Here is a 120,885-nt window from a genome sequence, read left to right on the forward strand (position 1 = left end):
TGCCTGGGAGGCAGAGTCTAAGGGGGTAGGAACTTGTCTGTAAAGTGACCGTTTCGTTTTTAGGGGGGGTGTCGTATGGGATTGATGGTTTCAAAAAGGTCTGTCTGGTTCTAGGGGGCATGTCAGTCCATGGAAGTGTCTTGTGTTTAAGGGGCAGGTTTCCATTTAGGTAAGACTTAAACCATCTCTGATTTTAAGGATCATGCAAGGGATGAAGGCTCTATCTCTATTTAGGAGGCCTTCCTAAGTCAGGGAGGGTGAAACCCCCACCCTCTATACCGGGCTCAGAAAATGAGACGGCAGTGACTGACAGGACAAGGTTTATTGGGGTCCTGGAGACATTGGGGAGTGGGACAAGGGGGTGAGGTGGAGGTTCACAGGGGTACCCCCTAGCCAAACCCCCTCCCCCTTGGGTTTGGAAGGGACAGAGACAAACCGACAGAGATGGAAAGACGACAGGTGCTACAGCAGAGCAGGAGGGCTACCCAGTGTCCACCACCTCCCACTCAGGTGAGTTCACAGGACGGGGAATGACAGTGGAAGAGGAAGGGGAGTGTCTGCCCTATTCACTCTAAGGAGGGTGGGGTGCAGGCTTCGACTTGGGCCAGCCCATTCCAGTGGACAGGGGTGTACGTATCGGATCAGTCCATTCTACTGGGCAGAGGGATTCCAAACCAGCCTATTCTAGCGTTTGGGGGTGGAGGAGATCATTAGGGTTAGTCCATTCTGCAGCAGGGGAGGGAAACCTAATTGGGGAGTGGGTGGAGGGCAGGGGGCATCTACCCTGGTCCTCTTTCGGCATAGGGAATGAAGTGGCAGGAAAGGCAGACTCCGGTATATCCATTATCTGAGGGCACCAGTGACTGTGGTGGGTAGCACTTGGAGGGGCCAGGGAAATTTGAGGACATGGTCCCCCCACATTCTCCACATCCAGATTGTTTGGAATGATGGCTCTCAGGGAGAAGGCAGACTTCCCGTGGGGGAGGTGTGCCCATCGCTTATTAGGGCCCTCAAGATGAGTACTTTTGAAGACCCATTTCTCATTCCTAGGTCCCCCAACTTAGAGGCCATTGATTTGGAGGTGCCTAGCACAGATTCCAGGGGGTCCTCAAGCTCAGGAGTCTCTCCATAGACCCCAGACCCCCGAGCTGAGGAGTTTTCCCTTTATTTGCTGTCCATCAGCTCAGGGGTCTGTGTGGGTTTCTAGTGGCCCATCTCTCCAACCAGGGTCCCCTCATCTCAGGGCGTGTCTGGATTTGGACCGTCTCCTGGGCCGGGCCCTGAGTCCAGCCCCAGGCGGTGGTGGCAGGAAGGGGCGCAGGTCAGTCCATGCCCCGGTGCAGCTTCAGGTGCCTGGAGAGGTTGCTGAGCGTGATGAAGCCCTTGCCACAGATGTGGCAGGGGAAGGGCCGCTCGGTGCCGTGCAGCAGCCGGTGGCGCTTGAGGTAGCACTCGTGGCGGAAGAACTTGCCGCACTCGAGGCACGGGAACGGCTTCTCACCCGTGTGCACCAGCACGTGCCGCTCCAGGTCGCGCGGCGAGCGGAACAGCTTTTCGCACTCGGAGCAGCCGAAGATCTTCTTGCCGCGGCCGGAGCCGGACGAGGGCTCCCCAGACGCGGGCTCCCCCTCGGGGACTGCTGTAGCCGCCTCTGCCCCGCCGCCCTCGCCATGGCTAGCACGCCGGTGCTCCTCCAGGGCCCCCAGAGCTGCGTACAGCGCCCCGCAGTGGCCGCAGCCATAGGTGGCCGGCCCCGAGTGCGCCTCCAGGTGGCTGGCCAGGGCCGCAGCCGATGCGAAGAAGGTCCCACAGTCGCACTGGTATAGGGTGTCTTCCGATGGCTCCGCCGCAGTCGCTGGAGCAGGGGCCTCCCCGCCGCCCTCAGGAAGCAGCCGCCCCAACTCGGGCACGCCGCCCCCCGCGCGGCCCAGGAGTAGCCCGCCGTCCCAGGCCGCTCCAGCGTCACCCGCCTCCACAGCACCACCCTCGCCAGGGGTCTCGGGCCCAGCGCCAGACCCCGCGGCCCAGGCCTGCGCTGGGGGTGCGCCAGGGCCCTGCAGGTCGTGCGTCAGCTTGTGCCGCTCCAGCAGTGCGGGAGCATTGAAGTCGCGCTCGCAGCGTGGGCACTTGAAGGGCTTCACGTCTGTGTGTGCGGCCCAATGGGCAGCCAGCTCACGGCCATGGTCGAAGCGCCGTGCACAGGCACCGCACGCGAATGGGGGCAGCGAGGCCGCTGCTGCAGCTGCCGCCTCCGCCAGCCCCCAGCTGCCCGGGCCCGCGCCGGCCCCCTCCGGGCCCTCTCCGCCGCCGCTGGCCCCAGCACCCCCGCACACTGAGCAGGGCCCCACGTTGCAGCAGACGGAGCAGGGTGCACTCAGGGCAGGCAGGCCCGGGCTGGGCTGCAGGGGGGACGGGAGCACACCGCGGTGCTGGCGCTTGAGGTGGCGACCCAGGCTGGAGCGTGAGGAGAAGCGGAGCTCGCAGACCAGGCAGCAGTAGGGCTTCTCACCAGTGTGGACAACCTGGAGGGTGGGAGGAAGCACAACATCAGGGCTGAGGGACTGGCCTGCAGGGCAGGTTTCTGGACTCCCAGAGGGAGGCAGCCCAAGCTCCGCAGGAAGCCTACAAGGCCATGATCTAGCTTCAGTCCTCTTACTCTCCATCTCTGCTTTGGGCCATGCTGGCTTGCTTTTAGTCCCTTTAGCCACAGGACCTTTGCACGTGCTATTCCCACAGGTTGGGCAACTCTTGCTCCCACTCCTCCTGACTAACTTTTATTTCCAACAAGCCTACCTAGGAAACTGGCACTCCCTGGGAGTGTGGCTAAACAGGCTTTGAGCACTGATGGACTTGGGTTCAAATCCCAGCTCTGCCTTCCATTCTCTCTGAAAGGGCAGCTTTTCTGCTCTGCTAAATGGACACAATAAGATGTACATCTCACAGCATTGTTGTGAGGATGGGGTAAAACCATCACAAAACTACTCAATTCCTGGAAACTAGAATATTCGACAAACTTTCCCATGTCCAGCTGATGTCCTCTAAACCAGTGAATATTGGGAGAGTGGGAAAGGAGCTTTTATAATCACCTGGGGTGGGAAGTGGCTCTTCCAGGTAAATACTTTAGAACTTTCTAGAGCAGAACTGTCCAATAGAACTTTCTGCAGTGATGGAAATGTTCTGTATCTGTACTGTCCAAAATATCACCACTAGCCACATGTGGCTGTTGAGCACTTGAAATGTGGCTAGCAAAACCATGCCTCACAGAGGTCTCTACTGATATTGGCCTTTGTGGTTTATTTGAGTCCTAGACTAGTAGACAGGTTTTGACTGTAGTCCTATTGACTGGTAGTGTCTGTCTAGAGAGCTTTGGTGAGAACTGTGAGGCTGGATGAGAAAGAGCACAGTGCTAGATTAGTCATGTCTGCCAGGTACAGGATCTGAAGTAGGAATGTTATCTCAGGAAAACCATCCATGACCCCATCCCCGACCTGGATCACTCCAGATCTTTCTTGTATTAGCCTCAGAATACAGTTACCCTCTGTCCTCACGTATCAATTGCAGTTTGACATTCATTAATCTCATTGTTCAATTAATGTCTCCCCCACTAGACTCTTGGCTCTGAGAGGCCATGAAAGGGGATGACTGTGTCCCTTTCCCCCAAAGAGCCTAGCACTGTGCCTGCATATTATAGGTACTCATTAAATGCTCAGTTGAATTATAATTTACTAGTGGGCAGGGTTGAGACCTCAGAGGGCTATGAATGTCACATCAAGTTAAGGAGCTCCCCTGTCACCCCAAGGATCAGGGGTTTCAAGGAAGGTGGTGCCTGGTCACTCTGTGATGGATGCAGAGGCTGGACGTGAGAGGGAGAAACAGGAGGTAGGAAGACCACTTAGAAAGTTGGGGCCAACATCCAGGATCTGAGGTCCTGAACCAAGGCAGATGCCATGGGGACAGAGAGGAGGGGACAAGTGTGAAGGACCAGTTATATGTCTGGTTTTACTTATCCTTGTAGCATGAGTGTCTGGCCTATAGAATAAAATCCCACTCCTCACAATGGCCAAGAATGTGCACATGACTCAGCCCCTGCCTGCCTTCCACCTCATCTCCTTTTGCTCTGTTCAGGCTCACTCCACCCCAACCACATGGTCTCCTATCCCTTCCTTGTAAACACCAAGCTCCTTTCCACATCAGGGCCTTTGCACTTGCTGTTCCCTCTGCCTGAAATGCTTTTCCCATGGCAGATGTTTTTTCATACTTTCATACTTCGGATCTCAGCTCAAGTATCACCGTGCCATTTGCCACCTGTCTGGTAGCCCACAGCTCTCCCCTCTTTACTCCTGAACACAGACTTGTTATTGTTTTATAATTTCCTTCCCAATACTTCTCCCTTTCCAGAACATTCTTGACTGTGTATTTGCTTTCTTGTTGATAGTCTACCTGGCTCTTGACCACCTCCAATGGAATGGAAGTTTTCAGAGCTAGGACTTTATTGATTTCACTTTGGTGACCAGTTTTGGGAACAGGGAAAGCACTCAATAGATAATCACTTAATAAAGGAATTAAGTACATACGTGGTAAATCTGTTTTTTAAAATGGTAAAAGAAATTGCAGATGCTGGCGTGGTGTGTGAGCAGGGCGATGGGAGAAGGGAAGAACCTATAGGTGAGGCAATGTACTATGAATGTTTTCCTTGTGGGTTGGGTGGTGACTGAAAGAGAAACTCTTCGTGTTTTGATTGGTCAGGGTGCTTTGGTGGGGAAGGAGAGAGGCAACATGTCCTAAGGGGAGGAGGTGGGTGAGTGGGCCTTGGGCCCTCTGCCTGTTGCCCAGAGTTGGGCGGAGGCTCCAAGGGTGTGTCCAGCCCCGGGAGGCAGCCGGGCCTGCCTGCGGGACTCACCTGGTGGTGCAGCAGGCCGGTAGAGTCTCGGAACCCCTTGGGGCAGGCAGAACAGCGGTAGGGCCGCTCGCCTGTGTGCGAGCGCAGGTGGTTGGCCAGGTTGAAGCTGTGCTTGAAGCCCTTGCCGCAGCGCGGACACGCGTGGGGCTTGAGCGCAGTGTGCCGGGCGAAGTGGCGCCGCAGGTCCGAGCGATAGCGGAAGCTCTTGCCACACTCACTGCAGTGAAACGGGACCCGAGGGGCGGTGGCGGCGGGTGGTGCTGGGGCTGGGGCAGGGACCCGGGGCTCTGGCAGCGGGGCATCATCCATTGTGGCGTGGCACGAGGGCAGTGGCGGGTGGGGGCTCTCTGGAGCGGGGGGGGGGGGGGGAAACATAGGGGCAGGTGAGGGGGTCATTTCCCCATCAGCCCTCCCCCATCGGGCTCCCCCATCCTGTCCCCTAGGAGCCCAAACACAGCCCTGTAAGCCACCAAGACCACATCCACTATCTTTAAGCTCCTCCCACCCTCCTACAAACCCTTCTCCGAGTCATCTGCCAATCTTCCTAATCGTTTCTACCTCACTGATTTTACGCCTGAACTCTCCTGCTCCTCTCCAAGCCCCGCACACTGTGGTTAAACCCCGCCCAACCCTTCACACTGTTCCCAGGACCTCCAGTGTTCCTTGACAAGCTTCTTCCCACTTCCCTCTACGCTCCTGCCACTCTTCTTTAAAGATGAAAGCCCTGGAACCTTGGATAAAAACAACTGAAACTTTTTTTACCTGCAAAATACGGGGAATAGGAGGACCTACCTCATGGAGTGGCGATGAGGACTAAGCAAAATTGTGGTCATGCGGACTGCCTGCTTACTTAGGCCTGCGCACAGCAAAGACTCAACAGGTAAGCTGTTTTGATTACAACTGTCCTCTAAGTACCTACCTCTGAGTGTCCTCTTTAAATCCCACCGTATCTTCTTCACTAAGACCTGCCTCCAAAACCCCACTCAATTTTTCCTTAAACTCATCCTTGAAGTAAGCCCCGTCCTTTCCAAGACACTCTCCACGACCCTTTCTCACTTTCTCAGTCGTTCCAGGCCCTCATTTCACTTGCATTATAAAGGCTTGATATTTCCACTAATACTCCCCAAATTACATGCATAAACCCCACCCCCTCACTGTACCCATCACTTTCTCTAAGCCACGCCCCTGAAGAAACTCCACCTCTAAGCTTCTCCCATCTTCACACTGAGCCCCCGTTTCCCCACTCAGCCTCAATTAGGACCCTTCAACCTAGGGCCCCGCCACCATTCTCACTGAGCCACGCCCCTTTACCAAACCCCACCCTTTGTCTAAGCTCCTCCCACTCCCAACAACCGCTCTGCCCCGCCCATTTCCCCCCTAAGCCACACCCACTAAGGCTCCTCCCTGTCATTGCTCCTCCCCAGCTGCTACTAAGTTCCGCCTCCTCCCCATCCAGTCGCCCTCGGGGCCGCCCCCCCCCCCGTAGTCTGCTAGAGGACCCAGGCCCCGAGAGCCAGCCTTTTGTGCCCCTCCCCCCGTCCCTAAAAGGTGCGGCCCCGGGCGCCCCAGGCAGGGGCAGGTCAGGCGGGACCCGCGGACGGAAGAGTCCACCTAGCTAGAACGGCGCGGGGGTTCTGGAGCCCTGGGGCGGCCCCGGGAGGCCGGGAAAGTCAGTCGGCTTTCCTCTTTAATTACTTACACCTCCCTCTGGGCGCCGACATTTTGGGCAGCGGGGGCAGCGTCACTTCCACCCGGGGGGCCCCTCGACTTCCGCCTCGGCTCCCTTCTTTCCCGCACGCCCCCCCTTCTCCCGCCTTCTTGGCCTCCTCCCTCCCAGCCGTCTGCCCTTCTCCCTCTTTCTCGTCCCTTTCCTAGCACTGGCAGTTAAAGAAGTCAGGTTGGCGCCATTTTGGGTGAGGGCAGGAAGAGGGGCGGGGCTTGGGATGGTGATTCGGCGCCATGCAGACTAAGGGCAACAAGCTCAGTGCGAGGCTCTTCCCCGTCGAAGCTAGCAGGTGATAGCGCAGATGAGGGCCGACTTGAGTTCCTTTCGCAGCTTCTCCTGGGTAGAATGTAGAGTTGCATCAGGAGAAAAGAGAAATTGAAAGTCCGGCTGCGATAGATAGGAAAGAGCAGGCTCCATCTTGTCCTCAGCCCTCCAGGGGTCTTTGAAGCTTATCAGGCGCCATGTTAATTACGGGAAGAGGCAGCCATTTTCCCGCTCCTCATCCTTTCGGTACCTGTCATTGATTGGGTCACCGGCTGGATACTGTGTGGGAGGAAAGACATTTCTACGTTGTAGGGGATGTGTTGGGTTATTTACCGCTCGGAGCCGGCGAGAGCGCCGGGTGTGCAGGCACGGATATGACCGGCCCTTAGGACCCAGCGCATCCCTTTGTTCCCCTCGGGCGCGGGCCCGACGGGGAGGGGGCGGGGGCGGGGCTGCCGGCGTCCGCTCCGAGGGGCGGGGCCGTCCCGCGCGCGCGCGCGCCGCCGAGGGGTAGGGCCCCCTCGCCCCCGCCCCTTCCCACGCACCGACCCCGTCGCCCCCCGCGCGCGCACACTCGCGAGCCCCGGCGACATGCAAATGAGGTACCCGAGAGGCGGGGGGCCTGGGCGGGGGGAGGGGAGCGGAGGGAGGGGCGGCCCGGGGCCGCGCGCCCCCGGAGCGCACCCCCCACACCTGCTCCTGCTCCCGCGCTCGCTGCGGCGCGCGCGCCGACCTAGCGCCTAGCGGAGTCGGCCTGAGCGCGCGCGCCCGCGCGCGCGCAGACCCCCTTCCTGGCGGCCTTCGCCGTCCGCGGCCCGGCGCCGCTCATTGGCCGTTGCCCCCGCAGGGCCCGCCCCGCGCGCTCGGGGACCGGCGGGCGCGCGCCTGCCCGGGGGCGAGCAGAGGGCGAGGGTCGGGGGCACCACTCGGGAGACCCCGGTTCTAGTCCAGGCCCCCCCACCCTAGCGAAGCGTACGATCCTGTAAAAGCGGTTACCCTCCTCTGGACCTCAGTCTGTGTGCATGTTCCAAGAGAGCACAGTGGCACCTACAGCCCCCCTCGTAATTGCACCTGTGCTTTTCTTCCCTGGTACCAGCTCTGATAATGATGGTGGTGGTGGTAGTTTATTGAGTGCTTACTATGTGCCACTGGCAACCCTGGTATATCCATTTCACAGAGCTGGATTCAAACCGAGTACCAAGGGACCCCATGATGTCCCCTTGTCCTTTTGAGTCCCTTTCTTCTCAGTCCCTGGGCCAGTGGGTCAACATGAGATTTGGTTCGAATCTTGGCCCTGCCACCTTCTGGCAGAGGGAGTTTGGGTAACTGACTTGGCTTTCCTGTGCCTCGGTTTCCCCATTTGCAAAATGAGGGTGATGGTGCCCTTATTCAGAGGGCTAGTATTGTCCTAAGTTCTGTGTGCTGAGCATCTCATGGCATGTCCCTGCAACTAGGTGGAACTGTTTTGCAGAAGGCTTAACTGAGGCTCAGAGAAGTGAACACTTTGCCCAAGACCACACAGAGTAAGTGACAGACTCCGGAATCGAACTCAGAATGTTTGACTCTGGAGCCCAGACATAACAGCTCCAATGTATTTCCTCATCCACCACTCAGGGCCAAACATCACCTGGGACCAGTCCCTTTCTTCCTCCTGTCCTGAACTCCCTTTCCCTCCTACTGTACCATTCAGGAGGGAGAGACAAAAACATTTCTGAATCTTCTGTGTCTCTGGGGTTTGATGGGCTCTGTGTCTTGAGGATCACACTAGTGGCCTGTACCCTCAGTTGGACTCTGTCCTCCCTCAAAGATTTTTATTTTGGCTCAAATTGACCTTTGAGGTCCAGGGCAAGGGTTAGGGAAGCCTGAGGAACTCCTGTGGGCTCAGGGCAGTGCCTGTTTACCAACTGGCACACAATTATCCTGCTCTTTTACCCACCAGCGTAACTGTGCATCCAGGTGAATGTCAGCCATGCCCAGGTTGCGAGACTCAAGACAGAGGGATGGGTGAGGTGTTGGGGGACAAGGGGTGCTCCAAACCCTCCCTGCTCTGACAGTTGCCCCCTCTCTCCTCTTAGCCCGGCTCCAGTGCCCAGACCCAAGCCCCCCACTGCTCAATGGACACCCCCAGCCCAGACCCGTTGCCTTCGCCTTTGCCTGGGGAGGAAGAGAAACCTCTGGCCTTACCTCCTTCTGTTCCCCGGGGCCGCCGAGGTCGACGTCCCGGGGGGGCCACCTCCTCCAATCGGACGCGCAAGGCCTGCCTCCCTCGCAAGCGGGGCCGACCCCCCAAGTCAGGGCAGGAGACCTCGCTGGCTCAGGGGTTGACAGTCCCCGTGGGCAGCAGTGGTGGCAGCGATCTCCTGTTGATTGATGATCAGGGTGTGCCCTATACAGTCTCTGAAGGGTCAGTGGCAGGAGGTCCTGAGGGCTCGGGCCCTAGGAAGGCTCCGCACTTCTGCCCGGTGTGCCTGCGGGCCTTCCCCTACCTCTCGGACCTGGAGCGCCATAGCATATCGCACTCTGAGCTGAAGCCGCATGAGTGCAAGGACTGTGGCAAGACCTTCAAGCGGTCCAGCCACCTGCGGCGGCACTGCAACATCCATGCCGGCTTGCGGCCCTTCCGCTGCCCACTCTGCCCCCGCCGCTTCCGCGAAGCGGGCGAGCTGGCCCACCACCACCGAGTCCACTCCGGGGAACGCCCCTACCAGTGCCCCGTCTGCCGGCTTCGCTTCACGGATGCCAACACGCTCCGGCGCCATGCGAAACGCAAGCACCCCGAGGCCATGGGGGTACCCATGTGTCCCCCGGACCCAGGACCTGAGCCACCGTGGGACGACGAGGGCATCCCAGCCACAGCAGGGGCTGAGGAGGAGGAGGAGCGGGAGGGGAAAGAGCTGGCTTGACCCACAGACCGGATCACCCCTCCCTGGGCCAGGTTTACAGCTGGTGGTTCAGTTGCTGCTCCACCTGGGCAGGGAGGCCGAGACACCCTCATGTCTGGTGGTCTTACCATTGTGGGAGGGGGTTGTGGGTGAGCACCTAAACTTCCGGACCCTGCTGCCTTCTGCCACCCTCCCCTGGACTAACAGGCCCTTCGAGGCAAAGGCTGTGGAAATAAATCTCTGCCTCTGGCTTCTGGTGTGTATTCAGTGATGGTACCAGGGCTGCCCCCCTCTTCTTTCTGTCGCTACACCACCTGATGGGAGTGCATGGAATTGGGGAGGACCCCATGTCATGTATCTTACTAGTTTGGTGCTAAAGAGTTGCTTAGGGGCCTTTGTCCCCTCTCCTTCCTCCAGCAGACCCCAAAGCACTCCCCTAAATATCGGCTCTAAGTAAAACACTGAACCATCTGTGCAAATGTTACTGACTCTAGGCCCCTTTGCCCCATTCCAGCCAGATTCTTGGAAATTCTGTAGCCACCACTTTGCCCATCTCTTTGTCCTGACCCTGTTTTGAAGGAAAAATTGAGCCGTGGGTTGTGGGCAGAACTGACAACTTTAGTAAAGAGTAGATAGACAAGGGGTGTGGCCTGGAGGGCGGGGTTAAGGAATCAGGAGGCGGGACTGAGCGGCAAGGCTTATTGGTCAAGTAGGTGAGAACTATAGGCAGGGCTTGGGGGAAGGGGCTATCAGAACGGCCCTAACGTTTAAATTGGTTTAGTGAAGATGGCAGAAAGTGAGAGTAATTGAGAGGGAATGGATAGAGTTTATGTGAGGGGAGGGGCTTTAGAGGAAACTATGGGAGAACTAGGTGTCAGGAGAGGTGGGACTTAACTGTTAAGAGAAGATGCCAAGGAGGAAAAAAGTGTACTTAAGAGAGCAGTGACTAAAGGAAGTCCCTGAGAGGGATGGGCTGAATAGAGCTGGGCTTAGCTGCTTGGAGTGTGGCTGAATTACTGTGTTTTCCCGAAAATAAGACCTAATGGGAAAATAAGCCCTAGCATGATTTTTCAGAATGATATCCCCTGAACCTAATGTGTCTTTTGGAGCAAAAATTAATATAAGACTCATCTTATTTTCGGGGAAACATGGTAGGAGCAAGGTTTACAGAGATTTATGAGGGGCCATACAAAGTGTAGTAAAGCTGTGGGTTCTAACTTCAGCCTGCATAGAATCACTCGAAGGGTATTTTATTTTTAATATACTTGATATGCATATTATAGTAGCATCAGGTGTACAACATTGGGATTTGATATTTCTATACATTATAAAATGGTCATAGTAAGTCTAGTCACCATTTGTCACCAAAGTTATCACGATATTATTGACTATATTACCTTATGCTGCACATTATATCCCTGTGACTTGCTTTATAACTGGAAGTTTGAACCTCACCTGAAGGGCATTTTAAAACTCAGATTCCTAGGCCCTACCTAGGAATTTGATTCAGAAATTCTGGGCTGGGGGGCCTGAGAATTTCCATTTCTAACAATTTCCGAAGTGATGCTGCTGCTGCTGGTGTCTAGACCATAGTTTGAGAACCACTGATTTAAGAAAATGCCTTGGAGGTGAGAGGCACAAACTTCGCGTTGAAGTTATGAGAGAGTTGGAGCTTAAATGCTTTGGAGCATAAGTGGCGGGGCCGAAGCCAGGGGGCGTGGCTCAGCCTGTGAAGCTTGGAGGGGGAGGGTCTACAAGAAAAAGGCGTGGCTAAGGGCGGTGCTTAGGCGGGAGAGGTGGGATTTAGAAAGTAGTGAAGCCATGGAGGTAGGGAAGAACGGGAGAAAATTCGGGGCCCTCGGGCAAGGAGGACGGATTTTGAGTTGATGGGCGTGGCTTATAATTAAGCCCCCCCGGATGGGCGTGGTTCAGACTAGGGGTGGGGCTTAAGTGTGAGGTTTGCGCGAGGGGCAGGGTTTAACCCTACGACCCAAGCGTGTGGACGGTACCTCAAGAAGAAGCGGACTCTGAGGGCGCAGGCGCACTTTGCTCAGCTCGCCCACCGGAAGTGGTTCAAGGTTTTACCCGCCTACATCCCTGAACTAGCGCGCAGGCGCAATTCCCTCTCCGGGTCGCCGCTGCCGCCGCCTCCTCTTTCCGCTCCTCCACGCCGGCGCCTCGGAGACGGGCGCGACTTCCGCTTCCGGGCGGGCGGGCAGGCGGCTAGGCAGGCGGCGCGGGGCTGCCGGGGAGGGGGAGGGGGCGGCACTTCCGGTCAGGCCCTCGGGTCTCCCCCGAGCGGCGGCGCCTCCTCCGCCTCCTCGGCCTCCTCCCGGCGGAGACCCCGGCGCCGGTGAGTGACGGGGTGCGTGGCCGGGGGTCCGGGGATAACGGGGCGGGGGGTCCCGCCCAGACCCGCTGTAGTCCTCAGAACGTCCCCACCAGTGCTCCCGCCCGGCCCTCGCCGGGGGACCCCCATCACTGCTCCCCCATAAGAGCACTCCAGCTATCTGCCCCATTAACGCCCCCATGTGGGACGGCTGCCAAAACGCCTTCATTAGTGGCGCTCCCCTAAACTGCTGCCAGGGCCCCCCACTAATGCTTTCTCGCAGGACCCCTTCTACATATCCTCCAGTGATTGTTTCCTCCAGGACAGCCCCCCAAATGCCACCAGCATTGCCCTCCCCCATGCAGGGCAGCTACCCGTGAACCCTCTTTTAGCCTCTGTAAGTTGCCCCCAAGGAGTGTTGCGTTAGTGCTTTACAGCAGAACTGCCCCCCTATTATGTCCACACAGCAGTCTCCCAAAGCTCCGAAACCCCCACTTTCATTGGTGTAAAAATATGTTCTATTCTGGTCAGCAGCCAAGAATGCCTTTTTTTTACTTCTGCACCCCTCCATCATAATTCCCCTTGAAAATACCCCTTTCAACACCCTCCTCCCCCCATAGACCAGCTCCCTCTAGAGGTATGTTCTCACACCCACATCCTTTCCTTCTTCAGGTAGAAACGGCTGCCAGTTTAGCCCCAGGCTCCCACTCCATCCTTCTCTCGGTCAGCTTCTATCTTTGGTCATTCCTCCCCCAGAGCAGCGCCCCTCAGTGAGGCCTTCCCTCAGAATGCGCTTGCCCCGCACTAGCAAGTTTGTCCGGACCTGCCCCTTCTCACCCTGCTCTCACTCCATCTTCCTGGACTCCCTGGAGAAGACCCCCAGCTTTACTGGAGCATGAGCTCTTTCTTCCCCAGACGTTCATTCTTGAACGGATGTGCAATAGGTCCAGCTCATGCAGCCATGAAGGAGAGATAAATGCACACAGTCTTTGTTTTTGTGGAGTTTTGCAGTCTAGTTAAGGAGACAGACCAAAAACAACCAAATAAACAAGATAAATGCTGTTTTCTGGGTTGTCTGAGAGTCTGGTGAGCTGCTTCAGAGGTGAAACCTGAATTAGCAGTTAGTCATGTGAAGGTCTTGGTGAACTGTTCCAGGCAGAGGGAAGAACAGTGCAAAGGCCCTGAGGTGGCCATGATGGTAGAGTGGCAGGGAAGGCCTGTGAGATTGATCCCAGGGCCTTGGAGGTGACGGCATTGCCATAATTATCTGGGCGTTGTCAGCTCTACCAAGCCTAGAATGTATTTCATTTGTTTATTCATTTGTTCAACAGCTGTTTAATGATCACCTACACACTGGGCATGAAGCAGAGAACAAAACAGACAAAATTCCATCTCCTTGTGAAGTGCATATGCTAGTTCATAGGGCAGACAATTAAAAAAACAAAATACATGTATGTGAAGAAAATCCAGCAGGGTAAGAATATAGATTTATAGGGGCTACGGTGTCAGAGAGGGTGGTAGGAAGACTTCTTTTTTTAATTTTTTTTTTAGATTTTATTGGGGAAGGGGAACAGGACTTTATTGGGGAACAGTGTGTACTTCCAGGACTTTTTTCCAAGTCACGTTGTTGTCCTTTCAGTCTTAGTTGTGGAGGGTGCCGTTCAGGTTCAGGTTGTTGTCCTTTCAGTCTTAGTTGTGGAGGGCGCAGCTCAGCTCCAGGTCCAGTTGCCGTTGCTAGTTCATATCTCTGAGCAAACCACTTTCTCTTTTCGTAACCTCATTCTCACTTATTCAACAAGTATTTTCAAAGACGGGCACTGTGCTAGGTCCTGGGGATGAAGCAGTGAACAAAACATAAAAATCTTTGTGTGCATGGAGTTTACCTTCTAGAGGGGGAGACCACCACCACCAAGACAGAATGCATGGTTAATTTAGTGATGCCAACTGGTAAACAGAGAAATGAAGCAGGCTGGGGAGGGCAGGAGTGTTGGTCTGAGCGACAGGTTGCAGTGGTCATGGAAAGCCTCACTGAGATGACATTTGAGCAAAGATGTGAAGGAGGGAAGGGGTAAGATGTGTATATGTGGAAGTCAGAGCATTTCAGGCAGAAGCAACAGCCAGTGCAAAGGCCCTGAGACAGGAATGGAGCTGGCCCATTGAAGGAGTAGCCAGGAGGCCATGGGGGCTGTGTAGGCCATCATAAGGACTTTGATTGAGATGAGGGTCACTGCAGGGTTTTGAGCAGAGGAGGGACATGGTTTGGCCTTAGTCCTTTTGTCTATAAATTATCTTATGAGTTTGTTTGATTGAAATAAGCCACATAAGGTACCTAATAATAGCATTCAGTAAGTGCTGGTGGCTAGTCCTGGGGTTGGGCGGCAGCGAAGTGGGTGAGACAAAAAATATTTGCAGTAAAAGGCAGGGTGGGGGCCTTCCTTTATTGAGACATATTGAAAGACAGCATGTTGTAGGGGGTAATAGCATCCACTGTGGAGATCTGCCGCCTCCCTTCAGCTCCTGGCCCTGCTGCTTGTTACTGGTGTGACTTCAGGGGATTGACTTACCTATCTGGCTCTCAGTCTCTTTCTCTGTACAACTGAGTTAATAACTGTAACCATTTTCTAGGGTTACTGGGAAGATGCATTGAGTCAACACATGTAAAGGATTTAGAGGTGTACTTGGTATGTGGAAATAACTCATTTAATGTCACACATTATTAAATATTACCTTTATCGTTATTAACAGACTAGATTGTCATCACAAGGCAGCTTGTTATAGGGGAATGGTCCCTAGGTCCTGGCATCAGAGAGACCCCTGTCCCCATTTCTTCAGTTTCCCCACTAATGAAATGGGACCAATAATGGCACGGGACTGTTGTGATGCATCAAGGAGTTCCTATCCAACTGGTCTAACGATAAACATGAGCTGTTAGGATTGTGACTATGGTTGCTGTGGGGCTCCTGTCCATTGGGACCATTCCCCCATCATGCGTCTGCAACCCTCCCGTGATATATCTCCCCTTAGAAAGGCACCAATCAATATAAGTCTTGGGTCCCCTAAAAGCAGAAATATCTCTTGTTTCCCAGTGGAAATAATCGTTGAGCCTGGTCAGTTCTGTCCTCCAAGAACACCCCTCCTTCTCTGTCAGCCCTTTGGGCCGTCATCATAACCTCACTGTCTCCCCTCCCCCCGATTCCTTATGGGAAATCCCCTAGATGTAAACTGCATCTCTGCTAAATGTCTCCCTCCCTTCCTTGTGGAGTTCTGGTCACCTTAGTTTCATCCTTTCACTTACTCAACAAATATTTATTAACATAGGCATTTATAGCCTTAAGTTTACCTCTGAGCACTGCTTTAGCTGCATCTCCCACGTGTGTGGCGTTTCCATTTCATTCATCTAATTTCCTTGGTGATACCTTTGTGGACCCATTGGTGATTTAGAAGGGTGCTGTTTCATTTCTAGATATCATCAGATATTTGTGGAACACCCATACTGTGCCAGGTGCTGTGCTAAGTGCTGGGATACAGCGACTAACACGGTGGGCCGAGTGCTTGCTGTTAGGTGAGGAGGACAGAAAGGAAACATAGCAAAGGAAATAGACACAGTAAGTCAGTGGTAATAAGCATGATGAAAAAATGCAGCAGGATGAGGTCCTAGCAAGTGATGGGGTGGGAGAGTGGGGTGTCACCTCTCTTGGAAGTGACGTGTGAGCAGAGACCAGAAGGAGGCACAGGAGAGAGCCTTGAGACCTGGACAAGAATGTTCCAGGCAGAGTGCAGCCTCATCACATCACTGTTGCTTCTGCTCAGGATGGTGACCATCTCTCTCTCCCACCCATCCCTTCGTAACACAGAGAGCACTCTCAAATAAGGGTCCTAGCCCTATAGTTCCACCCCTGCCTTTCTCCACCTCAGGGAACAACCCTGGGAGAAGAACCCTGTGCTGGGAGGGGTGGGTCAATCCACAGACTTGCTCTGTGACCTTGGGCAAATCACTTGACCTCTCTGTGTCTTGTGCTCTCATTTGCCAGGTGGGGATAACCACTGCTCCTGTGTCATGGTCTCGTGGAGTTGTGGTAGGGATTTAGTGAGTCAGTCTGTGTGATGTGTGTAGAATGGCGCTGGCCTGTAGGAAGTGCCCAGTCAAGGGTAGCTGTCAGTAATACGTGCTCTGATGGAGGTGAGTCCAGGCACTGGTTTCTTCCCCAAGACACCTTCCCTCCCTGCCCTTCCTCCCTGCATCCTTGTACCATGTATTTTCTCCATGCCCACCAGCCAGTCCAGCCCTGTCTCCCCACTGAGGTTCCACCTCAGGCTTCTACTCCCATGCCAGCCATGCCTTTGTTCCTTCCGGAGATGAGATGAACCAGAGAGTGTGAAGGACATGGGATGTTGGGTCTCCTCCAAGGACAACCAAGAGCTGAAGGCTAAAAATATCACCTCCAGGCAGGGCTGGAGGAGATACCTTTCACCTGTGGAGGGGAGAGAGCCAGCCTAACAGGTGGGAGCTGACAGGCCCTGGCCTCGGTGGGTCCTCCTGACCCCCTACCTCGGGCTGGGCACAGAGCTAGGCACCCAGGGGGCAGGGACTGGGACGGTGGCCAGGAAGCATGCCAGACTTTGGGGACCCTTCTCCCACTGGCTCGCCTCCAACTTTTGGGAGGCATTTGCCAAGGCCCCTGGATGGGTCCAGGGCTGGGGGAGGGGGCAGAACAGCTGGAATCTGGAATGAAAAGTCCTGTAAAGGAGGTACCCAGAGAATGACCACTATCTTGGAGGGGGTAGGAAAAGGCTCCCTGAGCTTCTGCCTTCAGGCTCTTCCCAGGCAAGTGATGTCACTGAAGGTACAAAGAGCTCCAGGAACTGAGTGAGCTGTGCCAACCACTACTGTGTTTCCTTGCATCCTATTTCAGCCCCCTTAAATCCCCCTGCAGTCTAGGGTTTACTGCCCCTTTAGAAATGGTGAACGTGTGGGAAGGAGATGGGACTTGGTCTGCCCAGACCACGCGTTTACTGCTGTGCTTGGCTGCTTTCCTTCTCTGCCAGCCCCCTGCTATATAAGCTGTTTGTCCCAGGCCTGCATATTGTCCTTCCCACCTGTAGTGAAAGAACATACCCCTCCCAATACTGTCTTCTTTCCAATTCTCTTGTTTTGTGCCGACTTTCTGTTCCTACCAATAGTGACAGCGATGACAACATAATAGCTTCTGCTTCCCAAGTGCTTGCGTACAGAGCACCAGGGACCAGCCATCTGAGGGGCTTTTTATATCAGCTGTTGGATCCTCACAGCAGCCCTGTGAGGTGGGGGTGTGCTTTGTCACCTCCATTTGTAGATGAGGAAATCCAGGTACAGAGAGGTTCAGGTACTTGCTGTGGTCACACAGCTAAGATTCACATCTAGCATTCTAGCTGCAGAGGCCATCCTCTTAACCACTATGATGGAAACTGTTATGATGATGACAGAGGCCAAACCTGAAGGGACTGGGAACAGAGGGCTGGTGTCTGTGTGTGTGTGTGTGTGGGGGGGGAGACGAGGGGGCGGGGACACAGCGGAGGCCTGAGGGTTTGCAGAGGGGACTGAGACCAGGTGCCAGGGGTGCTGGGAGAATTAGGGTCTGAGAAGGAGAGAAAGGCCTGCCAGCACTGCTGGGGGTAGAGGTCTGGGGGATGGATAGAGATTTGTAAGGATCCGGAAAAGATGTGAGACATGGACACGAGTCGCCAGCGCACAGCCCTGTTTGCGGTGGGGAGAACCCACGGCCAGTACTGCTTCCTCAGCCGCATCCTCTTCTCCGCAGGGTCTCGCACTCCACTCCCGGTGGAGATGGAGGCAAATGCGGCGGGCAGCGGCGGCGGGGGTGGCGGCATTGGGGGCGAGGACGGGGTGCACTTCCAGAGCTACCCCTTCGATTTCCTGGAGTTCCTCAACCACCAGCGCTTCGAGCCCATGGAGCTGTATGGGGAGCACGCCAAGGCGGTGGCGGCCCTGCCCTGCACCCCCGGCCCCCCACCGCAGCCCCCGCCGCAGCCCCCACCGCCTCAGTATGACTACCCACCGCAGTCTACCTTCAAGCCCAAAGCTGAGGCACCCTCGTCGTCGTCGTCCTCGTCATCCTCCTCGTCGTCGTCCTCCCAATCCAAGAAGCCTGACCCGCCCCTGCCTCCCGCCTTTGGGGCGCCCCCACCCCCCCTCTTTGACGCTGCCTTCCCTGCCCCGCAGTGGGGCATCGTTGACCTCTCGGGACACCAGCACCTGTTTGGGAACCTGAAACGTGGAGGGCCCGCATCTGGGCCGGGGGTGACGCCGGGGTTGGCCACTGCCGTGGGGACCTCAGCGCCGCTCCCCTCCCCTTCGCAGACCCCGCCGGGGCCCGCTGCAGGGGCAGCCTGCGACCCCACCAAGGACGACAAGGGCTACTTCCGCAGGCTGAAGTACCTGATGGAGCGGCGCTTCCCCTGCGGCGTTTGTCAGAAGTCCTTTAAGCAGTCGTCGCACCTGGTGCAGCACATGCTGGTGCACTCGGGGGAGAGGCCATACGAGTGCGGCGTCTGTGGCCGCACTTACAACCACGTGTCCAGTCTCATCCGCCACCGCCGCTGTCACAAGGATGTGCCACCCGCCGCCGGGGGCCCAGCGCAGCCAGGTGCGCCTCTTCCGCCGCTGGGCCTGCCCACGCCCGCTGCTGCCGGAGGGGGTGCCCCCACAGTGGTCCCCGCCGGCCCTCCTGCCACACCCGCAGCCCCCACTGCCTCAGCCGATGGGAATGCAGCCCCCGGAACACCGGCGGGTGTGGGTGTGCCTCCGCCCGCGGCGGGGGGCGGTGAGGGCCCCTTCGCCTGCCCTCTCTGCTGGAAGGTCTTCAAGAAGCCCAGCCACCTGCACCAGCATCAGATTATCCACACGGGCGAGAAGCCTTTCTCATGCTCCGTGTGCAGCAAGAGCTTCAACCGCAGGGAGAGCCTCAAGCGCCACGTGAAGACGCACTCGGCGGACCTGCTGCGCCTGCCTTGCGGGGTCTGCGGCAAGGCCTTCCGCGACGCCGCCTACCTGCTCAAGCACCAGGCGGCGCACGCGGGCGCGGCAGGGCCCCGGCCCGTGTACCCCTGCGATCTATGTGGCAAATCCTATTCCGCGCCGCAGAGCCTTCTCCGCCACAAGGCTGCGCATGCGCCACCCGCTGCCTCCGATGCTCCCAAGGATGCAGCGGCTACTATCCCTCAGCCCGCGGCTGCCTTCCCCCCAGGCCCTTACCTGCTGCCGCCCGACACCCCTGCAAGTGACAGTGAGAAGGCCGCGGCGGCTGCGGCGGCCGTGGTGTACGGTGCCGTGCCCGTGCCGCTCCTGGGAGCACACCCACTGCTGCTTGGTGGCGCAGGGACAAGCGGAGCGGGTGGTACTGGCACCAGCGGCCCCGGGAAGACGTTCTGCTGCGGTATTTGCGGGCGTGGCTTCGGTCGCCGCGAGACCCTGAAGCGCCACGAGCGCATCCACACGGGCGAGAAACCACACCAATGCCCGGTGTGTGGGAAGCGCTTCCGCGAGTCCTTCCACCTGAGCAAGCACCACGTGGTGCACACCCGTGAGCGCCCCTACAAGTGCGAACTCTGCGGCAAGGTCTTCGGTTATCCGCAGAGCCTGACGCGCCATCGTCAGGTGCACCGGCTGCAGCTGCCCTGTGCCCTGGCTGGGACTGCCGGCCTCCCCTCCACACAGGGCGCGCCGGGGGCCTGTGGCCCAGGTGCCTCGGCCACATCCTCAGGGGCCGCTGAGGGCCTGAGCTACGCGTGCTCGGACTGCGGCGAGCACTTCCCGGATCTCTTCCACGTCATGAGCCACAAGGAGGCGCACATGGCGGAGAAACCCTATGGCTGCGACGCCTGCGGTAAGACCTTCGGCTTCATTGAGAACCTCATGTGGCACAAGCTGGTCCACCAGGCCGCCCCCGAGCGCCTGCTCCCGGCCACGCCTGGCGGCCCGCAGCCTCCGGATGGCTCCGGCGGCTCCGAGGCGGCCAGCGTGCTGGACAACGGGCTGGCAGGGGAGGTCGGGGCGGCCGTGGCGGCACTGGCAGGGGTATCAGGGGCCGATGACGCTGGCGGGGCGACGGCGGGGGGCGGTGGGGGCACCAGCTCGGGCCCGGAGCGCTTCAGCTGCGCCACATGCGGCCAGAGCTTCAAGCACTTCCTGGGCCTAGTCACTCACAAGTATGTGCATCTGGTGCGGCGGACCCTGGGCTGCGGCCTCTGCGGCCAGAGCTTTGCGGGCGCCTATGACCTGCTCCTGCACCGGCGCAGCCACCGGCAGAAGCGGGGCTTCCGCTGCCCTGTGTGCGGCAAGCGCTTCTGGGAGGCTGCCCTACTGATGCGCCATCAACGCTGCCACACAGAGCAGCGGCCATACCGGTGTGGCGTGTGTGGCCGAGGCTTCCTGCGCTCCTGGTACCTGCGGCAGCACCGTGTGGTGCACACGGGCGAGCGGGCCTTCAAATGTGGCGTGTGCGCCAAGCGCTTCGCGCAGTCGTCCAGCCTGGCCGAGCACCGGCGGCTGCACGCTGTGGCCCGGCCCCAACGCTGCGGCGCCTGCGGGAAGACCTTCCGCTACCGCTCCAACCTGCTGGAGCATCAGCGGCTGCACCTCGGCGAGCGCGCCTACCGTTGCGAGCACTGTGGCAAGGGCTTCTTCTACCTGAGCTCTGTGCTGCGCCACCAGCGTGCCCATGAGCCGCCACGGCCCGAGCTCCGCTGCCCCGCCTGCCTCAAGGCCTTCAAGGATCCCGGCTACTTCCGCAAGCACCTAGCAGCCCACCAGGGCGGCCGGCCCTTCCGCTGCTCCTCCTGTGGCGAAGGCTTCGCCAACACCTACGGCCTCAAGAAACACCGCCTGGCTCACAAGGCCGAGGGCCTCGGGGGTCCTGGAGCAGGGGCCAGCACCTTGGCTGGGAAGGAGGCCTGACCAGAGGGCTTCCTGTCCGCCACTCCACTCAGATGTCCCCTTCCAGACTCACTCCTTACCGGCCGCAGGTCAGACTCTTCCCCCCTCCTTGCTGTTACCTCCTCTATCCTTCAGACAGACTAGCCCCCTCCAAGGCCGTGCTGTACAAACTCAAGGCTGAATCACTCCAACCTGGACCTCTGTGGCCCTCCTCTCATCCTGTCCCGCACTGAATTCGATCTGCCGTCTAACCCCGTTCTGTAATTCCCTCCGCCTCCCGCCCCAGCAGCATTTTCCCCCACAAGCTTCGGTGGAGATGGGCATGAACTGCTCATCCGCCTTCCTTGGGATCCGGCCGGACAGTGGTACACGAGCAGAGTTGGGAGGGCACATGGGGGCCTGGGTGCTCTTTTGGATTGTGGGGTGGGGGGCGGGGTGGCAGACGCGGCTTGTACAGAGCAGAGATAATAAACCTTATCACCAGGGCAAGAGAGTCCTTTCTTACATCTCGGAGAGGGGCTCAAGCCCTGGCGTTTCCCTGGGATTTCCATCCCCCTGTACCCTCCGTCTCATCCACTCTGGATTTCCTCACCCCCCATACTTCCTGAGGATTTAGCAGATCCAAGTGTCCATCTGTGAGTTGGGCAGACAGCATATCAACAAGACAGGTAAGTCTCTGCTCTCAGGAACTGACAATGTACCTGGACTCCTTCCCCTTCAAACTACCACCGGTGTGTGTTCACTCAGGCCACATTTCCCCAAGCCCGTCTGCAGGGTCCTTTGCTGGGTGCTGGGAAACGGGACAGCCTCCTTGGCCCCGAGTGATACGGAAGAGAAGTCCTGGTGAGGCCTTGTGTGGATTGGTGGTTATGGTACCGCTCGCTCGTAGCACCCATCCCTCCAGGGTAACTTGGGGATGCCCCAAAAGCCCTTTCACAGCCCTCATTTAGGATCTCCAAGCAGTGAGATACTGCCCTGCAGCATGCGTTTAGAAGAGGAGACTGAGGTCCTGGAGAAGAAAAGTTCTGAGGACACCTGGCAGATTCATAGGAGAGCTGGGACCACAGGCCCAGGTGCCTCAGTATGAACAATGTGAAAAGTGAAGACAAAGCCAGCTCGGGGCACTGCCTGGCGAGTCCAGTTTGACCCCCCCACACACACCAGGGTGGCCACCATGCTCTATTGCTGATCATCCAGTGTGAGACCTCGTGCCAGTGTCCCAGGGTTCAAAGTCACATGGACGTGGAGCACAACTTTAAAGGACATAGGCTCAGGGAGCACTGAAGAGTCTCCTTAATCAGACGGGGGGGTCAAACCAGCTTCCTGGAGGAGGTGATACCTGAGCAATGACAAAGCCACAGGTTTTGCCAGGTAAAGGGGAGCAGCAATGGATTCCAGGTGGAGGGTTTAATGTGTCTGGCTAATCTTAGCTATTCCAGAGAATTTCAAATAGATTAGTATGGTTGGAGGGCTTGGGGTGTGGGAGGCTGGATCCTGAAGGGCCGTGGGTTCTAAATGGTGGAGCTTGGACGGCCCCAGAGGCTGGAAGCTGCCAGGCTGCATCCAAGCCACTGATGCCTTTTGTTTAGCCCATGCATTAAAAAAAAAAAAAAAAAAAAAAAAAAAAGTCGGACTTAGTTGCCAACATTTGAAAATCAGATTATACATAATACAAACTAATGCAACTTCTAAAAGTTTCGGACAATCTAGCAACCTGGTTTGCATCCTCCTGAACTGAGTAGCCATTCACCCGGAGCACACACACAGTCGGCCACCAATTCCCACCACTCCCCAATCCCAACTCTGAGCCCAAGTGTCAGTCTCCATATTTCACCTCACTGTGGCTGCTGTATTTCCCCCCGTGAACTCGGCCACTTTCCTCATTTACACTGCCACCCAGCTCCTACAGGCATTCATGTTTGTGATTCCTCGAAACCACAGGGAGCTGTAGGTTGGTGAAAAAGTTGGGATCTGTGTTTTTGAAGGATCCACGTGTTTGCAGTTTGGAGAATGGAGGGCAGGGCCTGGAGGCTGAACTGCTGTATGGTCTCAATGTGAGGCCATTGTTGGCTTGTCTGCAATAGTGATGGTTAAAAGAAGCGTTCAGATTCCAGAGATACCTCACTGGCTCAATAGCGGGGAAACTGGTAAGGGATTAGGTAAGTGGATGAGGGATGAAGGCTTAAAGGGACCTGCCTGGGTGTCTAGTTCATGTGTCAGGAGATAGGAAACACGGGTGTTTCTTTGCAGGGAACAAAGAGTTCTGTTCATGTTATGATTAGTCTTCGTGTTATCTCATGGGGAATGTTTGGTGAACAAGAAAGTGTGCAAATCCGGGCTCTCCCTCCTTAATAAGCATACTGACCACATGAGTCCATTTTGCCAAAATTCTCTGGCCCCCACTCCCATAGCTGAATCACCATCTCTGAATAGCCAAACGCTGTCACACCCATTCTAAAGAAGTGTGGAGAGAGGTATGCTATAATTCACTGTTGGTGGCAAGACCACAATGTGGCCCCTCAACCCCCACCCCCCAAGCACAGTAACCCAAACACAAGACTGACATTGAAAAACCCTTCAGAAAGTCCTTTAATACGAATAGAACTGGAGGCTTCCACTTCTAGCTCCGGAGTCCTCCCCTCACCCCCACTCTCATTGCACAAGCACCGCACGCCAGCCAGCCACCATGCTGCCATCTGATGACCCTTCCTTGGGATAGCCTGGGATCAGGCAGTATGCTGTTTGCTTCTGACTGGGAGTGTAGGACTTTAGAGAAACCTGAGGCTATTGTAGATCTGGGGAGCTATGGACTCTGAGACTAAAGCTTTAGGAGGGGTGTCAGGCAGATGTTGGCTGTCTGGGTTCTCAGTTGCCTGGGAAAAGGAGTCTGGTGGATTAAGCGGCGACCACCATGGCAGCAGGGCTAGCAGTTCTTGGGAGTCCAAAAACTTATGGTTGGTCACAATTACATCCTTGAGACTCTAAGTGCTCTCAGCTATGACTTGGGGACCCTCTGGCTTCAAGGTAATGGGATCCCAGTCTCTTTATGGAGGACCTGGCTGGCGTCTTCTGCCTGAGGGTGGGTGGGTAGGCATCCCATGTTCAGTGCAACCCAGTGAGGTAGGCAAAAGATTCCATCCTGGTCCACCCTAGGCCCCAAGACAGTCCAGGGTTCTGCAGATGAAGGGCTGTCCCGGGAACACTATGGTAGACCCTGGATCTGCCTTTCCACTCAACCCTGGCTCCCCGTGTAGTGTGCAGGCTCTGCTGTGACACGCTGTGTCTTGCACAAGGACGACCCAAGGAGCAGGCAGATGGGGCAATGACGTCCATCCCATGATCTTTCCATTTAGCTGGACATCCACAGGGCTGTCTGTGCCTTTCTCTGAATTTCTCGGAGGTGCCCTTTGAGTTTGTGGGCACCCTGAATCTGGCTGTCCCTCTGCTCTCCCACACTCTTCATGGCCTTGTGTTATTTCTCCCCCAGTCTCCTGTCTCCTTGTCCCACCCAACCCTTCTGCAGTACACCTCCTACCTCCCATGTTGACACCCAGTGTCCCTTCTCTCCCAGCCTACTGATCGACCTCCACCTTCACCGTTGCTGTCTCCCCGTGCCGCTCTTCCAAAGTGTTTCCTGCCCCACACCCACTCCCTGGCCCTTCTGCCCCCGCCGCCAGCTGGCTTCCAGAGTCTGTGAGCCCCGGCCCCGGGCCATGGAAGTGGGTGCGCTGGTGCTTGCGGAAGTTGGAGGAGTTGTTGAAAGTGCGATCGCAGAGGGCGCAGCGGAAGGGGCGCTCGCCCGTGTGAATGCGGGCATGGCCACTCAGCACCGATGACTGCGTGAAACCCTTGCCACAGACGCCGCAGTGGTAGGGCCGCTCGCCGGTGTGCACACGCTCGTGGTCGCGCATGTCCGAGGAGCGGCGGAACGGCTTGGCGCAGAACCTGCAGGCAAAGGGCTTCCCCACGGCCGCGCCCGCCATTGCTGCTGCCATCACCACCTCCGACCGCTCTGGGGGCACCCCTGGCCTCTGTCCCCGAGTCGCAGTCGCCTCCGGGGACCTCTGAGAGGTCCCTGGCTCCACCCCATGCCGGTGCTGGTGCCGGAGCAGAGGCGCCAGGGCCTTGAAGGCCCGGGGGCAGAGGGCGCAGCGGTAGGGGCGCTCTCCCGTGTGCAGGCTGTAGTGGGCGCGGAGGCTGGCAGGGCCCGGGCAGCTGTGGCCACAGACATGACACCGACTTGGGTCCCCACCCTGACCGCCACCCTCAGCCCCGGCCAGGTGGCCATGTTCATGGAACAGCAGCTCGGAGACCAGCCGGAAGGCAGCTGGGCACAAGGCACAGTGAAGGGAACCTGGCTCCGGGGGTTCAGGTACTAATGTGGTGTCTGTCACCTTCACCACCTGGATCTCGATGAGGTCAGTTGGGGGTGTAGTGGGACGGCTGTCATCAGGTACCAGAACCTGGAGGGTGGGGGGAAAGAAACAAGGAGCCTGTGGACTCTGCCTCAAGGGATCCCTAGCACGCCCCCACTTATTTAAAATCTCTATCTCCTTTTTGTGGCACACTGGGCCCCCTCAATTTCTAGATCCTGCTCTCTGTCCTCCAGGATTCTGCTGTATCCCCATCAAGATTTCCCCTCCTGTTCAAAATATATTAGGATCCAGCCATGTCTCTCCTCCACCCACTTAAAAGCCAATCATTTCTTGTCTTGACAACTGAAAAGGCCTCCTGAACGGAACCTCTATACTTAGCCTGCTCCTTATAACCCACCTCCCCAAAGCAGCCTGAATGACCTTTGGAGAATGGAAATCAGATCAAGTCATTTTGCCACTCAAAATGCTCCCTTGGCTCCAACTGCCCTTAAAATCCAAAACTGTCCTAATATCCATCGAGACCTGGCTCCTGCTTATCTCTCTGACCATAGTGTAAACATAATCCGGCACACAGCTGACTGCTCTTGTCTAAATTTAGCTCCCCTACCCCCACTCTAGCAGCTCCGTCTTTATCTTCTTCCTAGGAACATACACAATAAATCTCCTTTATTGTCCATCTCCCCTACTAGACTGCAAACTCCAGGGTACAGTCCTTATCTATTGTGCACCTATCCATCTACTGAGCCCAAGTCGGAGCTCAGTAAATGTTTGTTGGATGAATCGCTGTCCTCAGTTACTCTCCAGTCCAAAGTCACCTGGAACAGTCATTTCTCCCTCTCCAAATCCTCCCTTGGGCATTCGAGATGCATTGCTCAGACCTTTGTAGAATCATCCCTCCCGACCCCAACGTTGGTGCCCCTCGTAACCCCCACCCTTGTCTTTCAGGGTCACCTTCCACCCGAATTCACTAGCCCCAGAATCTCGGAGGCCCCACCCCTCTAGAAGCTCCTCCCCTTAATTAGACAAATTCAATCCCTGGGACTCCTTTCCCAGCACCCAGAAGTTCCCACAACCCCTCCTCAGGCCCTGCCCCGCTAAGCCCCGCCCCTCCACCCCCATAGGCTCCCCTAAACCCTGCCCCTCGCCCACCCGAGAAGCCCCGCCCCCAGGGCCGGAGCTGAAATACCTCCCACTCCAAGCCTTCATAGGCTCCACCCTGGCCCCGCCCCCTGCCCTGCGACCTCTTTCCACCTTGACCTCCCGCCCCTCCCCGTCCAGGCCACTTCCTCGCCCGCACCAGGTCCGGCGGCTCCGGGGATCGCGGCTTGGGGGCCGCTGAGCTCGGACTCCGGGCCTCCGAACGCGCGGCGGCCATCTTGTGCCCAGGCCCCGCCCCCGAAGCCAGTGGTCGCTGTGGAAGGAGGCGGGACTCGGGCTAGCGTCAGAGCCACCGCGCAGGCGCACCAGCGGACGGGGCGGGGCTTCCAGGTAGCCTGAGTTCCCCGCCCCGGGGAGAAGAAGATACCTTTCCTTCCTAATTACCTATCACACCCCACACACAAGGAGACAGCCTGCGTGGGGCGCTACGGGGTTGCGAGCTAACTCTAATTTTTCTCTTTAACTACAATTGTTAGGTTCTGGCTGTCAATTGACCCTCACCAGAATATAATAACCTTTATTCTGTTGTCAGCGCCTCTGCATGGCTCGTGATATGATAACACAATGATGCAAAGTTTATGAATGTACGGATTTTTAACTCCGTTTACAGAAAGATATTCTGCAAAAAACGACACTGATATAGCCCAAATACACAGGTGTGGTATAGCATTTGGGGAAAGGGGCGTTTTCGGCAGCACCAAGGACAGGGTTGGGCTCTGAGCCATCCATTTATTCCTTCCATGGCCTGACTGTGTAATCTTGGAGAAGTCACTACACGTCTCAGGACCACGTATACATTTTCTCACGTGTAAAACTGTAGAGGTGTTGTGAAAACCCAGTGGGAAAAGAGATATGGAAAACCTCTGGAACACCCTTAAATGGTTTTTGTGGAAAGGCATTATAGGAGATGCCTACACATTATGATCATTCCTAAATTCCGTTTCTCATCCTTCTGGGAATGTGGTAAGATTGCACTTCCTTTTGCAGTTAGACATGGTCATGCGCTTTTCTTTAGCTAATGAAGTATCAGTGAAAGCGATGTGTGTCAACTTCAGCTCGCAGTGAGAGCCAGCGAGCTGGTCACTGTGTTCCATTCCTGCCTTTCGATGCTTGGGGATCTGCTGGTTGAAGTTAAGTTTCCAATCAGCCTGAGTTCCAGGGTACCTGAAGTGATACTCTTCCTTGGAGATGTAGCATCTAAAATACACATTTTTTGTGTGTCAAGCCACTGAGTTTTGGGGCTGTTTGTTACTGCATAACCTATTCTATCTTGACTGATACACATAAGGAGTCTTTTATTTATTTTATTATGAACTATTTCTGTATAGAAAAGTATTCAGAATAATATAACCAAGTCTCTGTACTCACTAATAAACTTAAAATATGCTACATATGTAATCTAAGCTCGCTATGTACCAACATCCATTCCCCTACTTTCCTCCCTCATTTGAGGTTATTAGAGTTTGCATTTTTCGGTTTCTCATTCCCATATATGTCTTATTTTGCTACATATATGAAATGATGTGACATTGTTCACTGTCTCCAGTGCTTTTATGGGCCCTGGCATTTCTCTTTGTTATCCCCTTATTCCAAAAAATATATTTAAATTATATTTTATGATTGTGTGGGTATAAAGATGAAGATAAGCTAGTCTGGATTAGATTTTTTTTTCCTTCGGATTTCAATATTAAATTTTTTTTCGTGGGCCCTTAAAAATGTATTGGGCCCTAGGCACTGTATGTCCCTGCTGCGTTGTATGTACCTGCTGTGAGCAATGCAAATTTTTTTCTTTTTCTTTTCTTTTCTTTTTTTTGTAGTCACAATCTTAAGTACTCTGAATTGTCCACACTCATCACCCAGGGAAGAGTTTGTACAAATAAGGAGTCTAGGAAGCTTAAGCTTCATTAGCTTCATGGGCCTCAGTTAAATTTGAGACACCAAAGGACTTTCTCCTTCAAAATCTAGTCTTGGCCTATATAAGATTCTTTAGTGATGCTGAACACATCCGTGCCCGTCTCTGAATTTCAATTTCTTGATGATCCTTGTCCCTTGCTGCTTCTCTAAGGTGCTGAGGTGGGTGAGACATTTCGATATTTTGGTCTTTGTCGCCCCCACGAGGCCTAGGAGAGTTCCTTGTTGCAGTATGTTCCAATAAAGACACGGTTTGTCGCCTCTAAGAGAAAGGCAGAGACTACTTCGTTCTTTTTCGCTCCCTGTTTTAGCCCCAGAAGCTGGCATATAGGAGACACTTCACAAATATTTGTCAAACAGAATGACTGAGATTCAGGTCAGCAGAACTAGAGGCTCTTGGAACCCTTCCTTTGGGGTTGTGTGTTTCCCACTGGAAGGCTTTCACATGAACACCCTCCCCCTTCTTTTGGGTTGGAGCCTGATATTCCTTTAAAGTTCCCAGGTCAGGTCCCACTGAAACCAGAGACCAAATGAGTCCTTCTCTCGTGCTGCTCAGCCAATAGATCAACACAGGAGTTGGGTCATAGAATAAGCCTTTATTATCAGAGCAACGGTAGTCTGAGGAGGCAGTGGGTTAACACCTCCAAAAACTGCCTTAACATTCTCAGACCGGCTTGGGGTATTTAAGGGAAAATCTGGACGTTCCTCCAGAGGCCATGTGATGGTCCCGAGGGTCTGCGTGGAGCCTTCCCTCAGGCGATGTGACTCTCCAATAGGGTCATCAACCCAGGAGCAGTGATGACAGTAACCTGGAAAGAATGCTAGGCCATAGAGATTGTGATCAGTAAGCAAGCATAAGTTTCAGGGTAATTATCTAAAGCAGGGAACTGGGACAGGGGATATTCCAAACTCAGGAACTAGGACCTGGGACATTCCAAGCTCAAACCGCAGGGAGGGAATTAATCAATTTTTAAGCTCTATGGCAGGGAGAAGCGAGGCCAGGAACATTGCAAGGCCTCTTTTGTGAGGGTCCTAACTGGGCCTGTTTCACCACCACCACCACCTGAGATCCCGGGAACAGACTTCCAGGCACCCACTCCTCATTCCGCAGGGACGGAAAGGGCTATGCCCAGAGTTGGGGTCTGGGAGCATGAGGGGAAGGGTCACCTGAGAGTTTGGGGCGATGCTTGAGTGGGCATCTTGAAGAACAGAAAAGCCCAGAGCCAACTGACCCATTGGGAGGGCCAAGGGGAGGGCCAAGGAAGTTCGTGAGAGAGGACCCCTCAGGAACACAGAAGGGGCAGAAAGCAGGGAGGCCTTGGAAAAATCTAATGGTGACCCTATATCTTCTTTTTCTGAAATTTAAACCTCTGATGTAATTCGATTTGACAGTGGTTTGGCTTGGGAGTTTTTGAAAGCTTTTTTTCTTTCCTTCTTTGCCTCTCTCTCCTTCCCCCAAAACTTGATGACTCTATTTACTGTGCATTTACTATGCACACCAGTTCCAATGGTTCGGTTTACTTCAACCACTGTGCACACCTGGTGTGGTAACTTGGGATTTTTTTTTCCCCCTGCCCATCTGTATGGGATTCACTTCTGACCCTGGGGCAGACCAGCCTCTGGGAAGTGCTTTTTCCTTAAGTTGCCTGGCCAAACTTCTCTTTTCTTTGTTCTGCCCCTCCTTACATGTCTATAAAACCTTTGGTGGTATTAAGAGCAGGAAGCCAGTCTTTGAGACTGGGAGTCCACTGTCTTCCCTTAAAGCTGGCATTTTGGAATAAAGCCTACCTTTCTTTCTACCAACCTCACTTCTCGAGTTTTGGAGTTTTGGATTTTTTTGCGGTGAGCAGCTGGATCTTTTGCACGGTAACAAAAGGACAGTGGGAAGGGACAGCATTGGAGAGGGATGGTGGGAGGGGATGGCCTAGGAAAAAGACTGTGGGAGGTGATGGCATTTGACCAGGATGGTGGGAGGTGATGGAGTGGATGGAATATAGGCTCTCAGAGGTGATCGGCTCTGGGGGGATGAAAAAAATTGGTGTCACAGTGAGACAGGATAGCTAGCACGTTGGATAAACAGGGAAGTCCCTGGTAAAATAAACAAAGGCAGCCATATCTGGGAACTCCAGGTTCTGAAATGACTCATTCGCTCCAGGGCAACAATGTAATTGCGCTCTGATAGACAGAAATGGGTTGTTTTGTAAATCCCTTCAGGCTGGACAAACAGAGCAAATCTGATAGATAGAATCCATTAGAAGGCACCAGCTCCCTTCCCCAAGCATACAAGAAAAAGTATAAAATAAGAGCCTTTTGTCTTAGCCAGTGGGCATCCCAATTTCGAGTACCCCCACTCGCAAGAGAGCTGTAATTTGCTTTAATAAAAATCTTTGTTCCTCTACCTCTCCTTCCAAGTCCGCGTTCTCATTCTTTGGGTACGTGAGACCAAGATCTCCAGGCACCAGACATCAGATCCTGTATCATTTGGGGGGCTTGTCCGGGATCAAAGGAGAGGTAAGCACACTGCTTCTGCTGCTGCTTGCCTGGCTTCAGGCTTCCATTTTAAGACTCAAAAAAATTGGGCCTCTGTCAGGCATTTAAAAGCGACTAGTGTGGCTGCCAACCTACAAGTCTCGGAGGACAGGCTTAATGGAAGGGATTGTTAAACTATATTTAGGCCAGGAGCAGAAACCTTATCTTAAAAGCCATCTTGTCTTGCTTTATCTCCTAGGGGCTGTCTGGCGGTGACCTGGGGCCAGGGTGTGGAGCTGGAGGGCTTGGTCATGCCCTGAAACGCTTTGTCAATGAAAACCCCCTGAAGTATTGAAGGGGGAACAGCCTCCTTTACCTCCTCCTATAAAACTCCATACCCCTCTTTGCTCGAGGAGGTTATGATCTTTTCCCTCTGCTCTAGCCTGACCTCCCGCAGCTCAAACACGCTGAATAAATTCTAGTAGACCAGTCTTGGTCTCCTGCAACTCATTCCTCTGGCTGTGCCTAACAATTTGGTGGCCCGTAAGGGAAGCCGCCTTCATCTACCCTTCGGCGGACAACTTAGGTAAGTCTTCCCTCATTTACCCTCTGACTCGGTCAGATTTGCCCTCCGCCGGACCTGAGGAAACCGACAGCGGGACGCCCTGCCATTTTCCCTTGTCCTCCGGGTGATTAAAAAGGTCTAGACTTTACCTTCTTTTGTCTCCCTATTCCCTTCATTACTATAGGCTCCAGCTCCTCCTCTTACACCAGGGACTCCCCTTTGGGGATCCTTTTGGACCACATTAGGAAAGGACTTTACCCATTTTAGAAGCTAAACACCTTATTTCCTTTTCAACTGTGGCCTGGGCACAATATAAGCTTGAAAATGGCGAATACTGACTGCCTACTGGAACTCTTGACCTTGGTATTCTCTGAGATTTAGACAACCGTCTCTGCTGGCAAGGTAAATAGAACAAGGTCCCCTACTTCCTGGCTTTCTTTGAGCTGCGATGGGACTTGTCCTATTTCCCACCTAAGGGTGAATCATGCCTCTTAGGTTTAGCTTCAGCCTCTTCTTCTCCCTCTGCTCCAGAGCCCTTACCCCCTAATCCTGATCCGGATCCTTTTGACCCTCCTGATTTTTCCTCTCCACCCTGACCTCCGCTGGTTCAAAGCTCCCCACCGTATCAGCCGCTGCCTCCACGTCACCACCCGATACTTCCTCCACCACTGCCCCACCTGCTCCCGACCTTTCTTCCCCTCCTCATACCTGATCCAGGCAGCCTTATGCACCCCCAGCCACCCAGATGCCTCTCAGGGAAGTGGCAGGTGCTGAAGGCCCTGTTAGGGTCCATGTCCCTTTCTTGATGACGGACCTGAGTCAGATTGAATCTAAGCTAGGCTCCTTTTCTTCTGGTCCCTCCCGATTTACTAAAGAGTTCAAATACCTCACCATTAGCTATGACCTTACTTGGCGGGAGATCTATATTATTCTCTCCACACGTACTAACTCTGATGAAAGGGATCGTATCATCCGAAAACCTAGGGAAATAGCAGACTCCATGCATCGCCAAAATAATAGCACCTATCCCCCTGGGGAGACAGCTGTTCCTACCCAGGATCCTAACTGGAATTACCAGACTCACCCCCAGCCCAATCCCAACCGCCTAAAGAGAGACCATATGGTTAATTGTCTCCTTCAGGGCATGAAGGCAGCCATTCAGAAAGCTGTAAATTATGAAAAAGTTAGGGAAAATCTACCAGGACCTCCATGAGAACCCAGCTGTTTTACTCTCCCGCCTTTCAGAGGCCCTACAAACCTACACTAGTATTAATCCTGACTCTCCAAATGGCAGAGTTGTCTTAGCCATGCATTTCATCTCCCAGTTGGCCCCTGATATTCGCAGGAAGTTTCAGAAACTAGAGAAGGTCCTCACACACCCCAAACAGATCTTTTATAACTGGCCTTTAAGGTCTTTAACAGTCAAGATGAGGAGAGTAGACAGGCCCATACCCAGGCCTTACAGATGGTTGCAGCACTTTCCCAGGCTGTTAGGCTGGGCGGGCCCCAAAGGAAAGAAACAGGACCCCAATCCTGCACAGCCGAATCCACCAGGTGCCTGTTTTAAATGTGACCTCCCGGGACACTGGAGCCACTCTTGCCCTAACCCAAGGCTTCTTCCTAAGCCTTGCCCCCTATGCAGCCATGGTGGCCACTGGAAGTTGGATTGCCCTTGAGCCCCTCAAGGTTCAGGAACATCCACTTCCTGGCCCCGGCCAAGCACCACGCCTGCCACGGCAGCAGCAGATGGAACTAATCTTTCTCTCCTGGGGACCCTCGGCACCGATGAAGAATAAAGGGGCCCAGTCTCATCAACATGCCTCCACCTCCACCATACACATGACAGAACTGCGGGTGACTCCTAGTTGCCGGTAAGGCCATTTCTTTCCTTCTAGACACAGGGGCCACGTACTAGATACTCCCAGAATTTTCGGGCAAGCTCTCTCCCTCTCTCATCTCAATTGTGGGGGTCGATGGGATACTTTCTCACCTCATGGCTACCCCACCCTTTTTATGTTCCCTAGAGGGACACCCTTTTAAGATTCTCTGCTCTGCTTCTTCCTCTTCTGTTATACACTGCAGGGGCCACTAAAGGGGCTCTGGCCTCGTTGCCATTGGTAACAACAAGGCTGATAGAGAGGCTCTCGGGGCTGCCCTCTTCAGCTCTCGAGAGCCTGTTACCAGTCAGGGAGCCATTTGCTAGGGCCCCTGGCTCACCTCCGTCGGAAAACTACCCCTACTATCCATGTCCCTCCTTCCTATTGCCCTTTCCCGCCTTCCAGCTGACCCCCGTGCTCCAACTTTATCCTTACTTAGGTAAGTCTTCCCTCTTTCACCCTCTGACTTGATCAGATCTGCCATCCGATACAAGACCTAGCGCTAGGCCTGACCGTGTCCCGGGGCCAGGCCCCTGGGTCAGCCATCGGCAGGGATGCCTGCCCCAGTCTGCACCCTTTCCCTCCGCGGGACCTGAGGAAACCGACAGCGGGACACCTGCCGTTTTCCCTTGTTCTCCGGGTGATTAAGAGGGTCTAGACTTTACTTCCTTTTGCCCCCTATCCTTTACCTCACCCTTCTCTGCTATCTCCCCTCCCCTGGACATGGGGACTGGGAAGACAATTTTTTTAATTAACTCCTGTAGTGCAGGGGATCCTGCCGACTTCGCCATGTGTCATGCAGGGCGGCCTGCGGGGTCTCTGGGGTCTCTGGTCCCGCTCCCCACATAAGAACACAGGACATGGTGAGGCCAAAAAGGAACACCCACGGAGCCATAGGTAGGGGAGTCATACCACTATACTCTCACTGGCGGCTGGGTTGGAGACACAGGAAGCAGGAGCCACACAATTCTCAACCCTCACTGCGCCGTTTCCAGACTCAGCCACCATCTTCTTGCTAGCTCCCCCTTTTTTCTGCTAGCCCAGCCACGGCAGTTATATTACTGGCCAATGGCTCACTGGTTACAGCTGATGGCCAACTAGCCACAGCTGCTGGCCATTTGATCACAGTTGATGGCCATTTACTACCTGAGCCAGCACCTTTCTATGTGAGGCCGAGAGCCTGGAAACTGCTTTTTGGGGCTCTGTCCCCACAACTCCTTTCACATTTTAGCTGACTAATTGCTCTCTAAACCAAGTTCTGAACTCCTCTCTCCAGGACGAGTCTCCCCCTTTTCCTTGAGGGTTCGTTTGGGAACGTAACCCACCCTTTTGCTTCCAACTAACTCCCTTACAACACAAGCTCCAAAACCTCTCTTCCAACCTGGTATCTCCCCTCCATCCTATATCCTCCTGACCTCCAAGCCTCTCTGGTTACTCCCACTCACACGTCCCTTGATCACCTTGTTGCTTCTCTTACTTGTTGGCCCCTTCTTGTTCCGTCGGCTTATTATTTTTCTCCCCTTCTTCTGCTTCCCCCCATTCCAGTTCAAGCCATTGTTTCTCAGTCTAGTTGTGTAGGACACAACTCCCTGGCCCATGCTGGTATTATGAGTCTTGCACTCCCCTGGTTGAGACAGTCGGTCACAGGTTGTTGGTCAGCAGCTCTTGCCGGCCACTCATGCTGGCTGCCGGCCACTTGCGCTGGCCACCGGCCACTCATGGCGGCACACAGCAGCTCGCAGCAGCCCACACCGACCTCCGGCTGCTCACGGCAGCCCAGCTCCAGGGAGAGCCATTGTACGCTATCTTAGCTGTAGAGGGTGCAGCTCACTGGCCCATGTAGACATCCTACCAGCGACCTCAGTGTTAGGAGCACTGCACTCCAACTGCCTGAGCCACTGGGCCAGCTCCATTTAAAATTTTTAATTCAAATTTTTTATTTGTTTACATTTAGGTATTTGTTTTTTGTATTATAAAGGAATTTTAGCATTTATTTATTTTATTTTTTGCATTTATTTTTTAACATATTATGGTACAGAAATTTTATGTAACAAAGAATTACAAAACACAAGAACAGATACAAGGTACAAGAAATTTTATGTACAGGTAACAAATTTACCATATTTACCCATCATAGAAGGCCAAGAACTCTTCATCATTGCAAGTTCGTCATAAGTTCAACAAAATCGATTATCGTATTCCAGGGTATTATTTTGCATACAGATATTATTATTGATTTCTTGAGTTACACTTTTAACTCATAAGCATAAATAAAGGAATTAAAAATCTATATAAAAATTTATATAGACACGGAATTAGTACTACCCATGTATAATGCATATCTTTTTCCCCTCACAAAATTGGGCAAAAAGTGGGCATTATACATGGCAAAATACGGTAACTGTCTGGCTTTGATTTTTTGCTACCTACGCGGAGAATGATACTTGACTCCATTTTCTTGCCTTGTAATGCATTACCTCTCAAGTCTGGGTTTCCTCAGCTGTCCATGGGGCTGCATCATTCTGGCCCTTTGTTTTTGCTGTGTAGCAAGAGACAAGTCACTAGCCTTTTCTAGTTTCGGTTCCTATTTGAAGATAGACTTTCTTATTTTAGAAAGTCTTTCTTTGTGCATAGTCTTATTGTCGAAAGTCTGGCTCCTTCTGGAGCCCAGAAGAATAAAGAGACTTTTTGGACAAAAGCCATCCTTTTGGTCTTTCCTCCCTCTGTGTCTATCACATCGCCAAAGTGACTTTACGTTGACTGGTTTTGTTTGTTTTTCCCGTCGCATACAGGTGAGGCGCGCAGACGCCCGGAACTATTGTTTGGAGTGTATGTTTCCCGCTGGGATGGAGGTCTGGGGGCAACATCTGGCCGCAATGGCGGCGGGAGCGGAAGTGGGAGCAGGGCCCTGGGCTCTGTGGGTCCATCTCCACCACGCCGCGGACCCGATAGGCCGCAAGTCGGCACCGGGAGGTCGGCGCTGAGCACCGGCACTGAGCGATGCCGGAGGGAAAGTGCGTGGACCATAGAAACGCGGGGCCAGAGGGACCGGCGCCGCGGAGACGTCTCGGGCTAGCGAGGCCCCAAGCGGTGCGGCCGCTTGGTTAGACGCTGGGGGGCGCGCGACTGTCGGGATGCGGGATAGAGTGGGTCTGACCTGGTGAGTTTTGAAGGAAGAACTTCAATTCCTCCCTTCTGTCTTCCCCACAGGCTCAGGGTCCCAGAGTTGACCTCGCCCTGATTCTCTGTGGAGGCCATGAGCTCCTGTCCTTCTGGGGGGGTCTCCTCCCCGGAGCCCTTGAACTGGCTCCTCTTCTGCCCTGGCCCACTTACGGGAATGGTGTTCCCTATCTATGCACTTGGAGGATGAGGCCCCCGCCTTTCCCCGCCGGATTCCCCCAGGGGCTTCACATGACCCCAGGGTCTCCAGGTTTTCAAGAGCTGCCCACCCCCCCCCCCCATCTCCCACTGAGAGCTCCGGCCCAGCGTCGGCTGCTGGGTCTTGGAGAGCCCCAGCCATGTCCAGGCACCGCTTGGTACTTCAGCCCACCCTGCCCTGGCACATGCAGGAGGCCCAGCAGCTTGCCCCTCATGTCTGGGACCACTAGGCTGGAAGGAATTTCCTGGACCGCAGAGACGCCACAGGGGCTCCATAGAATCTCGTTTGGGGCTTGCCCAGGGGCTCAGGTGGTTGGAGCCGCAGTGCTCCTAACGCTGAGGTCCTCAGTTCGAGTCCCAAGTGGGCTAGTGAGCTGCGCCCTCTACAGCTAAGATTGTGAACAACAGCTCTCCCTGGAGCTGGGCTGCTGTGTGCTGCCGGTGAGTGGCCCACAGCCATCCTGAGGGGCCAGCAGCCAGCGAGAGCTGTTGTGAGCAGCCAACCACTGCTCTCTGCCAGGGGGAGCGCAAGGCTCATAATACCAGCATGGGCCGGGGAGCTGTGTCCTACACAACTAGACTGACAAACAACGGGCTTGAAGGGAGGTGGGGGTGCTGAGGCCTCGCTGCTCGCTGTCTGTGTCATGTGAGGTGAGTGACTCTGGGCCGCAGGTTCCTCATTCCTGAAATAGGGACTGTTTTGTGGTCTGCAGCCACCCTGGCAAGGGTGAGAGGCAGGAGAGACCCCTTTGACTGCCACAGCCCCTCTTTATAGTCTGGGATCAGCCCCTGTCCCATTTTAGAAGTTAGTGTCCCATTCTGTAGAACTCCCATTCCACATGCTTAGAATGAATTGTCAGTATTATAGGTGGCTCGTATTGCTCCACTACTTCTTTATAGTGACTCATGGTGCCTGCTGAGATAGGCTCTAATAAATACTTGTTAGTTTTTATTTTTTAATTGCTGGGGTAGGGCTGGAACCCAAACAACGTTGAGAATCTGTTTTGCAGTTGTGAGTTACTGGCCAGAGTGCTTTCCTAGGGGCACCTCCCTCTGCTTGGAAGGTTGGAGCTATCCCAGAACTCATTTCTGGTCACTTCTGGACCCTAAAATTGTTTGCATCCATGTATGGAAGTGGGGCAGGGTGCGAGGGAGTGTGTAGGCACAGGACAGTTGGCATTTTTACAGTCCTGTCCAACCGAGCATTGAGGGCTCCTGGTGAGACATGAGGGATTGGGGTGTGGGACGTAGTAGTCCCAGGAGCAGTAGGCTTTGCAAGGGAGGTTTAGGGGGGACCAGAGAGGAGGGCGGAAGCCTGGTGAACCGATTAATTGGACCCAAGTTGACCACCAGGGAAAAGGCTTTTCTCCCCAAAATCCTTTACTCCCCAAAGAGGAGAGGGATTGTTGGATGGGAACGCAAGAGACAATGGGATGAACGGTGGATATTGAGAAGAGGGTAGACCAGGAAAGGGGGACCAGAAGGAAGCAGGGCCCAGACTGAGGTCAGGGAGGGATTGAGCAGTCAGAGGGAAGTGAGGATGCTGGAGTGGGAGGCACCAGGTTTGAATGCTGTCTCTGCCACTTGGGCTGCAGATCCAAGGCAAGCCTGTTGCCCTCAGTGAGGCTCAGTGGAGTGCCCACCACACTGGGTTGTTGAGAGGATGAAGTGGGGCCCTGGATGTGAACGTGCTGTCTGAACTGAAGTTTGGAGGACATGAGTAACCAATAAGTCACAGACGAAGCTAGAAAAAAACTGCTGAGGGCCAGTGTTTATTTGATAGAGGGGCAGGCTGGAATGGGAGTCCCAGATAGCATGAGCAGAGGCACAGTGTTCCAAAATGTGAGGCGTGAACTGAGAAGTCAGAATGGCTCACTGTAGCTGACTGGTCAGGCTGGGGGAGGAGAGGGGTAGGAAAGGTGGCTGGGGCAGATGGTGAGAGGCCTTGAATGCCAGGCTAAGGGGTTCTAACTGTAGGGAGAGCTGTGGGAGGGTCCTAAGCAGAGGTAGATCCTTCTGGAGCTGGTGGACTGGTGAGTGTGGCAAATAGGAGATGTCTAGCCAGCTTGGGAGTCAGGACACAGGCTTCCAGAAGGCTGAGGAGAAACCTGCTAGCAGAGGAAAACCTCTTGAGGTTGCAAGATACTGTGTGGTTAGAGCACGGGAGTGAGAGGTGAGGTGAAGAGGCTGGGCCGCCTCATCCCAGGCGGAGGAACTTGGGGACTTGGTCCTCAGGGTACCGGGGCGGTGACAAGGTTTTCAATGGTACACAAGTGTCATCCGACACAGCTAGAAGAAGAGTCTGTCGGTCAGTGTGGGAGGAGAACTGGAGGCCAGGAAACCAGGGAGAAGGCTGGTATAAGGGCCCAGGTGAGCTGAGGCTTGGGGAATGGAGGACAGCATACAGCTCTGAGAATATTTCAGGGTGAGAGAGTGGACAGAACCTGTTGCTTGTCTGGCTTTGGGAAGTGAGGAAGTGTGTGTGTGTGGGAGTGAGGACATTTGAGGTTCCAGACTCCTGTGGATCATGGGACTTCATCATGATCATGTCCTGGGGCACAAGCGGTTGTTTGGGGGTGAGGGAGGGTTCATGCTGCACTTTTGGACAGAGAGATTTAATTAATTAATTAATTCTGCAACCAGTAATTGAATTGAGCCCCTATCGTCTCCTGAGACCTTTGCTAGATCCTGAGAATAGAATGTTGACCAGGACAGCTGGGCCCTGCCTTCATGCAGAATGGGAAAGGCAGGCAGTAAAACAGTAAATTAGTAAATAAGCAAGACCATCAGGGACGGCAACATGGGATGCGAAGGAAATAGACTGACGTGACAGATCCGAGCATCACCTACTTGACCTCTAACACAATCCGTGAAGCTGCAATGATGTGTCATTTGAGCTGAGACCTGAATGGCTAGAGAGGATCTGGGGCTGGAAGGAACGTTCCAGAGAGGGGAACAGCAAACACGAAGGCCCTGGAAATGAGAGAGGTTGGTGGTGCAGTACAGTGGTGATGGGGGCCAGTCCATACAGGGCCTGAAGGGCTTCTGGGTTTTATTCTAAGTGCAGCAAGGAGGGTTTTAAGTCAGGGAATGACAATTTGGTGGGTTTGAAAAAATTGCTGCAATATTGCCATTGAGGACCAGAGGAGGCAGAGAGGTGGGTGGAGGCTGTCACTAGAAACGGGTTTGCAGGAGGTGGTGGGTTGAGCATAAGTGTGAGGGGTAGGTAGTAGTTACAAGCTCTGACTTGGGTCAGGCAGAGCAAGTCATGTCCTGGCTCCCTGTGGATATGTGATCGTGGACCAAACACATGATCTCTGTGTGCTTCGGTTTCCTCATCTATGAAATAGGTGGCCTAGTGGCCTTACCTCGTGGGCCTGCTCTGAGGATGTGGTGCATGTATTAGCTTGATGCAAAAGTAATTGCGGTTTAAAAGGTTAAAAACAATTGCGAAAACCGCAATTACTTTTGCACCAACCTAATAGTGGCTGGTACCATAGTGAGGGGTCAATAAGTGTTGGTCATTATCATTATTTCTGGGGATGGGCATATGGGTCTGAAACTCAAGAAAGGGATTTGGGTGGGAGACTCAGATTGGGTAGTTGTCTGTGTAGACCACCAGTGATGTTGCTCACTAGGGGACATTTGGCAATATTTTTTGTCACCACGGGAAGCAGGGACGGTATGGGGGAGGGTGCTACTCACATCTAGAGGTTAGAGAGCAGGGGTGCTGCTCAACATCTGACGATGCACAGGACCGCTGCCCACAGTAGGATGATCTGGCCCCAGAATGTCAGTGCCAAAGCTGATAAAGCCTGGTGTGGACAGAAGGGGTGGCTGCCCCTTTCAATCAGGCATGCCCTGTCAGTTCACCAGTGTCCACTCTCCCCATGAAATTACTACAGAGGAAGAACCTTTAGAAGTAGGCTGCCCAGTAGAAACAGAAGGTGAGTTACACTAAAACAAGTAAAAAGGAACAGGTGAAACTGATTTTAATAACATTCCTTACTTAACCCAACATGTTAAAAGTAGTATGGTTTCAAAATGTAATCAATCTAAAAGTCATTCTTGCGATCAGTTACACTCTTCCTAGGAAGTCTTGGGACTCTGTTGGGTGCCCTTTTTGGCCCTTGAAGGTGGATTACAGCAGTCCCATAAGGTGGGGCAGCCACGTGTGGCTATTTAGATTTAAGTTAATATTAAAATCTTGGTCCTCAGCGGACGCTAGCCACTATCAAGTGCATAATAGCGCCACGTAGCTAGTGACTGTCCCATTGGACAGCAAGCAAATCATAGAACATTTTCTGTCATCGCAGAAAGTTCTTTTTGACAGCTCTCCAGGACGCAGCTCAGGCCACCTACAGGGATCCCGGAACTGGGCAAGACAATAAGGCCCCTTCTCTCCCCTCTGCGCTCCCACCGCTCCCGACCCCCACGCTGTTGCGGTGACCCGCTCCGTTCCTGCCGGGAGGCGGTGGACCCCGCAGGCCACTTGTAGCGCGCTCCTCGCCCCGCCACTACCTGCTCATGGACACGCGCCACCTACCTGCTTCCAGTTCACCGCGCAGCAGGAGGACGAGATGGGGGTGCCTTGAGTGCGGCACCCGCGTGTACCCGAAGGGCCGCCGCGATCGCACTAGTCGCTCAAGCCTTTGTGCGCGCCGCCTGCGGCCGGGCTTTCCTAGCGCTCCAGCCACATGGCGCGTGCACAACCCCTGCACGCCTGCCCGCGCCTCTTCCCCGCCTCGGTTTCTCCATCTGCCCAGTGGGAAGTGCCCCACCTCCCCCATCGCTATCTGGCTGTATCTGGCTTTCTCTGGGCCTCAGTTTCCCAGTATGCTAGGCGGGAAAATCATGGCTGTGCTACATCAGAGCCAATGACTTGAGTCCCCCATTTGCCTCACCAACAGACACGTCCCTTCCCGTCTGGGCACTGTAGGGCAGGGGACGCAGGGGGGACCACCGAGTGGAAACAGTATGCTGAGCGCGCCATTCCTTGTGGGACTTCGGGCAGACTTGGCCGCACCTGGCTTCAGTTTATAAATCGGTCACTGTCACAGCGACCGAACTATTCCTGTCGGGGGTGGAAAGGGAGCGGGCTTCTTGGTTCGTGGGTCCTTGCCCTGCGCCCCTGGGCACAATAAAAGCGGGCAGTGGGAGCCGCCCGCTCTACGGAGGCGGAACCTTTGTGGCGGCAGGCGCGTTTCCGGCCGGTGCCCTTTCCCAGGGACGCCGCCGCCCCTCGCGCCCCCGCGCCCGCGCCCCTCGCGCCCGCGTCCCCGGCGCCGTGGGCCCCGAGCTCCCGGAAGTCTCGGCCCCGCCGCCGCCGGCACTCGCGAGGGTAAGCCCGGGCCACCCGGGACCTCGTCCCGCTCTTCCGGACCCGAGAGGCTGCCGCACCAGGTACGGGGGGACGGGACGGAGGGAGGAGCCTGGCTCCGGGACGGCGCGAAGCCGGGCAGGGCCGGGGAGGGGCTGTCGCTCCCGGGGTGGGGGTGGGGCAGGACGGGGAAGGAGCGGGGGGGCGGGCAGATGGAGACAACAGTGCTCTTTGCAGAAGAGGGGGTGGGGAGGGTCTCGGGGTTGTAACGGGGAGAGGGACAGAAGGGCTGTGGGATTAGAGGGGGAAGGGGACAGAGAACCGGTTGGAGGCGCCGTGCTGGGTATAGCAGGGCGAGCGAAGGATGGAGAAATAGATACCAGCTGGACACGGAAAGGAGGGCTTGAGAGAGGTAGTTTGGGAAAGGGACTCCAGAGGCCCTGGTGTATGTGAGGGGGAGCAGGCAACTGAGGCGTATAGAGAAAAGCGAAGATGTAAGTCTTGGCTTATATATAGAGCTGAGGAGAGAGGGACCCTTGGGGGGGTGGATGCAGCGAGTTCAGGGGCCCTGGGGTACACAGAAGGCATGCAGCCGAGGGTCGTGGAGACACACATGAAATCGAGATGATGGATTAGAGAGTGGGGCGAGTATATGGAGACTTTGAGGTGCTAAAGGTAGGTACAGGAGCCTTGAGTGAAAAGTTGGGGAATTGGATTAGTGGGGCTCTGGGGTGCCTAGAGAGGAAATTGGGAGGACGCGGTGTACCTAGAGATGGGGTGGACTTACAGGGCACCTAGTGGGGATGCAAATGTAGGAAGGCCGTGGGGGCCGGGAAGGGGCTGCTGCGTGTTTCTCCGGAGTGGGTGCAACTAGGGCTGGGGCTGGGACGAAGAGGCAGCAACGCGTTAGAGGAATTCAGGAGTTGTGAGATAAGAGTTGTGAGATAAGAGGCCAAAACGATGTAAAGAGGGTAAATCAACTTGGAGATTAAATGGCTTTTGTGGGAGTAGGCAAGTGGCGGGATGCTGTCCTGTCTGGTCTGGGGGCTGAGAGGAGGACCCAGGAGAAAAGGCACCCTGGGGTGAGGATAGGTGGAACTCGGTTGGAGGCGTCGCTTAAGCAGCTTGGAGCCAGAGCGGTTGTGACCTGGAGTCAAAGTTTCTTTTTTATAGGGGAGGTAGGTCAGTGGTACAGAGGAGGTAGGGACACTTTGCCCAAGAAGTGGCGATTTTAACTTTTCTCTCGTCCTCCACTCCCAGTTGCCGCTCCAGATGCTGCTGCTGCCCCCGCGGCCACCCCACCCTCGGTCCTCCTCTCCGGAGGCCATGGACCCACCGCCCCCCAAGACTCCCCCTTTCCCCAAGACGGAAGGCCCTTCCTCCACTCCTTCTTCAGCTGCGGGGCCACGACCCCCGCGGCTGGGCCGCCACCTGCTCATCGACGCCAACGGAGTCCCCTACACGTACACGGTGCAGCTGGAGGAGGAGCCCCGGGGCCCGCCCCAGCGCGAGGCACCCCCAGGAGAGCCCGGCCCTCGCAAGGGCTACAGCTGCCCAGAGTGCGCCCGTGTGTTTGCCAGCCCTTTGCGGCTGCAGAGCCACCGCGTGTCACACTCGGACCTCAAGCCCTTCACTTGCGGCGCCTGCGGCAAGGCCTTCAAGCGCTCCAGCCACCTGTCCCGGCATCGCGCCACGCACCGCGCCCGCGCTGGCCCGCCGCACACCTGCCCCCTCTGCCCGCGCCGCTTCCAGGACGCCGCAGAGCTGGCGCAGCACGTGCGCCTCCACTAAGCTCATACCCAGGTCTGGGCCTCCGCGTCTGTCCCACACAGCAGCACTCCCACACACACTCCCTGGCTGTGATGAGGTTACTGCCTTACACTGGGCCTCAGTTTCCCCATCTAGCCAAAGGGAGAAACGTCATTCCTTCCCTCTCCCTAGTTGTGTGATGTAGACCACGTCTTTGTCCCTCCCTGGGTCTGGGAGCCAGTCGGAACTGGGTTCCGGCCCAGCTGTGCTGTGTGAGCCTTTGCAAGTGACTTAAACTTTCTGAGCCCTGGTTTTCTGCTCTGAAGTGGTAAACGGTTGTCTGCGTGGAAGATTTGACAAAAGAGCACAGGCACGGTCTGGTTCCTTTCTGTATCTTACCCTGTTCCACCCACTCCTCTCACCCTTTACTCAATAAACATTCCGCACTCCACTTCAGGGCTCTTATTTGCGAATTGGCGGGGGTGGGTGGGTGGGAGCGGGCAGCGGGGTTGGCGGTAGAGACCGGACTACAAGCACCTGGGAACCTTCATCGCAGTGTGTGTTTCTGTCCGGAGCGATTTCCAGAAAGCCCAGGCGCCCCACCCCCACCTTCCTCCTCTAGACCCTCTTCTCAGTCCCCGGGTCCGCTCTCTCTACTGGCGCCGCCAGCTCCTGGGGGACCTCCAAAGCCCCGCGTGTCGCCGCCGCCGCCTGCCACCAGGGGGGTAGCCCGGGGCCTTTCCGGAGTCGCCCGGACCCGAGAGGCTGTTGCACTGGGTACGGGGGCCGGGAGGCGGGCGACGGCCGCGGAGGGGGCGGGGCCGGGCGTGCGGGGATCTGCGCGCGGGGCGGGAAGGGCGGCCCCGCGGGCTCCCAGCGGGCTCTGCCCACTACTCGCGTAGAGGCTCGGAGGCCGGGCCACGGGTGGACCCCGGGGGAGCGCTAGGACCTAGAAAGATCTGGGGGTGGATGGGCGTGGACTAGAGCCTGGAGGTAGCCGGCCAGGGAAGTGGCAGAGGTGTTCAGGGAGGTGGCCAGCGCGGGTTGGTACCGGGGGTCCTAACGTGGCAGTCCGTATGAGAAGGCTTGGGTGTGTATAGCGGGGTACACAGGCTTCTGGGTGCAGTGTGTAAGGTCAGGAGCAGTAGTGTAAGGTCTGGAGATCTGTTGGGTGGGGCCTCCAGACATCCTGCGGGGTGGCCAGAAGGGCTCCCAGTGACCTGAGGAGGGCACAAAAGGTTAAGACAGAGCGAGGTCCTGGTTGTGTTTAGCCATGCAGAGATCCTGTGCCTACAGTGGATGGTGGAACAGAGGATAGGAGGGGTTTCCCGAGGGAGACCTTAGGAACCTTACAGATACAATAGTCAAGAGGCCAGGGCACCAAGACTGGAGGAGAGATGGAGGATGATGGATACAAAAGTTTTGGGCAGGGTCCACAGAAGGGAAGGAATAGAGCCGTGGGGCCAGGCTTCCCTCCTGTGTGTAACCTCCCCCTCTCTCCCATCCACCAGGCCTCAGCCACCCTCCGGATGCTGGTGCTGCCGCCCCCTTGCCCCCAGCCCCTCGTGCTGCCCTCCGCTGAGGCCATGGAGGCCCCTCCCCCTCGGACAGGCCGGTCCCCAGAACCCGGACCTTCCTCCTCTACAGGATCTCCCCAGACCTCGTCCCCTCCAAGACCCAACCATTACCTGCTCATTGACACCCAGGGCGTCCCGTACACCGTGCTGGTGGACGAGGAGACTCAGAGGCAGCCCGGGGCCGATGGGGCTTCACCTCAGAAAAAGTGCTACAGCTGTCCCGTGTGCTCTCGGGTCTTCGAGTACATGTCGTACCTCCAGCGACACAGCATCACCCACTCGGAGGTGAAGCCCTTCGAGTGTGACACCTGCGGGAAGGCATTCAAGCGGGCTAGTCACCTGGCGCGGCACCACTCCATTCACCGGGCTGGCGGTGGGCGGCCCCATGGCTGCCCGCTTTGCCCTCGTCGCTTCCGCGAGGCGGGTGAGCTGGCCCAGCACAGCCGGGTCCACTCGGGGGAGCGACCGTTTCAGTGCCCGCACTGTCCCCGCCGATTTATGGAGCAGAACACGCTGCAGAAGCACACTCGGTGGAAGCATCCGTGAGCAGGGTACCTCAGGTACCATGGGATCTGAGGGAGCCTGGACTCCTGTTGTCCTCCGACACCCCGTGAGCACCTGAGGCTGGGTTGTGGGGCCCGGACACAAACACAGACCCACCTCTTGTGGAGGCCGAGCCCTGCTGAAGCAGGAGCTCACAAATAACCTTCAGGTCCCTGTGTTTTGGAGATAAGATGGGAACAAGACCTCACATTCAGAGTGGAGTCCTCTAGCCTCAGGACACCAGCTATTCCACGACTGGGGTTGGGGTGGGGAGCACTAGGTGTGCAAATTCTCTGGCCTGAAAACGGGGTTGGGGGCCATCAGGAACTGGCACCATCTTCCTGAGGCTTCCATGCTGATGTTGGGGGCAGGGTCCCCAGACCTGCTTCCCACTTCCCAGCCACAGCCAGAGACTGGACACCCAATAAACCCGTTTTTCACTTTGAGCACTGGAGGCTGGTTTTGGGGGACAGCTGCTTGATCCACCTGCTGCCTAACGGGGAGACTGAACAAGTGCCTGGCCCAATGGGCCTTGGCTTGCCTGGCTGGGGACAGGGAAAGCTGGCCATCTGCACTGGGGCTAGTTCTAGCTTGGGTCCTCAGGACCTGTGTCATCTAGGCAGTTTTAAAACGTCTTTTTCAAGCCACGATCCGTTGTAAGAAACACATTTTATATGGCAACCCATTGTACAGATATGCCAAATATATGTGACATAACAAATCATCTTTGCCATGTGCAGGTCACTCTGATATATATTTTTTATTTTAGCAAACGTGCCACAGAGCGATCTGTGACATTTATTTGAAAGGGTTTGTGATAGAATACTGAACTTTCCCCTCAAATGAAGTAGTGACAGTTCTGTCATTTTAAAGTTAACCATACTTAGGAGACTTGTTTTACTTAGAGTAGAAAATCATTGCTGATTCCATCCTACTGTATTTTATTCTCTGCCCATGAACCTGCAGTTAGCAAAACCCTTATCAAGGGCAGGTGTCTCTTTCCCTGGACGTTTTGACCCAGGCTGCCATTTATCTGTAATGTGAAGCAAGTAGGAGTGTGGCCATAGCTTTGTTAGTGGCACATTTAGGTTCTCCCTCTGCAGGGTTAAAGCTGTGCTTTCATCAGGGCTGGCAAAAAATTTGAGCATGGAGGCTGTCAGTGAACTGGGTGGAGAGGCAGGTGGAACTGAGCTGGAAGCGAAATAAACCCCTGCCTTCTCTATGAATTTTCTTGTGCCAGGCACTGTGCTGGGCCTTTTCTTCTTCCGACCTCTTTTTGGGCGGAAGAACACACCAGCCGTCTCCCCTCTCCAGAGACGGCAAATGCCTCCGGCTGTCTGATCTCAAGTAATACTAACAGCGCCCTATGAACCCTGACTATGGCCAGGTGCTGGGCTGGGCGTTTTGCGTGTGTCATGTCATTGCATCCTCCCACTTTACAGGTAAGTAAACTGAGGCAGAGGAGAAGCGGCCAGGACTGGGATCTAGGTCTGAATTTCCCAAAGCCAGCTCTTGAATCACTAACACGGGAGTGGTGGGGGTTCTAGGACCCTATTTTCAGGGAGGGGTGACTCGATCCCCCAGGATCCTGGGAACCATAAACCTGGCTGAGCGGCTGCCTGTAGGAAGTGAACGGGGGCGGGGGGGGGGTGTTCGGGGGTCCACATGATCGTTTAAGGGGATTCTCCCCGTGCTTTAACTTTCCTGACTGTCTCCTACACTCCCCCGCCTCTCTCAGGCCCGATTCGGCGCTTCGCCACCCACCCGGGGAATCCCTGGAGCCACCAGTTCTCCAGGAATTAAGAATTTCGTGATGTTCCCTGCCCTCGTGGAGGGCGGGGGGGAGTGCTACAAGGGGCCATCGCGCAAGTGCGGCCCCGGCCTCAGCCGCACACGGCGGGCCTCACTTGGGGCCCAGGCTACCGGAGAAGGCGCGCGGACCAGCGGACTGGGCGAGTGTCCCTGCCCGCCCCACCACTCGCCGCCCCTGCTGGCCCGCCCGCCGGTGGGTGGGCGCTTTCCTCCGCTCCCCGAGACACTTTGCAGACGCTCCCCGGCGCCGGGCATGGGCGCCGTCACCGCCTTCGGTCCCCGGGCCAGATTCCTTGCGCGGGTGGGTGAGCGCGGGGCCCCGGCCCTTCCGATCCTGGGCACCTGCGGGCGGCGGGTGGTGGCCGCGTCTGTACCCGCGACTAGGCACATCTCCCGCTGGGAACCCCTGCCACCATCACTCCCCTTTCTACCCGCGGGACAAAGGGCGGGGGCGGGGGGCGCATCCCCACGCGTGACCTTTCCCCGCACTGCGCACGCGCTCAGCCCCACACCACGGGGGAGGGGTTGTGCCGGCTCACGCGAGTGCAGGGCGTGACGGTGCCCGTGGGTGGGGGAGGCGCCGGTGTGTCGAGTAGACCCTCACCCCATACCTGGAAGTTGGGGCACAGTTTCCCCACGCACCTTTAACTTCTTTTGGCCTCTTTGGAGGTGACCTGTGATGAGGGTCCATTCCATTCAGGCCGGGATGTCCCCACTCTGTGAACCCCACGGGAACACAGCTCCTTCTTCCCCGAGTACCTATGTAGGAGTGCAGGAGTTTGTACCCTCAGGTGTCTTCCCTCAGTCCCGAGGGTTCTGGGTCCCCCTTCCATCAGACCCAGGAGTCTCGGCCCTCAGCACCTCCCCCCTTGGTCCTGAGTTGGGTTCCACCTCCTGGATGTCCCTAGGAGGCCATCTGTGTTCCTCCATCTGGGGTTGTTCTCTCTGTCCAGTGCCTCTGAGGCGCTTAGCTGTCCGGGTCCGCCGGAGGCCGCGCCATGAATGACCGAAACAGTCGGAGGAAGACACGTGAGGAAGCTGGGACCCTGCCCCACCCTTGGTCCACAGCCACTCTGCCCACTTCTGCCCTCTCCTTCCCAGGGCTGCTGTGGTTGGGGGCTGGTCTGAGGGGCCCGGGGACTTCCCTGGGCTGACCCCAGGCTTCTCCTCTCCAGTGAAGAAGGACGATGAGGCCTTTGAGATCTCCATCCCCTTCGACGAGTCGCCCCACCTAGACCCACAGCTCTTTTACAGTCTGAGCCCCTCTCGGGGAAACTTTGAGGGTGAGCTGGGGGTGGGGGGAGTGGGAAGGACGCGAGTCAGCTGGGGTGCAGGGCCCTTGAGGCCTGGGGTGTGACCAGGGTCCCCCACTGTCACTAGAGCCTCCGGAGGCTGCATCCCTGATGAACAGCGTCAGGGCGCAGCTGCACATGGCCCTGGAACGGAACTCATGGCTGCAGAAGCGCATCGAGGACCTGGAGGAGGAGAGGGACTTTTTGCGGTGTCAGCTGGACAAGTTCATCTCCTCTGCGCGGATGGATGCAGGTGAGGTCACCCCATGAGGCTGTCCCCTCAACCGACTCCTGGGCCCTGACACCTAGCTCTGGCTCTTTTTGGGGACACAGGACCCTTTTCACCCACACATTCTTTGGTGGCTCAATGGGGACCTGGCATCCCCATGGTGTCCTTTAACCCCGTGGTGTCTCTGGAACCCCAAGTCCAGCTTCATTCCTGCTTCTGTTGGTCGGCAGGACCCTGTGACCCATCCCTCCTGCAGAGAGGGCTTTCCTTTGCCAAATCTTTAGCCATGTTTTGGAGAATCTCGCCTCTACACTCCCTCTCTTGGTGCACAGCCCCTGACTGGCTCCCTTGCAAGCTTCCACATCCTTCTCTGTGAATTCCACTGAAAGCCAGGACGAGGAGCCTGTTTTTCTTTTTTTCCTTTCAATATTGATGTTATTGGCGACCCCTGTGCTCTGGAACCATCTCTAGCTTGGGTTGCTGGGACATAGTGTTGTCTCCCCACAATGATCGGAACCTACCCAGGATGGTCAGGCCCAGTGGCCTCTGTACTTTCTCAACACTGGACCTCCCCCAGCCCACCTTCTGGGGGTCCTGCATAGAGCTTCAGCGCTCCCTCTTCTAGGTGGAGGCAGGCACCTGCCATTCCCAGCCTACTAGACACAGAGCCTAAGATTTCTCTCAGGCTCTCAATCCTCCACCCCAGGCCTTTCCTGCCCCTAGGGTGTCCTGAGTCCACTCTTCTGGAGGTCCTCCACTGTGGGAACCCCACATAGTCATAGATTCTCCTGAGGTCCCCGGTCTGCTCTTGGTCCATTTGGTTCGTCCTCCAGACCTCTTGCCACCAAGTTTAGGAGTCCGCTGAGCATCCTCACCCAAGCCACAACCCACAATATCCACCCCCAAATCCCAGCTTACTGTCCTATATTCAGCTATCTCTTGCAGGGACCTAATTTCCTATCTACCGGTTTTCTTGGGAGGCCTCCCTTCCTGGGGACCTGTGCGATGTGACCTCCATCCCCACCTTGCAGACACACCTCTTACTTCCTCCTCCCTCCTGTTCCTGCAGTCAATGTGTGTTTGTTATGTCTCTCCCACCTCTCTCCAGAGGACCACTGCCGGGTGAAGCCTGGGCCCCGGCGGGTTGAGGGCGACAGCCGGGGTGGGGCTGGGGGCGAGGCCTCAGACCCTGAGTCGGCAGCCTCCACGATCAGCGGAGTATCTGAAGAAGGCAGTAACGTCGACAGGAAGAGGCAGAGGCAGAAGGGAGGCCCTAGCCGGAGGCGCTTTGGGAAGCCCAAAGCTCGGGAGAGGCAGCGGGGTGAGCTGGGGGCGCGGGGTGCAGTGTGAGAGCTCTGGGCTGAGACTTGCTGTGTCACCTCCCTTCCCTATTTGTAACAGACCAGACCTGCTGGTGGGTTCCAGCCTTCATGTGTGGTCCTGGTTCATACTGTACATTTTGGTCCACCCTCTCTAGACCTTCCCGAACATCAGTAACAAGGGGAAGGGCGATGGCTCAGGTGGCTGGCAACTCAAACCTCTGACCTGCTCTCCTGTTTGTATTTTCCTCCTCATCCTCTCCTCCCGGCCTTCCTTCAATTTTCCTCTCCCCTAAATCCTGTCTCCATTTCTCACATCTCTTCACCGCATTTTCCTCCCGTTTCCCGTTTTGTTCTCCTGCTCTTCCTGTATTGGGCTCCTTGGCCACATCGTCCCTGTCTGTCCCTTTGCTCTGTGTGAGCCCCTCACCGCATCTCTCTTGTCCTCACATCTGCCCTCCCATTTCTGTCCCACTTCCTCCACATTTGAATTCCCCCTGTGGATCTGTCATCTCATGTCTATCTCCACCCCCTCCAACCTCCTCTATCTCCATTTCTTCATCACGTCTGTATCTTCCCATGTCTGTCTCTCTCTACCGTATCTCTATCACCCCTCCTTGGCCCTGCAGTGAAGGACGCAGACGGTGTCCTCTGCCGCTACAAGAAGATCCTGGGCACCTTCCAGAAGCTGAAGAGCATGTCACGGGCCTTTGAGCACCACCGTGTGGACCGCAACACGGTGGCGCTGACCACGCCTATCGCAGAGTTGCTCATTGTTGCCCCTGAGAAGCTGGCGGAGGTGGGTGAGTTCGACCCCTCCAAGGAGCGTTTGCTGGAGTACTCGCGCCGCTGCTTCCTGGCCTTGGATGACGAGACCCTCAAGAAGGTGCAGGCCCTCAAGAAGAGCAAGCTGCTGCTTCCCATCACCTACCGTTTCAAGCGGTGATCCCGCCCACCTGGCCCGGGACCTGCCCTCCGACTCCCACTTCCCTTCCCCTCCACCTTACCTGGAACGTGGGCGAGTGTGTGCATGAGTGGTGTGCCCTCGCTAGGGCCTGGGGGTGGATGGTGTGTTCCCGCGTGTGCCTCTCTCCTCTCCCTCCTGCAGACCCCCACTCCCACTCCTGGTCCCTTCTATACAGACCTGTCCTCCTTGCCTCCCACATTCCCAGCATCATCCCCTCCCTCTGCATTCCCAGCGTTGGGGGTCCTCACTTAGCCAGGCTCCCAAGAGCTACTCACTGCCCAGGAGCTGGGTTCTGCCCTTTCCTAAACACTGGCACCCTTCCTGCCCTCACTGGGTCCTTCCTCCTGGGGAAACTGCCGGATTCTACGGGGCGGGGGCCCTGTACATACCCGTTCTCCGCCCCCAGCCCCGAGGACCCTAATTCCGGACCCCCCAGTCAACGTGAAGCAGATTATTATTCAGAGAATTTAAATTAAAAAGACGATAAAATTTGGAATAAACTAGGTCCCGGCCTCTTTCTGGGAGGGGGTGGCCGTTGCCCTGGAGACAGTGACAGAAGCCCTGGGGCTTCCAGGAAGCAGGCGGTCGGGAGGAAAACCGGGGAGGTTGGGGAGACAGGGTGTAATTAGCACCCCCGTAGGCATTGGTGGGAGGGGGAGTAGCAGCTGTGTTCCGGGAACACGGAGGGGCAGAGCTCTGGAAAAGAGGAGTGAACACTACCCATTGGGCTGTTTGGACTAGAGGCGCGGCGGCAGGAGGCAGTACTCAATGACCTCCAGCACAGGCGGCCACCGTGGCGTGGGAGGGTGGGAGGAGCTCCTCTGGGAGGAGGCTTCCGACCGCCCGCTAGGAGGCGGTAGTGGGACATTCAGTCTCCTGGAAGCGTCCTCGACTTTGCCGGCGGCCGCACTTACGCGGTTGCTACAGCAACCAGGACCAGGCGGCCCAGCTTAACAGTCGGGAATTCAGCTTCTTCCCTGGAAGAAGGGAAAGTCTCGCGCACGCGTGCTGGAGGCTCTGGAACCCGTTCCTCGCGGAGTGAGAAACCGCGCCTCAGACCAACGTCTACGCAGGTGCAGAAGGCCATCTCGCGCCCCTCCTCTTCCATCCTGCGCAGGCGCACAAAGCCGCGCTACCAACCTCCGCAGCGGCTGCGCGCACCGTTCACCCCGCTGGCTGCTTTTGTCTCGCGCAACCTTCTTAGGCCATCCACGAGATCGGCCCTTCTTTTTCTCCACTCTCCCCACCCGGAGAGCCAGGAGTCCGGAGCCGGGACCCCGCCCCTTCCCCGTATCCCTTCCCTTGACCCACCTCGTCTTCGTCCTCCCTCCCTTTTCTGTTCCCCAAGCCGGAAGGAGCCGAAGAACAGACGGAAAAGGCCGAAGCTGTCTCGGTGAGTGGGGCCTTTCCGAAGCGGTGGCGGAAGGAGCCGAAGCTGTGCCAGTGGGGAGGAGTGAGCCAACGGAATCTCCGGAAAGAGCCGAAACTTGGAATCTAGCATAATCTCTGCGGGGCCTGAGGGCGAGCGCTGGAAACCTTCGGGAAGTGCCGAAGACTAGGACGATTAAGCTTGTCAGAAGTAGTGGGTTGCTCAGATAGGGCCGGCGGATAAGAGCGGGGAGCCCCTGCGGAAGCAGTGAAAGACTGGGACGTTTTGAATTGTCGGAAGAAGCCGAACCTTTGGCGGGCAGAGGGTGGTTGGGTGCAGAGGAAGGCGAGAACCTACGGAAACACCCGAACGTTGAAGAGACAATTTCCGAAGAGTTTACAACCTGGGAACTCCGCGAAACCTTCGCTTCGGGTGTTTTCGGAAGCTGCCGAAGACACCGCACCCGACTCCTGCCTCTACAGTCCGGAAATAGCCGACGCGCTTCGGAAACAAGCTCTGGGGGAGGGGCGCTTTGCGGGCGGGCGGGCGGGCCGGCCGGGAGAGGGGTGGAGCCGGGGCTGGGCGGGCGGCCTGGGCTTGATTAGGCAGGAGGAGGCGGCGGCGCGCTGGGGGCGCCCGGAAGTAGCCGAAGCGAGCGGCGGAAGTAGCCGAAGCGGCTGGAGCGGGCGGGCGGCAAGGCGAGGCGAGAGCTGTACAGGGCCTACACGGCCGCTTCAGCATGTCGGACTTCGACGAGTTCGAGCGGCAGCTCAACGAAAATAAGCAAGGTGAGGGCGCCGGGGGCGTGGGGCGGCGGGCGGGGCGGCTCTTGGCTTCCCTCCGTGTCCCCCGCCATTTTCCTCGTCGCTTCCCCGTCCTCTCAGGGCCGCGCGGCACCCCCCCCTCCGTCCCGCGGCGCGCACTCGCTCACGTGACCGCCCGGCGTGCCTCCGCGCGCGGGAGGGGGTGGCGAGCGCGGGCCCACACGCATGCGCGTCACGTTCCGTTCCGCGCCCCACGTGGTTCCCGGCGCAGGTGGCGCGGATGGGAGGGCCCCGGGTGTCCCCTTGCGGACTCCTGTTATTGCTAATCTGAGGAAGAGAGTGTATATATCGGGTCCCGCGATTCCCCCCTTTACTCCCGCTTCCTTGGCACTTCCGGTTCCGGCCGGGCCTGTGGCCTGGGTCTCCACGCCCCCTTTGTTCCAAAATGGCGGTTGTGAGCGCCCCCCTCCCCCCCACCGTTCACGTGGGCTCGGGCAAGGCGGCGGCTTGGGCCGGCCATTCTCCGACGGCTGCTCTTTGCGCGGTGTCCTGCGGACTCGCTCGTCAGGGTTCCCGCCCTGGCTGCTGGTCGTGGGGGGCCTCGGGTCACCGCGTGTGACGCGGGTTCCCTCGTGAAAGGGGCACCCTGTGTTTTATTTTCCACCCTGTGCATTCTTGAAGTATTTCTCCCGCACGTACGTTTTGCGTACACGCGGGCTTTGGCAGTGGCGACGATCACAATGTGGAATGTTTGTTCCCAGTATCCCCAGCTAGAGACAAACACCACGTCTTCTATCCCAAACTCGGGGCATCTAGACTGAAGCTCATAAATCATCTCAACGTAGAGATGGGGAAACGGAGGCTCTTGAGAGTAAGGGGACCTGGGCCAGTTGAGTACCGTAGGAAAGGGTGGGCGGCAAGTACTTGTAGGTGATGCCCAGTCAAAGCACGGGACCACGCGGGTGCCGGTCAGTTGAGGGACTCCAAGAATATTGGAACTGGGAGAGTCGTTAGACGTTTAAAAACTCCTTGACCTTCCTGTTTTGCTTTGAGAGTGAAGAAACTTAGGCTGAGGGAAGGTGGAGGGACTTGAGGCTTAAGATGCCCGTGTTTGGCTGGCCGAATGAGAGGGGCAGGACTTTCCCTTGAACCCAGCCTAGAGTTGAGTAACGGGTAGCTGCGTTAGGAGACAGTGCCTGGGGAAGAAGTCCCGGTTTTTGAGTGCCCTCCGCATGTCTGTCTTCACTCGTACTGCTTAACAGCACAAGCTTGGAAGTTGGTCGTACCTGAGTTGAAAGCTACTTTGTTGCTTAGGTGTGCTACTTTAATTCCTTTGTGCCTGTTTGTTGTCGTCTGTTGATTAATATGGTTTTCACGATTTTTGAAATAAGGATGATAACAGTTAAACTCTGAGCGCCTGTCACGTGCTAGGCACCTTGCTAAGCTCTTTGCATGGTTTTTCTAAGTGGAGCCTTGTAACAGCCCAGTGAGGCTGAAATGATTTTCTTGTTTTTGCAGAGGAGGAAACAGATTCAAAAAGTCTGAAAATTTTCCCAGGTCTGGTCAGAGGCAGACCTGAAATTAAATGGGAAATCGTGAAGTGTGTGGTATGTGGCTTGGCATACATTAAGTGCCCAACAAGCAGTGTTTTATATTGTGAAATCATCCTTAGTGTGATAAACTCACAGAGAGGAAGTAGAGGCAGGTCATCAGCTCCCTCAGAGGTGATGTCAGAGTTGGGGAAGGTGCATTCCAAACCTCAAATCCTCATACACCTGGGGGGAGGAGGTAGAGGGACCCTAGTTTAAAGAAGAAAAAACCAAGTTTTAAAGGTTTAGTTGTTCTTGCGTGGTTTTATATAGTTGGTAAGTGGAAAAGCTGCAACTGACCCTGAGTTCTGGCTGGGTGCATGGCTGGACCGCCAGGTGGAGATGGTTGAGCCCTTCCTTGAGGCCCTTGCAGATGTGCTTGCTGCCTGAGTGCTTGGCCCTCCTGGTACTGGGCGGCCATGCCCTCAGCCCTCACAAGTCCCCTGGGTTGGTAGCTGTTCCCAAAAGGTGGCAACAGTATTTTGAACAATCAGAGCTTCCTTTCTGTTCCTATCTGTCCGGGATCAGTGTGTGTGGGGGGAGAGGAGGACTCCTGCCTTAGGGGGAAGCGCTGCCCACGTGTTGTCCCGCCTGTAGGTCTTTGTCTCTGAGCCAGCCTCCTCCCTACTTTAGCCCCTGCCTAGTGCACCTGTGTCTCCAGGGAATTAATTTCCTGGTCTGCATCCCAGCACCCAGCAGGCATCACTGCTTCCTCTGTGTCGGTTCTTTTCTGCCTGCTTGTCTGTTTCGGAGCCTTAGCAGCAGGAAGGGCTCTTGGGGCTTGTAGCTCGCCCACCTTGTAAACATGGAGCCAGAGGCCCAGAGCCTCCTGTGTGCTTACCCGTGGCTCTCTGAGTGTCCGCTCATGTTTCCAGTCTTTGATTTACTTATGTTTTTGCCTTCAAGGAGATAATCCCATTGTCACTAGTGGTTCCAGCCAGACCCCGGAGTGTTCTGCCTGAGTTCAGGAGTGTGCCTGGTGCTTTACCGAACTTGCTGACGTGACAAAGCTCACGTTCAGGCTCACTACTTCCTTGCTTTTTAGCCTTTGCGCCAGTCATGTGACTGTCCAGTGCCACAGTTTCCCTGTCTGTTACATGAGCCCCCAGCAGGGTATTCCCAAAGCATTAGTAGAGATTAAGTGCAAGTAAAACATTTAACATAGGTTCTAGTTTTAGAAAGCATGCCATTCTTTGCTGCTGTGTCTCTTACCTACTTAGGTGCATGTTTTTTTTGAGTTTCAGGGATTCTGGAATTGAGGTACATTTACAAAAAGTTCCTGTTAAATCATATCAGAAAAATATAAGACAGCAGTGTGGATGAGACTAAAGTCCATTCTGAGGCCCTCTCCTTATTGCCTATTCTGTCTCCTGTCCCCAGGAGCTTGGTGACGTTCATGAGTAGGGTAACGGGCCTGATGGGTCGTTGAGGAATCAGGTGTCTTTGAACCCAGGAAGTAAAGTAGGCAGTGCTCGACCTTCCTGTGCTGAAGGTTTAGCCTGCATCTCCTTCCCAGGCTGAGGTCTGTTGGGAGCGCAGGTTTTTGGCTCCCTGGCAGGGCTGTGCTCCATTCCCAGGTCCTACACCCACATGGGTGAAGGGTTGAGGGAGCCGAGTGGAGGCTGGAGCAGCGTTGTGCGCCTGGCCCATCCCCTTGTGCACTGTGTACTTGGCTTTGAGGCAGGATGGGGTGGTCTGGGATTCAGGTCTTCGTGGCTCAGAAAGAGGGGCCTGGGGAGGGTGTTTGGTTGGGAGGGTGTCCCTGCTTCCTGACTGGCACCCGACCCTGGGCCTGATGGTGGGACTGTGGGTGCACCTGCTTGATGGAGGAGGTCTTTCCTGCGGGGCCGCGGGTCCCTTCAGGAAAACATCATTGGGTCTCTTGGTTCCCCAGCCTCTAGCCCTGCCCCTCTCAGGGACGACCCTGGGGTCAGGCCCCTCAACCCTCGAGGGGGACCAGGAGCCAGCCTCCTCTGTCTTCTCTGGCTCCCCAGCTCCTCCTGAGCGTCCTCAGGTATCTTACACCCCGGGGGCATTTCCAGGCCCTCTCCCCTCAGGTAACCAGCTCCCGTCCCTTGGTCCCCCAGGGTCCCTGAACTGGCTTGTGGACCCAAGCAGCCTGCTAACTCCCCATCTCTATTGAATCCCGTCCCCTTGGGGGTGGCCTCCCTGGGGCTGGGTCATGGCCAGCAGTGTGTGGGTGGGCTGGGCCGTGTGTCCCCAGCTCAGCCTCCTCCTCCTCCCCCTCCCCCCAGAGCGAGACAAGGAGAACCGGCACCGGAAGCGCAGCCATAGCCGCTCCCGAAGCCGGGATCGGAAGCGCCGCAGCAGGAGCCGTGACCGACGGAACCGGGACCAGCGGAGCGCCTCCCGGGACAGGCGGCGAAGAAGGTACTGCGCTCGGGAAGGGCAATGAAGGTGTCCCTGCTCAGACTGTGCGCCCTTTGTATCCTTCTGCTCCCCTGTCTCTGGGGGTGGGCTATGCCGCTCCTCTGTCTGGAATTCACAGTTTTGTCTTTGGGGTTTCCTGCAGTTCTGGTGGGTTGTGGGGGCGGCAGATTCTTTATCTGGGAGGCGAGTCTGCAGATAGGGTGTTCGGTGCTCTCCTTCCTAAGGAGCTGCCCCCACCTGATCCAGACGAGGGCCTGGTTCCCTTTCCCACCCCCTTTCTGTGCTTCTCTGTGGGACTGTTTCAGGGACTATGCTCTGCCTCCTGGGAAGGGGGCCATCTCAGAGCAGGGCAGGACTTCCGTCCCTGGCCACCTTCTGGGTTGGGATGCTGGTTTTCTGCTTTCTAATGCCTCTTCCCTCTCTAGGCACTCCTTTCTGTTCTCTCTGCCCCCTTAGGTGAGGAAGGGCGGGGTAGGTGGAAGTCCTGCCTGCTTCCATCTCAGTTTGTCCAACTAGAAAGGGATCTGTGTGTCTGGCCCTGACACCTGTCATCACTTCCTCTTTTCTGGGGTGGGGGTTTTGGGGGAATGGCAGGGCCGAGGGGGCCTGCTTGCCGCTCGTTCACCTCGGCCCTGCCCCTGGCCCTGGGGCTCAGTGCCCTTGGGGGGGGGTGTGTGTGGCTTGTGGGGAAGACGAGGGTCCCCAGTCACCCCTCCCCATACCTTTCCCTCCCACCCCCAGCAAACCTTTGACCAGAGGCGCTAAAGAGGAGCACGGTGGACTGATGTGAGCTTCTCTTCCTGCCCCTCCACCCTGATGCCACCCCTTTGCCTCCTGCCCCTGCACACCTGCCCGTCCCTGTCCAGCCCTGGCCCAAGCACCTGCCTTGAAACCAGCCCCTCTCCCAGGCCTGGGTGCACCCTGACCCAGACCCTCTCCCTCTGGAGACAGCGGAGTTACTGCTGGGGAGCCAGGGGAGTCTGGGGGGCTGGCAGGCCTGCTGAAGGCCAGACTGAGGTGGCCCTGCCCGCTCTCCCCCCCGCCCTCCCCCAGTCGCTCCCCTCGCCATGAGAAGAAGAAGAAGGTCCGCAAATACTGGGACGTGCCACCGCCCGGCTTTGAGCACATCACCCCCATGCAGTACAAGGCCATGCAAGGTAGGCTCCCCCCCCCGTGTGTGTGCAGACCCCCATTTTGGGTGGTGAGGTTTGCACCCTGGGTCTCTGGCCTCTGCCCTTTTGAAGCCCCCATGATGGAGTGGGGAACGAGGGCTCCCCATGGGGCTGCTGCCAGGAAACGTGGCTTATCAGAGGCAGTAGGTCCATTGGGGGCTGCCCTTGTCCTGTGGCTGAGGACTGGAGGCTTTGGGGGTGGGGGGCAGTCCTGGAGCGCCGGTCCAGGGTTACCCTGATGCCAGCTAATGCTTTCTGTCCCTTCTGAAGCTGCGGGTCAGATTCCAGCCACCGCCCTCCTCCCCACCATGACCCCGGACGGTCTGGCTGTGACTCCCACGCCAGTGCCTGTGGTCGGGAGCCAGATGACCAGGCAGGCCCGGCGCCTCTACGTGGGCAACATCCCCTTTGGCATCACTGAGGTACTGCCCTCCCCGCCCTCCCCTGCCCTCCCCTCCCCCCTCCCCTCCCCCCTCCCCCTGCTCCTCCCCTTCCCTCCATCCCTCCCCAACCTGCACGGGTCAGACTCTGCTCCTGCAAGACCCCCCGGCCCCCTCCCAGACGGACGATGGAGTTGAGCCAGCCAGGGGCCGGGCTGGGGGTGGCCCTCCCTCCCTCCTCTCTCCTCTCCCATCTCCTCTCCCCCAGCCTCCTCCCGCAACCCAGGGATCATGCACACACATAACTTAACCTACGAATCCGAATCGTGTGGAGAGAGACAGACAGGGAGACTCGGACACACACACACAGACGCACGCCCTCAGTTTCTGACACGCCTCTGTTCTCTGCCCTGTCCCCATCCTCTCCCACAGCCCTCCCATGGTCGCTGCTCTTTTATTTTTGATGGCCCTGACCTCCCCACCTTCCCCACGCTCCTCTCCCTCCCCTCTCCCCACCCCTTCCCGTGGCACCCCTGAGAAGCCCGAGATCAAAGAGTTGTTTCCATTTCTCTTTAAAGTGAAATATTGTGGGGCTGAGATCCCTCGTAGCAACAAAAAGTTTGCTACCGTCGGCGAAGGCAAGTAAGGTCCATTCTGACTTTCTCAACCTGCACTTTGCTACATTTGATGAACCAGCCCCCGGACTCCAGGGCCAGATCCCTCCACATCACTCTTCTCTCCTCCCCTCCCTCCACCCTCCTCCCTTGCCCCTGCGCTCCCCTCCCCCTCCATCCCTCTCCTCTTTGTCTCTTTTCTCTCTGACTCTGGGTCCCTGTGTCCTGCCTGCTGCTTTTCTACTTTCCTACCATTTTGCTCTGTCGCCACTGGATGTTGCCTTTCCTTGTGTGTCCTGTCTCTTCGTTTTCTCTGTTCCTTGTTTCTTCTCTCTCCCTGTGGTGGTGCCCCCCATCTTTTCTCAACTCCCGCTTTCCCCTGATTGGACCCCTGGGGCTCTCCCCACACTTGTCCCACCCCCTGGTCTCTGCTGCTGCCTCCACCCTATTCTCTCATCTCTCTCCTTTTATTCCTATGATTGACCTCTACGCCCCCACCCATATTCCACTGTTCCTTCTCCCACCTCCACCCTCCCCGGCCCCCTCCCCTTACCCCCAAACCCTCCGTGTCTCCCTCTCTCACCCTTCCCTCCTCTCTCCACCTCCCTCCCCGCCCCTCCCTGTCTCCTTTGCCCTCTGCAGGAGGCCATGATGGACTTCTTCAATGCCCAGATGCGCCTGGGGGGGCTGACCCAGGCGCCCGGCAACCCTGTCCTGGCCGTGCAGATCAACCAGGACAAGAATTTTGCCTTCTTGGAGGTGAGTGGGTGCTGTGGTGTTGGGTGTGGGCTGCCTTTCGGTGGTCTATCCTTTGCCCACCCAGGCCCCTGCGGGCGGGGCTGGACTGGCGAAAGCACCGTTGCCCCTTACCACCCCGTTCTCTTTCCTTCAGTTCCGCTCAGTGGATGAGACCACCCAGGCCATGGCCTTCGATGGCATCATCTTCCAGGGCCAGTCGCTGAAGATCCGCAGGCCCCACGACTACCAGCCCCTTCCTGGCATGTCAGAGAATCCCTCCGTCTATGTGCCTGGTGAGTGGGGTCTTGTCCCACTGTCTTCAGCCCAGCTGGAGCTGCTCAGCAGCAGCACGGCTGCTATGGGATAGACATGTCTCCTTATCCTATCCCCCAAACCTCCCCGCTTAGCAGAGGTGGTGCTCCGAGCTGGAGAGGGTGGACTGTGTTCTGCTTGAGGACGCACAGCTTGTGAGTGGCAGAGCCAGGACCAGAGTACAGGCGTTGGGGAAGTGAGGGCCTCGGGTTGTTCTGAGTGTGTGCATGTGTGTGTGTGTGTGTGGGTTAGCAGTCAGTGTGCTGCCCAGCAAGGGCTTGCCGCCCGGCATGCAGAGAAGCCAGTGCCATGACGGGCTTCTGAGAAAAGCAAAGGCTTTATTGAGGCAAGGAGGCAAGGCTCAAATCTGTCCCCAGCCGAGGATTTGGGGCAGGATTGAAGGTCTCGGTAGTAGGGGCAGGGGTTGGTTGGAGGGCTTCAGCATCGGACTTCTGGACAGTGGACCCTTCCCTCTGACTGGCTGGGTGATCCAGTCCCATCAAGTCCTAGCTCTTTGGTCCCGGATGTCACTGAAGGTCAGAGTTTTCTTCTGTGTGTGCTTCGGTGCATAACTCACATGACTTAACGCTTGTGTTGTGTTCTTGAAGAACCACTCAGTACCTTGTGAGAAATAGATGGCCTGTTGGAGCTAGTTCTCAGTTGCAACTGAAGCTCCCAGCATGGAGACTGACACCTGCGAGGCCCTCATTTCTTGCCTCTGTTTCTGTGGACTCCTGTGCACTGGGCCCTGCCCCACAGCGTGTTACAGTCATTCTGGCTGGTAGGTCAAGGCAGACCTGGGGTCTGCACACTTCAGATAGCAGATGTTTTGGGCTTTGTAGGCCACATGGTCCCTGTGGAAACTCTTCCGTGGTTGTAGTGTGAAAGCAGCTGCAGACGACACCCAGGTGGCATGGCTGTGTCCCATCTCCCCCTGAACATTAAGGACTGACATTTGGGTCTCATATAGCATTTACATGTCATGAAGTAACCTTTCGAAGTGTTTTCAGGTTGTCCAGAAAGCGGCAGCAGGCTGGTCGACAGATGGAGTGTGTTAGGCTCGAGCCTCGGTGTGGCTCTGTGAGGGTGCAGGGTGCACTGGGGCTTGGAGAGCCAGAGCCAGTGCTCCTGTGGCTGAGCGGGGCCCTGGTCTCAGGACCTGGAGTTGTGTAAAGGTGCGGTGAGCACTGGTGTACTCTGGGTATGGGTGTTAGAGAACGTGGATTTCTGCCGGCTGAGGCTGCACACTGAAGGATTCCTTTTAGAAACTGAGTCAGCTCTTCACTTTGCAATGTGATGGGGACATGGAATCCCAGAGAAGACAGCACTTTGGGACCCGGGCCTGGGTGCCCGGCTTGTCTCCTGTGCTATCATAGCAGTTTGGGTAAATTCAGTGCATCTGTAAATTTTTTAAAAAACTGAGGTGTAACGCTTACTGACATTCCCTAAGTGTACAGCCTGATGGGTTTTGCCGTGCGCACATCAGTGGGACTGGCTCCCAGGTCAAGCTACAGAGCGTCCCTTCATACCTCTTTCCAGTAAATCCAATGTGTCGTCTTTTTAACTATGTGAGGAGCCCCCCCCTCCCCGCCCCCGTTACTGGGCAATGCTACTGTGTCAGTCACTGTCCGAGGTGTGCTCTGTGGTTCACCTGTTGGTCTTTGTGACGGTCTTACAGTATGAGGATCGGTGAGTGACAACCAGGGGCCAATGTGGCCCTGCCTGTTTTTTTAACTATAAAGATAGACTGGCACACAAGCATACCACTGTGTGCGTTGTTTCGGCTGCTCTGTACTGCAGTGGCCACACTGAGTGGTGACAGACCCCATGGTCCACACAGTGAAAGCATTTCTCACCTGGCCCTTACTGCCGTGGACGTGTGGTCCCACCTCAGGAGGAGAGCGAGGCTTCCTGCACTGCCTCCTGTGCGTCTTCCTTTGCCCTGTGCAGACACAGACGTTGCAGATTGGGGACAGTCGCTTTAGATCATCTTCCCTTAGTCGCCGGCCATTTTTTAGAGGTGGCCATTGGTGTGAGCACCAGAAAGGTCATTCACTGGTCTCCTTTCTTTGGGGGAGGTCTGGGTGTCCACTCTGAGGGTTGCTTCCGTCCTGCGCGCTGGCAGGAAGTGTGATTCTGCTTGTAGCTTGAGCATCCTTTGCTCCTACTTTCTCTGTAATGAGGCTCATATTTTGGTTGTCCCTTTTCCGTAAAAAGAAATCAATGTTATGACTGAAGGGAAAATGCATTTGGTAAAATTCAGCAGGTGTTCTTGGTTGGAAAAGAATTCAGGAACCTGGAAGGCAGCTTCCTCATTTTGGCAGAAGGGTACAGATCTGAAACGGAACACACAGCATGGGGGAGGTGGAACCTTGAATGTGCTCCCACTGCCCAGTGTTAGTGTGGGTCCTGTGTGCACTCTGTCTTGAAGACGAGGTGGAGCCTGGCAGGGGAGCCGCAGCTGTCTCTGGGGGCGGGAGGGAAGGCGTAAGAATTTGAGCTGGTGAGTTAGCTCGGCCCTGGGCACCTCCCAGTGCCAGGCTCACCTCTCAGTTCAGGGAGAGTTGTTTCTCCCGCAGGTGGTGCCTGCTTGTGGGCTTCACCCTCTGCTCCCTCGGCAAGGTTTTGTCACGTTGGGCCTGGTGGTGAGTGTGGGGACACAGTAGTGCATGAGGCGGTCGTGACCCTGTCGAGTGACACTGTGGGCACAGAAAGATTGCTTGGTGGTTGGGGGTCCAGGGTGGCCTTCAGAGGGGAGGTGGGAGACAACAGATGTGTGAAGCAGGGAGGAGCCCCCGGCCGGCATGTTTGGGGGCCTGTCCATTATGTCAGAAATTGTGTCAGAGGTTGTTGGGCTTGATTTTGGGCACTGAGACCAACCTGGGTTCCCAGTTGGCGCCGCCCTTTCCTAGCCACGGGACCTTGCAAGGTCATTGTCCCTGCTTCAGGACTGAGTGAGTGTCCACGAAGAGCTTGCACTGACTACAGCACTGCCTGCTCCCCAGGCCTGGTCCCCTGAGCCCACCCTTTAGCCCGGGGTGACATACACACGTTGTGTGAATTGTTCTCATCCGTGCACCCTCTGGTAGGTGCCATGTTCTCTCACGTGAGGTGCAGGGAGCCTCGCTTGGTGCTGTGCCCCAGACCTGGACCCAAAGGGCCTGACTGGGGCCCCCGCCCTGTCCCTTCCCTGAAATGGCATGGCACCGCGAACACCAGCCTGGGCCCGACAGCTGGTGCTCACCCAGCTCTTCCACTCACCTACCCGGTGACCTAACCTCTGCCCATATCCTCATCTGCTGTCGGGCAGGTGATGGTCCCCTAGCCAAGCCCCAGTTCTCTCTGGAATTGAGTGAGTGGGCTCTGGAGGCCCCTTCTTCCTGCCTTTGTGACCTCAGGCTAGTACTGCCTTCCTGTGTCAGTTTATCCCTGTGGCACTGTGGGTAGGTCTTGGAGAGCGTTGAGATAACAGATTGAGTTTGACGTGGCTGCCCAGTCCTGGGACTGCCTGGTCTGGGGCCCCTACTCCCAGGATTCTTGTGCTCCTCCAACTTGGGCAGGCTGGTCTCGTGTTCTGAGAGGCCTGCAGGGCGATATGAGCCTGGGTGGTGGTAGGAGAGGGAGCACCCTCCAGGGTGCGGCGGCTCCAGGCCTGAGGCTCCTTCTCCAACCCTGTCTCACCTCCTTCCCAAGGGTAGGAGGGGGTGAGGCTGGCACTTGGGGCTCCAGAAATGGAATGGCAAGTTTGCGAAGAAGCCTGTGGGCCATGAGGCTGAGACTCCTGGCTCCTGGCAGGCACACATCCGAATGCAGAGTTCGGTGCAGAGAGAGAGCAGGACTGGGGGTGCGGACACATGGTGGTCTGTGGTTGCTAAACCCACTCGGCTGATGGGACCTTGCTGTGTTAGCTCCTGCTGGACACTGGGCATGTCCCAGCCCTCAGGGATATAGCAGAGCCTGCCGAGGTCGTGTGAGCCTGAGGCCAGAGAGCGCCTGCAGCCTGTGGCCGTGCTAAGTGCAGGGAGGGCAAGCCTGGGGGCCTTGCCTGCCGGGAGACCTGATCAATCAGGGGTGACCAGGGAGGGGCTCTTGAGTTGAGGCCTGAAGGTTGAAGAAGGGGTTGTGTGTCCTCGAGAGCCCTCACCAGTAGGGTGAGGCCACATAGCCACAGGCGGCAGGTTTGGGTGTGAGCTCCAGTCTGTGGCCGCACAGGGTGGGCCTATTGCTGTTGCACCACACTGGTGTCTGTCGTACTGTGTTTCCATGACCTCAGGCTGGGCAGGTTTGGGAGATACGGGGTTTGCTCTGTCAGCCGTCACCGGGTCGGGAGGAAGGCAGGCCTCTCGCTGCAGACTCCTCCAGGGCTCCGGTGACGGCCTTTTGCTGGGCATCGAAGTTCTTTCCTGTCTTCTTCCCCCAGGAGTTGTGTCCACCGTGGTCCCAGACTCTGCCCACAAGCTGTTCATTGGGGGCTTACCCAACTACCTGAATGATGACCAGGTAGGCCTTTCCCCACTCCCCCCCCACCCCCACCTTTGCTCAAACAAACCCTGATGGCGTGGCTTCCACCCCCACAGGTGAAAGAGCTGCTGACATCATTTGGGCCTCTGAAGGCCTTCAACCTGGTCAAGGACAGCGCCACCGGGCTCTCCAAGGGCTACGCCTTCTGTGAGTACGTGGACATCAACGTCACAGATCAGGTGAGCCCCAGGCTCCAGGTGCGGCCACATCTGCCTTTGTCCCCACCCTGCTGTGTGGCTGAGGTCACCCCTCCTTGGGATGGGTGGGAGGAGGCCAGTTGGCGGTGGGGCCCGCCTGGGACTTACCAAGCTTTCAGCCCTTTGGCTTCCCCTCTTCCCCCACCAATGCCCGGCTCTTGGGTATTGGGGCTTAGGGGGAGGTGTCGGGCTCCTGGTTTCTGACTCGCACCTCTCCCCTGGGTCCCCCACCCTTCATCGTCCTCCAAACACAGGCCATCGCAGGGCTGAATGGGATGCAGCTGGGGGACAAGAAACTGCTGGTCCAGAGGGCAAGTGTGGGAGCCAAGAATGCCACGCTGGTGAGCCCCCCGGCACGTCATCTTCCATTGGCTAGGGGGGCTTGGGGGTGGGAAGGGGTGGGGTGGGTCGGGTTCTGCTCAGCTCTGCCCTTGGCTTTCCTGGGCCTCAAGGGCAGGGCACGGTCTTCTTGGGATGGCATCCGAGGGAGGACAGCCCTGTGACGCTTCTGCCTGCTCGCTCCACAGAGCACCATAAACCAGACACCCGTGACTCTACAAGTGCCGGGCCTGATGAGCTCCCAGGTACAGATGGGTGGCCATCCAACTGAGGTCCTGTGCCTCATGAACATGGTGCTGCCCGAGGAGTTGCTGGACGACGAGGAGTATGAGGAGATCGTGGAGGATGTGCGTGATGAGTGCAGCAAGTACGGGCTGGTCAAGTCTATCGAGATCCCCCGGCCTGTGGATGGTGTTGAGGTACCCGGCTGTGGAAAGGTACGTGCATGCGCTTGTCAAGAGCAAGAGGTGGCATTGAGCAGGCCCGAGTGATGCCCAGTTATGGGGTTCTGGGCAGGTGGCACTCAGTGTTTGGGGACAGTGAGGAGTGGGAGATTAGTGGGTGACGAGGGCGGGAGCTGGGGCGCAGCGTGGATCTGAGTGAGGCCTGTTAGCCTTAGACACTGGTCATGGATTTGGGGGTGTGGGAGGCGAGGGAGGAGTCAAGTGCCATGCTCAGCTTTCTGGCTCTGGTGACTCAGCGGGACTGACTGCAGGTGAGAAGCAAGGGGGGGGTGGTGAGCAGGTTTGGGGGAGGGGCAGACAGTGTTGTGGGGCTGGCTGATTTGAGGTCCTGAGACACCCCAGTAGAGAAACGTAGGAAGCAGTGAGCTGGACAGAGCTGCAGTCCCAGCATGGGGTCCAGTAGGAACCTGGGTGGTACTGACATTGATTCCAGATCAAGTGTTGCTGGATGAACTTGCCAGGGAACAGTGGAAAGAGCATCACAGGGGGCATCACGTCCTCTCGCCTGCTCTCCTGCCCTCACTGGTGCGGTAGCTGTCCTTGTGTCAGTTTCTTTCAGTGCTGTCATCAGCACTAGAATGGAGCCTGGAACCTGGCCCATGTAGATACTCGTGGGAAGAACCAATGGAAAGATTATGCCTGGTCTCTGGGATCAGCCTACCTGTTTTGTGTTTAAACTTTATCCTCATTGTTTTCAAACAAAAGGTAGAGAGAAGGTCATAGCGATAGGGTAATATTATGGTATATTATTTAGGTTGTATGTATCACAGCACATACAGCAGTATTAACAAAATTATCCTCAGTACTACCCAGTCCACGTTCAGATTTCCCTTACTGTTTTAAAAATGTCATTTGTGAGTTGCTTTAAGGATCCAAACAAGGAACCACGCAATTTGGTTTCAGACTTTCTTATAATTTATCAGTTCTGCATCACCGCCCACCGCCCCCCCGTTTTTTTGCAAGCCGTTTGTTGAAATAGTAAGTGTTTTCTAGAATTCCCCATGTTCTGAATTAGGCTCCTGTCTGCCCCTCCCTTCATTTAACTGGTGGTTCAAGCAAGATACACTCTTGATTAGATCAAGGTTCAATTTTTTTTTTTTTTTTCCTTTTGCGTCAGCCTGGGTTTGAGTCCTAATTTTTGAGCTTCCCTTACTTCATGTGTTGTCTGGGGAGAACATGGCCCTTGCGGTGGCTTGGGGCCCACTTGGTGTAGGAGACAACACAAGGGAGCTTGCCCATCCGTGATGGCTCTCGAGCCCAGCCAGCCTCTGCTCTTTCTCCACGCCTTTGCGCGGGCGGCTCTGCTCTCCTGATCTTTGATCCTGGGGTTCTGGGGGATGTTTGGGTAAATGTGCTCAAACTTCTCTTCCTTCCCTTGAACTGCAGGAGTTCTGGGCTGGGGTGGCTGCTGCTGGCTGCTGAGGGAGCGGCTCCTCAGGGGTGGGCAGCCGCCGGCCCTCACGCCTGCCTCTCGCCCTGCAGATCTTCGTGGAGTTCACCTCCGTGTTCGACTGCCAGAAGGCCATGCAGGGCCTCACTGGCCGCAAGTTCGCCAACAGAGTGGTCGTCACGAAATACTGCGACCCCGACTCATACCACCGCAGGGACTTCTGGTAGAGGCGGCAGGGGAGGGCGGGGCCGGGCTGGCTGGGGGATGCTCTCCCTCCCACCCCCCCTTGGCCCCCTCTGAAGATGATGGGCAGAGGAGTGACAGCCGAATGACAGCCGGCAGCAACTGGAATGGCAGCAATTAAGGGTGGGGGTGGGGGTGGGGGGTTGGGGCGGGCGGGGCGGGGACTGGGGAAGTGCACACAGGCCCACACAGACATGTACCCACAGACACAGAGGGACGGGGTCAGGATGGGAGGGGTGCACAGCAGGGCGGAGGAGGACCCCCATAGCCCCTCCCCGAGACAGCCCCTCCTCCCTATGCTCCCTTTCTCCTCCCCGTCCCCACCGTAGAAACATAGCGTGTTTATATTTTATGGCCAAACTTTTGAATTTTGTTCTCCAGCCCGGTGCCCTGCCCTCTCCTTTTCCAGGTCCCCAGCTCCCCAGTCTCTTGGCCTCTGGTCCTCTCCCTTGTTTCTTACGTAGTTGGTTCTCTCCTCTTTAGTCTCCACGGACCTGCGCCCAGCCCCCTGGCCCCTGTCCCTCTCCTACTCTCTGTGGCAGTTTCATATTTGCTAAGACGAATTTGCTCATTAAACATTTTGTTGTATTTTACTTGATGGAGCTGCTCTGTGGTGTGTGTAACCCCGAGTGTTTCCTTGGCTCCAGGCCAAGTCGTAGCTCGAGGAGGCCCGGTTGTCCCTGGCCTCTGGCCCCTGGCCTGGTACAGGCGCCCTGGTGCCCTTGGCTCACCCAAGGGGGCACGCCCTGCCTGCGTGGCCGCTCCGCGGGCCAGGCGTGGGGCGTGGCCCCGGGGAAGAGGATGCGACTTTCTGGCCCCTACGTGGGTTCTCGCGCCTGCACTGGGGTCGGGGAAGGCTGGCCTCGGGACCGGGGCTGGCGCGGCGGCGGTGACGAGTGGGCTGGGGGACACCTCGGTGCGCGTTCCCGGGGCCTTGCGGCGGCGGGCGGAAGTGAGGCAAACGGCGACGGGCTCGCGCCGGAAGTGACGCCGCGAAGGTGGGCGGGGCTGCGGGAGCGGCGGCTGCTCAGGCAAGCTTCAGGCGGGGCGCACGGCCGCTTCCGCTTCCGGTCCGTCGCCTCTTTCGGTTGCTTCCCGTCCGCTCGGCGGCTCCCCTCCCCCGCCCGGCTCTCTGCGCCCGTCCCGGGCGCCGGGGCGGCGGGGCCGTCGTAGTGCGGCCCTCCGTGCGTCCGCCCGAGCGCGCCACCGTGTCCGGCTCGGCGCGCGCCCCGCGACACCGAGGCCGAGCGGGGGCAGGGGGCTGCCCGCCATGACCCCCCGGAGCCCGGCGTGAGGGGGCCGAGGTGAGCGCGGGCCGGGGCGCTCGGGCGTCTGCCGGCCCCCGGTCGTCTCCGCGGCCTTCGTGTCTCTGCGCCCGGTGGGCCTGGACCGCCCGCGTTTTTCCGTCTCCAGTGTCTGCCTCAGCGCCTCCGTCTCCCGCGGGTCCGCCTGGGCCTCGGCCTTGCTCGTGTCCCTGCCTTGCTGTTTTTACAAAGTCCTGTCCCCGTGTGTCTGCCCCGGGTCTCGTTCTGCCTCTGCCTCTCTGTCACGTCTCGTGTCTGATGGTAAGGATTAACGTTCGTGTCTCTTTTTCTGGGCTTGCATGTCTTCAGTCCCCTGGTGTCTCCTGCCTGCCTCTGGTGCATCTCTCTCCTGCTGTCCTACCGTCTCATTTTTGCCCTGTCCCCTCTTTTCCCACGCCGAGGGCCCCTCCGGGGGTCTGTGGCGTGGTCTAGGATCTGCCCCTCCCCCAGGCTCCTGAGTCTGGTGATGAAGAGTATGGCTCTGCAGTCAGGCCCACCGCTTGCTAGCCTGTGATATGCCAGCTAGACTGAGATATCTCCACATCTCAGTGTCCTAGTCTTTAAAATTGGAGTGTTCATAGTTCCTACTCACAGGGTCGCTGTGTGTTTTGATGGAGGTGGTGCGTGTAAAGCGCCCCATGTTGTCTGGCAGGAGAAAGTGTGTGATTAATGACTGGGAGCCCTGGTTCCCACTATTACAGATTTTCTTTTGCACAAATGTTTGATAATGGTCATTGGATCCCTTGGAGAATTTTGCCATATCCATTTGTTCTCTATTTAATCTAATAATTCTTTTGAATCAAGTTGTTTGAAAAGCTTAGTCTCATTCTAAGCAGCATCTGTGAAATCTCAGCGTTCAGGAGCTCGTTGTGTGTTTTTTCTAACACACTTTAACATAAATGCATCCTTTCATGCCACTCTGTGGGAGATGTGGTCTTTCTCTGATAATGATAGCAGCCAATGTATTGAGCGCCTACTGTGTGTGTGGCACAGCACCAAGCACTTCATGTGCTCATCTTATTTCATCTACAGGCTGCCGGGTAGGGGGTCTTCCCTTCATTGCCGAGTGGAGGTTGATCTGCTGTGAGCTGATGTCAGGACTTGGTGTTCTGTTATAGCCCAGTTCTGTGATATTTCTCAGTCCCAGGTTACTGCCTCTTTTTGTTTTAGGGCCTTTTCTCCTTGTCCTGCCTGGCTGTCTCCACGTGTCTGTTTCTGGTTGGTGTCTGTCCGTTTCTGGTTGTGCCTATGTCTGTTTCACCACTTCTCTGGGTGGCTCCTCTGCCTGGCTTTCTTTGTGCTCTTTCTCTCCTTGTTTTCCTTATTCCCTTGCCTCTCATTCTCCTTCTCTGTATTTGTCACATCATCTCTTCTTCTTAGTGTGTCTGGCTGGGCCTGTCTTGGCGCCTTGGCTCTCTCTTTTCAGCTATTCATATCTGTCTCCTAGTGCCTGGCCCTTTGGCCTGAGTTCAGGGCAGGGGCCAGCTGCTGGTCCCAGGACTCGGGTGGTGGGAGGTCTCAGGAGATCTCTGTCCGGGGCTTTTGGAGAGGCCGTAGGCTGTGGTGGTCAGAGCCTGCTTTGTCCCGGGGCAAACATGTCCACCTCCCCGTGCCTCAGTTTCCTCCCTGGTGAGATGGCTGTGAATCATGGACTTGTGAGGATTAACTGATTCCTCTGTACCTGGTCCAGGGTCAGGGCTGTGTGAGTGCTGGGATTGTTATAATCTGCCTGATTCCCGCCCGTCTGTGCCTTTCCCATCACCTTCATCTTGGCAACGTTTAATTGAAAAGTATACGTTTTGTAATCCAGGTGGGCCTGGGGTTCTGTCTGTGCTACCAGGCTTAGTGGTGACCTGCGCTGAATTATTTAATCTCCATGGGCCTGTCTGTGAGAACACTGCCCCCTGTGTTAAATGAGATAATGCTCAGTGAGCGCCTGGCACACAGCTGGGACACAGCCTATGGCTGTGTTATTCCTTATCTTGCCTGCCCTGAGCCTTGCCCCAGCAGTCCCTCCCCCCGCCCCCCCCCGTCCCGCCGCATCTCTTTACTCCCTTCATTGGCCTCCTTTCTGTGTGTCCTTGTTTCTGCCGTGGATTCTGGCCCCCTCCACCCCTGTTCCAGAAGTCTTTCCTGCTCTCCCTCCTTCCCTTCTGGTTTATTGAATGGCTCTTCCGGGCCAGCTCCTCTGATGGGAAAAGCCATATCCAGACAAATGCGGTTTCTGCCCCCATGGGGCTCGTGGTGTGTCTGCCTTGGCCGCAAAATCAGACAAATGAGTGTAAGATCACCAGGCTGATAGTTTACCCACAGGTCCCCTGGGAATGGAGATTTTGGAGTTCAGGTGTTTTAAGATTTGGGAAGCTTAAGTGGTGCCCTCGGGGCAAGTGGGAGTCACTTGGTGAGGGAGAGCTAAGTCAGGCCGAGCCACTCACAGGGTGACACCGTCCACATGGGCAGTGGACTCCCCAGCTCTCAGCTCCCCTGGTTACTGAATGGAGCCCCATTTTACAGAGGAGAAAACAGAGGTGCAGGAGTTCTCAGCCTACCCAGGTGGCTGGGCCAGGAAGTGTCGAGCTGGGGTGTGCCTCTGGGGCCTGTGATCTGTCACTGCATGCTCTGCTTCGCTGAGCAGGGACCCAGAGCAGGAAGAAGCCGGGCACATTTGAGGAACCGAAATGGACGGGGTGACTAAGATGGAGGGTGTCAAGGGCCTTCGAGGGGCCCTAGAACTGTGTTCTCGACCTGGGGAGCACTAGGGGCCCCACAAGGGCGGGTATTCGGCCTGGGTGGCCCCAGGTGCCCCTTGTGTTTTCAAAGTCCTCTCGTCTCCTCAGATGCGGTGATCCGCCAGCCCTTGCCGCGGCTTCCCTCCTCCAGTCACCTCTTCTGTCCACATCCCTGCGGGCCTACTGCCCGCATCCCCGCCGGCCACCATGTCGACCTCGTCACTGCGGCGCCAGATGAAGAACATCGTCCACAACTACTCAGAGGCTGAGATCAAGGTCCGCGAGGCCACGAGCAACGACCCCTGGGGCCCGTCCAGCTCGCTCATGTCTGAGATCGCTGACCTCACCTACAACGTCGTCGCCTTCTCGGAGATCATGAGCATGATCTGGAAGCGGCTGAACGACCACGGCAAGAACTGGCGGCACGTGTACAAGGTCAGAGGGCATGAGCGGGGCACGCTGGCGGGCTGCGCTTCTGCGTCTCCGCAAAATCTCTCCAGAGATGTAACGTTTCTCGAGTTTTGAACCTGACGATTTAAACTTCTTTTAGAAGAAGTGCCCTGTTCACAGGACGTACCCACCTGGACGGTCTAAGCAGGTGCCCAGTTCGCTCCCTCAGGGCAGCCGTGTCCCCAGCCTGTCTTCATGCAGGGCCACCTGTGTGTGCACATTCGAGCAAATGGGCAGCCCCTGGGAAGTTTTGGGGCCACCATCCTTCATTGCAGGGTGGTCCCTTGGCCGTATGCAGTTGTCAGAACTCAGAACTGTACATTAAAAAGAGTGAATTTGTACATGAATTGCACCCGACTTTTAAGTAGAAAAACTAGACTAAGTCCTAGAGATCATTCCCCATCAGTATATAAGAGGCTTGTCACTTCTTTTTATAAGGGCATAACAGTCCCCTTTATGGGTTGATCATAATTGATGTGACCAGTTACCTGGTGATGGATTTTTAAGTGGTTTGCAATATTTTGCTTTTATAGACATGACTGCCTTGATTGTCATCGTATGTTTGTCATTTTCTAGAACTGGAATTTCTGGTTTGAAGGACACATGCATGTGTCGTTTTGATAAATGTGGCCAAAGTACCCTCCACAGAGGTGGCCTTTTACTCACCCTCAGCGATCTGTGCACATACACTGATCCAGTGGCCAGACAGACCAACCACAGGCCTTGGGCATAGGGGATGAGTCTGCAGGCAGCACTCAGTGGCTGTGTTCCTGTTTGATTGCTGCTCTGGGGGCCTGGCATCCCCCATTCAGGTCAAGAAGTGTCCAAAGGCACAGGCTGGGGCAGGTGCCCAGGCCCCACTGCTGGCAATGTGGCCTCAGGCCAGTCCCTGGACCTCCCTCCCTGTGAGGGTCTGAGCCTGGTGTCAGGGCCGGCAAGTCCGGCTCAGGAGGGTTAGTGGGGCCTCTTGTTGCTGACTCTCGTATAAAAGTCAGCTGAGGGCCTGCTCTGGCCGGGCTCTCTGACCTGTGGAGCCTTTGGTGCTTTTCTCATTTCTGAGATTGGGAGACTGGGCCTGGAGAGGTGGCCCCACTCAGAGCAGGGATCCAAGGCCGGTTTCCTCTGGCTTGGCTCCCTGCCCACCCTGACACACCAAGGTGGTGTTGGGTCAGCTATTCGATTGACTCATGGTTTCCAGGTGAGCCTTTGTGTGGAAGTGACTGGGAGGGACAGGGCCTGCGGGCCTGAAACCGGGAGAGCAGCTTGGGGGGCTGGATGGCAGGTTCTTCCTGGCCAGCGGCTGGGGAAACGCCGCTGTGGGCAGAGAACAGTGGAGGTACATTTCCTCCTACCTCTGTTTTCCAGGTGAGGAAACTGAGCCACAAAGAGGCTTGGGGCACCCAGGATGCGGTGGGGCTGGGAGGGGAGCCCCAGGACCCCTCTTGCCTTTGGTGTGTCACCTGCCTTGACCGAGGAATGCAGGGTCTGGTCAGCAGACGCCGGCTCAGGCTGAATCTGGCCCGCGTCCTGCTTTGGTAAACAGAGCTTTAGCACAGCTGGGCCCCAGAGCTGCGTGGGGGCCGGGACCACGGTCCTGAGCCTCGGGAATGTGTGCCGAGCCCGGTCTGAAACTGACACTCCTCCTGCTGTCCACAGCATCCTGGAGCAAGCTGTTGGGAGAATTAATAGGGACTCTTGGGCTACCGTGTTTCCCCGAAAATGAGACCTAGCCGGACAGTCAGTTCTAATGCATCTTTTGGAGCAAAAATTAATGTAAGATATAGTCTTATGTTTATTATACGTATCATATTGTATTTATTATATTATATAAGACCCAGTCTTATAGTAAAATAAGACCGGGTTTTTTATTAATTTTTGTTCCAAAAGACGCATTAGAGCTGACTGTCCGGCTAGGTCTTTTTTTCGGGGACACGGTATCTAGTTGTCCACTTTCAGAAAACGTCCATTTCCCATTGAGGTATACATCATGTCTATAATAACCCACTCGCTCTTCTCTGCATCTGTGAGGCCACCACCCCGAGGGAAGCAGAGGATGCTTCCTACCCCTCCAGGTCCCGGGCCCTGCCTTCTGCCTGCCGAGACTGTTCTAGAACTTCATTGCAGGGACTCATGATTCCTGTCCTGCTCCCTGCCGTGTCTGGGAGATGGGTGCGTGCGACGGCCATCCATACGTTCCCATCATGTGGACACGCCCCACCCTAAAGGATGTCTGGGTTCTTTCTGGGTCCATCATCTTTTTAACTGCAATGCTAAAGTCCCCAGATGTCTGAAAATGAAAGTTTTCAGAATTCACTTGGTGCAAGGCCTGACTTGGACTGAGGTGGGTGTTTGGTATTTGCTGGTCCTACGTTGGAGACCGTGGGTCTGATTTCTGCTGGGAAGTTCTGCTACATGTGGCGAGCAGCAGGCTGGCCTGGGAGTTGTGGAGCACCTTCCACGGGGTGTGGCTTGTCCTTTCCTTTTTCTCTAATGTGCAAACACCTGGAGGGCGAGTTAAATACTAACCTCCCATGACAGACATATATGCTGTGAGCACACCTGCAGGAAACCATGCCATACCCAGGTCCTAGAGATGTCGGTGACCCACAGCAGAGTCTCCGGCAGACGTCAGGTTCATAGAGCTTGCGCCAAGTGGCCGGCCCCTCCTCGTGTTATTTCCTGGGCGGGTTTCGGAGACTCACCTGTCCTTTTCCAAGGGTGGCCTTCCTTAGAGTCTGCAAGGGGCCGTCACTCCACGCCTTGCTCCCCAGACCTGCATGAAGCTGGGGCTCTGACACCACAAAGGCCTTGCGTGGTTTTTTTTCATTTAGTTTTTACTTGTTAGAGAATCTGTTGTTATGTCGTACAACACAGAAGACACCAAAAGGTTTCCCTCCTCCCTATCCTCCCAGCATGCTCCATCTCCTCCCCCGGAGAGCCCGGGCCTAGGCCTCGCTCCCGGCATGCTGATGTGAAGTTTCACGTGTGAAGTGATGACACATTTCCAAACTCACGGAACAATGGAGAGTGCAATGTGACGAGCTGTGGGCCGGTGCCCTTGTGAGCATGGTATGACAAGCGCATATTGTGGCCGTGCTCCTTTAGATTTTCATTTTACAGAACTGGGCAGGGTCTGCACCGCTCAGCGGTACCCAGACGGGCCTGTGGTGATCATAGCTTTCATGTCCCCACGCAAGTCCTTTTATGGAGATGCACGTAGATCACAGGCCATACACCTGTCCTCCCCACAGGCCATGACGCTGATGGAGTACCTCATCAAGACAGGCTCGGAGCGCGTGTCGCAGCAGTGCAAGGAGAACATGTACGCTGTGCAAACGCTAAAGGACTTCCAGTATGTGGACCGCGATGGCAAGGACCAGGGTGTGAATGTGCGCGAAAAGGCCAAGCAGCTGGTGGCCCTGCTGCGTGATGAGGACCGGCTGCGGGAGGAGCGTGCCCACGCGCTCAAGACCAAGGAGAAGCTGGCGCAGACTGCCACAGGTGAGTCCCCGGAGCCTGCCTGTCCCCTCCTCGTTGCTCCCTCCCAGCGGTGCCCTGCCCCCCTCCTGCTGGCTGAGGCCCCCCACCCCTGTCTGCTGGCCAGCAGGGCTCGAGCTCCACACCCAGACTTTCGCCTGCCTGCTCCCTTCTTGTCCGCCTGACCAGCACGAAGGTTCGCACGGGCCCTTCCCTTTGCCTCAGGCCTCCCCCGCCGCTCCTTGATGCTTCCCTCTCACAGTGGGCCCTAGAACTGACACGTGTCACCCGTTTGTCCTCAGGTGTTAGCCATTGTCTCCTGAGGGCCCACGTGTGCCCTGCACTCAGCCTGGGCCCTGGAGCTGCCCGGCCCATGTGCTGCAGTCCTTCTGAAAGGGGTCATTGCCTAAAGGAAGAGGGGGCCACCGGAGGGGCTCCCCATGCCCTGTGGTTAGGGGCAGCCCTCTCGGGAGGGCATGTGTACGCTGATATCTGAGGGGCTGTCCTATCCACCCGGAGGCAGAGCCTCCTTTTAAGTTTTAAGAAGTCGTTCATGCGAGTGAGCTCCGTTTGGCAGGTGGCGACCACCATCTGAACGCCACTTGAAACAGAAGGACTACAAGTATGAGGGCATCTGTCTCAGGACCTTTTAGTTTTACCGCCGGGGATGCAAGTCAGAGGTGCTGGGAAGGGTGTGGCAGCCTGGGTGGGTGGGCGTCACTGCTGAAACGAGTCCAGACACGAGGTGTGAGCTTAGTGGAACGGCACTAGAGGGGTTAGGCAGGTAAGGCAAACATCTGGTTAGTGCCCAGAGATTGTCCTCGGGCATGGGGCGGGGGTGGGGGTGGGGACACGTTAACAATGAAGCTTACCTGCAGGCGGGTAGCCTGGGCCCGCGGGGCAGATGAGGTGTGGCAGGAGAGCCCGTGACCCTCAGGAGCCCGGTGTGTCGGGGAAAGGTCAGACATTCTGCTTGTGCCTGTCATGTCCCATACCCACGAGGACGTCAGGGATGTGGCCAGGGCCACGGAAGATGGCGTGTCAGGCAGAGGGAGAGGGTATGCAGTGGGCATGAGGGTGCTCTCAGAGGGGCTTCGGAGCAGGGTTGCAGGCATCCCGTGTGGGGCCAGTCGTCGTGTGTGCCGCTTTACCCTTAGGTAGGGGCTGCCTCCTTCCTGGAGGAGGCTGGGCCCCTATGTGAGTGGTAGTCTCTGTGCCCCTCCAGCTTTATTCTCAAGACTCTGAAATTTGAATATGGTATAATTTTTGCGTGTCTTGAGATATTTATTCATCTTTTGATGCCTCCTTCGACCCGTAGGTGCTTAAAAATGAGAAACCCTGTTTTAGCTTGTGGGCCGAGCAGAGCAGGGCGGGGCAGGTGCGGTCACAGCCTAGTTTGCCAGTCCGTCTTGGGTCAGTATGTGTGGGGGCAGGGAGCATGTGTTCAACACTCTGTCATGGGACCGCATGGTTTCTCCATGGACTTGGCGGCACAGGACAGCAGGGCAGTGCCTGGTCGGCTCAGCTCATCCACACCTGCCTTAGCCTTGCCTGTGCCCTGTCCTCTGCCCTTCTGATGGTCAGCCCTTGCCTTCCCGGTCTCGCCATCCTTCCCTCGTTTCTGACTCCGGCTGATCACCCAGGATGGGTTGGGGCACCTGGGAAGGTGATGGCCAGGATGCAGGTGCTGTGCCTCCCCCTAACGCTGTGGTCCTGCCAGAGCTAGTGCCGACCAGCCCTCGACCCTGAGGCCCCACCTCCCCACCTGGGGTGTCCTGGGGCCTTTCCTGGCCAAGACCAGGGAGGAAGGCCCTGTGACAAGCCCTAGGCATGTAGGAGTCCCTGCCTCCACACGGTGTAGGAACCCTGGTCTCGGGCTCAGGTTCCCGAAGTCCCCTCCCTTATCCATAGGGCTGTCCTTCCCTGAGCCGTGACGCTCAGGGTTGGGCTGATAACCCCCTTCACAGTCCCTGCTCCCACCCCTCCTAGGAAACCTGGTGTCTGGGTCCCTGTGGAGGTCTTGGGGGTGGCCAGGCTGGAAGCAGCAGACCACAGCCTGGGCTGTGGGGTTCCGTCTCTCCCTCTGCATCTCACTGGCTCTTCCTCCCTAGCATCCTCTGCAGCCGTGGGCTCTGGGCCCCCGCCCGAGGCGGAGCAGGCGTGGCCACAGAGCAGCGGGGAGGAGGAGCTGCAGCTGCAGCTGGCCCTGGCCATGAGCAAGGAGGAGGCGGATCAGGTGCCAGGGCCAGACCAGGGGCCGGGGCGGGGGCTGGGGGTGCTGCTGGTTTGACTTCCGTTCTGTTCTGCCATCGCATCTCCATGCCTCACCCATAGCCTCCACCCAGCCCTTCTCTTGGGCCTGTTCCCTCTGTCTCTCTGTCTGTCTGCTGGTCCTCTGTCTTGTCCTGGGAATTACCTGCCCCCTCTTCTCCCTGGATGCTAATCCTGCCCTGGCCCTGTCCTGGCCGGCTCCCGTCCCCGCTGCCCAAGCTTGTCTCCCTGCTCTGTCTCTGCCCGCCCCTCACCAGTTTGGGGTGTCTCTGTCTCTCTGTCTCTGTCTCTCTCTGTCTCTCTGTCTGTCTCTCTCTCTCTCTGCCTGCCTCCCCCACCCCGGCCCCCTCACACTGTCTCTCCCCCAGCCCCCGTCCTGCGGCCCTGAGGATGACGTCCAGCTCCAGCTGGCCCTTAGTTTGAGCCGTGAGGAGCACGATAAGGTCAGAGCAGCCTCCCCACCCCCCAGGCCCCTCTGAGACCCTCCCCAGGCCCCCACCTCCCTGCACCTTCCTGAAGGGTCCCCACCCAATGGCCTGTCCACAGTTCCCATATATTCACACCGCAGCGTTTTTAGCTATAGGACCCTGTGTAAGGTGGATCCTGAAGACGACATCATACGTGAAGCAGGTGCCTGGTAGCTGCTCTGGGTGGAGAGGTCCTTCCCCTCCCTCCAGTACAGCCCTGGCTTCATCCCCTGCTCCGGGCAGGAAATACCTGAGTGCGGCGCTTGGCAGGAGGGCCCGTGCATCCCATCTTGTCCAAGTAGCGTCCTCGTCCCTGCCCCGACCTGCCACCCTGTGTCCCACCCCATCCCACATGTCGTCTGCATCCCATTTTAATTTTCAGTCGCCTTTGTCTGGGTGGGAGAGGGTTCTTGGGTTGTCTGGTCACTCCGATTCTGACCCTCCCCTGCTGCCTGCCTCCATGGCCCAAACAGGAGGAAAGGATCCGCCGTGGGGATGACCTGAGGCTGCAGATGGCCATAGAGGAGAGCAAGCGGGAGACGGGGGGCCAGGAGGAGGTGAGTGTGGAGGGGGCTCCTTCTGCACCCCTGCGCTGCGTGCATGTGACAGGTGTCCACGCTGGCCTTGTCCTGTGGCCTCTCCTGTAACCTCGCTAGGTCGCTGTGGGTGTCCTGAGTGTCTTCACAACACAGCCGGCCTCCCAGACAGTGGTCGCGGGTCACAAGGCTGCTCCAGATTTCCGGGGTGGGGACCAGATCCCTCCTGATAGGGGGCAGCAGATAGCTCCTGGCCGGCCTGGCCCAAGGACTTTACCAGTGCCCCACTCAGCTCAGGAGGGCCCCAGAGGGAGCCCCAGCCCCGTACTAGTCCCTTCATCCTGAGGAGGAGGTGGAAGGGTGGGGGGCATCTCCACATCCAGGGAGACTGGGCTCTGGGCAGCAGGGTCCACCCGGGAAGCAGGGAACGTGTGTGTGTGGGTGTGTCTGCTGCACTGGGAGGCCTGGAGCATGCAGTGATGTGGAATGTGCACTGGGCCCCGGGCTAGGTGTGCTGAGGAACCTGGGGTTCCCCAGCTGACTTGGGGTGCGTGATCAGCAGGGCTTCCTGGAGGCTGTAGGATGGCCTGGCATGAATGGCTTTGGCCTCTGCCCTCATTTGCTCAGGGGCCCTAGTGGGTGTGGGGTAGTGGATGGAGGGGTGAGGGCGCAGTGAGGGCCGGGCTGGGGGCTCTGGGGTACCAGGAACAGGGCATGGCTGCCGCCTCCCCATGACTCCTGCACCCACCCCCCGGCCCTTGCTCTGCACGCTCTTTCTTGGACCTCTTCTCCACCCCTCCCCCTCACACCCTTTTTCTTCTCTGCAGTCATCCCTCATGGACCTTGCTGACGTCTTCACGGCCCCAGCTCCTCCCCCAGCCTCAGACCCTTGGGGCGGCCCAGCACCCTTGGCCACCGCCATCCCCACGGCTGCCCCCACCTCGGACCCTTGGGGGGGACCCCCTGTCCCTCCAGCTGCTGATCCATGGGGTGGTCCAGCCCCTACACCGGCCTCCGGGGACCCCTGGAGGCCTGCTGCTTCTGCAGGGCCCCCAGTTGACCCTTGGGGTGGGACCCAGGCTCCCGCCGCAGCTGGTGAGGGGCCCACGCCTGATCCATGGGGGAGCTCAGACGGTGAGTGCCGGCCCCCACATCCAGGAAGCAGTCCTGGGCAAGCCTGGGGCCCTGAGGAGGAGGGGTCAATAAGATAGCCCAGAGGAGGGCAGTAAGGGGACAGTGGGAAGGGACTGGGGGAGGCCGGGAGGGTCTGGATGCCCACAGTGACTGGGGGAATGTGGGGGCCTGAGCAGGGTGGGCAGGTGAGCAGGCCTGCTGAGGACAGGTGAGTCCCCTCACCCTGGCGGGGGCTTCCTGGGGGCAGCCTAGAGCCTCAGGGCTGAGGAGGGCTTGGCCCAGAGGGGACCACGGGCAAAGACCAGGCTGTGCGAGCGCTCAGGCCTGGAATGTCGTGAGGGGAGGGGCCCTGCAGTGGGGGCTTTTGTTTGTGAACAGCCACTGATTCAGAGGAGACAAACCCCCAACCACACAGCAGGTGGTACCCCAGCCCCTCACGTGCCTCCTTCCTCACCCAGGTGGGGCCCCCGTCAGTGGACCCCCAGCCTCCGATCCCTGGGCCCCGGCCCCAGCCTTCTCAGACCCCTGGGGGGGGTCACCTGCCAAGCCCAGCACCAATGGCACTGCAGGTACTGGGCGGGTGCTGGGTGGGGGCAGTCACAAGTGATGAGTCTGGTCCCGAGTCCCAAGTGGGGAGGGGCAGAAGGCGGGCCCCCGGGGGAGCTGAGTGGACATCCTGACCCCCGCAGTGGCCGGGGGCTTTGACACGGAGCTTGATGAGTTCTCTGATTTCGAGCGACTGCGCACGGCCCTGCCAGCCTCCGGGAGCAGCACAGGTGAGTGCCTGCCATCACGCCTGTCCCGAGACCACTGCTCCACGGACGAATGCAGCCCTGGGGTGGGCCCGTCTTGTTTAAACAGCTTTATTGAGCTTTATGATCTTCAAAAGGAGCATTTTAACCTTCTTTTGAAATAATTTCAGACTTAGAGAAAAATTGCAAACATAGTACAAAGAATTCCTTTCCTTGAGCTTCCCCAAATTGCTGACCTCTGACCTCTCTGTCCCCCTGGAATGTGTCTTTGAGTGCATTGCAGGCTCCCCAGATGCTTATGCTGCGTCACCAGGGGGGTGGTGACTGCAGGGGACAGTGCTCTCTTTCCTCACGTGCCCATTGCCCGGGGTCCCATCCACAGTGGACCTTGCGTTTCAACACCGCCCTCCCTCTTCGTGGGCCAGGTTAGCACCTGTTCCTGACAGTCTGGGGATTGTCCCTCCGTTGGGGTGAGCCTCTGACCAGGAGGTGCGATGTCTGTTTCCCGTCATTGGTGATGTTCCCTTTGGTCTCTTTATTATGTATTTTTTAATCTCTTTGAGTGAAGCAGACTTTTATGTAACGAGAAATATCTGGGGACCAAGCGGGTCTTGCCCCTGCAGGGAGGATGCGTATTGCCAACACTACCCTCTCCCTCGTCCCAGGGTTTCTTTAGATTACTATTCAGTCTGCAGTTGGCATTCTTTCACACCTTTTTGGTCATACAAATTGGTGCATTTTTTTCCCAGCATTAGGTTGGATTTTTTTTTTTAAAGTCAGATCTCAAAATAACAAATATTGACTAGTCCCTCGGGATCGCCTGCAGGGTTTCCCCACCAGGCGCTTCTGTCTGGACTGTGGGGTGCGACCTCCCCCCACCTGCTGGGCGCAGTCGTGGGTGGTTTTTGCCCAGCATCCCTGCCCTGGGTCCCATCAGATAGTGTTCCTTCCACCTTTGTCCCTCGGCCTCAGGCACTCCTGCTTTTGGCTCTGGGCTCTGCCACTTGGTACCACGGGCCTCCTTTTCGAGATTCCTGCCACCCGTCTCTCTGGTGAGCCCCCTCTGCTCCTTCCAGGGGAGCTAGAGCTGCTTGCTGGAGAGGTGCCTGCCCGCAGTCCTGGGGCGTTCGACATGAGTGGAGTCGGGGGCTCTCTGGCTGAGGCTGTGGGGAGCCCTCCGCCCGCAGCTGCCCCGACCCCCACACCGCCCACGCGGAAGACGCCGGAGTCATTCCTAGGGCCCAATGCAGCCCTCGTCGACCTGGACTCGCTGGTGAGCCGGCCGGGCCCCACGCCGCCAGGAGCCAAGGCCTCCAACCCCTTTCTGCCAAGTGGTGAGTGTGGCCTCTGAAGCCGGGATGCTGGTCCCGCCGATGACCTACCCGGGCAGACCCCCTGACTCTGCTCTGTGCACCTCTGTCCTCTTCTCTCTGCAGGAGCCCCAGCTGCTGGTCCCTCCATCACCAACCCCTTCCAGCCCGCACCCCCTGCGACACTCACCCTGAACCAGCTCCGGCTCAGCCCTGGGCCCCCGGTCTCGGGGGCGCCACCGACATACATCTCTCCCTTGGGTGGGGGCCCAGGCCTGCCTCCTATGATGCCCCCGGGCCCTCCGGCCCCCAACACTAACCCCTTCCTCCTATAAGCCAGGGCGGGAGTAGGTGGGCCCAGCCCAGCTCCTGTGTCTGCTCCCTGGGAGACCAGTGTTGTGAGTGCATGTGAAGTGGGGACCCCCCCCAGCACCCTCCCCTCCTGGGGCCACTCACACTACACCTCTTCCTATGCCCCCCACCTCCCTGAGAGAAACTGGACATGGGGGATGGGGAGGATACTGGCCAGAGGAGGACCCCTTCCCGTGGCATTAGAAAGGGAGGGACAGCCGCACCCCGCCCCTCCCCCCACTCCTGGTGGCCCCTCAATCAGTGTTTGAGCCTCCTCCTCCCCTCACACCCTCGGTGATTCCTTGGTGATTATTTTGGCAACTTCGGGAATAAATGGCAATTCTCATGGGTGTGGCTCCCCGAGTTCCCATCCACAATTCATGTGGCCCTTCACCTGGGGGACCCCGGGCATGGGAGCCAGCACCTTTCTCAGAAGCCCTGGTTTCTAGACTTCTGGAGCCATGGGGGTGGCCTATGGTGGGGTGCAGGGGCCCCCAAGTCCTGGCGGAGTGGCAGCTGTGCAGGCCCAGGTGTGGCCCCTTGTGAGGGTTGGGCCAGGCACCCCAAGTCAGCCAGCGGTCGTCCTTTCTGAGGAGGTGCTCTCTCTGGGCATGGGGTGAGGTGACAGGCAGGTGCAGGACACTGAGTCCTGCCAGAGGGGGCAGCTAAGCTGACCCAGGATGCCTGTGCAATCCCTACCCCCATGGTGACCAGGGCTGACTGCGTCTCCCAGGCCAGGCGGCTGACGTGAAAGGGTGGCATGTGAGCCTCAGAAACAGCTGTGGGGACAGCATCCCCCAGACGGATGGCAGCGAGAGTGAGCATGCGTCGGTGAAGGCGGCAGTCAGACTTCCTGTTACGCAGTGGATGGTCCAGTGGGCTCCCTCCTGCAGACCGAACTGATCGGAAGGTGGCTCGGGTCAGACGGATGCAGGGGCCACCAGGAGGATGGGACCAGGGACGCCCAGAGCACGTCGGGCCAGTTGGTTCAGGACTTGAGGTGCCTGGCACCCCATGCACTGTGGGAGTGAGATGGTCGGGGAGCAGGGGGCTGTTACCCGGATCGGGGGTGCTGTCCCAGGCCAGGGCCGAGGCAGCATGTCCCGCTGCTGGGGCCCAGCTGTGGTGTCCATCGAGACTGAGAGCCTCATTACTTTATGCCTCCGAAGCAGCACACAGCAGGAAAAGAACATTTTGTTTGGTTTACTCTGGTGGACAGTTTAAAGGTCAGAGACTTCCTTCAATTTCCTCATGTGTCACAATGGAGAAGACAATAATAGCAAAACAATAAAACCCCAGTGACAGCATGCTGTAAATCAGGGGCTTTGGTTCAGGATTGTCCCTAGGCATCTCCACTTACAGTGTGAGATACACAGTAGCTTCAAAAATGTCATGTCTCCTCATACAGTCTTCTTTCCAGAATATTCCAGCCACCACTTCTCACTAGGAGCTGGCATTCAAGTCACCCTCCCCTCCCCCGGTCCCCATTAGGCCCGAGCACCTGGGTTGGTAGTGGCCCATTGTCACTGAATGTTGAGGGGATGGTCATTCCTTCTTTCCTGATTCACTCTTGCCATGTGTGGTCTCCAGGGCCTGCCGGTCAGGTGTCGGTCTCGGTGGAGCCGCTCAGGCCCTTTGAGGGCGCTGGGAAGGGTCTTGTGGGTGTGGTTCTGACCAGGGCGTCGGTGCTCAGGGCTCAAGTGGACAGGTGGCCACAATGGGCTTTCTCACCTAGGGAGGGCCACAGGGCCCTTCCTTTCTGGCGGGGGGGAGGGGGGTGGCCTGTGGGTCTGCAGCCAGCAGGTGGCGCCAGAGACCGAGGCCTGGCCTGGGTCTCAGGTTGTGTGGCATTGGCTGGTCCTGAGGAAATGTGAGCCCCAGAGTGCTGGTCATGCTGTCAAGACACTGGCATACAAGAGCCCATTCTCTCTCACCTGGTCCCTGCCTCTCACACATGCTCTGCAATGTTCTCTCAACACGCAGCTGCAGACATCCACTTCATCGTGCATACACACATTTTTGCAGTGACTCCCCCAGGCTGCACACACTCTAGTCTCATCCCGTCTGTGTCTCGGTTTTTCTCCCCCAGAAACTCCACTCAAACCTGTACTTTGCCTCGCATTTCCCTTAAAACAAATGCTGTCTTCCCTTTAGCCCCACCTGCTCTCTGCAGATGGCCGTCTGTCCCCTGCTTGGTCCCCTAGGGCTGTCCTCCTTCCACATCGGACCTAGCACCCTCGTTCTTTCAGTCTGAGCAACACGCCCTTTACTGTGCTGAGGACACACCATTGCCTTTCACACAACAAACGTCCCAGCTCAGCTCAGCAAACTGGCCTTTGTGCTGGCTGCTTGTTTTTGTAAATAAAGTTTTATTGGAATGCAGCCACGCCGTGTTCATATTGTCTGTGGAACCTTCCAAAGACAGCATTAAGTAGGTGTCACAGAGACCATATGGTCACTGAACCTGAAATACTGACTCTTGAAAAAACACTTTGCTCCTTTAACACCTTGTGCTCTGGGGGACTAGTAGTGCCTGCTGCCTGCCCACAGACTCAGTGCCCCCAGCCCCGGGGACAGCCACACTCCCCGGGGGTTTCCAACAGGCTTTCCACACAGAAATTGTTCTTTTTGCTGTCTTGTTTCCTACTGAGCATGTTTTCCATGTTTTTCTTCTACCTTTAGGGCAAATTCTTTAGCTTTATATTTCATCCACATTATTTTATGCCAATTTGAATATTTGTAACTTGAAAGAGCACTATTTAACACTTGCACCTTAGAATACAAATTTCAATGTGCTTTATATTTCAAGCACAGACAATAGTGGCATCACTCCACTCACCTGGGGAACAACCTTGTCTGCTTACAGCCGCCATCTTTCTAGAGCAGATCTGGTTTCATCTGTGTCCCTCCCACAGCCCCTTCCCCTAGAGAGTGGTGATTACATGACTCCTGGCTCGGAACAGTGAGGTGGTACCGTGCAGCGATGTGCAATGATGCGTTTAGGGTGGCAAACCCTGCAGCCATTTTCCCAGTACTTTCAAAAGTGGGTGAACAATGGGGGGAGCTCGTGACATGACGGGTAGAATTGCTTCTGGGGTGCCTTTTGGAATGTTCCAATGGACCCGATCTTTTCACTCCAATTGCACAACTAAACCAAAGTAAACACCACCACCAAGGAGTAGACGTACAATTGTGATGATTTGAGGAGTGTTAAAAGTGGCACCATGGAGGCATGGGTTGGATCTCCGCTCCGGTTCCCTCCACCTGGCCAGCGCGCTGGGCCCCACATGCAGGGACGAACTCAGCAGTTGAAAGAATGGGGGAGAATATTTGTGAATCTTAGACTGATGAGGGATCAATATCCAGAATATCTAAAGTACTCCCAAAACTAACAAAAAACAACCCAACACGGAAATGGGCAAAGGACATTTCTCCAAAGATATACAAACTGCCAATTCACATATGACAAGGTGCTCAACATCGTTAGTCATTGGGGAAATGCAAACCTGCACTTCGCAGCTGCTAGGACGGACATAACCAGAACATGGGAAATGACCAGTGTTGGAGAGGACGGAGGAAAGAGCCCTCGTGCATGGCTGGTGGGAATGTAGAATGATGCAGCTGTGGGAAACGCGTGATTTCCCAAAAGGTTAAACACAGAACTACCATATGACATTAGTTCCAGCCCTGGGTATAAATCCCAAATAATTGAAAGCTGGGACTGGACAGATTATTTGCACCCCCATGTTCACAGCAGTGTTCACAATAGTCAAAAGGGAGCAACCTAAGTGTCCAACAGATGAACAAATAAAATGTCTATACATACTAGACTGGGGGAGATTTTAGCTATTAAAAACGAAACATGATCCTATTTATATGAAGTACCTAGGGCAAGTAAATTCATAGAGACAAAGTAGAATTGAGGCTATCTGAGGTGGGAGGAGAGAGGAAAAGAGAGTTAACTCAGGAATACTGATTTGTTGAGGATGATGAGAAAGTCTTGGATATAGATAGTGGTAATGGTTACACATCATTGTGAATATTGAATGCCACTGGGTTGTACACTTACAAATGATTAAAATCATGAATAAGATATATATTTTATAACAAAAAAGTTCATAAAGATGGGTAACTGGTAGGTGATTACTAAATATAGTAATCATGGATGGTATAGAAGCTGACTTCTATGTATTTACCTGTTCAACTGTGATTACAACAACTTGAGCAGAAGCCAGGAGTTCTAGGATCCCTAAAGGTCAGCAATAAGGGGCTAATAGTGGGAAAACATGAAGCTAAAACGTGAGTGGTCTGCATCAACCATAGATGGGAATCTAAAAAGGCAGTGATGTGTAAAGCAAAAATGGAATTCAGCATGTAGAAGGTGACGAAGGGGACCACCAGCATCAGGATGGTGTGGGTGGCTCTGGTCTCCGGGGATCACCTGTGGGAGCCATTGGGGGGGTGAATATGTTGCAGTCTCTGGCGGTGTCTGTGTAGGAGAAGCACCATGGAGCCACTGGACCAGACCATGAGGCCAATGAACCTGGCATCCAAGATGGACCACAAGATGACAATGCTTGCATTGGGACTTGAGGCTGAACAGAACCACCGCCCTTGGGTGTCGGTATCATTTCCTGTGTCCTGTGGACCAGTGATTTTCGTGGGAATATAGATGTGCATGAAGAAACTGAACATCCAGCAGATGCAACAGGAAGGACCAATGACCTTGGGGGCTCCTCCTCGGAACATCGTCCACTCCATTCTCCTGGGGATGAGTGTGAAGAACTGATAGGTGCTCAGGACACAGGTGGAGCACAGGGTGGTGCTGCAAGCCACCCTGTGTACATAATAGACAAATTTACACCCAAAACTGGACAGGGGTTTCCTCAAAACAAAAGCTCCCATCATGTGGGGAATCCCTGTGAAAAGAAAAGCCAAGGAGTTGGCCACCACCATGTGGATGAGAGTCATGTGTTTGGGCCTCAGCTTATGTCCAAGAAAGAGTAGAGAGGTATTATGGATGAGGAGAATGTGATTGGCCAGAGCCCCAACCCCATCTGCAAAAAGAAGATGGTTTTCAGAGACACCTCTCCCGTGGTTCTTAGGACATTGTTCTGAAAAGACATGGCTTCTGTGTGGCCTGGAGCAAAAAGGCTATGCGGGTGAGGACATCAGCAGTCTTCATGCTTAACCATGACGGCAAAGGATTCTCACTCTCCCGAGAGCAGGGAGACACTCATGCTCCAAAGAAATGGCTTTCCCTGGAAAAGATACACTTGACACCAATAATATCTTTCCCCATTATTATTTTGTTTTTATTTCAACTTTTATATTCTGATTCTCCACCAGAAGGTAAGCTCCATGAAATTAGGAACCACGTGTCTTGGCCAATAATATGGTTGCTCCACAGTGTGTGTTAAGGTGCCGAGTCTATGAACGTGTGACGGGGACAAAGACAAGAAAGCACTGTACTCCCCCCACCCTTAGAATTCATGGTCACTGAACCCATCATAAGAATGTATTAACTTAATGACATGGAAAATGCAAACATACTGTTGAGCTCATAAGATTATCTAATTTTAATGCAGTTGTCCACATTTGAAGACACCTAATTCATCAGTTACTGGATACAAAATAACCTAAAAAGAAAACAGTGGTGGACTCAGCTTGGGGTTCCTTATATAAGGAGCTTGTGCGTTCTAGTAAAACTGAGTTGACTGAAAATTCTTGCGTGTATAAGAAAGGTGAGGACATGGAGACACTGCTGCCTTGGGGACTGGAGAGATGGACAGGAGCATAGAGGGAGTCAAGGTCTCCTGGAGCAGAACCCCCTCCCGCCCCAGGCAACAAGGCCTGGGTGGGAAATCCTGTGCTACAATCGAGGAATTGCTGGAGGCCCCGGGTATAGGAGTCTGAGTTAGAAACTCCCCTAGTTTTGTGAATTCTGCCTCCAGAAGCTCGACCAGCCTCTCCCAGTAAACATCAGAGGAAAATCCATTCCGGCTTCCAGCATGGGGAGGGCAAAAAGCAAACCCCAAAACCCTTTGAAATGCATCAGAGTACTGCCTTCTGTAAGGAGGTCTGTGCTCAAGGGAAACTCATGAACCAGAGCCTAACCTGCAGAAGGCACATACCCAACTCTGGCCTCCCCTGCCATCCTGTCCCACCCAGCAGGGGCCGGGGAGTGGGGGCAGAGAATGGAGAAACACTTGTAAAATTCAGTGTGGAGGCACAGGCTCACTAAAAGACCGAGATCTACTCACAGTGTATGACGGCTTCCCCCTCCCCATGCCTCCTGCCGTATCACCAAGGGCCCATGTACAGCAGTTCCATTTATGTGGAACTTCGTGTCCAGCTACCAAGGAAAATCTTAAGGCTTACCAAACAGCAAGAAACAGTTTGAAGGACAGCGCAGCATCAGAGGCAGACACGACAGAGCTGTTTGGTCCCACGGAAAATCAAACTATGATGAAGATGCTAAGGGATCTTGGATGGATGAAGCAGACCATGCAAAGACGGCAGTGTAAGCAGAGGGTGTGGAAGTCCTAAGAAAACTAACAAAAATGCTAGGTGTCGAAAACTGTCACAGAAGCAAGGACTGTCTTTGAGGGACTTATTAGTAGATTGGATGTGGCTGAGGAAAGAGGTCTGAGCTTGAGGATACATGGATAGAAACCTCCCAAACTCAAAAGCAATCAGAAAGAAAAAGAAGACTGAACAATCAGAACAGAATATCCGAGAACTATGAGATGACTACCAAAGGTGTGACGCACACATCATGGGATGACCAGAAAGAGAAGAGAGGAAGGAGCAGAAGTAACACTTGAAACAATGACTGAGATTCCCCCCAGATGAATGTTCACACCAAACCACAGGTGCAGGAAGCCCAGAGAACACCCAGGCATATAAATTTCAAACCCCAGATAATCAAATATAAAGAAAACATCCCACCTTTACCGATAGAAGAGCAAAGATAAGAAAGACTTCCAACTTCCCTGAGACCATGTGGGCAAGAGGAGAGTTGAGGGAAATAATAATGTGGAGTGAGAGAAATCCCACCAACTTAGAATTCGGTCCCCTGTGAGATTCTCCTTTACAAGTGAATGAGAAATAAAGACTCTCACACAAAGTGAAATGGAAGGTCTCTTTTGCCACTAGGCCTGCCTTGCAAGACATACGTGTTCAAGTAAGTTCATTGGAGAGAAACAACATGATACAGATCAGAAATACGGGTCTACAAAGAGAAAGTGAAGGTAAAGTAAAAACATTTCGTGTTCTTAAGAGATGAGTGTGTTCAAAATAGTAATAGCAACCATATACTTGTATATCTATGCTCATGTATGTGTCCCCCGTCCGTGATCGACTCCACATGCAGTCCCATCCCTCCAGGCCCACCCACACACCCGCACGACACAGGCTGTAACAGAAATTTCAGTTATTTGAATCCCTGTGGTGGTTACAGTGGCTGCACAGCTCCAAGGTTCTCCAGTGTGTGAAGCAGCTCCCGGCCCTAGTGAACCCCGCAGAACCGCATTGCCTGGAGATACTCACGCCCCTTTCACACCCTACACAGGGCGCCCCCGCATCACACCTCCCAGTGACTCCTCGTGCACGCAGGTGCTCCTCGTCCCTTTGCACTGCTCCTCCCACAGACATGGCCCAGGGCTCCTTCCCAGGGAGCTGCGAGCTACGGAGGTGGGTCGTGTGGCCAGACCTGCTGGTTGGATGTTCAGTGGGGCAGAGAGTGAGCCGGCAGGTGAGAGGCTCACAAAGGCAACAACCACAAGTCAGGAGCACAGAAGACATACCTGCCCTTCACGGTACTCACCAACCCCATGCACAGGGACAGCACCACTGAGCAGCCAGACTCAGAAACAAAGCGCAGAAGGTGCCCTGGTGCTGTCACAGGGTCACACCTGCAGTGCCTGCCTCCCTCCGTTCACCCCACCCCGTGTGAAGGGACCAGCACGGGCAGGTCACCTCAGTGTACCCATATTTGGACGAGTCCGTGCAAACCATTCTTGGAAAAGAGAGAACCCTAAAGCTGTAGTTTCCAGCACTTCTCGGCTTTCGCTAGAACAGAGTTAGTGTCCCTCTTGTGCCTGAGCCCTTCTGCTCCAGGAGCAATCATGTCCCTCCCAGGGTCTTGTAAGTGCTGTGACAGCACGCACAGGTATGCATGGAGCAGCAAGAGCGAATTCTGAGGCCGACAGCACAGGGGTGTGTAACTCAGACCTCCCAGGAGAACAGGACAGTCCCGCTAACAGCTTGTCCTGTGCCGAGGGCAAGGGACACAGGCCTGAAAATAGGGCCTTGGAAAGAGGGACCCCATCAGAGCTGCGGGGGAGAAGCACTTTGCCTCCAGGGTGGACTTGCTAAAGCTGTCCTCAGGCAGGGCCCCGATGCACCCTGGTCTTGCCATCAAGTCCTTTCAAGTGTGGCTTGAGCTCGTCTGGGCAGCTGTAACAAAATACCACCGACCACGTAGCTTGTAAACAACAGAAATGCTCTCAGTTCTGGGGACTGGAAGCCCAGGATCAAGGGATCAGCACAGCCACCTTCAGATGGGTCCCCATCCTGGCTCGTGGCCATGCCACCTCGCCACCGTGTCCTCACATGGAGGAAGGGCTGAGGGCTCGCTCTAGAGCCTCTTGTGTGAGAAACGAACCCCATTCACGAGGGCTCCATCCTCGTGACCTGAACACCTCCCAGGGGCCCCACCTCCCAACACCGCCATCTTCGGGGATCAGGGTTCCAGCGCAACAATGGGGGGGCACAAACATTCAGACATAGCAGCGCCCAACGTACATGCCACTGTATTTCCAAATATGAAACGCACTGTTGAATTACTTCACAGGGTACTACGGTTCTAATTCTGATTCCAGTTCTGAAAAACAGTGGGTAGGGCCAATTTTCCAGCATTCACATGGTTCTGGCAAGCTTGAAAATGAGCCGGACTTCATCTCACTACACATTCTTTTCCCTTCCCCTGCTGCCTCAGGCTGACGGAACAGGGGGTTCCTTATTCAATTAGAGACAGAAAGTAGGAGCCACACTCACGCACCACAAGCATACAAGGTGACATGGCATCCTGGCAGACTTCACCCTCCTGAAGTGGGGCTTGGGACAGGAAAGCTGTGCCGCCATCGGGCACACGACTTCTCTGTGCATTTCTCTTAGTACGTGTATGTGTGTCTGTGACTGGATCTCATTCCTTGTTTCAGGATTTTTAAGTCATAACCCAAACTCTGCACATCAACCCGTCCTCCTGTCTTCATGCCCAGCCCTGCTGTGTGAGGTCTGAGAAAAATCACCCTTTATGTGGTGGGGTTGCTCAGTGGCTCTGGCCATACAAGGCTTGGCTCAGGTTCAGAGGGTCCCCATCCCTCTTTGTCTCACTGTCAGGGACTCCGGGGCACAGGGATTTGCAGTGACTCTCGTGATTTTGGTCCCAACACTTTCCCATCTTCCACCTGCCCAGCCAGGGCACAGATGGGGCAGGTCCGGACAAGGCAGCGTTAGCACTGTCCTCCAGTGGCACTGCCCAGCACAGCTGTCCCCTTCTCTCCTGACTTCTGCCCCGAGATGAGACATAAGCATCACCTCACCTGGCTGGCTTTTGCTGCAGAGCTCCGTGCAGGGGAGTATCACTCAGGCTGGCACCTGACCAGTTATAGGCAGAGAGTCCACGGGCCTGATCCCACAGAGAAGTCATTATCATGTCATCACTAGTATGGGCGACACAGTCTGCACGGGGAGGCTGGGGTGTCTCTAATGTAGAGCAAACCTCATGCCCTGTGCCAGTCTCCCTGAGCCACTTCTGGTGACTGGGGACACCTGTCGCAATTACTGAGAAGATCTGCGTGAGCAGCGGGGAGAAGGCAGAGAAGGTTCCTGTCTTCCCTGTGGGGACCTAAGTAACTGGGGCGAGGGACTGGGCACTTTCCTTTACGCTTTCTCTTTGCCTGACCCTGTACCAAAGCCCCTTCACACTGGTCATCACATGTGATCTGGGGCTGCTCTGCCTCTCGTGTTGTAATTCCACTGCTCTTGCTGCTCGTGACCTCAGGTTTGTTTAATCTGGAAACACCCCCTCTGAAGCCAGTGTCTCCCCACTCAGGTCCTGGGGCCTCCCTGTCCCCATGACTCTGCTCTATGTCACCCATGGAGTCCTGCTCCCAGAGTCTCCCATAGGACCTCCAGCCTGTCCCTGTGTTGTGGATAATTAGCTCTAAAAGGAAGCTTTCCTGGACATAGACTGGGACTAGGAAAAACCAATGAATGGGAAATACAGACAGATCGCATCAGAATTCTTTAAAATCGGTCACTGGAACTATCGTTTGATAATTAGAAATCTTAGTGGGTGACTGATCTTTGGAACCAGCTCCCCTTGTGGCACACTGGCCTGATGGCGTTTGAGAGGTCACGGGCACAAGGGGCAACAATGCAAATCCCCCCACACCGGCTCCTTCCGCTATGAGCTGGTGTGCTGAGGACCCAGACACGTGCACGTTCCACATACGTGGGGCATTCAAGGCAAGACCGCAGGAGAACACCGACTGCTGCTCTGAAGTGTCAGCCAGGGCCTCTTCTGGGGAAAAAATATATTCACCATTGAGGTCGAGTCTCCTTCTGTCACCACGTGTTTGACTCCCTTAACCCATTTTACCCTCCTCCTACCCCTTCGCTCTGGTAACCACCCCTTTGTTGTGTGTGTCTACGACTTTATGTGTGTTGTTAGTTCATTTATAACTTTTTGTTTCATATTCCACCTATGAATGAAAATCACAGTTTTCGATCTTTTCCATCTGACTTATTTCACTCACATAAAACTCGCTCAGTCCATCCAGGTTGTTGCAGACGGCAGGATTTCATTCTTTTTTTTTTTTTTTTTACAAAGTCATTGAAAATTTTTATTTTATATTGGGGAATATTGGGGAACAGTGTGTTTCTCCAGGGCCCGTCAGCTCCAAGTCGTTGTCCTTCAATCTAGTTGTGGAGGGTGCAGCTCAGCTCCAAGTCCAGTCGCTGTTTTTCAATCTTTAGTTGCAGGGGGTGCAGCCCACCATCCCATGTGGGAATTGAACCGGCAGCCTTGTAGTTGAGAGCTCACGCTCTAACCCACTGAGCCATCCGGTTGCCCCACTGGCAGCTCAGCGGCAGCTCATTGTCTTCAGTCTAGTTATGGAGGGCGCAGCCCACTGGCCCATGTGGGAATCGAACTGGCAACTCTTCTGTTCAGAGCTTGCGCTCTAACCAACTGAGCCATCTGGCTGCCCCAGGATTTCATTATTCATTATGGCCAAGTAATACTCCATTGTGTACAAGTATGTACCAATTCTTTAGACCAGTCGTCTATTGATGGGCACTTAGGTTGCTTCCATATCTTGGCTATTGTACACAATGCTGCAATGAACGTAGGGGTGCGGATGTCTTTTCAAACTAGTGTTTTCATATTTTTCAGGTAGATACCCAGAAGTGGAATTGCTGGGTTATATGGTAGTTCTACTCTTAATTTTGTGAGGAACCTCCATACTGTTTTCCATAGTGGCTGTACCAATTTGGAATCCCACCAACAGTGCATGAAGGGTCCCTTTTCTCCACAGCCTCGTCAGCACTTGTTGTTTGTTGATTTATTGATGATAGCCATTCTGACCGGAGTGAGGTGGCATGTCATTGTGGTTTTTATTTGAATTTCTCTGATGATTAGTGATGGTGAGCTTCTTTTCATATGTCTATTGGCCATCTGTATGTCCTCTTTGGAGACATGTCTGTCCAGGTCCTCTGCCAGGTTTTAATCGGATTGTTTTCACCTTTTAGCCCTTCACTTTGAGCCTATTTGTCTCTGCAGCTGAGATGCATCTCTTGAAGGCAGCCTGTACTTGGGTCTTGTTTTTTATCCATTCTGCGACTCTGTATTCTGATTGGTGCGTTTAGCCCATTGACATTCAGGGTGATTGTTGATGTATGAGGATTTCCTATAACCATTTTATCTTTTTTTTTTTTTTCTGGTAGCTAGGTGTCTCCAGTGTTTCTTTGCCCTTGTGTTTCTGCCTGTTATTTTAGTTTGCTGGTTTTCTGTGGCTCCTTGTACCACTGGCTCCTAGCCGTGCTATGCCATCTGAGGCGTCACCACACCTTTTTCAGTTTCCATGGCAAAGGGTGGGCCAAGGGAAGCTGGTTCGTGGTCTGCAGCATTGCCTCCCTGCTAGTAAAGGGGGCGTCTAGCCCTGGTCTGCCGCACTGTGCCATGTCTCTGCCCCATCACTGGATTTAGCAGTATGGGTGCTGGCGACTCAGTCCGGAACGTTGCTTTTGCCCCTCCTACAACCCTCCAGCCTCCGTGCGAGGGCTGCAGCCCAACTCCTCCACAACTGGGGCCGTGATGGTCCCTGTCCACCCCCAGCCTGCCTCCCCTGCTCCTTCTGATTTGCCACCTTCGGATGTCCCGATGTGCGGCTCTCTCAGACGTGTGTGTGTGTGTGTGTGTGTGTGTGTGTGTGGAGAAGAGCGTCCTTTGATGGATTATATATCTCCAACTTGCTGTAAATTTAAAGGGAGATACTGAGGGCCTGCTGTCAATCATCGTGTACATACAGCCAATCCTGTTTCATCTGTATCCTCTCCTCTCGGGAATTTTAAAATGACAATTCTACTCCAATGAGGACTGGTTTGCTATTACTATTAAGTGACGTATTATAGCTGTGGTGCACTTATGGGGTGACATCTGCTGCAAGGAATAGTGGTGTGAAAGGGGAAGGAACGACGGGGAAGAGGCTCACGGCGTGATGGGCAGAGTCGCTTCTGTGTTACCGCGAGTGACCATCTCAATTCTCATCACTCATTCCAAGCCTGATCCTAACTCAGCATCACTAATTATGAACATTATAAACGAAAATAGTGATTATTTAAGAGTGCGAACAAAATGGCACTATATAGGCAAGAGATAAATCTCCACTTAGATTCCCTCTACCTGGTGGGACCCACCTGCAGGGACAGACTCCAGACTCTCAGTGTCTGGAGAAGCTGCCCTGCGTGCCCACAGCTGGCTCATGTGGAAAGGGCCTACAGCCTGCAGCCAGTGTTGGGTGATACGGAGGGGCTAACATCAGAGTGAGCTGAAGTCCACACCTCTTGCTTTAAGGCGGGACAACTGTAGTGCCATTCAGAGCTCCCATGGGATCCGGCTGAGACTGAACTTCAGCGGAAAACACCTCCTTGATCCAGCTCTTCTGCAGCCCTCTCGCCTGCCCCCAGTGTCCGTGAACGTGAATGTGCACTTGAAACAAATGTGCGCTTTTCTGTTGCTGAAACTGAATAGATACACATCTCTATTTCAACAGTTTAGACAGACCTGTTTTCCACATCATAAAGTAAAGCAACTAACCTGTTGGGTCACATCCAAATTTATTTCATTTTTAACCTTCATTACACACTAAGTTAACCTTTCAGACAATAGAAAGGGAAACATTTGGCAAAGGATGTGAAAGTTCAGAGCATATTAAATGGACAGAAATATAAACAAGTGAAAGGAAGTGACCACAACAATACTGAATATCAGACGTGTAATGTCCCCAAATATAATTAATTTGTGTTTGGGTATCACAAACTGTCCCATATTTTCCACCTTGGTACCATATGTGTAACAAGCAGAACAGCTCCTAGCTCCGGCCGAACATGCAGGAAGGTTCCAGAAGGTTCCTGTGCTCAGAGGCTCACTGGCCTTCCCCAGGAGTCACCGGAGAACTGGCGATGCCTGAGTCCATTGCAGGGCATATTCTCAGGAAGCTTTCATCATCCATAACTGGATTTGCAGGAGCGAAAAATGGACGCAGGGGCTCTGCAGGACAGATTTTGGGGAATGTAAAAATATGGGACCCATCGCCAACGTGGTAAAAGGAAATGGTACCCATACCCATGTCTAGGAAAATGCCCACGCGGTGTAAGCGGGGGTTAACCATGAGCACCGTCAAAGGCACGGTGCTGGCAGAGAAGACGTCTTCGCTCCTCGAACTCACAGTCCAGAAGCCAAGGTCTGAAGACAGTACAATTTCGCCTTGCCGACAAACAGATTCCTGGCAAACGCCCACATTCCATTCTTTGCTTGTCCCCACATCCACCTCCCAGTAATGGCGGCCAGAGATGAACCGAGGGGAACCGAGGACACAAATGGCGAAGTTGAACCTCACAGCATGGGCCTTCCGCTCCTGTTCGAAATACCCACAGCGGACACGCCTCAGATCCTCAGAAATGATGAGGTAGTTGTTGGCTGTGTCAACATCCAAAGTCATATCCACTGTAGACAAACAGTCAAATCAGCAAGCACATACACAGTACGCCACCCTTCATGTCCACTGCAAAGGCCCAGACATCTCACTGTCACGTCTCCCACTGTCCCTGTCTTCCCTGATAGGTTGGCTGGTAAAAGAACGCGCATGGTCAGGCGAGTTAAGAAGGTTTATTAAGAGAAAAGTCCATGGGGATGTGCAAAAGCAGCCCCTGAGGAAAAGAGTAAAAAGGGTTTTATAGGGGACGATATTAATAGGGCAGTATTGTTTGAACAGAAGATGCTAGCTGCCTGCAAGCCAGTAGCTTTCTGTTATCGCAAGTTTGGCTCTGTCTGCAGGTGCAGGCTAACAGACATTTTGTTGTTTTCTTGCAGACATGGCGCTGTCTGTAAGTCAAGGTCTCTGAGACCTATCATTAAGTCAAGGTCTCTAACATTCAGAGACCTAACATTCCCTAATTGGAATTTTCCTGGGGACAGTCCCCTGGTCCCTGATTAGATCAAATTTTATGTATAGGATGAACCATAATTTGAAATAGTCCTTATTCATAGTAGGTATTCTCTTTCCATTAAGTTACTTATTTGATTACGGATTTTTCTTCTGTTTGATATGGAATACACGTGAAACAAAAAAGATCATGGCTGCTGTTTGTTCTCAAAATTATTATACAAATTAACACAGATTCTGTCAAAATATAGGCCTCAAATATATATTCTGAATGACAGAAAATATTTTACTTATTGCAGAATAATATTGACATTAAAGTTTTCCTTTCTTTTTTCTCTCTTTTTTTTTTTTTGCAATCACCTTCCTTATTTACTGTTGTTGAAGAGGCAATTGCATGCCAGCCCTTTTCTTCCTTAGAGTTGTAATAAATAAATTAAAACAGAAATGCTAGGAGTCCTGAGACTCTGGGCAGTTGACAGAGGAACGGATCGTCACAGACCCAGAACTCACTGGGGCAGCGCTCAGGAGGGCAGGGGACTTGGAGAAGAATGAGCGCGTGTGGTGGCAGCATCTCCCTCTCACCCTAGTTACGAGGATGGGCGCACAGAGCTGCTTGTCTTAGCATGACCGTGTGGATGGAGCCAGTGCAGCCTCAGAGGTAAATCCTCCGGGCCAAAGAGGAGCAATTGCCTCCCTTGCTCTCTCCTGGCATGGTTCTCTGGGAGATGCTCAGACTTTCTGACCATCGGGATCTGACCTACAGGCACAATTACACGGCCTCACTGCCGGAGGGTCAGGGCCTTGTCGCTCAAGAGTGTGGGCCTTGAACTAGCATTGTCCCCACCACCAGAGCTCGTCACAAATCCAGATTCACAGGCCAGCCCTGTGCCAGGACCCAGAATCTGCATTTAAACAAGACCCTTGGGAAACATATACACACAACTTTGAGAACCACTGTTCCAGGCCAGTGCTGCCCAAAGGAACAACGTGAGCCCTGTGTGCAATTTAAAATTTTCTTATTCCTCAAAAAATTAAAACAATAGATCTACCATGTGATCCAGCAATTCCACTTCTGGGTATTTATCCGAAGAACACCAAAGCACTAATTCAAAAAAACATATGCATCCCTACGTTCACTGCAGCATTATTTACCACAGGCAACACATGGAAGCAACCTAGGTGTCCATCGATAGACGATTGGATAAAGAAGATGTGATATATATACAATGGAATATTACTTGGCCATAAAAAAGAATGAAGTCCTGCCATTTGTGACAACATGGGTGGACCTAGAAGGGATTGTGCTGAGTGGAGTAAGTCAGACAGAGAAAGACAAACACCATATGATCTCACTTATTTGTGGAATCTAAAGAACAAAATAAATGAACAAACAAAACAGAAACACACTCATACAGAGAACAAACTGATGGTTGCCAGATGGGAGGGGGGTTAAGGGTGGGTGAAAAAGGATTAAGAAGTACAAATGGATTGTTACACAGTAGTCATGGGGATGTAGGGTACAGCACAGGGAATATAGTCAATATTGTAATAACTATGTATGGTGCCAGGTGGGTACTAGACATATTGGGGGGATCACTTCATAAATTATATGCTGTACACTTGAAACTAATAATATATGTCAACTGTAACTGAAAATAAATTTTAAAAAGATACTTTAACAAACAGAAAATTTTCTTACATATTTTAAAAATTGTAAGAATTAGTTAGAATTGGTTTTAACAATACGTTTTATTGGATATGATCTAGTGTACCCAAAATCTGATTTTACTTGTGTCAATCTCCAGTTTGAAGTGATCAATAGGTACCCGTGGCTATTGGAAATATTGGATAGCACAGGTCAAGGGCATGACTAAATATTATATTTTCTTAAAAACCTACGGACAGTTCTAATCTATACTTAAAGGTGAGGACAACTGTCGCTGGGCAAGAATAAACATTTCAGGTGCTAGAATCCTGCTAATGCCACTTTTATTAGGGAGCTTTTAAAGTTCGCTCCTTCTGGGGCCCCAGTGGGTTGGGGGCAGGACGGACACACGTCTTACCTTGGAACTTCCGCACCCGTGGGTTCATCTGTAGGACGGTTCTCAGCTGGGGCTCCAAGTCTTTGATCTTTGACACCAGCCTGCCAAGCTGGCTATTGGGTCGGATGTCGTTCTTCTGAGAAACCTCAGAGCAGGAGGGGCACAAAACTCCGACTCTGCTGGGCTCCTTCAGCAGAGAACTGACGCAGCGGAGGCAGCAGATATATCCACATCTCATATTCACAGGGTTTTCAAGATAAGTCAGGCAAAGCGGACATCTGCACGCTTCTTTAAAGTGTTCAGCCATGGTCACTGTGTCGGGGAAAGGTGCAGTGTTGGAACTGTCATGAGCAACATGGACTCGTCAGTCCTGGGACACCGACCTCTTTACGTGCAGTGATGTGCAGTCACTACCCCTGGGCAATGAAGATACAGTATAAGTAACGGATGTAAACGACTCATGGCCCTGAACTCCTGATGTTTGAACCGTGAGCTGGAATGAAATCCAGGTTTCATGGTTGGGCTGTAAGTTACGTGGTGAGAGGGTCTCTAGGACACCTGAGCTGTCCAGTGTGGCAGCCGCCAGCCCCCTGGCTATTGAGCAGCTGGGTTGGGGCTTGTGCACGTGGAAATGTGTTGTGAGCGTGAGACACACACTCAGGTTTGATCATGAGCAATTGTAAGCGAGCTCCTTGACTTCCTCCCAAAATTGACCACATGTTGAAGTAATTGCTTCCTGACAGTTACAATGAATCAGACTGGTTTGATTTTACTTTATTTAAGTGGCTGTTAGAAAATGAATTTGCAGTGACGTATGTGGGTCACCTTATGTTCTGAGTGGACAGCGTTGGTCTAGACCCAAAAACCCTCCAACTTCCTCAGCTGTCTGATCTGGATGTGGCAGAACCCCCAGCAGAAGTGGGATAGGTGAGTGGCGTGTCAGCCACTCAGAGTTGGCCAAGCTCTGATTTGACTCATGATAATGACGACGATATTGTTCCTCCAGCCTGGTACTGACACTCAGTTCTGCCTAGTGCTCCATCAGAGGTCCCAGTGCCCCTAGATGCACTCACCATGTCCGGCATTGAGTTGGCGTCAGGCAGCAGTTGCTGAATTTGTACAATTACTCCATCCCTAAGACCTTTTGTAGACATTTGAAAGTAAAAACAAAATCAGATGGACTCACCTGGACTTCACTGGGTCCTCTCCTGGCCTCAAGCTGCTTCCCCTGACAGCTCAGTTCTGGAGTGAGGTCCACCTGGAAGCAGCTTTTATTAGACAGGTCCGTCCTCCCACCTCACCCACTTCCTGTCCATCCCATTTAATCCAATCAGACTTTGATTGAATTCTGGCATTATTGAGATCGTCTCACGTCGCAGAGAGGTTACCACAAACAAAGGAGATAGTCGCATATGAAAGTTATTTTTAAACTAATATTGAGACAGGTTAGTTAGTATGTTGGCTAGGTAGACAGGGGGGCCCTGGTGGGATAAACAAAAAAGCAGCCATATCCTGAAACTCCAGGTCCTAGAATGTCTCCTTCACTCCGGGACAGGGACATGAGATCGCGACTTGAGGTTAATAAATTATCTCAAATCCCTTCTGGCCGGACAAAGGAGCAGATCTGGTAGATAGGAATGGGTTAGTTCGCTAATCCCTTCAGGATGGCAAACAGGACAAACCTGATAGACGAATTCAATTAGAAGGCCCAGCCCCCTTCCCCAAGCTGGCAGGGAAGGTATAAAAGTAAGAGCTTTTGCCTCAGTCACCGGCACCTCCATTCGGGACGCCCTTCCGCTCGGGAGCTGCAACCTCTTCTCCTGCCTCTAATAAACTGTCTTCCTTTACAACTCCTTGCCTCTCCCTGCTTCATGCGTCCATTCTTCGACTTCATGAGACACGCTCCCGGCCCACACCCAGAAACTGTTGGCAGATCCAACATCATTTACATCATTCGGGAACTCACAGAAAAATATTGCTACTTCAATATGAACAAAATATAGCCATATTATCATTCTGGATTAGATCTTGAATAGTATGTCTGTTGATGAATTGGGATTAGGATAGAAAATTAAGAATGGTCATGATTATTAATCCTCCTGAAATGAATAGGGACCAGTTTTTTGGGGGGTGGGGTGGGATGGGGGACTAGTTTCAAATGTTTTTTTGATCCTGAGGTAAAATCGTGCATTTTGACCAAGAACATTCAATTATACCCATTCAGAACTCTTTCCTAAAATTGTGCTCATGAGACCACAGTCACTTCTTCACACTTTTCCACAATGTGAAGATCTTTATTTAGAAGTTTGGTAAAGAAACCCCAAACTTCCCTGACAACAGTGGGCCAGTGAAAGTCCAATTTTTTGTTAGTTATAGTAGAATCAAAGATAAAAGACATTTTTATTGACGGAGAAACTGACCTTAAAATGGTTCCCTGCCCCGTGGAACTGAGCTACAATGGTGGCCCCAGAGGAGAGAGAAGTCCCCAGCCTAAGCCCCAGCCCACTTCCGCATAACCCCCTCCAAGCCACACCTTGAGCCAATCACCAGACGACACTTACCCCTTCCCCGACTCAAGGAAGTCCCCAACCCATAAAAACCTGCTCAAAACCTTGCTAGGGGCTCAGTCTTTTGGGAAGGATCCCACTGAGCCCGCCGGCGTAATAAAGCTGACTCTCCTAACTCTCTGAGGCCCCTTGGGTTCTTTCTGGTCCTGGTATCCGTAACATTCTTGGTTCCCTGACCAGGAAATCCAACCACGCTGGCCCATTGAGCCACCGGTTTGGGCAAGAGCGGGCCGTAGGGTGGCGGGAGAGCTGAGACGGGGTTAGGCGCACCCTGCTGATTTCTGCAGGCCTGGGACCGGCGACCTCCCGCCGGCTCCAGCCCATGGCTCCCTGCCGGACCCCAGTAGAAAGGAAGGACGGACAGTCAACCAGGACATCGGACACGGTAAGACCCCGGGCCCGGACCCAGTTAGGCCTGCCTAAGGGCAGAAGAGGAGCCTGATCACCTCCCGCTGAGTCCCACTTTGGACTCCAGTTGGGGCCATTCCGGGGGAGGGCATCTTTCCTCCCTGAATGAATGTGTGTGGGCTTGGTCCCGAATTGGATTCTGTGTGGATCCACGGCCTGTTGGTTACGGAACCCGAGTGAGCCCTGACCTGCGTTGTGTGGTAGTGTCGTACGGCAAACGGTGATTCACACTCTTGGGGTGTGACCTGGCCTGGGGTTTATACGGGCACACCTTAGCTAAGACGTACCCAAGGTTCCCACAACGGACACAGCCAGGTGGGCGCCTGATTGAGACCCTTCCCTTGTCTACGGACATCGAACATCATGAGAGGGAGTCACGGGAAGCCCATGGTTCTAGACTGCATGTTAAAGAATTTCAGGAAAGGTTTCGGAGGCGACTTCGGGGTCAAAATAACCCCCGGACGTCTCCGCACTTTATTTGAGCTGGAGTGGCCAGGTTTTGACGTGGGATGGCCCTCAGAAGGCACTCTTGATCTCCCCATGATTCGCCGAATCTACGTAGTTGTCACCAGGACCCCAGGACATCCAGACCAGTTACCTTAAGTTGACTCATGGTTGGAAATTGCCCGAACCCTTCCTCCTTGGGTACGGTTCTGCTCCAATAGTAAGGGACAGTCCAGGATATACATTGCATGGAGCCTGCAAGGCCGCGCCCAGAAAGACATGGCTAAGGCCATTTACCAGGGGGACACCGACAAAGAGCCACCACCACCTCCCTATGAAACACGGCCAACGGCCCTGCATGGCCCCGCCACTTCCAGACACTCTGCTTCCAGCCTCGGCCTCCCCGTGGTCCCAACCCAACCAGCCCGGAGCCCGACTTCATAGGATTAGCGGGAATCGAGTCAGACTGAGGAGGACTGGGCTTGTTCGAACTCGACCCCCACGAGCCCATGGTTGACTTAGATGTAGGGGGCCAAACAGTGACTTTCATGGTAGATACTGGAGCAGAACACTCGGTAGTCACCATGCCGGTGGCACTGCTCGGGGACCGCAGAGTCACCATAATGGGAGCCACCGGGAATCAAGCTAAGAGCCAACCGCTCTGCCAGGCTCGGACTTGTAAATTGGGAGGACACACTATGTCACACGAGTTCCTCTATTTACCAGACTGTCCAATCCCGCTCCTGGGACGCGAACTCCTTACCAAGTTAGGGGCACAAATCTTCAAACCATCAGGTCAAGCCACCATGTCACTGCAGGCCCCATCAGAGGGACTTATTCTGTCTATCACCACGCTGAGGGAAGAAGAATGGAGGCTTTAAGGGACCGGCAGAGTAGAACAGAACCCAGAAGCCTACAGGGCCGATTTCCTGGAGGTTTGGGCTGAAGATAACCCGCCCGGGCTAGCAAAACATAAGGCCCCAGTTTTGGTGGAACTGAGACCTGGAGCTCAACCCCAAGGGCTACGCCAATACCCCATCTCCAGGGAAGCCCGGGCAGGGATTCAAAAACACCTCGCCCGTCTCAGAGCAGCAGGGATACTTGTAGAGTGCCAGTCGCCATGGAATATGCTCCTCCTGCCGGTAAGGAAGCTTAATGAAGAATACTGGCCAGTACAAGATTTGAGAGCAGTAAACCAAGCCACAGTCTCCCTACACCCCGTAATCCCAAATCCGTATACTCTTCTCAGTCAGCTGCCCCCGGAGGCCAGATGGTTCACCTGCCTGGACCTGAAAGATGCATTCTTCTGCATTCGGTTGGCACCCCAGAGCCAATCACTGTTCACCTTCGAATGGAGTGATCCTGATACCGGCTGGCAGCTCTAGCTGACATGGACTCGGCTCCCACAGGGCTTCAAAAACTCCCCAACCCTCTTTGGGGAAGCACTAGCCTCAGATTTAGCCACCTTCCCTCGAGAAGAATACCGCTGCACTCTATTGCAATATGTGGATGATCTGCTCTTAGCCTGTGCCACCGAAACCGAGTGCCAAACTGCGACGCAGGCACTCCTGTCCCACTTAGCCGAGACAGGGTACAGAGTCTCCTGGAAGAAAGCCCAGCTCTGAAGAAGACAAGTACAATACTTGGGCTTTGTCATCTCCAAAGGACAGTGGGCCCTCAGCACCGAGCGGAAGAAAGTCATCACCTCTCTCCCTCGGCCCACCAACTGGAGGGCGCTCCGTGAGTTCCTCGGGGCCGCCGGCTTCTGCCGGATCTGGATTCCTGGCTTTGTGGCAATAGACCGGCCCTTATATGAGGCTCTAACTGGTCAAGAAAAGGCCCCCATGCTATGGACAGAAGATCAAGAACATACCTTCCAGCAGCTCAATAGCTCACTTGGACAGGCCCCAGCCCTCGGGTTACCTGATGCTGAGAGACCATTCCACTTATTTGTCCATGAAAGAGACAAAATAGCCTTAGGATTGCTGGCCCAAACAGTTGGACCACAGCTCCATCCCATCGCCTGCCTCTCAAAGAAATTAGACCCAGTAGCAGCGGATTGGCCACCATGCCTGCGGGCGCTAGCAGCCACTGTGATTCTCATCAAAGAGGAGGATAAGCTCACCTTAGGCCAGAGACTCATAGTTTAGGTACCCCACTCGGTCACCACCTTAATGAACAGTCAAGGACCCCGATGGCTGTCGAATGCACGGCTGACTCAGTATCAGGGGCTACTCCTGGAAAACCCTCGGATCTCGTTAGAAACTGTGCGCACCCTGAACCCAGCCACTTTCCTGCCAAGCGAGGACGGGGATCTGGAACATGACTGTACAGAAGTTATCAACGAGGTCTATGCCACCAGACCCGACCTCTGGGACAGCCCACATCCTAACCCGGACCTTAGTCTGTATACTGATGGCGGCAGCTTCCTGAGGGACGGAAAACGTCACGCAGGGTATGCAGTAACTACCACAGATGAGGTACTTGAGGCAGGGGCACTCCGGCGGGATGGTCGGCCCAATGGGCGGAACTATGGGCACTAATAAGAGCCCTCACTCTATCTGAGGGCGGAAAAGTCAACATCTACACCGACTCTCGGTATGCCTTTGCTACCGTCCATATCCATGGGGCTTTATACAAAGAAAGAGGCCTTCTGACCATGGAGGGAAAATCTATTAAAAATAAACAAGAAATCCTTAAGCTCCTGCAAGCCATTTGGCTTCCCCAGCAGGTTGCGGTTATCCATTGTCAGGGCCACCAGAGGGGCAACGAGCCCTCAGCCGTCGGGAACCAGCTCACCGACACCATGGCCAAATCAGCAGCGATGGGAAGCCCTACTGAACTACTCTTGGTCACTGACACTACCACTACGTCCCTCCTGCGGTACACAGAAGAAGAACTCAGATGGGCAAAGTCAGAAGGGGCCACCAGATTGCCACAAGGGTGGTGGCAACTGCCCGACGGAAGACTCTTCATTCCAGCCCTGCTAGGTCCTCAAGTAACCGCTGAATATCACAAGTTAACCCACTTAGGAAAAACTGCTCTCGAGAGCCTCCTACCCAAAAACTTCTACATTAGCTGGCTGTCAGCTCTTTGCAGGTCCATCAGAGAACGCTGCCTCACTTGTGCAAAGAACAATCCAAAGTCTGGCCCTAGCCCCATCCCCGGGATTCAGAGAAGCGGTGCCACACCTTTTGAGGACCTCGAAGTCGACTTCACTGACATGACAAACTGCCGTGGTACTAAGTACTTGCTGGTCCTGGTCTGTACCTACTCCGGGTGGGTCGAAGCCTTCCCCACTCGGACTGAGAAGAGCCACGAAGTCGCCAAGGTCCTCCTCAGGGAGATTATCTCCCACTACGGGATTCCACTTTCTATCCACAGTGACAATGAGCCAGCTTTCATAGCAGAACTCCTCCAGACGGTGACCAGAGCCATGGGCATCAACTGGAGACTCCATAGAGCATAGCGACCACAAAGCTCAGGGAAAGCTGAACACATGAACCGTACCCTCAAGGAGACATTAGCTAAACTCCACCAGGAGACCTCGCTAGGGTGGGTGGACCTCCTACCACTATCCGTCCTTCGGGTGTGCTGCATCCCTGGCAAATCTGGATTCTCTCCCTTCGAAATTATGTTCGGGAGGTCCCCTCCCCTGCTAACCAGCCTTCCTGGCGACATTCGCCAGCTGGGGTTCTCCAGTCTCCAAACCCAGATGGCCGCGCTACGCAAGGTCCTCACAGATGTAGGTGCTTACATTCTGGAAAGGGCCCCCATTTCCCTCAGGGCCCCGGTACACCCCTTTACCCTGGGAGATCAAGTCTGGGTCAAAGATTGGAAGCGCGAGCCCCTCTGACCCCGGTGGACAGGCCCTCACACTGTCATACTTGTTACTCCCACCGCTCTTAAAGTTTCAGGTATTGCTCCGTGGATCCATCACACTCGGGTTAAAAGAGCCCAGCCGGAGGACGATGCCTGGATCGCCCAACATGATCCAGCCTGTCCACTCCGTCTGACCCTCAAGAAGCAGCCCAGAGCCTCGCTGTCATCTGCCCAGCCCCCATCTTTGCTGTTACTGCACTCCTATTGTTTCTAGTCTTTGCTGGTCTCATTGCATCCTCCCCACCAAGCTGGTCACCACTGGAATAAGGGCTGTTAGGTTCTACTTCCTGTTCTGGGCTGCTTGCCTCCTCTCCCTAACCTGTTTTAGGCAGCAACCATGATTTGGCTTTTTCTCATACTATCTCTTCCCCAGGAAGGAGTCACTACCTCCCCTTCCTGTCCCTCAGGCTGCTGGGGAAAATTTGCTGGCCACCCAACTTTCTCATACTTACGTTTCATGGAGACCTCCGTCACCTGTTGGGCTACAGCCCGGATCCTTGCCCTGTGGGGTTATCGTCCTCTTAGCCAATATGATGATCTCTAAGTTGTTACCACTTACGATCATCATCAGGGGGGACATGATGGAGAAACTGACCTTAAAATGGTTCCCTGCCCCATGGAACTGAGCTAAAATGGTGGCCCAAGCGGAGAGACAAGTCCCCAGCTTAAGCCCCAGCCCACTTCCGCATAACCCCCTCCAAGCCACACACTGAGCCAATCACCAGACGACACCTACCCCTTCCCCAACTCAAGGAAGTCCCCAACCCATAAAAACCTGCTCAAAATGTTGCTGGGGGCTCAGTCTTTTGGGAAGGATCCCGCTGAGCCCGCCGGCGTAATAAAGCTGAACTTCCTAACTCTCTGAGTGCCGCTTGGGTTCTTTGCAGTCTTGGTATCCATAACATTATAACATAACCACTTCCCTTACATCAACACATATACAAAATGAGACCCATTTCTTTTAAAACGTGTTGAAAAAAACATTCGTCCTGGTTTTCGATGACTCATTGGTCATCCCAATGTAGGGTGTGGGATCAGATTAGATTTATGTGATTGAATTAAAGAGGCTTTCATTTAATTGTTTCCACAGGGAGCTTTTGCTGCTGTTTGCTGGACCTCTTGTCATTTCACATCCGAAGAAATGCTCACCCCAGCTCTTAAGTCCTGTGTCTCATTATGGCAAATTGAAAAATACACACGTAGTTGTATGACACTTTTATTTCTCTTACTATTTTCATAAACTTCAATTAAATTATTTTACAACTCCTAGAATGTTTTTACATTTCTGGGAGTAGTTATTCTCACATCTGTGGTTCCTTTGACTCTTGCTCATAGAGGATTATTTTGTGTTGAGTTTCTCATTTACTTATTTTGGGTAGCTCATGAAGCAGGGCTCATACCCTCTGGGAACACCAGGTGACCTCTGTATTGGTTTCATTTTGCCCAATTATCCTTCATGCTGGTGTCGACGAAAAACATCCAGCCTAAGAGAAAGCTTATAAGAATTTATTTGAGCCAAACTGATGACCATTGCCGGGAAGCAAAATCTCAATGGACTGAGAAAATGCTTCACGAAATGGTGGTTTGCAGCTTATTTTATACATAGAATCAAAGGAGGAGAGTTACATGAAATCCATTGGTGATAGATTAAGGGGGTGGGAGAAAGCAAAGCAGAAATCTCTGGGATTGGCTAAAAGTAAATTGGAGAGACAGGTACTTCTTTCACATAGGTGGTACAGGATAGTTAGTAGTTCACATAGAGATGTTAATCAAGGGACAAGAATAATAATGAGGGATTCTGTAGTTTCCTGCTCTGGTCCAGAAAAAGGGATCACAAACATTCCAAGGATGTCCTTTTAGGTGCAAAAAGACAATAGACAGGCCAACTTAAAGGCACAGATTAACTTTATGAAGGAAGGTTTTGGCTAAAGATGTGACTTTCCACCATTGCCCGGTTAGTTACAATTTTTTTTTTATGCTCACGCCATCTTATGTGGTTGTTTTCAGTCTCCTGAGTTTGTCAGGTTTATTATGTGGCCCATTTTCCATCCACACTGGAATGACATTTATGTTAATGTTTTGCGTTAGGAATTCTTGCATGAAGGAGAAAAAAAGAGAAAGTTAGATTTTCCTGTCCCCTGGAAGAGCTGATTTTTATTTACAGTATTTTTTTCCAGTTGGAAATTTGGACAGAGAGGAACTACCTGCCCCCGCCCCCAACACACACTTTTCTTATCTACTGTCACTGGCACTTGTATCTTGAGGCTCCCATGTGTGAGGCACCCTGCATTTTCCGCCTGGTAGGGACAAATTCTCCACCTGCCATCTCTGCAGGCATTTCCTGGAACCCAAGACTCCAAGGAGTGGAGCTGGTCTCACCTCAGGCCCTATTCAAAGTCACCATATCTGTAACTTTTGACATTCGGCCTCCCTGGTCTGGGACATAGCCTCCCCCTGACTTTCCTGAAAGTGTCTTTCCATACTTTAACATATATGTGTCTGCAGTAGTTTTATGCGACTCTCCTTAAGTAGTATCTTGGTTTTAAATATATCTTATCCTTAAGTAAAATCTTGTTCTTACAATGTTTCTGTGTGAAAGGTCTCAGACGTCTGAAACTCTACGGGAGACTTGACTTGCTTTCACTCTGGCACGAGGTCCTCTCTTGGGAAATGATTATCAAAAGCGACAAAAAAATAATTCTCTCAATAGCAAAATCCAATCCTTTTGAATTGTGGTGACTAATTCATCTCAAAAATTTTTTGAATCATTGAAATGTTGATGGCAGAATCAGTTGAGAATCACCAGTCCTCACATTCCCTTTGTTTTAACAACAGCCCCAAATTAATCTTTCAAATCTCTTTTGTTATGTACATATAATTTTAAGAATAAGAATTTTAAGTCATGTTATATTTTCCACAAGATTTGATATGAAGTAAAAATTTAATTATATTATCAGAAATTCCTTTTTTGTGTGGTTTGCGTATCTCATAGAGCATTTTCTTTATTTTTATGGTTGACATTCAATATTGTATTAGTTTCAAGTGTACAACATAGTGATTAGGCATTTATATACCTTATGAAGTGATCCCCTGATAAATCTAGTCCCCACCTGACACCACACATAGTTATTACAATATCATTGACTATATTCCCTGTGCTGTACTTTATATCCCTGTGACTATTTTGTAACTGCCAATTTGTACTTCTTAATCCCTTCACTTTTTTCACCCAGACCCCCCAATCCCCCTCCCATTTGGCGACCATCAGTTTGTGATACCTGACATAATTTTGCTTTTTTTCTTAGACTTGTGGGGAAGGAAAAAAAACTCTGTAATTCTAATTTGTAGCCAACAGGTTGATTTGGGGAAGGATGATTGGGAGGTGCAGAGAGAAAAAACCAAAGTACAATATTTAAAAAATAAATCTGCCTCATATTTTGTATTGTTTCCTTCCGTCTTTCAAAAATGTTTACTAATTAACCAGTTAACTATGGTGAGGCAGGATTTGTGTTAACATGGGTCATTAATTTGGTCCTAGTTGGGGAGTTCAGAAAATAATTCTGTGGGAAAGTTTTATCTGCTGCAGAAAGAATAGAAATAAACCAGCTAAAATGAAAAGGGACTGTTTTGGACACGTGGTCTGTTGATTTGTGAAAATACTTCCTTTCCCTCCACAGTGGATATGACCTTGGATGTGGCACTTCTGATGACCTGAGGAGGGTGAGATGTAGGCATATGACACAGATTCAGAAAATCATGCTGAGAGTATATGTATGTATGTATATATATATATGTGTATATATATATATATATATATATACACATAGATAGATAGATAGATAGATATATGCAGAGGGTGCCAAAAAATGTATACACATTTTAAGAAAGGAAAAAACTGAATTAAAATTATGTTGACGGTAGCCCCTTTGAGCACCTCTTGTAATTGCAGAAGTCAACATGACTTGTATTCATCTTTTGTTATTGGTATATATTGAGTATTACAATTTTAATACAGGTTTTTCGTTTCTTAAAGTGTGTATACACTTTTTGGCTATATTATATATATATATAATTATATATATTATATATATAATTTAAGGTTTGGTTTTTGTTGTATATTTTCATACTCACTTATTTGGCTTTTATTGTGTAAATATAAAAAGTGTGGATAAAATTTGCTTTGTGAGTGACAACTGCATACAAGGTCTGACAATTAAGGTCGTGAACTTGCCACCGTGCGCTTACATTGGCAGCACTGTACAAACAGCTCAGTAAAGTTTCATAACCTTGGTATATCAGAGTCTCACAGCTGTGTTCGTGTGGATGTGTGGCAGTGTCTTGCTGAGTGGCATTCATTGTTGTTGCGTGTTTTTGTGTGTTGTCACGAAAATATCTGAGCTTCAACAAACATTAAATGTTAAACTTGGCAAGAGTGGAAGTGAAATCAGGGACATGTTCATTCAAGTTTATGGGGATAATTCCATGAAGAAAACGGCAGTGTACAAATGGATTAAACATTTTTCTGAGGGGAGAGAACATACCACTGATAAACAGAGATCAGGGCGACCAGTAACAAGCGGAACTGACAAAAACATTGCAAAAATTCATTGAATTGTGTGTCAAAATTGTCGGCTGACTGTGAGAAGCATAGCAGACTAAGTAAACATCAATAGAGAAACAGTTAGGAAAATTTTAACTGAAAAATCTTGGCATGAGAAAGGTGTGTACAAAAATGGTCCTGAAGGAGCTCACCAATGAACAAAAGCAAAGGAGAGTCGAAGTTTTCCAAGACCTTTTGGAGTGGCAAGACGATGTTTGGGGCCGTATTATCACTGGTGATGGAACATGGGTGTACCAATACGGCCCTGAAACAAAGCATCAAAGTGCACAATGGAAGTCAGCCAATTCTCCACGACCAAAAATGTCCACCAGTTCAAATCAAGAGTCAAAATAATGTTGTTAAACTTCTTTGATATCAGAGGGATTATTCATTATGAATTTGTACCGACTGGACAAACAATTAACCAAGTTTACTATTTGGAAGCTGAAAAGGCTGCATGAAAAAGTTAGATGAAAATGACCCGAACTTTTCATCAACATTCATGGCTCTTGCATCACAACAATGCACCAGCTCACATGGCACTGTCTGTGAGGGAGTTTTCAGCTAGTAAACAAATAACTGTATTGGAACACCCTCCCTGCTCACCTGATCTGGCCCCCAATGACTTTTTTCTTTACATGAAGATAAAGGAAATATTGAAAGGAAGACATTTTGATGACATTCAGGACATCAAGGCTAATATGACAACAGCACTGATGGCCATTACAGAAAAAGAGTTCCAAAATTGCTTTGAAGGGTGGACTGGGCGCTGGCATCGGTGCATAGTTTCCCAAGGGGAGTACTTCGAAGGTGACCAGAGTGATATTCAGCAATGAGGTATGCAGCACTTTTTCTAGGATGAGTTCGCAAACTTAAATATCAGACCTCGGTACACTTGCAAGAACATTTGACAAATGAAGTAATAAAGCCTGAATCTGATCCACTCACAGTTGACCCCCAGGTGGCGACCTTGTCCTGTTCTGATGCAGACTTCCTGCCTCCATCCTAGTTTCTGAAACACCATCCAGAAGTCCAGGACTCATCTGACACCAAGACTGCTCAGTTTAGTAACCACTTATATCTCTTAATACCTACAGACATTTTGACATAGCCTGTATTTTTGATATTAAATAATAGAGAATCTGGCACATCATATCACTTTTAACCTATGCAAGATCCTGGGGCAGCTACCAGGAAACAAAACAACAACAACAACAACAACAACAAAACAAAAAACAAAACAAAAAAAAAAAGGAAAAGAAAATCAAGACACATTTCCCTAACATGTGATTGTGTCCCAGCTAAGCAGCTAAAGACAGTTTATAAAGGCGACATGAAGTTGTCAAGGTCAGGTCAGGTGGGGTGTCAGGATTAACCAGTAATCAAGATCTTAGGGAGAAAAGATCCATTGAGTGTCTTAGCCCTGTAGACTAGCCAAAACCAACTCTCCAGAAAATCCACCAAAGAATGGTTTATTTGGGAAAAGAAAAAGAAACAAGGTCACCCCAGGAGTGTGTGAACGCACACTTGCCAGCCGGTGTCCTAATTGGCTACCCACATGCCAAAAGCCCTGATTCCAAGATGGCTTCTCTATTTATTAGCATCCCTTCCCTGGACATTACCACAAAGTTTAACAGGAAGTCAGGACTAGAGACTTAACAAGGGGCCCAGCTCCACCCCATAGTCCTCCCAGCTCTATGGTTAAACATCTTAAGATGCCAGTTCACTTTCATCAGCCCAGTCTCATTGGGCAAAATGAAGTTGCACCTGCCCACTGCTCCAATGCAGACCTCTTTAAGTCCCCCTGGGATCGATACTGCCCAGGAAGCAACACAGTGGAAAGGTTAAAATTTGGGCTGATCAAGTAGGAATGTTCTCTACTCTAGCCTTCACTCCATGGCCTCAAGTCTCTTTGAAAAGGGGACTACTTCGGAGAGCTAAAGCAAATCAGAGCGTCAGGAAATGCCTTCAGCTGTAGGGTTGTTAGATCATCAGCACCCAATTAATCTTAGAGATGGTGTAGACAATTATGACAGTTGTTGGCAGCTGATGGTGATTACAGTGACGATGGGGCAGAGTTCACACAAGATTCCATGATGAGAGTAATGGGGTGCTAATAGGCACCTTTGGTGGAACATTACCCCGTCTTAAAAAGGAAGGAAGTCATGCCATAGGCAACAACCTGGAGGACATGGGAAATTAAATAACCAGTCACAGCAGGGCAAATCCTGCATGATTCCACTTCTATGAAGTCTTTAAAATAGTCTGGCTCACAGAAACAGAGAGTGGAATGGTGGCTTCCAAGAGCTGGGGAGGGAAGGTAGGGAGTTTATTGTTCAGTGGGTACAAATGTTCACTTACGCAAGGTGAAAAAGAAGGTAGGGAGTTTATTGTTCAGTGGGTACAAATGTTCACTTACGCAAGGTGAAAAAGTTGCACGATGTCTCCCGTGCAACATCGTGTTTCTCGTTAACAACACTGTATTGGACACTCCAAATTTTTGAGTGTCGATCTCATATTAAGTGTTCCTATCACAATTACAAAAACAGACATTTGCAAATTCTAACTTCGGGCCTTTTCGCCCAGAGCTAGTTAACTGAGAATATTCACTGATATCCCCCTCCCCGAAGACTCCATTCTAAGTGCTGCTCTGAAAGTTGAGAAGATGCACAAGATAACTTCTCTTGGGAAGCTTAGAGTACAGGGGACATCAGACACTCAGATTATGAACAGAGTGGTTTCCACGGTCAGTCTCCAAATTATCCGTCATTGATAGTGGGAAAGGATTGTTCGTAGAAGCCCAGATTCTAATCAAGGGAGAGTCTGTTAGTAGTATGACGGGACTATCTAGCCTGAAAGATCATTCACACCTGAGGTGGAGCAAATATGCCTCAACCAGTTCACATCACCCTCTGAGCCTGATCAATCAACAATCATCCCAGCCAATGGGGAGGGAGAGATTCTACAGCCAATCAAAGGGCAGACACAGCCTTTTAGTCTTTGCTTCCACAGCTGGTTTTCGGTGGGTACCAGCGTGGAGGACCGGAGGCCAGATTGGGTGAGGATGTCTTCTCCCACTTCTTTCTCTTTCTTCTTTATTTTCCCCTCTCAGCACTTACTAGAGGTCTGGAGTGCATGAAGAACAAGGTACAGGGGTACCCAAATGGACAAAGTCCTGCCCCTTTGTTGTGGCAAGGATGTACCAAAGTGAAAGGCATTTAAATCCACAGAGAGATGGTGTGTTCAGCACTTCTTTTGGTACCCCTGTGTTTCCAACTGTAAACTAGGTGAGAGAATGGGCCTCTTCCAGACTGAACCGAGGCCTTCTATTTTTCTAAAAGTGAATTAGAGACAGGATGGGTGGGTCTCTCAGCTCTGATTGTGAGATTCATGTAACCTGGGGAGACAAATGAAAACCAGAATTTGGGCAAGGGGAAATTACAGGAGGGAGGATGCCCACCAGCAAATGGAAGAATTCAGTCTGAAGACTTGTTGCACTGTGGTAATTTGGTTGATTGGTGCTAATCTTTGCCCATCCTGAGGTTGTAGGGGGTCCTAATGTTATGCTAAATCGTTTGTAAGTAACTTGGTTGCTAATGTTGGTTTTTAGGACTACAGAAGTTGTGGAGAGTGGGAGTGAGTCAGGTGACGTGAGCAGAGGCAGGTTGTGCCAGGGGCCAGGATGGCTACAGCACAAATAGATAATGGATGGTGGAGCCCAGCGTGTGCCTGATGAAGGTCTGTGAGGTGTTGGGGCTTTCGTGGGTCCTGCATTTTGAGGGGTGGAGGGATTAACTAGCCAGCATTCGGAATGGCGTCAGGGACCACGGTACTGTGTTCAGGGGGAGGTTTTAGCTAGAAAAGGAGTGTTTAGAGAAGAGTCTTAGGTCACAGGAGTTTTTTTTTTTCCTTTTAATTGTGGCAAAATATTCATAAAACAAAGTTTACTATTTTAACCATTTTTAAAATAAAATGTATTGGTGACTGGTTAATGACATTATATAAGTTTCAGGTGTAGAATTCTGTAAGCCATCATCTGTATACTGCGTTGTGTGCTCACCACCCAAAGTCTAGTCTCCTCTGTCACCATATATGTGACCCCTTTACTCTCCTCATCCTCCACCCCAACGCTTTTCCCCTCATTTTAACCACTTGTAAAAGTATAGTTTAGTGGTATTAAGGATGTTCACATTGTTGTGCAACCATCACCGCCATCCACCTCCTGAGTTTTACCCCCCAACTGAAACTCTTCATTAAACAACTCCCTCAGCAACTGTATTTGCTATTTTCCACTTTGTCTCCGGGAATTTGACTCTAAGTATCTCATATAAGAGGAATCATACAAGATTGTCCTTTTGTGTCTGGCTTATCATAATGTTTTCAAAGCTTGTGTTAGCATGCATCAGAATTCTATTTCTTTTTGTGGCTGAGTAGTATTCCATTCCATTTTGTTTATCCATTCATCTCTTGATGAACAGTTGGGTTGTTTCCATATTTTGGTTCTTGTGATAATACTGCTATGATCATTGGTGTACAATGAAAAAAAATTTGACACATGGGTTTTGTCGATAATGGTGACTTTGTTCTTCTAGTTTTTCCTTTACAAATATTAACCTACAATAAATATATTTTTTCCCTTATGTGCTAGAGTAATTAGAAGGCATTCTCCCTAAATAAGAGGAAAACTTAAATTTGTTTGGATGTTCTCTGTCTACTCTTTATTTCGATCTCCTAGAATAACGTCATGTGTGATTTCAGTGTCAGCTCACTCTTTTCCATTATCGAAATTGGCTTGGACTCTACGAAGTACGGGAGCATGGTAGAGCAAAAACACTCTCCTAGGATGCTGGTGGGAATGTAAATTATATTCACAAGGGAAAATTGTGGGACATTATGTGGTCAACATGATGATTCCTATAGGCTACAACCTGTAATTATAAACCTAGAGAAATGTCTGCTTATATGCACCAAGGTGCAGGAGAAAGCTTGGTCACAGAAGCATCATTCATGTTATTAAAAAAAAACCAACTAGAAAAACGTGTAAGTGCTAGTGAAGTGTAGCATTAATAAACTTGGAACAGTAACAGTGGAATATGACTACTAGAGTACAGCAATGCAAACGAACCACTTACAACTACAGGCAACAACACGGACGAGTCTTCAAAAGAGTCAACCTAAGGAGACCAGGAGGAAAGGCTTTCCCACTCCATTTACGGAAATGAATCATATGATGTCAAGCTATATCAGTTACAGTGCATATCTAAGTTTTAAAATTACATGTATATATTTTTTCTCATTTTCTTTTTTTAAATAAATATATTATTAAAATTAATTCTATCCAATTCTTATTACTTTTTTAATGTTTGTAAGAATTTAATTTTTGTTAAAGTCTCCTTTTTAAATTTACTTTTCAATTACAGTTGACATTCAATATCATATTATAGTTTCAGTTGTACAGGGTAGTGGTTAGACTTTTGTATAATTTATGAAGTAATCCCCCCGATAAGGCAAGTAATCCCCCCGATAAGGCTAGTACCCACCTGATACCATACATAGTTATTACAGTATTACTGACTATATTCCCTGTGCTGTACTTTGACTATTTTGTAACTGCCAATTTGTACTTCTTTTTTTTTTTTTTTTAAGACTTTATTGGGGAACAGTGTGTACTTCCAGGACTTTTTTTCTTTTTTTCTAAGTCAAGTTGTTGTCCTTTCAATCTTAGTCGTGGAGGGTGCCGTTTAGCTTCAAGTTGTTGTCCTTTCAGTCTTAGTTGTGAAGGCCGCAGCTCAGCTCCAGGTCCAGTTGCCATTGCTAGTTGCAGGGGGAACAGCCCACCATCCCTTGCAGGAGTCGAGGAATTGAACTGGCAACCTTGTGGTTGAGAGTCCACTGGCCCACGTGGGAATCAAACCGGCAGCCTTCGGAGTTAGGAGCATGGAGCTCTAACTGCCTGAGCCACCGGGCTGGCCCTCTAATTTGTACTTCTTAATTCCTTTTCATTTTCACCCAGCCCCTCCCATATGGCAAGCATCAGTTTGTTCTCTGTATCTATGAGTCTGTTTCTATTTTGCTTGCTTATTTATTTTGTTCTTTAGATTCCACATATAAGTGAGATCATATGGCATTTGTCTTTCTCTGTCTGACTTACTTCACTCATCACAATACCGTCTAGGTAGATCCATGTTGTCTCAAATGGTAAAATTTCACTCTTTTTTATGGCCAAGTAATATTCCAGTGTATATACACGAAGGTCTGACAATTAAATTTGCGAACTCATCCTAGAAAAAGTGCTACATACCTCATAGCTGAATATCACTATGGTCACCTTCGAAGTACTCCCCTTGGGAAGCTATGCACTGATACCAGCAGCTAGTCCACCCTTCAAAGCAATTTTGGAACTCTTTTTCTGGAATGGCCATCAGAGCTGTTGTCGTATTACCCTTGATGTCCTGAATGTCATCAAAATGTTTTCCTTTCAATGTTTCCTTTATCTTCGGGTAAAGAAAGAAGTTGGGGCGGCTGGTTTGCTCAGTGGTTGGAAGTTGGCCCAGTGGTTGGAGCATGGTACTGTAGGGAAAAAGTTAAAGAAAATTTGCCTTCATTGATTGATGTGAGCTTTTGTCTATTAGCTTTTGTCTGTCACTGCATGTGAGGTGATTTCTGTACTGTGATCAGGGGTTCAGTAAATTCCCCCTTTGGTCTCATTCTCCCGAGCAGGGGAGATCTGAGATAATGTGCTTTCTGTCTGTTTTGCCCACGTCAGCAGATGTAGTGAAGTAGCTAAGTTATGTCAGGATGATTTGACAGGCACATCGTCAGGGCTTGTTACTTATCTGGATGAATTGGCCCTTTGGCTGGATAGGCAGCATTCATATCAGTAACTGGCCATTTCTGGAGGGGGAGGCAGGAACAAGAAACTTGGCTCTAAGGTACATCTGAGAAAATATATCAGGCAGACCTCAGTTGGCACTATTATTAATTATTATTTCATCATTTGGTCATTTGTCATTGGTGATTTCTCATCATTCTAACATTTTGAAGATTTCCAGCAACATGCAGCTTACAACACCAGGGGATGTCCTGACTTCCAGCCGCGAACCCGGGGAAGTCTGGCTGGTTCCCGGCCTCTCCAGTGTTGTTTCCCACAGTTAGCCTTCTTGAGAACTTGTTAGCATCTAGAAAACCTGTGTGCAGCTTGCAGCTTACAACATCAGAAGACGTCCTAACTTCTAACAACAACAACAGCACCAGCACCAACAAAAACGGCAACAGCAGAAACATACTTGGGAACTAACAAGCAGCGGTGTGGGAGACACCTGAGTTTCTCTCAGCTACAGACCTGGCAAGGTTTTGATTTATGACTTTTTCAGTGCTGTTCTCCCCTGGTTTGGTGAGCTTTTGGCATCTACTGTAATAGTTATTATCCGATAGAGCTTATTACTGCTTTTGGATACTCCTCACTGATGTTATTTATGTATTTGGCCAAGTGGTTTTTGATCAATAGTGAACATATGTTGAGATCTCTTAAACTTATATATATGTACTCCTTTGAGATGACATTGTTATCAATGTATACAGTTTGGTCTTGGCCACCTTTGCTTTTTGACATTAGCATATTCTATTAATTGCCTCTGTCTTTTGCTATTATATATTGCTAAATAAATTGATTAAATAAATAAATAAATTAGCTCCTCTCTAGTTTGCTCCTCCCCTTCCCCCAGCTCGTCATTACAGTTGTTCATAACACCAAGGTCGCCGGTTCGATTCCCACATGGGCCAGTGGGTTGCGCCCTCCACAAGTGGATTGAAGGCAGCGACTTGGCTTGGAGCTGATGGGTCCTGGAAGGTCACATTATTCCCTAATGTTCTCCAATAAAAAATTAAAAATAAAAAGGAAAGAAAGAAGTCATTGGGGGCTAGATGAGGTGAGCAGGGAGGGTGTTCCAGTTATTTGTTTACTGGCTAAAAACACCCTCACAGAGAGTGCCCTGTGAGCTGGTGCGTTGTTGTGTGCAAGAGCCATGAATTGTTGGCGAAAAGTTCAGGTCATCTAACTTTTCCACGCAGCCTTTTTAGCACTTCCAAATAGTAAACTTGGTTAACTGTTTATCTAGTTGGTACAAATTCATAATGAATAATCCCTCTGATATCAAAAAAGGTTAGCAACATCGTTGCAACAAGTTTGTGAACTTAATTGTCAGACCTCGTTCGTACCTCCATGTGAGCTTTTAAAAAAAAAATCAAAATTTCTTTTATTGTACCTGGATTTTAGTGATAATTGGAAAATTCTTACTATATCCAGTTTACAGGGGAATTCACACCCAATTCTTTTTAACACCTGCAAGTTTTCCATGTTTTTATTTAGATCACAGATTGATTTGCATTTTATTCTTGTATAGGGGAGTGAGGCTTGAATTTCATTTTAGCTCTTTCTAAATGACTAAGTGGTTCCTGAACTATTTATCACAAAGTCCATCTTTGCACTAGTGGTTTGAAATGCACACTTTGTCAGTTACTGGATGTTCATGTGTAATTTGGTTTATTTCTGCACTTTGTAGTCTATTCCACTGGCCTGCTTGCCTCTTCATTTGTGAGCACTAGTATGCTTTAATTGTAGATTCATTAAGAGTATGTTTTAATATCTGGCAGGGCTACCCTCTTCCACCTCCCTGTTTTTATTTTTTTGTGTGTTTCATCATTATTATGAATGTTTTAGTTTTTCTCATATAGACTTGTACATTTCTTGTTGAACTTATTCCTAAATATTTTATTTTCTCTGATATTGTAAATGGCATTTTCTCTACCATTAAATCCTCTAACTTGATATTGTTTGTCTATATATTGTTTGTCAGAGGTGACACTGAGACTGTTTCTATGTATTTAGCAATCTGAAGGCTAATAATTTCTGTATGTTAATTTCATGTCCTGATACCTTAGTAATTAAAAATTTTTTTTATTGAGATATCATTGACATATCACATTGTATTAGTTTGAGGTGTACACATAAGGATTTAATATATGTATATATTGTGAAATGATCACAAAATAAGTTTAGTTAACATCCATCACCTCATATAGTCACAGTGAAATGAAAACTGTGATCGCCAGGTAAGTCTAGTCCCCACCTGACACCACACATAGTTATTACAATATTACTGACTATATTCCCTATGCTGTGCTTTACATCCCTGTGACTACTTTATCACTACCAATTTGTGCTTCTTAATCCCTTCCCCTTTTTCACCCTGCCCCCCAACCCTCTCGCATCTGGACACCATCAGTTTGTTCCCTGCATCTATGAGTCTGTTTCTGTTTAGTTTGCTTATTTTGTTCTTTAGATTTCACATAAGTGAAATCATATGGCA

General features: G+C 53.5%; 12 protein-coding genes across 28 annotated transcripts; 8 read left to right on the forward strand and 4 right to left on the reverse strand.

Moving 5' to 3' along the window:
• Positions 1-303: 303 nt before the first annotated feature.
• On the reverse strand, positions 304-6,735 carry FIZ1 (FLT3 interacting zinc finger 1). Of its 3 annotated transcripts, XM_033129142.1 has the most exons (4): positions 6,600-6,724; positions 5,693-5,756; positions 4,901-5,247; positions 304-2,522 (listed from the first exon to the last, which is right to left on the reverse strand). In XM_033129142.1, exons 3-4 carry the CDS (start codon positions 5,207-5,209, stop codon positions 1,323-1,325), a joined length of 1,509 nt encoding a protein of 502 aa, XP_032985033.1. In that variant the 5' UTR covers positions 5,210-5,247; positions 5,693-5,756; positions 6,600-6,724; the 3' UTR covers positions 304-1,322. The 3 variants fall into 3 exon arrangements, with proteins under 3 accessions (XP_032985033.1, XP_032985032.1, XP_032985031.1); XM_033129141.1 differs by lacking the exon at positions 5,693-5,756 and having other exon boundaries at positions 6,600-6,735; XM_033129140.1 differs by lacking the exon at positions 6,600-6,724 and having other exon boundaries at positions 5,693-6,586.
• Positions 6,736-6,811: 76 nt separating this feature from the next.
• On the forward strand, positions 6,812-10,034 carry ZNF524 (zinc finger protein 524). Of its 3 annotated transcripts, XM_033129144.1 has the most exons (3): positions 7,363-7,492; positions 8,345-8,413; positions 8,966-10,034. In XM_033129144.1, exon 3 carries the CDS (start codon positions 9,005-9,007, stop codon positions 9,791-9,793), a length of 789 nt encoding a protein of 262 aa, XP_032985035.1. In that variant the 5' UTR covers positions 7,363-7,492; positions 8,345-8,413; positions 8,966-9,004; the 3' UTR covers positions 9,794-10,034. The 3 variants fall into 3 exon arrangements, with proteins under 3 accessions (XP_032985036.1, XP_032985034.1, XP_032985035.1); XM_033129145.1 differs by lacking the exons at positions 7,363-7,492; positions 8,345-8,413 and adding an exon at positions 6,812-6,915; XM_033129143.1 differs by lacking the exon at positions 8,345-8,413 and having other exon boundaries at positions 7,347-7,492.
• Positions 10,035-11,884: 1,850 nt separating this feature from the next.
• Positions 11,885-21,519, forward strand: ZNF865 (zinc finger protein 865). 3 transcript variants are annotated; one of them, XM_033129137.1, is made up of 3 exons: positions 11,885-12,125; positions 16,133-16,281; positions 17,900-21,519. In XM_033129137.1, the coding sequence occupies exons 2-3, from the start codon at positions 16,206-16,208 to the stop codon at positions 21,052-21,054; spliced, it is 3,231 nt and encodes a 1,076-aa protein (XP_032985028.1). In that variant the 5' UTR covers positions 11,885-12,125; positions 16,133-16,205; the 3' UTR covers positions 21,055-21,519. The 3 variants fall into 3 exon arrangements, with proteins under 3 accessions (XP_032985028.1, XP_032985030.1, XP_032985027.1); XM_033129139.1 differs by lacking the exon at positions 16,133-16,281 and having other exon boundaries at positions 11,886-12,125; XM_033129136.1 differs by lacking the exon at positions 11,885-12,125 and having other exon boundaries at positions 13,720-16,281.
• Positions 21,520-23,323: 1,804 nt separating this feature from the next.
• On the reverse strand, positions 23,324-26,883 carry ZNF784 (zinc finger protein 784). The gene is made up of 2 exons (XM_033129442.1): positions 26,707-26,883; positions 23,324-25,496 (listed from the first exon to the last, which is right to left on the reverse strand). The coding sequence occupies exons 1-2, from the start codon at positions 26,782-26,784 to the stop codon at positions 24,606-24,608; spliced, it is 969 nt and encodes a 322-aa protein (XP_032985333.1). The 5' UTR covers positions 26,785-26,883; the 3' UTR covers positions 23,324-24,605.
• A 9,352-nt stretch (positions 26,884-36,235) lies between these two features.
• On the forward strand, positions 36,236-44,287 carry ZNF580 (zinc finger protein 580). Of its 3 annotated transcripts, none has more exons than XM_033128326.1 (2): positions 36,236-36,549; positions 43,348-44,287. In XM_033128326.1, exon 2 carries the CDS (start codon positions 43,360-43,362, stop codon positions 43,876-43,878), a length of 519 nt encoding a protein of 172 aa, XP_032984217.1. In that variant the 5' UTR covers positions 36,236-36,549; positions 43,348-43,359; the 3' UTR covers positions 43,879-44,287. The 3 variants fall into 3 exon arrangements, with proteins under 3 accessions (XP_032984217.1, XP_032984218.1, XP_032984216.1); XM_033128327.1 differs by lacking the exon at positions 36,236-36,549 and adding an exon at positions 41,830-42,170; XM_033128325.1 differs by lacking the exon at positions 36,236-36,549 and adding an exon at positions 42,301-42,762.
• A 160-nt stretch (positions 44,288-44,447) lies between these two features.
• ZNF581 (zinc finger protein 581) lies at positions 44,448-46,653 on the forward strand. Of its 4 annotated transcripts, none has more exons than XM_033129509.1 (2): positions 44,448-44,613; positions 45,348-46,651. In XM_033129509.1, the coding sequence occupies exon 2, from the start codon at positions 45,366-45,368 to the stop codon at positions 45,957-45,959; it is 594 nt and encodes a 197-aa protein (XP_032985400.1). In that variant the 5' UTR covers positions 44,448-44,613; positions 45,348-45,365; the 3' UTR covers positions 45,960-46,651. The 4 variants fall into 4 exon arrangements, with proteins under 4 accessions (XP_032985400.1, XP_032985402.1, XP_032985401.1 ...); XM_033129511.1 differs by lacking the exon at positions 44,448-44,613 and adding an exon at positions 44,688-44,829 and having other exon boundaries at positions 45,348-46,652; XM_033129510.1 differs by lacking the exon at positions 44,448-44,613 and adding an exon at positions 44,744-44,879 and having other exon boundaries at positions 45,348-46,653.
• A 470-nt stretch (positions 46,654-47,123) lies between these two features.
• LOC117035435 (uncharacterized) lies at positions 47,124-48,324 on the forward strand. Its single transcript, XM_033129295.1, has 2 exons — positions 47,124-47,398; positions 47,695-48,324. Exons 1-2 carry the CDS (start codon positions 47,336-47,338, stop codon positions 48,322-48,324), a joined length of 693 nt encoding a protein of 230 aa, XP_032985186.1. The 5' UTR covers positions 47,124-47,335.
• On the forward strand, positions 47,859-51,587 carry CCDC106 (coiled-coil domain containing 106). Of its 2 annotated transcripts, none has more exons than XM_033129507.1 (6): positions 47,859-48,073; positions 48,722-48,797; positions 48,944-49,051; positions 49,149-49,313; positions 50,398-50,610; positions 51,238-51,587. In XM_033129507.1, the coding sequence occupies exons 2-6, from the start codon at positions 48,767-48,769 to the stop codon at positions 51,552-51,554; spliced, it is 834 nt and encodes a 277-aa protein (XP_032985398.1). In that variant the 5' UTR covers positions 47,859-48,073; positions 48,722-48,766; the 3' UTR covers positions 51,555-51,587. The 2 variants fall into 2 exon arrangements, with proteins under 2 accessions (XP_032985398.1, XP_032985397.1); XM_033129506.1 differs by having other exon boundaries at positions 47,860-48,069.
• Positions 51,588-52,711: 1,124 nt separating this feature from the next.
• On the forward strand, positions 52,712-68,654 carry U2AF2 (U2 small nuclear RNA auxiliary factor 2). 2 transcript variants are annotated; one of them, XM_033129504.1, is made up of 12 exons: positions 52,712-53,732; positions 57,553-57,688; positions 58,430-58,474; positions 58,742-58,845; positions 59,131-59,282; positions 60,497-60,613; positions 60,747-60,885; positions 65,325-65,404; positions 65,482-65,604; positions 65,877-65,963; positions 66,150-66,398; positions 67,908-68,654. In XM_033129504.1, the coding sequence occupies exons 1-12, from the start codon at positions 53,684-53,686 to the stop codon at positions 68,040-68,042; spliced, it is 1,416 nt and encodes a 471-aa protein (XP_032985395.1). In that variant the 5' UTR covers positions 52,712-53,683; the 3' UTR covers positions 68,043-68,654. The 2 variants fall into 2 exon arrangements, with proteins under 2 accessions (XP_032985395.1, XP_032985394.1); XM_033129503.1 differs by having other exon boundaries at positions 53,617-53,732; positions 65,877-65,975.
• Positions 68,655-69,118: 464 nt separating this feature from the next.
• EPN1 (epsin 1) lies at positions 69,119-84,146 on the forward strand. Of its 4 annotated transcripts, none has more exons than XM_033127950.1 (11): positions 69,119-69,362; positions 72,200-72,526; positions 75,793-76,042; positions 78,130-78,254; positions 78,658-78,732; positions 79,230-79,313; positions 80,120-80,426; positions 80,885-80,995; positions 81,116-81,202; positions 82,255-82,512; positions 82,615-84,146. In XM_033127950.1, the coding sequence occupies exons 2-11, from the start codon at positions 72,299-72,301 to the stop codon at positions 82,821-82,823; spliced, it is 1,734 nt and encodes a 577-aa protein (XP_032983841.1). In that variant the 5' UTR covers positions 69,119-69,362; positions 72,200-72,298; the 3' UTR covers positions 82,824-84,146. The 4 variants fall into 4 exon arrangements, with proteins under 4 accessions (XP_032983841.1, XP_032983844.1, XP_032983843.1 ...); XM_033127951.1 differs by lacking the exon at positions 69,119-69,362 and adding an exon at positions 69,376-69,623; XM_033127953.1 differs by lacking the exon at positions 80,885-80,995.
• A 2,797-nt stretch (positions 84,147-86,943) lies between these two features.
• Positions 86,944-89,744, reverse strand: LOC117035014 (vomeronasal type-1 receptor 3-like). Its single transcript, XM_033128607.1, is given in 1 exon segment — positions 86,944-89,744. A coding segment is annotated over 1 exon segment (771 nt). The 5' UTR covers positions 87,811-89,744; the 3' UTR covers positions 86,944-87,039.
• A 6,810-nt stretch (positions 89,745-96,554) lies between these two features.
• Positions 96,555-99,923, reverse strand: RFPL4A (ret finger protein like 4A). The gene is made up of 2 exons (XM_033129100.1): positions 99,638-99,923; positions 96,555-97,135 (listed from the first exon to the last, which is right to left on the reverse strand). Exons 1-2 carry the CDS (start codon positions 99,921-99,923, stop codon positions 96,555-96,557), a joined length of 867 nt encoding a protein of 288 aa, XP_032984991.1.
• Positions 99,924-120,885: the final 20,962 nt, after the last annotated feature.

Source organism: Rhinolophus ferrumequinum, chromosome 15, assembly GCF_004115265.2.
Source record: "Rhinolophus ferrumequinum isolate MPI-CBG mRhiFer1 chromosome 15, mRhiFer1_v1.p, whole genome shotgun sequence".
In the NCBI taxonomy this organism is placed as follows: Eukaryota; Metazoa; Chordata; class Mammalia; order Chiroptera; family Rhinolophidae; genus Rhinolophus; species Rhinolophus ferrumequinum.

Bases quoted from the DNA above. Each gene is read 5' to 3' on its own strand.
- RFPL4A (XM_033129100.1), bottom strand. From the start codon at position 99,923: ATGGCTGAACACTTTAAAGAAGCGTGCAGATGTCCGCTTTGCCTGACT. The intron at 97,136-99,637 runs GTAAGACGTGTG...GTTTGTCTACAG, and splicing joins ACGGGTGCGGAAGTTCCAAG to TGGATATGACTTTGGATGTT.
- ZNF581 (XM_033129509.1), top strand. From the start codon at position 45,366: ATGCTGGTGCTGCCGCCCCCTTGCCCCCAGCCCCTCGTGCTGCCCTCC.
- ZNF580 (XM_033128326.1), top strand. From the start codon at position 43,360: ATGCTGCTGCTGCCCCCGCGGCCACCCCACCCTCGGTCCTCCTCTCCG.
- ZNF865 (XM_033129137.1), top strand. From the start codon at position 16,206: ATGTGTGTAGAATGGCGCTGGCCTGTAGGAAGTGCCCAGTCAAGGGTA. The intron at 16,282-17,899 runs GTGAGTCCAGGC...TCTTCTCCGCAG, and splicing joins TAATACGTGCTCTGATGGAG to GGTCTCGCACTCCACTCCCG.
- U2AF2 (XM_033129503.1), top strand. From the start codon at position 53,684: ATGTCGGACTTCGACGAGTTCGAGCGGCAGCTCAACGAAAATAAGCAA. The intron at 60,886-65,324 runs GTGAGTGGGGTC...TTCTTCCCCCAG, and splicing joins TCCCTCCGTCTATGTGCCTG to GAGTTGTGTCCACCGTGGTC. The intron at 65,976-66,149 runs GCACGTCATCTT...CTCGCTCCACAG, and splicing joins CCACGCTGGTGAGCCCCCCG to AGCACCATAAACCAGACACC.
- FIZ1 (XM_033129141.1), bottom strand. From the start codon at position 5,209: ATGGATGATGCCCCGCTGCCAGAGCCCCGGGTCCCTGCCCCAGCCCCA. The intron at 2,523-4,900 runs GTGAGTCCCGCA...CCCACCCTCCAG, and splicing joins CCGGCCTGCTGCACCACCAG to GTTGTCCACACTGGTGAGAA.
- EPN1 (XM_033127950.1), top strand. From the start codon at position 72,299: ATGTCGACCTCGTCACTGCGGCGCCAGATGAAGAACATCGTCCACAAC. The intron at 78,255-78,657 runs GTGCCAGGGCCA...TCTCTCCCCCAG, and splicing joins GCAAGGAGGAGGCGGATCAG to CCCCCGTCCTGCGGCCCTGA. The intron at 81,203-82,254 runs GTGAGTGCCTGC...TGCTCCTTCCAG, and splicing joins AGCCTCCGGGAGCAGCACAG to GGGAGCTAGAGCTGCTTGCT.
- ZNF784 (XM_033129442.1), bottom strand. From the start codon at position 26,784: ATGGCCGCCGCGCGTTCGGAGGCCCGGAGTCCGAGCTCAGCGGCCCCC. The intron at 25,497-26,706 runs GTGCGGGCGAGG...CCCACCCTCCAG, and splicing joins CCCCGGAGCCGCCGGACCTG to GTTCTGGTACCTGATGACAG.
- LOC117035435 (XM_033129295.1), top strand. From the start codon at position 47,336: ATGGCCAGGTGCTGGGCTGGGCGTTTTGCGTGTGTCATGTCATTGCAT. The intron at 47,399-47,694 runs GTAAGTAAACTG...CGCCTCTCTCAG, and splicing joins TGCATCCTCCCACTTTACAG to GCCCGATTCGGCGCTTCGCC.
- ZNF524 (XM_033129145.1), top strand. From the start codon at position 9,005: ATGGACACCCCCAGCCCAGACCCGTTGCCTTCGCCTTTGCCTGGGGAG.
- CCDC106 (XM_033129507.1), top strand. From the start codon at position 48,767: ATGAATGACCGAAACAGTCGGAGGAAGACAC. The intron at 48,798-48,943 runs GTGAGGAAGCTG...TCTCCTCTCCAG, and splicing joins AAACAGTCGGAGGAAGACAC to TGAAGAAGGACGATGAGGCC. The intron at 50,611-51,237 runs GTGAGCTGGGGG...TTGGCCCTGCAG, and splicing joins AGCTCGGGAGAGGCAGCGGG to TGAAGGACGCAGACGGTGTC.